The sequence below is a fragment of the Lonchura striata genome, chromosome 34 (assembly GCF_050655825.1).
Source record: "Lonchura striata isolate lonStrDom1 chromosome 34, ASM5065582v1, whole genome shotgun sequence".
NCBI lineage: Eukaryota > Metazoa > Chordata > Aves > Passeriformes > Estrildidae > Lonchura > Lonchura striata.
In genome coordinates, this window is record NC_140736.1 from 563,747 (window position 1) to 704,281 (window position 140,535).

At 49.1% G+C, this 140,535-nt stretch overlaps 6 protein-coding genes, 1 long non-coding RNA gene and 3 pseudogenes across 17 annotated transcripts; 8 read left to right on the forward strand and 2 right to left on the reverse strand.

The window, feature by feature from the left end:
• The first annotated feature begins 5,109 nt into the window (after positions 1–5,109).
• On the forward strand, positions 5,110–8,292 carry LOC146764386 (uncharacterized). Its single transcript, XM_085564855.1, has 3 exons — positions 5,110–5,188; positions 5,522–5,623; positions 6,753–8,292. Exons 1-3 carry the CDS (start codon positions 5,110–5,112, stop codon positions 8,174–8,176), a joined length of 1,605 nt encoding a protein of 534 aa, XP_085420981.1. The 3' UTR covers positions 8,177–8,292.
• Positions 8,293–9,533: 1,241 nt separating this feature from the next.
• Positions 9,534–11,835, forward strand: LOC146764387 (uncharacterized). Its single transcript, XM_085564893.1, has one exon. It carries the CDS (start codon positions 9,606–9,608, stop codon positions 11,727–11,729), a length of 2,124 nt encoding a protein of 707 aa, XP_085421019.1. The 5' UTR covers positions 9,534–9,605; the 3' UTR covers positions 11,730–11,835.
• Positions 11,747–13,906, forward strand: LOC146764388 (uncharacterized; annotated as a pseudogene).
• An 11,417-nt stretch (positions 13,907–25,323) lies between these two features.
• LOC110480641 (uncharacterized) lies at positions 25,324–34,296 on the forward strand (annotated as a pseudogene). Its single transcript, XR_014950854.1, has 3 exons — positions 25,324–25,332; positions 25,640–31,800; positions 32,304–34,296. The product of XR_014950854.1 is annotated as an uncharacterized LOC110480641 (transcript).
• Positions 30,001–34,296, forward strand: LOC110480642 (uncharacterized). The gene is made up of 2 exons (XM_021548748.4): positions 30,001–30,138; positions 31,542–34,296. Coding segments are annotated over exons 1-2 (1,116 nt in total). The 5' UTR covers positions 30,001–30,136; the 3' UTR covers positions 32,656–34,296.
• Positions 34,297–36,182: 1,886 nt separating this feature from the next.
• Positions 36,183–43,801, reverse strand: LOC146764389 (uncharacterized). Of its 2 annotated transcripts, none has more exons than XM_085564753.1 (2): positions 42,360–43,801; positions 36,183–41,109 (listed from the first exon to the last, which is right to left on the reverse strand). In XM_085564753.1, exons 1-2 carry the CDS (start codon positions 42,846–42,848, stop codon positions 40,351–40,353), a joined length of 1,248 nt encoding a protein of 415 aa, XP_085420879.1. In that variant the 5' UTR covers positions 42,849–43,801; the 3' UTR covers positions 36,183–40,350. The 2 variants fall into 2 exon arrangements, with proteins under 2 accessions (XP_085420879.1, XP_085420877.1); XM_085564751.1 differs by lacking the exon at positions 42,360–43,801 and adding an exon at positions 41,685–42,351.
• A 142-nt stretch (positions 43,802–43,943) lies between these two features.
• Positions 43,944–48,139, reverse strand: LOC144247711 (serine/threonine-protein kinase PAK 3-like). The gene is made up of 7 exons (XM_077789149.2): positions 47,459–48,139; positions 47,170–47,279; positions 46,299–46,416; positions 45,807–45,906; positions 45,194–45,390; positions 44,641–44,778; positions 43,944–44,203 (listed from the first exon to the last, which is right to left on the reverse strand). Exons 1-7 carry the CDS (start codon positions 47,582–47,584, stop codon positions 44,114–44,116), a joined length of 879 nt encoding a protein of 292 aa, XP_077645275.2. The 5' UTR covers positions 47,585–48,139; the 3' UTR covers positions 43,944–44,113.
• A 3,769-nt stretch (positions 48,140–51,908) lies between these two features.
• On the forward strand, positions 51,909–55,553 carry LOC144247712 (uncharacterized). 2 transcript variants are annotated; one of them, XR_013341278.2, is made up of 3 exons: positions 51,926–52,307; positions 53,044–53,387; positions 54,279–55,553. It is a non-coding gene; the product is annotated as an uncharacterized LOC144247712 (long non-coding RNA). The 2 variants fall into 2 exon arrangements; XR_014950861.1 differs by lacking the exon at positions 54,279–55,553 and having other exon boundaries at positions 51,909–52,307; positions 53,044–53,331.
• A 222-nt stretch (positions 55,554–55,775) lies between these two features.
• On the forward strand, positions 55,776–80,687 carry LOC110480645 (uncharacterized). 7 transcript variants are annotated; one of them, XR_014950859.1, is made up of 5 exons: positions 71,262–72,179; positions 72,871–73,056; positions 73,368–78,682; positions 79,158–79,192; positions 79,305–80,687. XR_014950859.1 is itself a non-coding variant. In XM_085564754.1 (4 exons), the coding sequence occupies exon 4, from the start codon at positions 73,395–73,397 to the stop codon at positions 74,385–74,387; it is 993 nt and encodes a 330-aa protein (XP_085420880.1). In that variant the 5' UTR covers positions 56,124–56,808; positions 71,986–72,179; positions 72,871–73,056; positions 73,368–73,394; the 3' UTR covers positions 74,388–80,687. The 7 variants fall into 7 exon arrangements, 5 of the variants coding, with proteins under 5 accessions (XP_085420882.1, XP_077645270.1, XP_085420880.1 ...); XM_085564754.1 differs by adding an exon at positions 56,124–56,808 and having other exon boundaries at positions 71,986–72,179; positions 73,368–80,687; XR_014950858.1 differs by having other exon boundaries at positions 73,368–79,192.
• Positions 55,795–113,493, forward strand: LOC110480643 (uncharacterized; annotated as a pseudogene). The gene is made up of 2 exons (XR_014950857.1): positions 55,795–55,891; positions 111,922–113,493. The product of XR_014950857.1 is annotated as an uncharacterized LOC110480643 (transcript).
• Positions 113,494–140,535: the final 27,042 nt, after the last annotated feature.

The following is a 140,535-nucleotide window of genomic DNA, read 5'->3' on the forward strand; positions in this document are numbered from 1 at the left end:
AATGGTCAGGCATTGTTTAAGTCCTACACAAATAAATGCAAAAAGAAAATGCAGTGAATGTGGCAGCAAACCTGACTTGTTTTTCACTCCTCCATAAAGCAGAACTGGATTCCTGAGAAAAAAACAAAACAAAAACAAATCTAAACATTTCAGATCAGACCTGGAAATACTACCTCATGGTTCTCCAAGGGCAACACAGTTTCTTCCATCTGACCACAATTCAGCTGGCTATGGGATTTTTAGGGGGTAAGCCTTTTAAATCTGCAAATACATCTCCAATTAGTTCTTCTGCTGATTATTTCTCTAACGGAACAATGTGACCACTGCTGAAGTAAGCTTTAAAGCCAATGTTAATAGTATAATTTCAGTACTGCTCAGGATCCAGAGGCAGTTACTGATGTGAGTGTTATCACCAACTGAGCAATTCTGTTAACCTTCACCCAGATTTCTGCATAAAGTAATACCAATGCAGTAGAGGGTACAGAAGAGAAGTTAAATTTGTAGAACACTGTTCTAGGCATAGTCAGAAAAAATTCTCAGGGCTTAAAAAATTTCAGCAAGAAAAGTGTATTTTAGCATCATAGGCACTTTGTTCTGCTTTCCTGTGTTTGTGGATATTGCTTTGGTGTCTGTCCCGCTTTCCCCAACAGCTGACTTTAAAAAAGGTCTCTACTTAACTAGAGATTTAAGCATATAGAGAAATATTAATGTTTTACATGTTTATTTTTTTCCCTGCAAAGATTAGTTTAACAAGATATTCAGTTTCATCAGTGATGAAGAAATCTCACATCTAAATCTAATACTCCAGTCTCACACTCAAGTCTGAAGGAAAGTGAATGACAAGAGCCTGATAGTTAATCTGCAAACCTTTAACCAAAAAGAAACTCCTGTCCACTTTGAAGTAGGTAGTGAGAAAACTGCAGGATACTTTCCAAACTTAAGCAAATTAAAATCCTAAATGTGCTGTAGAGAGGTTGAGAAAGTGTCAGTTCCTTACTTATTACTGTGTGAAAAATCCAACCATTTGATACCCTGCTGTCATGTTAATCCTGGAGAGAAAGCTGTATGTATATTACAAATTGCAACTGTAGTCTAACATATATTTATATAGATAGATTTTTCTTTATTTTCATGTTGTAGCACTGTTGTGAGCTAACCCCAACAGGTCGCTGAGCTCCACTCTGCACCTCACTCACTCTCCCCTAGGCTGGATCAGGAAGAGAATGGGAAGGATAACAGTGAGAAGCTTGTAAATTGAGATTAAAACAATTTTATTGCAAAAGCTGCATACAGAAGCAAAGCAACATAAGGAATTCTACTAATTCCTGATGGCTGGCAGGTATTTGGTGATCTCCATGAACACAGGGCTCCATGACAAGTAATGTTGCTTGGGAAGATACATGTTGTAATTCTATGGCTGTGCCCTACTACTCCTTTCCACCAGATTTTATTTCTGAGCATGATGTCACATGATGTGAAATATCCCTTTGCTCAGTTGAGATCAGCGTCCTGTTCGTGTCTTTTCACAGCGTCTTGTGCACCTCCTGCTACTTTTCATAGAATTTGCATTCCAATGTTAACAATACTGTTTTAGCCACAAATCCAAAACATGGCACAATTGCAGCTACTGTGAAGTAAATTGAAGTAAATTAACTCTGTTCCAGGAAGCCTAGTGCAAGCCCCTGGGCTGTTACAGGGAATTTAAAATTTCCACCAAATAGTTACAGAGTAATTAAAAAGACACTAAGCATTGACAGAGGAATCATGTAAAAGGTTAAAAGATAGATTCTGGCAGTTTAATTGGTTAGCAATTCAATTTGCTTTCACTGGAGCCATTAGCATCTAGGATACTTCAGGGTACTGTCAGTCTATCCTACTCCTACTTCTATGGTACAGCCTCTGGACTGCTGAGGGGTGGAGATCAACAGCAAACCAGCTCAGTTCTTTAGTCTAACTACTTACAAAGTCACACTGCTGCCTCCCTGGCTGCATGCAATTATTTGGTTCTTAATTCTCTGCTGGAATTCGTAGTCACCATAATAACGTGACTATGAAAGGAAGGGGGGGATGATTTGCTTGTTAGACCTGTAGGAAGAACAGATACTGTTAACAGTCCCCTTCTGGCGTCTGCAAATGCTGCCTTCAGGAAAGGAAGGAAACAAGGAAAGGGACTGTTTTTGTTATTGTACTATCTGGCAACCTTCAACTCATTCTTTCTTTAAACTATGTTTTTGCTGCTCAAAACAAAAGAACAAAAGAAATCTGGCTGCATAATGAAGTGGGCACTTAGGAGAAGAAGAACACACTTCTAGGATTATTTCACTTAGAGGAATATAATTATTGCTTTCTTACATTTGATGCAATGCTGTTGGAAGGCAGCAATTCATTTACAAAGTGAAATGCATATAATGTATATTCTTATCAGCAGTAGGAACAAGTTCTTTGTAGAATAAACTAATTTGTGAGAAATAAAAATGCAGCGTGAATGATGGGATGACAGCAGCAACTTTGAAAGACGGGCACAAAGAGCCAGGGCTGTAAACAACCCTCCTATGACAAATTAGCAGTGGCTAAGGGCATGAATCCTTGAGAGCTGGAGATTGTTTGGGATGTAAAAATTGAACGAAGTGATAACCAGGGAAGGAAAACAGTATTCATTCATTTGTTCATTCATTCATTCATTCATTCATTCATTCATTCATTCATACATGAGAATTGAATCAGCTCAACTAAAAAGGGGGGTCTTATTACCTGACCCAAGGTTTAAACCACTGTGATCCAAGATTTAAACCACTGGAGTGGTTTGCAGTGCCAGTGGGCCTCCCCCTTGCACGCCCAGGCAGCAGAGACACCAATGGCTGGGCAGGAATTGCTGCTCCTTCATGTTGCACTACTGCTGCTTATATCCATATCACAGCTTCCCCAAAGTAGGAAAAGTAATGACAGCCATTAGGAAAAAAAGCATAGGACTGAGTGGAATAACCTATCCTTCAATGAGTTGAACATTGCATTTTAACTTAGTCTGGGTCTGGAATGCAGCAAAGTGGCAATACTTTTCTCTTGTACTTCACAAGAGAGTGGGTGACCCTAAAGGTCACTCCTCTTGTACTTATTAGCTAGCAATCCCTCTAAAAAAGGTGTTTGGGGGACAGAACTTCTCCCTACAAGCCATTGAGACAAACATCAACATCCAGATAAAAAAATTCACACATTGATAAGATTTCAAAATATAAATAATACTGGGCAAAGAACTGCTTTTGGCTTAATTTGCTGCAAGAGGTAGTCTAGTATTATACAGATATTACTTCATCCTGTGATACTGAAATAAGAGATCTTCCAGAGATCACTTGAGCTAACAAAATGAATGTATCAAAAATGAATGTATCAAAAATGAATGTATCATGTTTGTAGAATCATGTGTTGAATTTTAAGAAACCTCTGCCATGGTGCAAAAGACATAGGAAAAAAAAAATTCTTTAAAGCTTCTTGCAAAAAGACAAATACCAAACCTGTCTTGGTTTGACAAGACAGGAGTCTGTGAAGGAGGGCAAAAAGCCTCCTGTGCAATGGAGAAGGTAAACCCCCTCCCTCCGAATTACTAGGATTTTTAAATTAAAAGGTTCTCAGGCAAAGATATGGGAATGGGAGTAACAATTCTTTACTAGGAGAAAACTAGATAAAAATTAAAAAAAAAAAAAAAGGCAAATGCAATGAGTACAAACAAAACTAGTGATAAAGTCCACAACCTGAGGATTCGGGGTGTTGGTAGCAGTCCGGTTGAAATGATAGCTGCTACTCTTGCAGTGGCTGATGAATTGCAGCTGAAGTGGTGATCTTTAGAAGGGTATAGTTTTCTCTGAAGATCTGGTGGCAGTTGGGCCGGTCTTCCTCTGTGCCGGGGCTGCCTCTGAGCTCCGCCGCCGCCGCCTCACCGCGCTCCTGTGGTGGTGTGACAGTTTCACAAGGATTTATAAGGTTTTTGGTAATTAAGTTAGAAATTAGTTGTTAGATAGGTCGTGTTGGTATGTTCCATGTGTCCCCTATTCCTCCCTAGAAAGGTTTTTCCCCATTTGCTGGCCACAAAGTTTTTTCCCGCCACAGGGTTGTCAATCTCCCTCTGTACCTAAAAATACCCCTGTCAGTCCAAGTTGTACTGCCCCTTCTCCCTGTCAATCCCTGAAACCACCCCCATTTTCTTCTAGAATGTTCGATGTCAATCATCCCTGTTCTTGTCAGTATTGGTCCCTGGAAGCCTTTCCCCTCCCTAAATTCTCCTCATTGGCCCCCTACACTGATGTAATCCCTTCCTATTGGCTGTTCTGTGTTCATCCCCCTCACGCCCACACCCTTTATAACCCCCTGTCAGACCCCAGGTTGACTGACATCTGTCACTGTCCCAGTTTGGGAGAATAAAAGCTCTGCAGACCTCATACAGGTGTCCGCTCCCTATTCCTTTGCTTTGGGTCATCATAGCTTTGCCGTGCCTTCGTCACCCACGCCGAGGCAATCACTGCCACCCAGCGCTCTGAAACAGGAGCTGGGGGCAGCCACACTCGTAGCTCCCTCCAGTCACCTGAAGGGGATAAGCTAGCCGGCGTAGACGATCCCCGTGACGGAGCAAGCGAAAGCTACAGGCTCCAGCCGCTTCTCTCGGGAGTCCCGCCGAAGGAGCTGCTTCTCCACGAAATCCCGCAAAGAGAGAGAGAGCTGCTTCTCTGGGAATCCCACAAAGAGAGAGCTGCTTCTCTGGGAATCCCGCAAAGAGAGAGCTGCTCTGTCCCCCAAAAGGTACCCCTTTTATCCAATAAAAGAGTGCTTGGCTTCCCCCTCTGGGTGGAACATCTCACAATGGGATGGTGTTACGTTACCAGCCCTGCATTGAATCAGTCAATGGCCCATTAACAAACCATTACCTCTTCGGAGCAAACCATTGTTCTTGGAAAAGATAACAAACCTGCCCAACCTTCAACAGATGGCAAATAGAATACAAGCTTATCTTACAACCCAGGACACCGGAGAAGACCAGGAATGCAAAGAACTCAGATAAGGAGGCCCCTCTGTCAAGGATGATGGACTTATCCAGATAAGATAGCAGAAGACCAAAAGCGCATGCGCAGGGGAGAAGAGTTCAAAAGTTCAATGCAGAGGAAGACTATGGTATCAGCCTCAAAAGACCACCAGCGACCCCGTAAAGACCACCACAAAAAACCACGCATGCCCAGAAGGGCGTGGATCTATTTAGCATGAGAGGCGAAGACAGGCGGGGCCAGGGGTTGAATATGCATAGAAAAGTTGTGTAATGTATTGCATATGGAACACCTTTGTGAATAAAATTGTGGGACAAACTCCAGCTCGGGGCACAAGATTTTGGAGAGCTATCTCGCTTGTGCCGGGCGCTGTCATACATACCCACTTCATAACTACATTGAGTTGTGGAGTCTATTTATTTATTCCACATATCGCTTCATTTGGCGACCACGAAGGGACCTCTCTGCTCATCTGTGGGTCCGGCTGAGGGCAGACACCCTCAGGCACCGCGGGGCACTTCCCCGGAGGAACTCTGTGCCTCGGCTGCACACTACGGAGGGCAGACCACGACCCGTCGATAAGCGGACCAAAAGCGGTATGTATTATTTTCTTTTGTTAAGGAAAGGCACTGATAAGTCGCATTAAGATGTTTTTGCATGCAGGTTTGCCAAAGGGGCTTGCAAGCAGATCGGCAGAGGAGAGGTTCCCCCCCGAGGCTGATTGCGCAGCTCGGGGAAGGAAAGAGGTTTGCACCCCCCCCAAAAACTGATTGCGCAGCTGGAGTGGGGGGGAAGGTTTCCCTGTGGTCGATAGAGCGGCTTGGGGAAAGGGAGAAATCCCAGTTTCAGTGTGGTGTGTTTGTTACGTCCGGATGTGCGTGCTTGCATACGTGTGGGTGTCTGTGTGAGTTTAAGAGGGTGAGACGTGGCAGTGCTAAGATACCTGGACGCGGCACAGCGTTGCAATATTGCTGGAAAGTGCGGTGTGAGGCGTGGCAGTTCTAAGATACCTGAATGCGGCGTGGCGTTGCAATATTGCTGGAAAGCGCGGGGGTGAGGCGTGGCAGTGCTAAGATAACTGAATGCGGCGCGGCGTTGCAATATTGCTGGAAAGCGCGGGGGTGAGGCAGCTCTCAGCCAGCACTATCTGATAGAACAGACGGGCACATCTGCTTGAGAAGCAGCGTGCATGCAGGGCAAGGGCTGACTCCGGTGAGTGAGAGCGCAGCTCAGAGCTAACAAAGGTGCTCTATGCCCAGTTTGGCCAATAGAGCAGTGGGTGCGCACAAGCCGCAGTTTATAAAATTGCTTTAAACACGGCTAGCTACTAGCGCAGCTAGTACAAGTTAGGACTTGCAAGCACCATTTACAAGCATCACTGGTTCCTAAGAGTTTGTTATGCGGTGATACTGCCATTCAGGATCGAGAGCATCTGCTGCTGAATTCTAACTAACCAAAAAAAAAAAAAAAAAAAAAATTTCTTTTTTTCCCAGTGGTCTGGATTAAATTCGTAAGAATTTGTAATTTGTGCGGGAAGGGGCAAACAACAAGTTACATACGTGATTAAAATAAGTTAAGGAGACATAATGGGAGCAAGACCAAGTACAGAAGTATCCAAGGCCAGTCCATTAGGATGCATCTTAGCTCACTGGAAAGAAATTGCAGGCAAAGGGGGTGTAGAAAATAAAAAGAGTTAAATCAAATATTGCTCCCATTGGTGGCCAGTCTATCGCCTAGAGGGGGCCAGATGGCCTTCTACAGGTACATTAGAATATAATACCTTGTTACAGCTGATGCTATTTTTACGAAGGGAAGGGAAATGGGAGGAAGTTTCTTATTGTGATATGTTTTTCTCCCTCCGAAATAACCCTGATTGGCAAAGGGACTGTGGCATCAAAGCCCCCTCTGATCCCCTCGTTCTAGCTCTTGAAAAAGAAAACAGAGGCAAAATGGGGAAACTTAAACGGTGCTGCTCAGCCTGTAGTATAGGACAGAGGTGCACCAGGGTAGATAAAGTTTATCGCACAGCACTAGAAGAACAAGAACAAGATCCAAGCAATCTATTTAGTCCTCACTTAGGAAGGCAAGAAGGAAGGGGTGAGAACTTAGGAGAGGCATCAGCACCACCTGCATCACCTGCATCACCTGCATCACCTGCACCACCTATACCACCTACACCACCTGTTCCACCTACCCCTTCTCTTCCTTCAGAAAGAACACACGCTCCAACCCCCATAAGCAGCCCAGTTGCATCTCGAACCAGAGGACAAATATTGCAAGCTCCTTTACGAGAAACAGTAACATCAGAGGGAGAAAAGGTAGTAGTTAAGGTACCATTCTCCACCCTTGATTTGGAAGCATGGGAAAGGGTTGCAGGAGATTACCGAAATGACCCAGTCAACACTGCTAAACGTTTACGATACATTATGAAGCAACATAACCCAGACTGGGGTGATATTCAATTGTTATTAGATGCATTCACTGAAACAGAAAAGCAGTTAGTTCTAAAAACAGCAAGAGATCTGGTAGCAGATCACTTTAGGCAACAACAAGTAGATCTAAGAGAACATTTTCCACTTCAAGACCCGGGCTGGAACCTAAACCAACCAGAAGAGAGACAAAAGCTAAAGAAATATCAAGACTGGGTGGTATTGGGAGTGGAAAGAGCAATGCCTAAAACCATAAATTGGTCAGCTCTATATGCTATTAAACAGGGACCCTCGGAATCCCCCACAGAGTTCCTAGACCGTTTGAGAAATGCAATGCGGCGCTATACACCACTAGACCCTGCATCTGAGGTGGGGATACAACAACTAGTTAATCTATTTTTGGGGCAGTCCACAGGGGATATTAGGCGTAAACTCCAAAAGATTCGAGAAGAAAACGCCCAGAATTTAGAAACTCTACTGGGAGAAGCTTGGAGGGTCTTTAGCAACAGGGAAGAAGGATATAAGCGAGGGATGAAAAATTTAGTAGCAATAGTACAGGAGGAGCAGAGAGGAAAACATGGAAGCAGGCAGGGGCCATCCAGGCAAGGCCCCCCCGGTTGGGCAGAAATCAATGTGCAAACTGTCGGAAACAGGGCCATTGGAAGAGGGACTGTCCAGAATGGAAACAAAATGGACAAGGGAATCAAAGGGGGGAAGTAGTGGCCCATGTGCAGGAAAAATAGGGGGGACCGGAGGAGACTACCCCAGCAGGCCCTCTGGTTATAAATCTGAAGCTGGGGGAAATGGAGAAGGAAGTAAAATTCCTAATTGACACTGGGGCAACATACTCAGTTCTAAATACAGCACTGATGCCCATAGGAGATAATTATGCTATAGTTACGGGTGCGACTGGCCAAACTGAAAAGGCATTTTTCTTCAAGCCACTCAAATACAAACTGGGAAAGCAGTGGGGAATCCACAAATTCCTATATATGCCAACTTCCCTGAGTCACTTTTGGGCAGAGATTTACTAGCACAATTACAAGCAACCATTACATTTAAAAATGGGGAGATGACCCTGGAGGTAAATGATCAAAAATATGTAGAAATATTAAGTTTAATATTAACCACTAAGGAAGTCATGAGAGAAACTGAAATTGATAAAGAGGTAATGGATCAGGTATTCCCTGAGGTGTGGGCCTCTGATGTACCAGGGAAAGCGAAAAACACTTCCCCTATACAGATCCGGCTAAAAGAAGGAAAGCAACCGGTCAGAGTTAAACAGTATCCCTTGAAGAGGGAGGATAGGGAAGGGATTAGCCCAGTAATTGAGAACTTTTTGTGTCTAGGATTATTAAAGGAATGTCAGTCTGATTTTAATACCCCTATCCTACCAGTTAGCAAACCTGATGGGTCATACCGGTTAGTACAAGATCTACGAGCTGTGAACAAGGTAAATGAAGATCTGTATCCTGTGGTGGCCAATCCCTACATGTTATTAACTTGCTTAACACCCGAATTAACTTGGTTTACCGTTTTAGATTTAAAAGATGCCTTCTTTTGCCTTCCTATCCATGAAGCCAGTCAGAAAATTTTTGCATTTGAATGGGAAAGCCCCAAAAGTGGGCGAAAGACCCAACTTACATGGACGAGACTCCCACAAGGATACAAAAACTCACCCACTCTGTTTGGAGAGCAACTTGCAAAGGAATTAGAGACCTGGAAAGCCCCTCCTGAAGAAGGGAAGCTGCTGCAGTACGTAGATGACATCCTGATAGCCACACGAACGAAGGAAGCATGCGTGGCCTGGACGGTAAGCCTCTTGAACTTTCTGGGGCTCCAAGGGTACCGGGTATCAAAGAAAAAGGCCCAAGTAGTCAAACAGAAAGTAATTTATCTGGGCTACGAAGTCAGTGCTGGACAACGTAGCCTGGGCCAAAGCCGGAAGGAAGCAATATATCAAACCCCAAAACCTCAAACTGTAAAGGAATTACGAACTTTCCTGGGGATGACGGGGTGGTGCAGATTATGGATCTATAATTATGGACTGTTTGTGAAGCCCTTATATGAATTAATTGCAACCGAAAGCAGGGACATCCAATAGACAAAGGAAGCTACGTAGGCTTTCAACCAACTGAAAAAAGCCCTCATGTCAGCTCCAGCTCTGGGATTGCCAGACATGAGTAAGCTCTTCCTTTTGTTCTCCCATGAGAAGCAAGGGATTGCCTTGGGAATATTAGCACAGGACCTCGGCCCATACCGGAGAGCAGTTGCTTATTTCTCTAAGCAATTAGACACAGCCGCTAAAGGGTGGCCTGGGTGCCTCAGGGCTGTGGCAGCGGTCATAATGAACATCCAAGAAGCACGTAAATTCACCCTGGGCCAGAAAATTACTGTGCTAGTGTCCCACATGGTGTCTGCAGTACTGGAGGTGAAAGGTGGGCACTGGCTTTCCCCACAACGATTCCTGAAATACCAAGCTATTATGGTAGAGCAAGATGATGTAGAGATAGTGGTGACTAACATTGTCAATCCAGCCTCCTTCCTCAGTGGAAACCAAGGAGAACTGGTGGAACACGACTGCCTAGAGACCATCGAGGCCACCTATTCCAGCTGCCCTGACCTGAAGGACACCCCTCTTGAGAATGCAGAAGTCTGGTTTACTGATGGAAGCAGTTATGTCATCAGTGGAAAACGGCACGCCGGGTACACAGTAACTACCTACAAAGAAGTAATAGAATCTAGACCCCTGCCAACGAATACCTCTGCACAAAAGGCCGAGATAGTCGCTCTAACTCGGGCCTTAGAATTGGCAAAAGGGAAACAGATAAATATATATACGGACTCAAAGTATGCATTTGGAGTAGTGCATGCTCATGGAGCCATCTGGAAAGAGAGAGGACTGTTGAACTCTCAAGGGAAAAACATTAAACATGCATCTGAAATACTGCAACTTCTGGAAGCAGTTCAGTTGCCAGAGAAAGTAGCGATTATACACATTAAAGCACATCAGAGGATAAACTCAGAATTAGAAGAAGGAAACGAGCTGGCGGATAGGAAAGTAAAAGAAGCAGCAAAAATTGAAATAATAAATGAGGCAGCCCTGATTCCAGATGGGCAAATTTCCCTTGAAGGTAAGCCAAAATACAATAAATTGGACACAAAATTGATTCAAGAACAAAAAGGGGATTACAACCCAGAGGGATGGGCCACCATAGAAGGAAAGTTAGTCATACCCTCCTATTTATTATGGTCCCTAGTAAGGGAAGAGCACCAGAAAACACATTGGGGAATTGATGCTCTGTATAAATATTTGAATGAAAGAATCATAGCCAGACATTTACGAGCCACTATCACTCAAGTGACTCGACAATGTGACCTTTGCCTCCAGACAAACCCCAAGAATATTCCCAAACCAAAACTTGGCCAGACTGGGAAAGGCCAGGGGCCGGGGCAACAGTGGCAGATTGATTTCACGGAATTGCCAAGAAAAAGGGGGTATAAGTTTCTATTGGTCTTAACAGATACCTTTTCAGGATGGCCAGTAGCATTCCCCACTAGGACTTCTAAAGCTCGGGAGGTAACTAAGGTATTGGTACAAGAAATCATACCACGATTCAGGGTCCCGGCCACAATCTCCTCAGATAGAGGATCACATTTTATTGCAAAATTAGTACAACAGGTGAGCCAATACTTGGGCATAGACTGGGAACTTCACACCCCATATAACCCACAATCCAGTGGTCAAGTAGAGAAAATGAATCATTTGATCAAACAACAAATTGCACGATTGGGACAGGAGGCTAATTTGCCGTGGCCTCAATCCCTCCCATTAGCACTACTGCAGATTCAAACCAAACCCAGGACCAAAGAAAAACTGAGTCCCTTTGAATTACTTTATGGGAGACCATATGGGGTGCAGAAGGGAACGTCTGCCCAGGACGTATCACTAACCTCCTATATGATCACTCTAAATAAACAACTTAGAGCAATTGAGAAATATGTGGCCGGAACTCGGGGTGCGGGGCTGGATGCACCGGTACATGATGGACAACCTGGGGACTATGTATATATTAAGTCTCTTACAGAGAAAGCCCTGGAACCACAGTGGGAGGGACCATACCAAGTACTCCTTACTACCTTCACTGCAATCAAGATTAAAGAACAAAACACGTGGATTCACCACAGCCGGGTTAAGAAAGCTCCGGAAGACACTTGGAAGATAATACCGGGTGATGGTGAACTGAAACTAAAATTTACTCGGACAAAATGAATGTATCATGGTGGGTGGGGACTCTTGCTGAAATGTTGTTTACAATCATAGCTGTATTTCAACAATTAGAAGGTAAACCTAGTCAAAACAACGCTAAATGGCTTTGGTTCCAAGCTTTTACTCAATACACGGGATCCATGGGGAAGTCTTCCGATTTAAAAGGTTTAAATCTAACAACTCTGGTCATGCACAGTAACCAAATATATACACAACAAGAGTGGCAAAAACAGAAGTTGTGGTCACTTCAAGGGACCATAAGAGAAATAATTGAAATCAGATGTCGGATGATTAATGGGACTACCCACAATAAAGTAACCCAGATCAGTGTGAATAAGTGCCAGAAGATCTGCAATCATCCAAGTAAATTAGACTGTTGGTACAAATTCAAATTAAGACAAACTGTTGATGTGGTTTGCCTCTGGGCCCGTGACACTATTGGACTGTCTTTCAAATTTACAATAAGTGCTATAGCCAAACCTACTACAACCCGCTCCAGCACACAAGCACAAACCCAAAATATACCATTCAATCTTGAACCCAGAGTTTATGTAATAGGGCCATATATTATAAGGAATATGGGCCAACAGAAACTGTTATTTAACCCAGAATGGTCCCTTAAACATGTTGAACTGTTAATGCAAGCTAATATCTCGACAGTTCAGCCAGCCTGCTCCCCTTTTCTAAGGTCATCCTTCGAAGGATGGACAAAGTGGCTACAAAAACAAGTACACCTCCAAGACAGAATGCGAAGGGATTTAACTGGGATATTAGGGACCGGGATGGGAGTTTTGAATGGGATTGACTCCTAAATATTAATGAATAAATTAGCTATAGCGACTAGCGATGTAACGAAATTAAAACAGCCTTTACAATCATCTCTATTAGCACTAAGAAATAGTCAGTGGCAAGTCTCAAAAGTGCTGCCAAAATGGAGAGACTTTGAAGATCAAGACCATAGCTTACTAGTAGATGCATTAGAAGGAGCACAAGAGAACATATCTTTAGCCCTTAGCTGTATACAAGCGCAATTATGGATACAGTCAATAGCTGCTTTAATCATAAGGGAAGGGAGTGAAGGGGTGTTTCCAGCTGAAATACGAAAAGTTGTCTGGGACAATGCTACCGACTTTGAGAGAGACCTCCAGTCTTGGTGGACCATGATAAACTTTACATATGATCCTACCACTAGCACTGCTACTGCCTTTGTGCTCACTATTCGTAATGCCACGGTTCACACTATTCACCCCATTGTTGCTCTAGGGTTGAGTCATGAAAAGTCAGCACTATACCCCTCAGAACACAGGGCATGGGCCTGGAAAAACCAAGGGAAATGGCAAACCATTAATCTAGAGCCTTGCATTGCTCGAGAACAACAGGGATTCATCTGTGAGAGTAATCTGATTAGTGTTCAAGACGTATGCCTTGACACTGATCAGAGCATTTGCCACTTTGAAATTCACCCAGACACCAACCAACAAACTATAATAGTATATATAGGCGATGGCTGTGTGTGTTTGAGAACTGTGTGTAACGTTATAGAAATTGATAAAAACAAAGTCCCCTTATCTAGTAAAAATCATTCAAATTTCTGTATTTGCAACTTCATCAAGATTACTGGGTGTGACTTTATATACTCAGCACCAGTCGTATCCCACCAGATAATAAAATCAAACTACACAACCTACAATGAATTACCACCCACTCCTATTGGAATGAATTTAACCCTGGTAAAACAATTAATGAAACATCAAGATCTAATCAAAATTTTAGAAGAAATTCACAAAAAATGGGCAGAAAACTCTAGTTACAGTCCATCGTGATGTAACTGAAATAAACAGAGTCCTGCAAAGAATAAAACAAGATGGAAGTCATAACTGGTGGGATGCACTATTTGGATGGTCACCGACTGCAACGGGGATCATGAACGCTCTGTGTCACCCCATTATTGTTTTATTAATATTAGCTACTATAAGTCTAATAATGTCTATGTTAACAATTTTGTGGAATTGGAATATGTCGCAACGTGTGGCCATTCTAACTTCACTCTCTAGAACTCATGGAATCCTGCTGAAAGAAAACTGTCATAACAGTAAAATCTAGTAAAAGAATTTACTATGTTTTAAGAAAAGGGGGGACTGAAATAAGAGATTTTCCAAAGATCAATTGAGCTAACAAAATTAATGTATCAAAAATGAATGTATCAAAATGAATGTATCATGTTTGTAGAATTGTAAGAGAAGGGTGACCTTTTTGTTCAATGCAGCTGCAGATGGTAATTTGTTTCAAGGATATAATGTAAGGAAGTTTGTTTTTACATTGGTAATAGGCAATAGGCTGTGAATTGCTGATAACACGCATTCCTAAGCTTTTACAGCAGTAGTAGGCAATAGGCTTTGCATTGCTTAACTGATAACACGCATTTCTAAGATAACACATATTCTTGAGACTGTGAGAATCCCCAGATCAAAGGACACCTGTGAGGAAGACAACCAGCCTTCATCCCACGACCACCAGGAGGCAGAAAACGACCACCTAGCAACAGAATGCGACTGCGCAGAAGAAACGAGTGAACTAAGGAAGAAGATAAAAAGAGCGAACTAGGGGATTACAGGCGCGGCAGTTTGGTGGAGCGGTGACTCCCCTCTGTCGCCGCAGCGCTGCTTTTTGCTTTGCTCTCATATACTCAAATAAATGAATTTAAATAAATTCTGTTAATTGGATCGGATGGCCTCTTGTGCTCACTCATAACAGAATCATGTGTTGAATTTTAAGAAACCTCTGCCATAGCGCAAAAGACATAAAGAAAAAAAAAAATTCTTTAAAGCTTCTTGTAAAAAGACAAATACCAAAGAAGACCAGGAATGCAAAGAATTCAGACAAGGAGGCTCCCCTGTCGAGGATGATAAACTTACCCAGATAACAGAGCAGAAAGCCAAAAGCGCATGTGCAGAGGAGAAGCGTTCAAAAGTTCAATGCAGAAGAAGGCTATGGTTTCAGCTTCAGAAGAACACCAGCGACCCCTGTAAAGACCACCACAAAAAAACACGCATGCCCAGAAGGGCGTGGATCTATTTAGCATGAGAGGCGAAGACAGGCGGGGCCAGGGGTTGAATATGCATAGAAAAGTTGTGTAATGTATTCCATATGGAACACCTTTGTGGGACAAACTCCAGCACGGGGCACAAGATTTTGGAGAGCTATCTCACTTGTACCGGGCGCTGGCATACATACCCACTTCATAACTACATTGAGTTGTGGAGTCAATTTATTTATTCCGCGTATCGCTTCAGTGGGCAGCTCAATCCCGGCTTGGGCCCGGGCCCGTGCCGGGGCTGTTCCTCATCTCCGGCTTTCCCCTCACGCAGCCCGGGGGCGCCGAGAGCGCGGGGCGAGGCGGGGCCGTGCGCAGAGCCCGCCCCGAGCTCGCTGCCATTGGCCGCCGGTGCCGTCAGTCGCGGTTGCGGCGCGCTGATTGGTGGGAGCGGGGCGCGGCGCGGCCCCGGCGGCGGGCTGAGGGCGGCCGTGGCCGCCCAGCGCCGCCATTGGCCGAGCGGCTGTGCGGGCCCGGCAGCGGCGGCAGCGGCCGGAGCGCGGTGAGGCGGCGGCGGCGGCGGAGCTCGGAGGCGGCCCCGGCGCAGGTGGGAGCCGCGCTGGGCTCTGCGGGGGCTCGGGGCTGGCTGCGGGCGGAGGGGGCGGCAGGGGGCTCCGGCGGCTCGCCGGTGCCGTGTCCGGCCCGTGCCGGCCCCGGGCCGAGGGCGCTGCGGGAGCGGCTGCCCGCGGTCTCCTTCCCGCCGGGGCCGGGCAGGAGCCGCTGCCGGAGCAGCGCTGGCTCGGCCCGGCTGCTGTGGGTAGGACAGAGGGGCTGCCCCGCGGCCGGGAGCGGGCGGGGAAATTCCCGTCGCCGGAGGTTCGTGTGCCCGGAGGAGAGCGAGGAGTCCTGTCAAAGTGACTTTATTGCCGAGCAGGGGCAGAGGCCGTGGGGCATTTGCCGTGCGCTCTCTGCCGTGCTTGTAGTCCGCAGCCTCCTTTTTATCCTCATTTTCCCGGCCGCATCTCCCTCTGCCTTTGCCCACCGGCTGAGTTCCTTGGAAGGTTCCGAGTTCCCGATGCGCCTGGAGCCTGTCCTCGTTAATGTGCACCCTCCTTTTGTAGAACAGCCGATATTCATGGCTCTGTTAAGTCTTTGTGCTTCTCCTCGAAGTTCGGGAATGCAGCGGGACTTTGAGCAGCTGTCTGGGTCAATTTGGAACATTTATTGGAACTGATGGTTTCTCCCACCAATAAAAAAGATTAAGAAACACTATTTCCAAGGGCCTGGAATGCCAGGACAGGGGGGAATGGCTTCCCACTGCAAGAGGGTAGGATTAGATGGGATAATGGGAAGAAATTGTCTCTTGTGAGGGTGGTGAATTTCTGGCACAGGTCTGCCAGAGAAGCTGTGACTGCCCCTGGATCCCTGGAAGTGTTCCAGGCCAGGCTGGACAGGGCTTGGAGCAACCGGGTAATGGGAAGGTGTCCCTGCCCACGGCATGGGGTGGAACGGGATCATCTTTGTGGTAGTCTTCAACCCAAATGATTCTGTGATCTGTTTGATTCTTTGATCGTATAATTCTGTGATCTGTTTGAAATGGGTACAAAAAAGGCACAGCAGCTGGCAGGGACTGCAGGAGCCACTGTGGCCCCCAGCGATGGCCCATGTGACTGTGGTTGAAGTCATGTTGCTGTTCTCCATCTCAGAGATCAGTTCCAGCCTTCTTTGGGGCTCAAGTGCAGTCCTCGTGCGTGAAATTAGAAGCCTAGTTTTACTTTAGTCCCGACTTTTCTGCAGCCTTTTTATTAGTCCTGCACCAGTGTGATTGTGAAATGTACTCCCTGAATCCTAAGCAAACACAGACTTGCTGGCTTTAACCTGCCCGTGGCAGGAAATTCTGCAAAAGAAAGCCTGAAAATATTGCTCTGCCTGTTTTTTATTATGCAAAAAGGAATATTGCTGCTCCTGGTTGTGCTGGCTGAGCCCTGCTCTCTCTGCAGGCCAGGTCAGTGCTGAAGTTGTTGTGCCTTCTGGTGTTCCTCAGCTGACTGACACACTTTGCCAAGTTACTTCCTTATCTACAAGTGCCCGGCCCGATCTCCAGGCAGATTCTCTCCTTGACTGTTTTGTCCTTCCCGGGTCCTCTTTGTTTTTGGGATTATTCTCAGTGTCCTCATTCCCTGTCCTTTTGTAGGCGTTTGTGGATCAGGAGGCCTGGCTGCCACCTGCATGCCCTGGCTCAGCTGCTGGATGAGCTGCACTGCCAAGGTGTGGAGCATGGTAAAAAAATGAGAGTTGCTGCAGCACAGAAGAGGAGAAGCAGCATTCGTTTAACCCTTGGTGTGCCGGGGAGCCACAAAAGCGTGTCTCATTCCATCCTTTCCATGCTTGGACCAATACATAAACTGCTCTCCTATTTCCTTTGTTATATTTTTCAGCACTTTTCCTTTGTCATCTCTTTGCCAACAGCAGTTTGAGTCACTTAGTTTTCCACAAACTCCTCCTTTTTCTACTAACAGATAACCTGATCCCATCCCCTGGTGAAATGTTGTGTTCCTCATTTCAGTGGCTTGGTCGGAAGAAGGTCAGGAGCTGGAGCTGTCTGGTTGGTTCTTATTCTGAGTACAGCTTGTAATCTAATGATGCCATTGAAATGATAAATGGGTTCTCTGCCTCCTGATAGGAATTTGTGAAAAACGCAATCACTTGGTTTTTAAAATTTTAAAAGTTTAATAATAGTAAAATGGTGAAAAAAGTTGTAATACATTTAGAGTAATAAAAATTTACAGTTAGGACATTTACAAGACAATAAAAAAAAAACAATTACAGAGGTCCGGATGCTCAGGCACTTAAACCAAGACGAGCATACCTTGGGATCTAGAGGAATCACCCTTAAAACAATACACAATTAGCTTCTTATAGTAAGAAAACCATAACTTCCTCTTCTCCGGAAAATTTAGGTGTTCCTTGAGTGAGTATCTCATTCCTTAAACCCCTCCTCCACATACATAGTTTCTCTTTTAACTACTAAAGCTTCATTTTATCTGCAAAGCTACATTTACTATACTATTGAAATGTTAATACAGCACAACTAATCAATATAATATAATGCATAGAGTAACTATCTGCGTAGAGCCATATAACATGCATTTTTAACAAATTTGTTTGGGTTCCCAGTGGCTGGTCCGTGGTGATGTAGAATTTGTTCTGTTGGCTGTTAAACTTTTCCCCATTTTTGGGCTCTGCCTCAAGCTGGGGCTGCATCAATTGACCCCATTTTTGTTATTCCATCATCAAATTCTTGAATTCCAACTGATTTCCCTGAACTTGTTATAGCAAAAACCCCACTGCTCTGATACACCCTGTATAGCACAGACAGTGACAGCATATGTTGGAGTGGGCAGAGGGATGATCCCCCCCTTATTTTCGTGAAGTTTTCACAACATTCTCCATTTTCTGTTTCCCTTTGCAGCTTCAGCCATTTCTGTTGCAGTGTCAGAGATCCTCACCATGGGCTCTGCCTTCAGCTGTGCAGATTCCATCTGTGCAAGCAGGCAGAGCTTGGGGTGAGGGGCAGAGGGGATCAGCCAATTCCTGCCCCAGGCAAGAAGAGCCAGGTACATTGTCCCCACTTTGCCCTGGCAGTGTTAATTTGCATTTCTAAAGCTCCTTCTGGGTGCCTGGAATGCAGCTTCTCTTCCACAGCAGCCTTCAGCAGCCTCAGCTGTGCCCCGCCCCCCACAACCTGCTGCTTTTTTTTTTTTTCTTTCAAATAATCCATTTAGTATTTGTGACTTAAAGGGTCACCTTTAAATCTCTTCTAGTTTTGCAAAGTGCAGCCTAAAGGTGAGTGTTGAAAAACCCAGACCAAAATTTTGGTATCTCTTACAGAAACATACACAAAAAAATTCCAAGGCAATTCAGTTTTTTCTACTTCTCCTTGGAGTAAAAATTCATTCTTACATCCCTAAGCGAAACCTAACCATAAATGCAGAAGTAGGATTATTACAAAAAATACTCTAATGCTCTAAACTTTGCACTGATACTGCAGGAAAAAGAAAAACTCCACCAATATGTTTAGTGTTAGAGTAAAGGCATTACTTGATTCTGACCAGGATGTGCAACAGAGATCATTCCATCCCCACATAGCTCGGGTGTGCAGAGAAAATCATTCCATGACACGTGCGTTTTACTTGAGTTTTCCCAAAATTGGTACAGTCTAAAGCAATCTCAATCCACTGGTTTAATGTTCTGTAGTTTCAAGTTGTGCAGTTTTTAGTATTCCTTTGCTTGTGCTGTTAATGAGGTGGGAAGTCCTGGATTTCCTTCTCAGCCTTTTGCAGACCAGGTGTCTGCAGCCCTGCCGGGGGCAGTGTCTGGGGTAGGTGTTGGTTGCTGTTTGCTGCTGGGGTTGATGTTTTGCTGCTGGTCGTTATCTTTGTGGGTATCTTTTGGGCCATTCCCAGTGTGTTGAGATGTTAAACTTATCTCCACTGAGTGGTGTAACATCCCTTAACAAAACCTTTAACATTTCTTTCCCCAAGGCCAAGGCAAAGCAAGCCTGAGTAGAGAAATCAAAGGTTAACAATGTTCAAGTCTATGAGCTGGTCTATTTTCCATGGATGCAGTGGCAGGCAGGGCAGTGTGTGAGTGTGAGTGAGAGCCAGAGTGGAATTGTCCCGGTGTCTCCCCAGCAGCTGTGGCAGTGCAGGCCCAGAGAGCACTGAAGCTGCAGCAGTGGCAGCAAGGGCTGGCCCCGGTGGCTGGAGCTGCCCAAGGAGGGTGGCCAGGCCGAGGATTTCAGCAGAGGAGGTGTGGGCAGGCCCAGGGCCTTGCCCCGCTGTGTAGCCCTGGCTGCTGCTGCGCTGCCTTCAGTGCAGGCTCAGGGGGGCCTCCCATCCTCCTGCTGCAGGCGGGAAGTGCAAATCTCCGGGGCTGCAGAGACCTGGAGCCCAGGCTGAGGGGTCCCCCCGTGTTCAGCTGTGCTGGCGGCTGTTTCTGGCCTCGGGGCCCCTTGGCATGGGCCACGCCACTTGGCCACCAGTGGTGCTGCTTTGCACTCCTTAGGCAGAGCCCATGTCCTGCTTGGATGTTGGCAACAGCAAAGTGCCAAGGCAGGCTCTGTGCCAGCCCAGCTTCCTGGGGGAGAGATTGCACCAGAGACAGGATTCTGGCCACAGACTGCTTTAAATGTGCATCCCTTATCTCCACCCTGCACTAGGTAGAGAATTCCCAGGGTAAGGAATTCCTGAGATCAATTGCAGGGGAGAGAACTGAATATGTGCCCTGGGTCTGGCTCTTCTTCTTGCCCAAGCCAATGGCAAAAGCCATACCCATGGCCTCTTGGTTTCTATCCCCAGCTTCCAAAAGTGTTTCTTTCTTTCCCCATTCATTCTTTGTACCCAGCCTGAGCTCTGGGGGATGCCAGGGGTTCTGGAGGTCCCATTGTATTCCTAAAGCTGCCATAACCCCCTGGAGGATTTTTCCTGTAAAATGAGTTCTGCTCTCTGAGTCTGTTGCTTCCACAATCCCTTTTATTGGAATTATGTCTTTTAGAAATGCCTTAGTAAGTGATCCAGTGGTTGTTGAGCAATCAGAATTGCTTTTGCCCCCCTGTTAGGTAAGATGGTGTCACCAGAAGATATTGAAGCCTTCCTGCTCAGGGCATTTCAGTGCCAGGCTCTTACAAGCACACACAGCTGTGCCGGTTGAGCTGACCATGGGGGTAACCTGCGCTTTGTCTGATTCCCTTTCCTCAATAACAGTGTGTCTTGGAACTCTTTTCCCTTCTGCTGCCCTTGAAGAGCCATCCACAAAGACATTTTCTGCCTCAGGCCAGGCAATGTCTCCTGAATCTCCCCCAGGCTGGATCTGGAGCTGTGTCACTTGAATACAGTGCTGGGTTTCTTCCCAGCCCCTCTGTGGGCTGTTCAAACAGGAGGCTGGGTTAAACCCTTCCCCTGTCCTCAGTTCTGAATCCTCCTGTGCCACTGAACAAGTTTCATACTGTAATAACCGAGCACTGCTCATCCATTGCGAGGCTCCTTTGGTGATCAAAGGTTGAACTTGATGGCAGACTGGAACAGTTGGAGATCCTGTTGTCATCAGGTTTTGGGCCTTGGTTCCCGTTGAAGTTGTGGCTGCACAATTCTGCAGACAATGAGGCCACTGTGGCCACTGGGTAAAACATTTTGGCCCAAGAATTCCTTTGGCATGGCCTTGTTTAACATTAACCTACAATTCCAGTTCCTTTTCTGAGTCTGGAAGAGTCACAGCTAAGGCATCAATATTTTTGGGTTTTCATTTTCTCAAGTTTTGTTCACTTTCTCCTGTCCATACCACAGCATGGAAGCTGTCTGGGGTTAGAAAGTCCTACAATGTTCTGGCTGGAACAGAGAATCCTCAATCCAGGTTGTGTTATTCCCTGTTAATCCTCAGAATTTTTGCAGCTCCCTTTTCGTCCTGGGAAGTGTTACTTCTGAGCTTGCCCAGACCCTCTTTGTGTCAAACCACAACAAACTTTTAGCAAAATATATCCCTAATATTTAACCTTTTTCTCCACCATTTGCACTTTTTTTTTTTTTCAGATACACAAAAGATGTTTATAGCCAGAAAATTCAGCCATTTCACAGGGTCTTTGTCTACCACTTGTTCTTGTCCTCCTCATTGGAGCCATCTGATTCCCTGACTGGCAGGATAGGAGTGCTGTAGGGAGACATCCCTGGCTCCAAGAGCCCTGCCTTTAGCAGGGACTCCATACCAGGCTGTGAGCCCTTCCTTCCCTCCCCTGGAACAGGATGTTGCTTTTAGACACCACTTGTCCTGGTTGCTTCCAAGTAATTTGGAGAGGCTCCACATCAAATTTTCCCTTTGGGTCTGCCCACACCTCTGGGTTCACTTTGATTTATTGAAAAAATATGGGTATTGATCTAGTACTGATATCGAACTGTGACGGATAAAAACCTCTCTAACAGGTTAAAGTTAGAAAGTGTGTGTTTATTCGACGCTGGGCATCGTGCGGGATCGCTCCCAAATACACACCACACCTTGCAGGTGATTACAGCGTCTTTTTATCCATACAAGTATTGAGTACACAAAATACAAATACATATTCATAATTTTGGTACATCCCATTACCCGCTTCGTATTCTAATCACTCCAAAAGCTATTAAGCATGCGTAGTTTGTCCCTTGAAATGGGTCTGTGGTCCCTTTCATGGGGAGAGGTCTTAAAAGGAGGAAGTAAATGAAGTCTTCCTCGTTCTGACCTTTCTACCTTCTCAATGCAAATATGACAAATGAACTCTTGGTAGAACTCCCATTCCTTGTCTTCAATTGGTTTCAGAACAGAGGAGGCCCACAATTGTCTTATGTTCCTAAAAGCTATTTATCAGTTTCTATATTCTTCATTATAAACCCAGCTAACTAAACATTGTGCTGACAAGCAATAAAATATTAGTTAACTACTAACTCCTGACTTCATCAAGTCTACTCATTTATTATTATTATTTTAATTAACTCTAGTAAAGCTTATTTCTAACTAAAATCTTAGCTCCTCTAAAATCTCTAAATTCCTTAAAGTTTACATTTCAACTTCAGCACAGGCCTTGCCAGACATTTGACACAAAGGTACAGCAGCAATAGCCTCTGTATCACCTTTTACAATATTCCAATGCCACCATCAAATTCCTTCCTAGTCAATTACAGAGTAGGAAGAAAAAGAAATTACTTTATTTCAAATCTATCCCCCACAGCTCCTAATAGTGATTGAACAAATGACACCAGCTCAGCTTTCCCATTTATTCCCTTAATAATGAAAACACTCCATTACAATTTTCCCCGCTTAGGTGTAAGATTCAGAGTGGATGGAGAGGCCCCTGTGTCCATCAGGAGAGGCCTCCTCTGGATGCAGACGCAGCCTGAATGTTCTCCAGGGCTCCAGTGTGGTGGGTCCCCGGTGGGATGGGAGCTCAGAGAGCCCTGACAATCCATGTCCATGCAGGGGTGGACTTGCTCCTGCTGAGGGTGCTGCTGTCTGTGCTTGCAGTGTCCTTGTGGGCTGCAGCTGGAGCCCTGACTCCTTCCCAGGGGCTGTTTGGGTGGGCTCTGCCCTGGCCAGGAGGGCAATGCCTCTGCCAGGTGCTTGTGGCCGACCCCGTCATGCCCTGGGTGCTGGGGCCCCCTTGGGCCCTGGGGTTGATCCCTCAGGGGCTGTAGGAACTCTGCCATGGCCTTTGCCTTCAGCTTGGCCTTTTGGTCATCCCTTCTTGCCTTCAGCTGCTGTGTCTTTGTGCCCAAGTGCTGCAGGGCCTTCTTGTGCCACTCCTGCAGCCCCGGTCACTGCCTGTGGGTGCTCATCCTCTGAGAGCTGCTGAGCTTTCTGCAAAACCTTTCCTTTCTGCAGGGACCCAAAGCAAATCCTTAACAGCAAATCCTGATGCTTCCATGTGCACTCTGCATTTCCCAGCTGTTCCTTTGTTTTCCCCCTTGTGCTCAGGGTCCCTGCCCAGCCCGTGTGGCAGAGCCGGTGCCTGTCCTGCCGCAGTGTCCAAAGGCGGCCCCCCCGGCGGGCAGGGCCGGCAGCTCCCTGGGGCCGGGCAGCGGCCGGGGCGTCCCGCAGCCTCCTGGGGGCCGGGGGCCACTGCCGGCCCTGCCCGGGGCTGGTGGGGTCAGGCAGCGCCCGGCGCTGAGCCCCGGCTGCCCCACAGCCCCGGCCCGGCCCCGCAGCTCCCCACAGGCCCCCAGCCCGTGCTCCCGGTGCCGCACCTCTGCGCCCGGTGCTGCCGCTGCCACCGCAGAGAAACCCCTGGCATCCTGACCTCCTTCTTTTCCTGTCTCGGGCAACTGGGAATTCAAAATATCAGCTGGCAAATTGTGAGGTTAAGACTCTGTGGAAAAACATCCCAATCCAGAGTATTTTTCTCTTCCTCCTCTTTTCCATCATCCGTTTTCTTACCACATAGATTCCTCCTGCTGCTTCTTGCCTGAACCATATTGCTGCACACTCCCCTTCACCTGATCCCTTCCCAGCACACCAACACCATCCATCACCTGTTGTCCAAATCCCTTCTCCACTTCCTCAGCATTCTCCCAAGGAACCCTTCAGAGACATTTTGGGGTCATTATCCCTTTGGCCAGGACCCCTCCCTGCCTTTCCCTTTTCTCCCCTCCATGGGTGCCTTGCCATTTTCACTCCCCGAGGATCCCAGGGCACTCACTGATGAGATTTTCAGTGCTCTCTCCCTGCTGACTCTTCCCAGACCCCCCTGATGTGTCACTCATCTGTCTCCTGGTCACTCCCGGGTCCCCAATCAATCCCCGGTGCCGCCAGCCAAGGGAGCCGATCACCCAAAGTGGGTGAGGCACTTTCAGCTGCACTCCCTGCCCGCTGCCCCGGAGAGTGGAAGGAATTCAGGATGAGCCCCAGGGTGTGTGGAAAAATTGACATCAGCAGAGAATTCTGTCCACAAAGCAAACAGAGGAGTTCTGTAAAAGTAATTTCATTTCTAAAAATGGGAGAGGCCATGGGACATTCCCCATGGGATCTCTCCAATTGTTGGAGGACTCTTTTTCATCCAAAATTTCCTGGCCACATCTCCCTCTGCTTTCCCCATTAGCTGAAGTACTTGAGAGCTACAGACTCCCCAGTCCAGCTACTACAGACCCCCTTAATATGCTCCCTGCTTTTATATCGCAAAGGATATTCATGGCTCTGTTATGTCTTTGCTGTTCTTCTGGAAGTTCATGAACTGAGCAGGACCTTGGCTGAGCAGCAGTCTGTGTCATCAATTGATAACATTTTCTGAAACAGATGGCTTTTCCTGTCACTTCCTTTATGTACAGGTTGCTGGCCCTATCACTGAGCAGATTCAGAGCATCTGTTTGTAAAGACACTATCCTCTTGTTCTTTTCATGGGCTCCCCCGTTTGTGGGACATCCCCCCTGGAGCAGGGTGTCCCCTCTGTGCTGTAGCCCCCGCGCTCAGGCAGAGCTCAGCCAATCAGAGCCCGCGGCGCTGATGACTCACCAGTTGCCAGGCAGACTCGCAGCTCCCCGCGTTCCCCACCTGGACCCCACCTGCGCCCCCCCGTCGTCCCCATGGCCCCCGCGAGGGGAATTTGGGGAGGTGGGAGTGGGGCAGCGCCAAGGCCGGGCCCCCCCGCACTGTCCTGGCGGGAGCGGCTGCAGTGGGGACCGAGTGCGGGCAGGAGCGGCCGAGAGCCCAGCGCTGCCCCAGCCCGACCTGCCCCAGCTCCATCCCTGCCCTGCGCTGGGATGCTGTGGGTGTGGGGGGAAGAGGGAGCCGGCAGTGGGTGCTGGGCCTGGGGGCAGGAGGAGAAGGGAAGGAGAAGCAGGCTTGAGGAACAGAATGGTCAAATGATGCAGGTGGCAGGAGAAGGTGGGATTGAGCAGGAGAAGGAGAAATAAAGGAGGAAGAGGAGTGTGAGGAAGACGAGATACACAAGAGGAGGAGGAGGAGGAGCAGAAAGAGGAAGCAGCAGAAGGTTCACCCCTCCCTGTGTCTGCAGCCTTCCCCCAGCCCCAGGAGCGCTGATCCCCCCACATGCAGCAGGTGACTGTGGAGATGGATCCACGATTTTCACGGGGTGAATCTTGGTGTTTCTGAGCTTTCTTTGGCTAAATGTTGGTGCTTTGGTTTTATGTGGCAACTGAATCTTTATGTTTTGGAGGAGGCTTTTGATGAGTTGTGATGTTTAGGGAGTTTTTGTTCTGTGTCTTGAAGTTTGTGGGATTTTTGGGCTGAATCTTGGTGTTTTGGAGATTCTTATACAAGATTCCCAATGACTTCCTGAGATGAACTTGGGCAAGGAGGAACATCCAGTCCAATGTGCCCTCCTCTTGTTTTTTCCCCAAACCAGGATTTGTCATTCCTGGGGCGTGGCTGGATGGAGGAGGAGGAAAAGGCCCGGAGATGCTGCAGGAGGAGGAGCTGCAAACCCAGCCCAGGGAGCTGCGGGGAGGAAAGAGCCCCCCTGAGCCAGTAAGGCGGGCGGAGATCCAGGTGGAGCTCGGAGCTGGTGGAGAAGCCTCATGGCAGGGAGAAGCCCCACAAGTGCTTGGAATGTGGGAAGGGCTTCAGCTGGAGCTGCACCCTGATCCGGCACCAGAGAATCCACACTGGAGAGAGGCCCTACAATTGTGGAGAGTGTGGGAAGAGTCTCAGAGACAGCTCGGACCTGGTCCGGCACTTGGTGATCCACACTGGGGAGAGGCCCTATGAATGCTTGGAATGTGGGAAGCGCTTCGGGTGGAGCTCAGACCTGAGAAAACACCAGCGGATCCACACAGGGGAGAGGCCCTATGAGTGTCCCCAGTGTGGGAAGAAGTTTCAGACCAGCTCCACTCTTCTCATACATGAGCGGAGTCACACAGAGGAGAGGCCCTACCGCTGCCCCGACTGCGGGAAGGGCTTCAAGCACAACTCCAGCCTCACCATGCACCAGCGCATCCACACTGGGGAGAGGCCCTACGAGTGTAGGAAGTGTGGGAAGAGCTTCTCACAGAGCTCAGCCTTGACCCAGCACCAACGGAGGTGCCACTAAGGGAAGCCCTGCGAGTACCCCGAGTGAGGGAAAAGCTTGGAGTGAGGGAAGAGCTTGTATTGTCTCTCTCTAGGCAGATCGAGAATGATTCAGACTCTGATTCAGAAAGGTGCTGAGAGTAAAACTCCGATTTATTCAAAATACACCGCTCTTTTATACAGAGCTTCACAAGGATCAAATCCTTTGGTTCTGAAGTGAAAACAACCTTCAGCATTGGTGCAGAGTGCTTGACGCATAGTGATAGAACTTAACTATAAAGAATGTGATAAACAAGAGAGATAAAGAATTATTTACATTCTTTCCCAGGCTTTTTGCCTGGCTAGAAACTCTCAGTTTCTTTCTTTGACTGAATCTGAGACCCACATTTCCCCCTTTTTGTTTAAAGAAGGAGGCGGGGTTTGTCAAAACACCTTGCAAAGAAGAGGACAAACACAACTCCGAGGTTCACTAGTTGATAATTCAAAACCCCCATTGGATGATGGCTCAGAACAGTCAAAGAGATTTTGACTTACACCATAACTCTTTACAAATTTAACTGTTAAATCTAAAACTCCATCACCAACACTAAAACATTGTTAGTCTGCTTGTAATGCTCGCAGTCTAACTCGTCACCAGTCCATGTCCAAAAGCAAAGTGAATCAAATGTTCATTTTCTCCTTGTGGAGGGGCCGGCTGACTGATGGTCGGTGTCTTGAACATCATCTGAAGATTGTGATGGATGGTCAGCACCATGGTCACCGTTCACAGGCTCTCTGTTGCCCACATTCTGTTTCTGCTGTCTCAAGTCAGGGCGAACACACTTCACAGGTATCCATCGTACCCCGATACCTGTGGAGACACATGCATACCTGCGGCCCAAGTAATGAGGTTGCATGGGCCCTCCCACCTATTGGTGACAAGGTCCCACACCCAGACCTTCGCTTGGGGCAGGTGCGTCTCACCTGCTGAATGCAGTGAGAGAAAATGATTCAAAATAACAGGAACCTCTGAATTCTTTGGCACAGTTAAATGGTTGATTGTGTACAAAGCTTTCTCCAACTGACTGTGTGGAGTCTCTCCTGGCATTCCCCCTTTTTGTTTCTCCAGAACACACTTTAAAGTGCCATGCGTGCGTCCAACAATGGCCTGAGGTGTTGGTGAATGTGCAGTGCCAAACTTGTGTGAGACTCCCCACAGGCGCAAAAGCTGACGTACCTTGTGTGAGGCATAGGCAGGGCCATTGTCAGTCTTTATGCATGAAAGTATCCCCAAAACTGCAAAAGCCATTCTCCATGAGCAATCACATCGCGACTCTTCTCCCCCATGTGAACAGTTGCCCACATGGCTGATGAGAAGGTGTCGACAGACACATGCGCATACTTGAGTCGACCGAACTCGGCAATGTGTGTAACATCTGTTTGCCAGAGCTGCAAGGCTTTCAGGCCTCTGGGGTTCACCCCTGCCAGTAAAGGTGCAGCAAACCCATGACAGTCAGCACAAGAGCTGACAATGTCACGAGCCTCGGTTGCTGTCAAATCAAACTTATTTTGCAAAGTATGTGTACTTTGGTGAAAAAATCATGTGACGCCTTGGCTTGTGCAGTTCTATCAGGCTGCGGTGCCATCCACGCAGGGTTAGCCAACGTATCATCCCTGGCATTACCTTCAGTTATAAAACCTGGTAAAGTGGTGTGACTCCAAATGTGCAGGATGTAGTATGGATGAACCCGGTCCTGAGTTGCACACCACAACGCTCTCAGCAATTGAAACAAGACGGCATTGTTGACCTCCTTCAGCAGTGAGCAATCCAACCACTTGGTTATGTCTGCAACATATGCAGAGTCAGTGACCAAATTCAAAGGCACCTGAGAGAACCTCTGAAATGCCATAGCAACGGCTTTCAGCTCAAGCAACTGGGCTGAGCTGGACACGTGGCCTTCTAGCACTTGCCATCCAGACTCCTTCCAGGTCACAATGGCCTTTCCCGTTTTCCCTGAACCGTCAGTGAAGAGAGTGGGTTCCCGCACTGGCACTTGACTATTTTTTGGTCGCAAGGATAGATTGATTGTCTTTGCCAGTTGCAACATTTGTGACTGGGCAGATGGTAAACAATTTGCCCTAAAAAATTTTGCAGTGCACATTGCAAAGGAACATTGTTGATGAGACCCCATTCAAAGGTGTCCCGTTCCATTGGAAGGACGATCCTTGCAGGATCAGCTGCCATCAATTGCAAACACCGATAATGGCATTTGATTATCAGCTGGGCAACCAAATCAATCAGCAAAGACACTGTCTTTTTGAGTTGATGGGGTAAAATACCCACTCTAAGATGTGCAAAGGATCAGGCCATTGTTCATCTCACTAGCCAATGATACCCGTGGGATGGCTGTCTGGATAGGTAATAAAAACAGTGATATCAACGGAAGGGTCTACTCGGTAAACCTGGCGAGTAGACAGAGCCTTTTGAACCTCCTCCAGCACTTGCTGCGCTTCAGGAGTCAACTTCCGAGGGGAACTCAGGTCTCGGTCTCCCCTTTAAAAGTTTGAACAGCGGGGACAGCTGTGCTGTGGTCAGCCCCAGATAGGGACGTAACCAATTGAGGACCCCAAGCAATCTCTGGGAATCATTCAGGGTTGCAATAGTTTCTGGAAATTGCACCTTCTGATGCTGAATGGTTCGCTCCAGAATCTTGACCCCCAAATACTTCCAAGGAGGTCAGCTCTGAACCTTTTCTGGAGCCGCTTGCAGTCCATAAGAATGCAAGGCGGAGAACAACTGAGGCCAAACCCTCTGCAGTTCCTCCTGAGTGGGAGCCACCACCAGAATGTCATCCATGCAATGATAACAATACATGTCAGGGAACTGCTCGCGGATTCCGGACAAGGCCTGGGTCACATACCATTGACAAATGGTCAGACTGTTCTTGCAGCCCTGTGGCAAAACTTTCCATTGATATCTTCGTACAGACTGATCATTGTTGACAAAAGGCACAGTAAAAGCAAATTTTGGTCTGTCATCAGGATGCAGAGGGATCGTAAAAAAACAATCCTTCAAATCAATGATCAAGATTTCCCAACCTGCAGCGAGCATGGTAGGCAAGGGCATACCAGGCTGCAATGCCCCCATGCTTTCCATGACTGCATTGACTTTTCAGAGGTCCTGTAACAACCTCCATTTCCCCAACTTTTTCTTGATCACAAAAACAGGAGTGTTCCAGGGACTGGTAGAAGACTCAATGTGTCCCTGGCGAAGCTGATCCTGAACTAACTCATGAAGGGTGACTAATTTTTCAAATGGCAGGGGCCACTGGTTCTCCCAGACGGGTCAGGTCACCAGCCACCGTAAAGGCAGTGTAGGGTAATCTGCACCCTTCAACACAGTGACCCCTGTCAAAAATCCATCCCAATGCGCACACCCCAGGCTGCCAGCACATCCTGCCCCCAAAGAGTGACCGGAGCTGCAGTAACATAGGGCTGAACCTTAGCTGTCTGCCCTTCTGCATTTTTGATCAACACAGCCTGCCAGCTCACAAATGTCTGTGCTGCACTCCCCAAGCCTTCAATGGCCACTCCCACAGAGTCTAAAGGCCACTTAGGAGGCCACACAGAGGCAGAGATGACTGTCACATCGGCCCCGGTGTTGATCAAACCTTGCAGCTGGATCCAAGGCAGGCTGGCACCTGGTAAAATCACAGAGCACATCACCTGCGGACGGTTGGCAGAAATGAGCGCAGACTAGAGGACTTGCTGCAATCCCGTGGATCTGGAGCCACCATCTCCATGCATCAGTTGATCTGCCCTGGGAACACACGACTGGAAAGGCACAAGTTGAGCAATGTGGGTTCCTGCCGGAATAACGACAGGAGGGGAGGGTGTGGAAACCATAGCACAAGTCTAGCCCGTAAAATCAGAATCAATGACACCCGGGTGCACAAAGACCCCCAAAAGGGTAGTGTTAGACGGCCCCATCAACAATGCACCCAGTCCATGACCTAAAGGCCCAAATGCATTCAGAGGGACCCTGTGCACCTCAGTAGAATCTAAGATGACTGCTGCTGTGGTGTGTACATCCACCCCAGCAGAGCCGTGGGTGCCTGTGTTGAGTTGACTGGGGCACCCTGCACTGGTGCTGCGCTCTGGGGGATCACTTGTGTCAGCGCGCAGTTCCCCTGTGCGCTCCTGCCCCCGTTTCCTGAGCCTGTCAGATGCTTACCATTAGCATGTTAAGCAGACTTGCATTCCTTTGCAAAATGACCTGGTTTACCACACCTGGAGCACAGAAAATTAGAGTCTGACCCCTTCTTGACTTCTGTCCCCTGCCCCTGCTTGCCCTTCTTCTTCCCCTTCTTGCGCCGACCAGTCCCTGAGGACAACAGGCCTACCCATAAAGATGCTGCCAGAACAGACATTTTGTGGTCCACTGTACCAACTTTGGAACAAGCCTTGACCATGTCTGTCAATGATGGATCGCCTGGCAATGCATCTATAATTTTCCTACAGTCCTCATTTGCGTTGTCCCTTGCCAAAGTTTTGCACAAAACCTGTCTCAAAGTCTCATCATCAGTCTGCTTCTCCAAAGCAGCTGCAAGCCTCTCAACAAATGGCAGGAACAACTCTTTGGCCCCCTGTGCTATCTTTACATATCGTTGCCTGGGAGCAGCTGTCTCCATGGTCTTGAGCAATGCCACAAAATCTGAGAAGGGAGGGAGAAGCAGGCTTGAGGAACAAAATGGTCAAACAATGGATGTGGCAGGAGAAGGTGGGATTGTGCAGGAAAAGGAAGAGTAGCAGGAGGAAGAGGAGTGTGAGGGAAGAATAGGGATACAGGAAGAGGAGGAGCAGAAATAGGGATCACCACAAGGTTCCATCCCTCCTTGTATCTATAGCCTCCCCTCAGCCCCAGGAGCATTGCCACCCCACATGCAGCAGGTGACTGTTGAGGGGTTCCACGATTTTCACAGGGGTGAATCATGACATTTCTCAGCTTTATTGGGTTAAATGTTGTTGCTTTATTTTTTTTAAGGTGCAGAATCTTTATACTTTGGAGAGAGTTTTTGCTGCATCTTGATGTTTGGGGGGAGGTTATGATCTGTGTCTTGAAGTTTGGAGGATTTTTATGCTGAACTTGGTGTTTTGGAGGTTCTTACAGACACATGATGCCCAATGACTTTGTGAGATGAAGTGGGGACAGGAGGAACTCCCAGTCCAAGGTGCTCTGTTCTTTTTTTTCCCCAAACCAGGATTTTTCATTCCCAGGGAGGAATGAAAATGGAGGAAATGGAGGAGGAGGAAAAGCCCTGGAGATCCCGCACAAGGAGTGGCATCAAACCCAGCCCAGGGAGCTGCAGGGAGGAAAGAGCCCCCCTGAGCCAGGAAGGCGGGCGGAGATCCAGGCGGAGCTCAGAGCTGGTGGAGAAGCCTCATGGCAGGGAGAAGCCCCACAAGTGCTTGGAATGTGGGAAGGGTTTCAGGCGGAGCTTGGATCTGATCCATCACCAGGTGATTCACACTGGGGAGAAGCCCTACGAGTGTGGGGAATGTGGCAAGCGTTTCAGCTGGAGCTCCAGCTTGAGACTTCACCAGAGGTTCCACACCGGGGAGAGGCCCTTTGAGTGTGGGGAGTGTGGGAGGAGCTTCAGCCAGAGGAGCTGCCTGATGCAGCACTCGGTAATCCACACTGGGGAAAAGCCCTTTGAGTGTGGGAAATGTGGGATGAGCTTCAGCCAGAAGGGCTACCTGATGCAACATCAGAGGATCCACACTGGGGAAAAGCCCTATGAGTGTGGGGAATGTGGGAAGAGCTTCAGGCAGAGCTCTGGCCTGAGGAGACATGAGAGGATCCACACTGGAGAAAAGCCCTATGAGTGTGGGGTGTGTGGGATGAGCTTCAGCCTGAACTCCCAGCTTATGGAACACAAAGAGATCCATACTGGGGAAAAGCCCTACAAGTGTGGGGAATGTGGGAAAAGTTTCAGAGAAAGCTCAGCCCTGATTTGGCACAGGGTGATCCACACTGGGGAACGGCCCTACACCTGCTTGGAATGTGGGAAGAGCTATGGGTGGCGCTCAGACCTGAGAAAACACCAGTGCATCCACAGCGGGGAGAAGCTCTACGAGTGTCCCCAGTGTGGGAAGAGGTTTCGGATCAGCTCCAGTCTCCTCGTACATCAGCGATTTCACACAGAGGCGAGGCCCTACCGCTGCCCCGACTGTGGGAAAGGTTTCAAGATAAACTCCCACCTCACCGAGCATCGGTGCATCCACACCAGGGAGAGGCCCTACGAGTGTGGGAAGTGTGGGAAGAGCTTCTCACAGAGCTCAGCCTTGTTCAAACACCAAAGGAGGCACCACTAAGGGGGGAAGCCCTGTGAGTTCCCCAAGGGTGGGAAGAGCTTCTTACACTCCTCCCAGCTCCATCCTCCATGGGAGGATCCATGTTGGATGATCCTCAGTGACCCTCACTGGGCAGATCCCTGGTGATCTATGGGCCTGGTCATCTGTGTTGGGAAGACACTTGGCTGGGAGGCTCCACATCTTCCTCGTTCCCTGTGGGCACCTAGATAAACCCAGTGGCAGGAACATCCATTGGGGCACAGACCAACAATGGGAATTCCTTGGGGAGAGCAGATTTATTGACTTTCAACTCCATAAAATCTTCTGCATTCAATCCTATCTTCTGGCGGCATCAAAGAATACTGAATGGTCTTGGAGGTATGTCCTAGGTTGACTATATGATGCTTGTATCTCCAATTGTCTGTTCTGTTTATGGTGAATTATAATTTTTGCACCTTTAAGACTTGTTCCAAGAGCAAAGGAGGGAGAGAAGGGCAGAGTATGTTTTCAGAAACTGGACTCACTCCTCCACATTCCTGCTCCTGGGCCAGGTTGTCTGCAGATGGGCAGACAGAGGTACAGAGCTCTCCTTTGCTGTTAATTAGTTTTAGCTAGCTGTGGCAGAGAAGTTCCCTGGACTGTGGCTGTTTTTCCCTTTTCTTTGGACCTGTTTAAACCTGCTCTGGCCTGAACACCCAAAAGAGCACCGGCAGCTCACACCTGTGGCCCAGCGGGCCAGGCCTGGACTGTGGCATTTCCAGCACCGGAGGGACTGATAAGAGACTGAGTGAGCTGAGCTACAACCCACGGAGGGACTTTCTGAGTTTGTCTCTATTTTAGAGCAGCAAGAGGTTTTATTGTTTAATATTGTTTAGGTTTTATTCTTTAAAAAACAGTTTTTTCCACTGTTCTCCAAGGAGGTATTTTTCCCAAACTGGCTGGGGGAGGAGCCAATTGAATCTGCTTTCCAGAGGAATCCCTTTGGAGGTTCTCTCTCAAATTTGCTCTGAACCAGGACAAGGTCTTTTCCAACTTCAGGGATTCCACAATTTTGATTTCCTATTGCCCAAGGGTGTCTTCTGCAGCCAGATGGTGGAAAAACTGGGGAAAAGACCAAGATTTTGGAGACAGTGGGGTAGAAACTCCACCAAAAAGGTTCTTCCCTCCACCCAAGCACGTGGATCCTCAGCCGGCATGGACATGGAAGTCTTTTTCTTTTGGCCTTGATTTTGTTTTCATTTCTCTTTATCCCTTTAAAATATTCAATATTGAAGTAAAAATAGACATTGAACTAAGTTAGTGGATGTGGTCATGGTAGGACACAGACATGGTGGGACACATGTAAGAATGTGCCCTCTGTTGACAGAGTAAACAAGTTAACCTTTTGTTCCCTTAAAAAGGACAAAAGGCCAGGTGTTTCTCTCCTCAATTTAAAAGACACCTCATAGGACCTCTGGAACTTCACCTCAAACTTAAGGGTAGCTAATTGGACAGGAGCCAAAAAGTCCCACCTAAGCAATTCCCTGGAAAAGAAGAGAACAAAAGAAGTTAATTGCTTTTGCGAAGTGTTTTAGCAAGAGCAAGAACCTCTTGCCCTGACTTGGCTTTTCTCTGTAAAAAGCTTTTTTATTTTTGCCTTTTATTAAAACTTTTTATTCCCAACACTGTCACATGAGCCATCCTGCTTGTTTTATGCCACCTGAGGTAGCTGAGCTATCAAGGGTATAATGCTTATCTCTGAGAGCTTATAAGACCAGGCTCAAAAAGAGAAAAAGCATTAGACATGGAGAGTGACATGGGCACAATGGACATGGACGGGAACAGGGCCATCCCTAGGGACATGGGGAGACACAGGCATGGATGGAGACGTGGGGGACAATGACAGGGATGGAAACATGGTGGGGAGACAGCCATGGGTGAGGACATGGTGGGACATGGGCAGTGACAAGTGGGGACACAGCCATGGCCGGTGCCATGGGAGGAACTTGCAGGGGATGAGGGGGATGCTGGGTTTGAGGGAGTTGAAGGTTCCTGGGCAGGACTTGGACCTTGCTGAGGCCTTTGGGGAGCCCAGGCCAAGCGGCTCCAGCTGCGCTGGGAGACTCTGGTGGAGGTTCTGGGGCAGCTGCTCAAGGACCCCTGACCTGGAGCCCCAGCTGGGCACTGGGCTCCTGGAAGGGGATGAACATCCTTGTCCCTAGGAGGGAAATCCCGACACCCCCAGGGTGTTGGGGACAGCTGAGGGGCCACAACAGGGAGGGGAAAGCCCAACAGAGCTGTTCTCCTCCTAAGCTACATCCTAAAAGTCCCAAAACTCAGGGATTCCTCCCAGGAAAAAGCTGCCAGGAGCTGCCTGAATTGAGGGAAAGGGGGGATGTGATCCCCAAACTGAACAGGAGGGGTCTGGATCCCCAAATCCAAGCCCAGGGGTGAAAGGTAGAGCTGGAGGGACAATGGGGAAGGGGTGGGAGAGCAGGGGAAAAGGACATTCTGAGCAGGAGAGGATTGGGACCCTCAGATTGAGTTGGGAGGGGTCTTTGGGTTGGGGGAACAATGGGAGTGGGGAGGCAAGGGTGGGGATGGGATCAAAAATGGGTGGTTCCATGGGGATCCCTTAGTGTCCCTATCACTTGATCCCTGGAGTGATTTCCGTGAGGCTCTGGGAGGGGGGAATGGATCTGCACTGGGTGGGTCCCCAAGCCCCCTGCCCATACCTGGGGGGCTCATGGGAGGTTCCCTCTACCCAAACGCTGGTGCCGCAGCCATGGGGGAGAGGTGGGTTGGAAAGGGGGATCTGGGGTGGTCAGGGAGGAAGAGCAATAGGAAGAGGAGAGAAAGATGAGGAGGAGGTTAGGGAAAAAAAGGAACAGGAACAGGAGGAGGAAGAGGAGGAACCGCAGCAGATACACACGATTTGCCTGCTCATCTGCTGAGTCTGCAGCTCCCCTGGTCATGGCAGCACTGACTGCCCCAGATCCTGCAGGTAAGTGGGGAGGGGGAGCTTGCCCCAAATCCATTGGGGGACTTCTGGGAGTTTTTTTTGCAGGGAAAGGGATATTTGGATCTTGCATTGCCCCAAAGCTGAGACGCAGATGCCCCTTTGGAGACTTGTGAAGGGTTCCTGTAGCGATCTCTGTACTGGCTGGGGCAGTGGTAACAGTTTGGGGGGGACATTGGTTTTGGGGTTCCAATTGGCATCGGAGTGGGGAGAGCAGCAATGGCCAATCCTGGAGCTGGGGGATCCCAGCAGCCTGGAGGAGTGGGGGACTCTGGAGATGAGCAGAGTCTGGGCCCATCCAACTGTGAACAGGGTGGTGACTTCTCAAGCTGGACTTGGGCAGCAGGACCAAGGTGCCCACCCTTTGTTTTTCCCCCAAGCCAGGATTTGTCCATCCCAACCTTTGTGCAGGTGGAGCTGGTGAAGGCTGTGAGGAAAAGGAAGATAGCATGGAACACTGAGGCAGGTGAGGAGGAACTCACTGCCCCTTTCCCCCTCTGCTCCACCTATCAGCCCAACATTGCCCCTGGCTGCAAGGACAGCGCTGCTGCCAACGCTGTCCTGCCAGGGATGAATTGGTGGGATCTCCTTCTCCTTCCCTCTGGCATGGAGGCAAATCCCGTCCTCTCCTTGTCCACCCTCCTTCCTCTTCTCATTCTATCCTTCTTCCTTCCACATTCCTTCCTCTTCTTTTCTTTCCTTACCCCAGGCACTGAGCTGCAGACAGAGACCTGGGAGGACAAATCTCTGCTGCAGAACCTCTGTTTTGAGCAGCTCCACAGCATGGGAACCCAATAGGGAGGAAAAGCCCTGGGGATCCCACACAAGGAGGGGCTGCAAACCCAGCCCTGGGAGTTGTGAGGAGGTAAGAGCCCCTCTGTGCCTAGAAGTCAGCCAAAGATCCATTTGGCACTCGGAGATGGTGGAGACGATTCATGGCGGGCAGAAGCCCCACAAGTGCTTGGAATGTGGGAAGGGCTTCAGCTGGAGCTCGGGAGATCAGACCTGATCTGGCACCAGGTGATCCAGATGGGGAATCAATCAGTCCTACATATGTGGGGAGTGTGGGAAGGGCTTTGGGTGGATCTCCAAGTTCATCAATCATCACAAGATTCACACCAGGGAGAGGCCCTATGAGTGTCCCAAGTGTAGGAAGTAGTTTCTGAGAAGCTCCAATCTCATCGTAATGAGCCGAGGGGTCAGATGGAAAAGTATTTAGGATAATTGAAAACTGTGGATGAGTCAAGGGGACAGCTGGGAATATAACTGAGATAGTAGAAGATTACATATTTTAGTTTAGATTTTAAAATTTGTTAAGAAGCCAAGTTAGCTAGCAAAAATCACATGCCTTAGTTAAAGAGTAGCAAATATATTAGAAAAGTAAAGTTAGGAGTGACAGGGATAGATGTAGGAATTGTGAAGGAGCAGAGAAAATAGAAATATCTTGCCTTAAGAATAATCAGCAGTTAGGAGAGGCTACCGTGACCAGCAGATCAAAAAGTCCTGCAAACTGGCCATGGGTGAAGAGTTTACCTTGAGGAAGACAGCTTTCTTCCTCCCTTACACCCACTCCCTTATTTCAAAATCCCAAAGACCCAGTTAAGGAAGCACAATTGCGCAACCGTAATGGATATTCAGCTGATTATAATACTAAGCGGGCAGGTAATGATTATGTATTATGTGTCCTTAGAAACAGCTTGGATATGTAAAACCTTTTCTGTATAAATAGAAAGCAGGAGTCTGCAACTCCTTGCACATGTACTTGGAAATGATTGCACGTGTCCAACACTGCAATAAAATACCCTTCTTTCCAGCTTTAATTAGTTGAGGAGTCGTCTGTCCATGCTTCAGTGCATCAGTGGATTCACACAGAGGAGAGGCCCTTCTGCTGCCCTGACTGCGGGAAGGGCTTCAAGCACAACTCCAGCCTCGTCACCCACAGGCACATCCACACTGGGGAGAGGCCCAGTGAGTGTCCTGTGTGTGGGGAGAGATTCTCCAGGAGCTCTCACTTGACCCAACACCAAAGGAGGCACCATTAAGGGAAGCCCTGCGAGTACCCCCAGTCCCAGTATCACCCCCTTTCCTGCCCACAGAGCTCTTGAGCCAGCGGCGGCCGCAGCCGCTCCCCGTGGCCTTGCACAGGAACCCCTGTGATCGGGCAGGGAGGATTCGGGAGGATTTGGGCCGTGACGGGGCGGGGTCCGGCAGGGACCGCGGGCTGCTGCGGGTCTGCCCAGCAACTGGTGAGTCATCAGCCCCGCTGTCTCTGATTGGCTGAGGAAAGGCCGGGAGTAGACAAAAGGAATTGGAGAGATCCTGCCCCGAGCACCAGCACTGGCAACACAGTCCCAGCCTGGGCACAGGGAGGGAATTTATTACCATCCAAATCACAGCAGGAGAGAGGAAAGAAATCTCTACAACACTTTCCCCCCACCCAACAGGGATCACCCAGACCAGGGGTTATCAATGATGGAGAGTCGGGGGCATCTGAGTTGGGATCAGAAGCCAATTTTATTGAGTGTACCAGGTGTTTATATAGAGTTTCACTTGTATGGTGCTTATATAGGGCTCCATTTTTGGTAACAATTTCCCATTGGTTACACTTCTTTATGACATCACATCACCTGGTAACATTATTTTATCACTATGTCTCACAATATGTTTCTTGGTCACTTCTTGCCCAGGGAGACTTTCTCTGTGTCTGTCTCTCCCATGGTTTCTGCTCAATCAGGCAGAAGAAGAAGATATCAGGCCTCTTTATCTGTTCCACTGTACTCTCTGTTTTATTCCCCATACCTCCCCCTATCTGTTCAAACAAAAATACATTCTTAAGTGATTTGTCTATTATTTTTTTCATACAATATAAAATACAAGGAATAAGCATAACAATACATAATATAATCCTAATACATATAAGCCTATTTTAACTAAATTTCTTATCCATCTACCAAGTCTCCAATCCCCCAGAAGCTGATCTAGCCCTGTAAGCCCTGATACCACTGGGTAATCATAACCATTTTCCCAAGGGCATAAGTCTGTTAGAGGTTAAACAGGTGCTGATGTGGTGGCGAGGTCCTGTTCACAAGGGTTCTCCTCCAATGTTGATGTTCAAGGTGAATCTTCAAGTGATGTAGTCAAAGATTCTCAAAACGCCTTCACATTGTTTGCTGGAGTCCACTTGGAACCATTCTCTGTGGAGATGCAAGCAAAACCTCTACCCCAGCCTGGTCAGAGAGAAAGCCAGGTAAACTTTCCTAGGAATTGTTCTTGGGAGTTTTGAGAAGGCTGAGAGAAAGAATTAAAGCAATCTTGCAGCTGGTGTTTTGAACAGTTGTTTTCTTATGTTTACTAAAGAGTGTTTCCTTAATTAGCCAATCATATGAGGTGTGTTGATTAAAGGACCAGTCAAGTCTACCAGTGTTGCAGCAGCGTATAAAAAGAAATGGGCTCCTAATAAAATTAGTATTAGTCTCCTGGAGAGAGTTAGACTTTATGTGTCGCCTGACTCTTGTTCCTGACTCAGTGGTGACACCAGGTGACATCAGGTGACCTATGGATAAAGCCCCAATATCTTACCAGATCCTGGATCCTTCACTAAGGCAAGGGATTTTTCCTTTTGTTGCAATTGTGAATTACAATTAAAATGTAAAACAATCAGGGGTTGGGGTCCATCAAAGATCATTTCAAGAAGTTGAACACATAAAAGGCTTTCTGCAGTCTCTTGGAAGGGCTGTCCTCTCTGGCCCCCTCTTTCTATTGTACCAAGAGACGCTTGAGGGAGCCATGAGCCCATTCAGTGACAGATTGGCCTTTTGAGGAATGAGGAATACCTGTTTTGTGCATAATTCCCCAAAGGCAAAAAAGGTAGCAACTCAGCAGGAAGTATAAGCTGGGCCATTGTCTTTACTTCAGATGGTATACCAAGAGTTACAAAAGCAGCAGTGAAGTTCTAGAGACATCTTTAGACGTTTTCCCTGAACGGGCTGATGCAATGTTTGGTTTGAAAACACAGGAGTCTGTGAAGGAAGGCAAGAGCCTCCTGTGAAATGGAAAAGGTAAACCCCCTCCCTCCAAATTACCACAATTTCAAAATTAAAAGATCTCAGGCAAAGATATGGGAATGGGAATAACAGTTCTTTACTAGGAAAAAAAATAAATTTAAAAAAAAATGGAATTAGTACAAACAAAACCAGTGATAGAGTCAGAAACCTGACACCCTGAGGAGTCAGGGTGTTGGTAATAGTCCAGTTAAATGGTGGCTGCTCCTCCTGGAGTGGCAGATGAAATGCTGCTGAAGTGGTGATCTCTAGAAGGGTGGAGTTTTCTCTCAAGGTCTGATGATAGACTAGATGGGCTGATCTTCCTCTGGGAATCTAGCAGGAAAGAATTGCTCCTCTGGGAATCCATCGGGGAAGAAGCTGCTCCTCTGAGAATTCAGCGAAGAGGCTGTCCTGCTGTCCCAAAAAGTGTAGATTTTATGCAGGTAAGGATGCTTGGCTCCTCCCTCTGGGTGGAGCATCCCACAATGGGATGATGTAGTACAGTCATTCAATGGTCCATGAACAGAAGATATCTCCCTGGAGGGAGACATTGTTCTTGGAAGAGATAAGAAAATTGCCCAACCTCCAACAGATGGCAATAGAATACATGCTGATCTTACAAGCCAGGACATTATCCACCCCTTATTCTATTTCCATCTGCATCACAATGAAATCTTACACCCAGTTCTCACTTAAGACCAGTTTTCCCTGTGGTACACAACGTGTTTCCTCATCTTTCTGCATTACCCACCAAGTGTAACCAGGTCCCTGAGCAAAAACAATCCCACAGATGGGTTTGTCCTTGCCTGAGGTGGGATTAATCCAAACAGTTTTTCCTAAAATACCTTTTATATGTACCACAGGGACCTTATCTCCATCTACTGTGTGTAAGGGTTCTGACTGGGCAGCACCAGCTCGATTGATGGATCCTCGGGTGTTGACCATCCAGGTTGCTTTTGCCAGGTTCATTTCCCAGTTTCTAAATGTTCCCCCACCAAGTGCCTTCAGGGCAGTCTTAAGGAGTCCGTTGCACCGTTCAACTTTGCCAGCAGCTGGAGCACAATAGGCAATATGATATATCCATTCAATACCATGTTCTCTGGCCCAGGTGTTGAAAAGGCCGTTCTTGAAATGGGTGCTGTTGTCATACTCAATTCTCTCAGGGGTGCCATGTCTCCACAGGATTTGCTTTTCCAGGCCTAAGATGGTGTTCCGGGCAGTGGCATGAGGTACAGGGAAAGTCTCCAGCCATCCAGTGGTGGCTTCCACCATGGTCAGCACGTAGCGCTTGCCTTGGCGTGTCTGGGGCAGGGTGATGTGGTCAATCTGCCAGGCCTCCCCATACTTGTACTTGGACCCCCGCCCACCATACCACAGGGGCTTCACCAGCTTGGCCTGTTTGATGGCAGCACAGGTCTCACAGTCATGGATCACCTGAAAAATATTGTCCATGGTTAGATCCACCCCTCGGTCTCGTGCCCATTTGTAGGTGGCATCTCTACCCTGATGACCAGAGGCATCATACTAGAGGTTCCTTCAAGGGGCTCTGACAGATCGTACCAAAAAGCTTGGTCATGGGAGGTTGAGGCTACCTTCACTTTGGTGGAACTCCCCTGGTTAGAGTTTCCCTCCTTGAGCTGACACACCCGTGCTGCCAGGACAGAAGTGGGTTTCCCATCCCATCCCATCCCATCTCCCCATGTCTTCTCCATGGTCCCTCTCTCTCTAGCTGGTGATTGTTGGGCGCTGATTCTGGGGCCTGTGACTCTCACAGGTGCTGCATTAACCTTCCTTATCTCCTCCCTCATCTCCTCTTTAAACTTCTTAATCACAGCTGAGATATGAGCCTGCATTGGGCCATTAATCATACTCTCATAATTCCTAAGTTTGTTGGCAACAGAGCCCACTGTCTCTCGGTTAGTGTCAGCATCAATTGTTGCAATGACAGTGGGGTACTGAGATGGCCCAAGATTTGCTAGACTCCACAGCATTTGCCCTGTGCACCTCACCTTGTCAGGGTCATTATCATGATGTCCATCCCTCGCAAAGAGCACCTCCAATACTGCCACTTCCCTCAGCTGTTGGATCCCTTCCTCAAGGGTCTTCCAGCGCATTCTATGATGGTGCTCCTGCATTCTCTCCCTGTGGACAAACCTCTCACTGACACTCATTAAGAGCTGCTCCCAGAGAGAAAGGGACCCTGGTTCCCTTACAAAAACCTGATTTATACCCGAGTCCTGTGTCAAGGGTCCCAAGTTCCTTGCCTCAGCAGCGTTCAGCTGCACGCCTGTACCCATAAGGTCCCAGACCCACAGTAACCAGGTAGTACAAGCCTCATGCCCTTGTTGCACAATGTCTTTGTGCAGATTATGGAGACTTTCATACGTCAGGGACTCGGTGATGATCGCGACCTCTGGCTCCCCTGCGGGTTGTGAGGTTCCTCCATTCCTATCCCTGTCTGGGTGCTCTGCTTTCATCTTAGACCTCCTTGTTTCTACCGGGGCAACTGCTGCTGGCTGTGACTGCCTTTGTGGTTCAGCTGGAACCTGGACAGTTGTAACATCTGTGGGTTCCACAGCTGTACTATTAGACTGTCCCTCCTCAAGGCAAAGGGCCGGTTTCTCACCAGCTGGGGAAATGCACTCCTTCAGCATCTCTCGTATCTCCTTAACCAGAACCCTCACCCAATCTGGGTCGTTCATTTCTGAGGTGGGCTGTAGGGCAGGGTCAGGCTTTGGAGCAGCAGCATCTCCAGTCTCTGGGGCAGGGTCAGGCTCTGCAGCAGCATCTCCAGTCTCTGGTGTAGGTGTCAGGGTCGTTATCCAGGTTAATCTTCCCTTATCTCTGAGTGCTAAATATAACAGGCATAAGAGGCATATCAGCAGCACCACCCATTGTATGATATCATTAGCACTTAGAGTGGATCTTAACCCTTTGAAAACTGGTGGACTGGACTCAAAGACATGGTTAAAAGGTTGTGAGAAAATTTCCCCCAGTGTAATTTCCTCACAGTAGGTACCATTATTAAAGTAACCCCAAAAACATACAGTTAGTGTGTGATAGCTCTGAATCCATGGACCTGCCTTCCAGAGGAAGTTAAAGATCCATGAATTCCTCACCTTATTAACCCATAAGCCAAACTGGATAACAGACACAGTAGTTATAGGACCCATTTTTAGATAAGGGCCTGCAAATGGGAGAAATACAGCTGCAAACACGTGCCACCCAAAACAGGGTAAACTAGATCACATGGTGATACTTAAAGATGTTTCTATATCAGCACACACAACAACAACAACAACAACAACAAGAAAATTAAATTACTTGAGAACTGTTAATCCTTTTTCTTTTTTCCCTCTCAATGCCCTCGAGCCCCAGGTTGGGCACCAAAATCTGTCTAGGTTTGAAAAGACAGGAGTCTGTGAAGGAAGGCAAGAGCCTCCTGTGAAATGGAAAAGGTAAACCCCCTCCCTCCGAATTACCACAATTTAACAAAAGGCTCTCAGGCAAAGATATGGGAATGGGAATAACAGTTCTTGACTAGGAAAAAAACAAAATAAAAATAATAATAACAAAACAAATGTAATTAATACAAACGAAACTAGTGATGGAGTCAGAAACCTGACACCCTGAGGAGTCAGGGTGTTGGTAATAGTCCAGTTAAAATGGTGGCTGCTCCTCCTGGAGTGGCAGATGAAATGCTGCTGAAGTGGTGATCTCTAGAAGGGTGGAGTTTTCTCTGAAGGTCTGGTAGTAGTTGGGCCTGATCTTCCTCTGGGAATTCAGCAGTGAAGAAGCTGCTCCTATGGGGATACAGCAAAGTGGCTGCCAGTGTCTCAAAAAGTGCTGATTTTATGCAGGTAGGAATGCTTGGCTCCTCCCTCTGGGTGGAGCATCTCACCATGGGATGATGTAACTTTACTGGTCATGCAGTGAGTCATTCAATGGTCCATGAACAGAATATATCTCCCCAGAGGGAGACATTGTTCTTGGAAGAGATAAGAAAACTGCCCAACCTCCAACAGATGGCAAATAGAATACATGCTTATCTTACAAGCCAGGACACACAGTTTGTAACCAAGAGTCGGGTGCAGCTGAGAAGGCTCCGAGCGCCTCCTCCCAGGCTGATTCTGCAGATCCGAGGCTGCTCTGGGCTCTGCCAGGGCTCTGCTGGGGCTCAGCTCTGGGCCATGCTGGGCCCACTCTCCCCTCACATTGCTCCGGGCAGCCGAGTCACAGAGAGAGGAGGAAGGGACACCTCAAGGGAGTTGAGGTTTAAGAGAGTTTTTATTCAAAAAACTGCCATACCAAACAGGCTGTCATAAGAACCGTAATAAACAGGCTGTCCTAACTACCATAACCAACTAGCACTGCTAACTACCATCACTAACTAGTTGTCCTAACTAACTACTGTAACTAACAGCTGTCCTCCAGTGCTTCATCTCCTCTGCTGCTGCCTCAGTTGCTTTGATGCGGTGATCAGAGGGGTCAGGCTGGAGAGAGGCTTGGCTGATGATAAAAATGGATGCTGCCCAAAGGATATAAAAGAAAGAAATGAACTGTTACTTTCCAGAGCAACTTTCTCACAGGCTCTGTTGCAACAGGACAAAGGGAAACTCAGGAGAGGGAAGCAGGCTCAGGTTAGATCTAAGGCAGAATCTTTTTGCCGGGAGAGAGGGGAAACACTGACCGAAGGTGCCCAGGGATGTGGGAGGTGCCTCCTCCCTGGGAACATCCAAGCTCAGGCCAGGCAGGGCTCTAAGCACCTGACCTGCCTGAAGATGGCCCTGCTCCTTGTGGGGCACCAGGGGCAGATGCCCTCGAAAGGACCCTGCCAAGCCAAACCCGGCGAGGATTCTGCTTGCTTTGCGTGTGGAACGCAGCGAGGCTGGAGACTATCGGAGGGGCCCCAGCAGAAAACCCTTCTCTGGCGCTGCTGCTTCCTCTCAGCCGCTCGGCATTCACCTGCAGCAGCTCCTGGGCAGACCAGCGCTGCTCCTCGTCCGGCTCCAGGCTGCACTCGAGGAAGTCCCGCAGCAGAGCCGACAGGCGCCGGGGCTCCTGCAGCTGTGGGGTCCCGTTGTGCCGGATCAGAGCGCGAGCCTGCAGGAAAAGCAAACTCAGCACTCTGCCAGCTTCCTTCCCACCCACAGGTGCTCACAGCGACCCCGGGTTCTCAGCCCCAGCTCCAGGGGCACTTTCCTCCCTGGCAGAGATGCTGCTCACAGCTCATTTTCCTGTGCCAACCAAAAAACCCAAACCCTGGTGCTGCCACAGCCATTGGAAAGAGCTGATGTACTTGCTTCACATTTTCAGGTCATCCTCAGAGCCAGAAGAGCTGCAACAGCATAAATCCCAAAGCAAATTGTTGCTGGAGAGCAGAATATTTGTTTGTGTTGAGGCTCGAGTCCTCTGGGAATTCCCTTCCCCAGGTGCAGAAACCTCCAGCTGCTGCTCCCAGTGCAGGGTCACCCTGTGCTCACAGGGCTCTGCAGCCCCTGGAGAATTTGCCTCTTACCATGGCCCTCATTTCCTTGAAGTAAGGAGGTTCTCCTTCCACCATCTCGATGGTCACAATGCCAAAGGACCAGATGTCCACCTTGGGGCCATAAGGAGAACTGGTCACAACTTCTGGGGCCATCCAGTGAGCAGTGCCCACCATGGAGCTGCGCCGGTCCTGCTCAGAGCTCAGCTGAGCACAGAGGCCAAAATCAGCTGAGGACAGAAACAAACACTGTCAAAAACAGCTGGAATGAGGAAACCAAGCACCAAGACTCCCCACTCTCAGTCTGAGAATGCAGTAGTGAAGTCAGCTGGAAAAGTGCTCAGGGCTGTAGCCAAGGGAAGGTGGAACTGGACCCTTAAAGAAACCCTCAGCTTTCATGCAGTGGCTTTTACTGATTCTCTTTAAGATTTAGATTCCAACTCCTGCCCTCTGGGAGGGCCATACCCAGAGCAAAGCCACCCCTGGCACCCTGCTGCTCTCCGGAGCTCTCTGCAGGGGCAGCCGCTCTCAGCTGGCAGCAGGGGCCGGGCAGTGCCCCCAGCAGCCCTTGTGGGGCTCTGGCCGGCACTGGGAAGCAGCCCCACAGCCGCACCCGGGAGCGCCGTGCCTGGCCAGGAACACCCACCCAGCTTGACAGAGCCGGCCATGCCCAGGAGGATGTTGGAGCTCTTCAGATCTCTGTGGATCACCCGGTTCGCATGGAGGAAATCCAGGCCCTGCAGGCACTGAGAGAGAACAAGAAACACCAGGACAAAAACCAATGGCCGGAATCTATCACACAAGAAAGGACAGTTCCGAATTCTGCCAGCAGCAGCTTTGCTGTGACAGGCCAGGAGTGCAGAGCAGACAGGCTCCAGGCAAACGGCTCAGGGCAAAGCTGAGAACAGCACATCAAATCCAGAACAGACAGAGAGTGCCACAACAGCAGGAACGAGAGCAAGAACAGAGCAGAAGTGCAGCGATGCTGGCAGGCCGTTCACTGCAGAGGCTCTTTCTTCTCCAGCTCATAAAAACAACAGAGAAACAGAGCCCTGAGCATGGAGCCACTCCTGTTCTCATGCCTGTGTGGAAGGACCATCATGCCCAAGCCGTGGCAGCCACAGGCAGGATCCCTCACCTCCCGACTGACAGCTGCCTTCTCTCCTTCAGCCATGCGTGTCTGTCTGACAACGTCCTGCAAAGTTCCCCCATCCATGTATTCCATCACCAGCCAGAGATCTCCGTCAACAAGGAAGCTGGAAGAGGAAAGCAGTGGCATGGAGACAAATGTGCAGTGCTCAATTCCCCCATGGAAGAGCCTGGAGTGGAGTTTTGTTTCCAGGTCACTTGTCCATGAGGACAGAATCAGATGGAGAGACATTCCTGCCAGGCTGCAGAGTCCTTGGAATCTGCACAGTCTAAAGGAGGAGACACCTGTGAGAAAGGAGAGGCCTTAGATGGCAAGCAGGTGAAAAAAGCAGTTTAGCAACAGCCCAGATCAGTGTGGAACCACAACACTGGCCCCCAGCTGGTTCAGCTTCTGAGCTCATCAGTTCCACCATTCCCTGCAGAACAAGGCAACACAACTCCCAGGGTTATCCAGGGGAGGAGGCCGTGCAGCACTTGGGACAAAAGCAATCAGAAAACCTTTCAGAAAGTCCCTTCAGAAACAGTCAAGGCCAGTGCAAAATAGGCAAATGAGGCATTTCTGGAAACAGGCCCTGGTCTTCCTGGCATCTGCAGCAATGGAAAAGGGCTGGGAAGAAGAAGCCAAGGGAAATAATTTCTGCTGTGGTTTATCAGCACTTGTAGTAAGACACAGAAAACGGGGTCAGCTTGAAGGAAAAACCAAACCAAAGCAACCAAAGCACATGGAGGAAGTGAACTTCCAGGCTGTTCTTTTGGGAAGACATGGCTGGGTCAGGCATTTTCAAAACAGGCTACAGACTATGGGTGCCAGGAAAGGTTAAGGCAGGGCCCGTGCACGGGATGAGGCCTGAAGCACTCACCTGTCCAAAGAGTTGACAATGTTGGGGTTCTTCTTGTCCTTCAGGAGCAGGAGCTCATTCACAGCTCGTTCCCTGTTCTGCCCTCTGAGACTCATTTTCTTTATGGCCACCTGAGGGGACATTGCAGACCTTTAACTGGAGGAGTCTGTGGCAGGAGGCCACAGCAAACACGGGGCGAGGCTTTTTGGAGCAACGGAGCCGGGCTGTGCCAAACTGCCCTGGGATGGGCACCAGAGCTCAGCAAGGGCCACTCCCACAGCCCATTGCTCTGCTCGCTGGGGCTGCTTACAGGACACACGGCCAGAGACATTTGGCCTTGCAAGCTCTGCAGAAATGGCCCCTCAGCTGTCAGCCTCCAAGCTCTAACCACATTCTCTGCACCTACAGTCTTCTCAAATGGCCTCAACACTCTCATTACTATTCAAACACATTTTGCAAGCAGGAGGTAATTCTGGTTCTGTGAAAACAGAGCAAAACAGCCAGGAACCCTTTAGCAATTCTATGGAATTTGGCCATGATTTCAGATGCAGCTGCTCTGTTTGGGATTGCACAACAAAGCAAACACACATATCCATTGCTCAGGTGATCCCTGTCACAGGCTTATCACTGACCCCAGACCCAAACACAACTGCAGGGTTTGCTCTGGACATCCATCTTCTCATTTCTCTCCCTCTCTCTGTGGACAGCTGAAGTGGAACTAAAGCTCCAAATTGAGCCCAAGCAGGATCTCCCCCTAATTAGGCTTGAGGTACCTGTTAAAGATGAAAGGCAGGATGGAAAAACTGCTAAATAGTGTTCCTGTCTGAGGCTGGGGTGAAGATAAATTGGGCCTCAGTCTCCAGCCCTGATCCATTCACACTTTTAGATATGAAGAGCAAGCCAGCGTGTCCTGCTCTGACAGACACCGCTGCCCTCCTTGCATCCCTTTGGGCACTCCAGAAGGACTGAGTGTGTCCCAGCTGTGCTCTGCAGGCTGACACTGCTCTGCCTTCAGAGGAGCAGCCTGTGCGGGAAAGCTCTGCTGGTCCCCAGAGCTGCAGCCACAGCTCCCAGCAGAGGGGAGAGCCCTGCAGAGCTGCCAGACGTGCTGGGCGTGTTGGCACTGACCTCTCCTCCGGTGGCCCTGTCGAGTCCTTTGAAAACGGTTCCGAAAGCCCTGGAGACAAAACAGTAGAGAAGAAAGAAGCAGTGCTTGAGGCCCTGGGAGTGAAAGCCAGCCCAGACAGGAGATCTCTGCTGCCTGCAGCGCTCACAAACACCTGGGTGCATCGACCCTTGCAACAACAGCGCAGCAGCCACCAGCCCTCTGCCATGCCAGGTGTGCAAGGGAATACTGAGACCCAACACGAAGGAATTGGGCTGGAGCAAATCCCAAATGTCCACACTGAATTGCTTTAGTTCAAAACCTGAAGTGAGCAATGGGTGTCTAAAGAACTGGAAAAGAATGCATTTCATCCTTTTCCATTTCCTGCCTAAGACCTGCAGGATCCACAAGGGCCCTGCCATCAGGCAGGTGATGCATTTTCCCCCAGAGTGCATCAGCTCTGTGTCTGTTGCTGAATGTATGGGGTCTACGACCTGTGCTAGAATAGAGCACCCATTAGTTCATCTCTGGTTCCTGTTTCTAAACCATTAGGTTGTTAATGCTGACTGGAGGATATTTTTTGAAGCAAAATATTTGAAAGAAATCTCCTTGAGAACTGTTTTCTGACAGTCACCAGATGGTGAGTGGCTCTTTTAGGCAATCCAGCTCCAGACACAGAAGATCTTCCAGGTCCTGCTCCTTGCTGCAGGCAGGACACTGCCAGCCTCAGGGGCCTGTGATGGCTCCTTTTGACCACAGTTCTCAATTCTGATCAGGACTGAGAGACAGCAGGATGACACCCCAGTGTCTGAAGGTGTTTGGAGCTCTCCTGACTTCTCCCTTGATCCTGCACCAGCACAACCCCTGGGCTGCTTGTGCAGAAGTAGCTGCCGTGCACTTACCCTTGGCCAATCTGCTCCACTTCCAGGTATTTCTCGGCAGGCTCCTCCATGCTCACGATGTTCCCTGAAAGAAACCACGTGGAAGAAGCTCCCTCCCAGAGCGAGACTCCGCCAGAGCAGAGCCAGAATGCAGCCCCACTCCCTGGGGCCGTGAGCCCCGTGGTCTCAGCTGGGGAAGGACAATAAATGCCCCTGTGACATTCAGCTGCAGAGCAACGCTGGCTGCAGCTGATGCTGAGACACACACACAGCCCCCTGCTCTGAACACAGGAACAGAGCAGACGTACTCAGCTGCACCAGGCACCACTCCCCTCTCCCCTCTGGCTGCAGGGCTGTGCTGCTGTCAGAACCTTCAGCCCAGGATCCCACAGTGGAGGGAGGTTCAGCGTCCTCTTCCCAAGCACAGGGAGGTTCTCCGTCCTCTTCCCAAGCACAGGGAGATTCTCCATCCTCTTCCCAAAATGCTGCAGGTTCGCCATCATCTTTCCAAGCCACAGGACGTTCACTGTCCTCTTCCCATGCTGGGAGAAGTTCATCCTCCTCTTCCCAAGGCACAGGATGTCCTCTGTCCTCATCCCACACCATGGGGGCTTGGCCATCCTCGTCCCGCACCAGGGGACATCCACCGCCCTCGTCCCACGCCGGGAGATGTCCACTGTCCTTGTCCCACGCCGCGGGAGCCTCGCCGCTGTATTCCCACAGCGCGGGATGTTCGCCCTCGTCTCCCAGAGCAGCGGGAAGTTCACTGTCATCTCCCGGCACCGAGGGAAGTTCACCAGCGTCCCCCAGAACAGCGGGGAGCTCACTGCTGTCTTCCTCCTCTTTGGCCTCCTCTTGGGAAGCAGAGGGAGCCAGAGGAGGGGCTGGTGCTGCTTTTGTGCCCTGTGGACAGACGGCAGCATGAGGGATGGGAAGTTCTATCTCAGTGATCACCTTATTTATCCTCAGCTGCACATCCAGCTGCACGAAGCAGAAATTGGGTTTGGAGCCCTTCAAACTAACAATGGGCTAAAGTCGACATTGCCACTTATTGTTGGGAATTCCATATTCCACCGTGGCTAAAGCCAGCAAGCAATCCTCTGCCTGCAAAACCAGACCTGCAGGTCTTCAAAAGCTCTGCAGCAGAAAAGGAGAAATCTGCTGGGATCCCTTTGCTGCTGCTGCTGCAAAGACTCTGACAGGAACTTTCCTTCAGCCTCCCAGGCTGGCACTCGGCTGCCACACGCCGAGCTCACAGCTTGCTGCACAATTCCAAGCACCAAAGGTTCCTTTCCCACTCACCGAAGGAGGAGCTGCTCGGAATCCACACATGAGGTGCCCTGCAACGGGAGAGGGAACATGCAGCAGATGCTGTCAGGAAAAAACTGCCTGCGGTGGGAAATGTCACGGAGCAAGGCAACCCCGAGAGAGCATTTTGCTTTCCCAGCGTCCCTCCAGGGGCCACAGTCCCTTCCCACAGCAAGAGAACAGCACAAAATGCTGGGCTGGGTCAGTTCTTGGCTGGGCAGGGAGTTCCCGGCTCTGCTGCCACAGACTCCCCGCTGGAGGGAACAGAACCCCCCAGGGCTCATTGCAAATGCTGTGCACGCCCCGCTGGCTGCAGACACCCCCTTTTTCAGCTGCAGCTGCTGGCAGGAGCTCTCCCAAAGCAATGGAGCCTTCATGGCCATTTGGTTACAAAGTCAGCTCGGGTCCAGAGGAAGAACAGAAAGCACACAGTGTGGAGTTGCGTTATTTGTATGTTTTATTATCCCTGTATTATGTATTGGTTTATTCCTTTGTACCCCCGTGTGCAACTTGGTTTATCCCCAGTTTTCCCGCCTTGTCCTCCCTTCCCGCCTTCCCAGTATCTATCCATCACCCTGAAAGAGGCATTTTACCCCCCCCGGGTGCCTTGTCTATCACTCGGTGCCCCTTCCCATCCATCCAGAAGTTTCTACTCAGGGCACCGGGTGATTGGGCGAGGACCTGGGACTCCCCCCATATCCTTCCCCCATTGGACCCCACCATATCCCCCCATCCCGGAGCCACCCCCTATCCCTATCCCCATTGGTCGTTGGATACCCCTCCCATACAGTTTATAAGCCAGTGCAAGCACCTTGTGCTTGTTCCTGTTGGCTGGCATCGTTCTAAGACATTTGGCCCCGTTGGGCTACAATAAACTCGGACTTAGCAGGATCCGCTCTTCATTTACCACCGCGAGGCTTGCTAGCGCTGCCCGGAACCCACAAAGGCACTCTCCAAACCCCAGCTGGGAGCGGCGGAGGGTGCCTCAATCACCCACTCTCGCCCCAGAGAAGAGCTAGCCGGGGCTGAGACAAAGGGAACCGGGGCGGGAGCGCGGCAACACAGCAAGCCCAAAGCCATAGCACCGAGGGAAAACCTCGACTTACGTGCCAAGTGGGTTAAAAAATACCCCAAATAAGCCACAGAGTACAGCGTGCAAACTGCAGCAGCCACGTGCTGGATCATTTTGGCTGCACTGCACACGTCTGTAGACTGCAGCCCTGCAAGCACACAAGGACACCCGTCAGGGCTGGGCTGGTGCTGAGAATGCCTCGGGCAGGAGGATCCTCCGGCAAGGAGCAGTGCCCAGAGCCACTCGGGACACTGAGGCCTCCGTGTCCCACAGCCACGGGAGCACCTCGGGGACGTGGCAGTGCTCCTGTGACATCACAGCAGCAGCTCACGCAGAAACCGCCCGGAAGGTTCTCCTGGGTCACAATGGAGCACAAAGAACCCTCCCAGGGCACAGCCTATTGCCCAATGGCTCCAGGAGGAGCTCTGAAAATGCAGCAAACAGGGACACCCCATAGCCCAGCCTGAACACTGAGGAGGAACAAGGACGGGAGCACAGCAGAGGAAACAGGACCTTTAGTCACTGCTACTTCTGACTAAAGCCAGCAAGCCGTGTTCCCGCTGGGATCTTTGTTCTCACTCTAAAAACAAGCAAGGTGCTCCGCTCTAAATATACAGAGGGCAGGAACTGGGCGGGAGGTGGGATGAGGAAGGAGGAGGAGGAGGGAGAGAGGAAAAGGAGGAGGAAGAGGAGGATCAGGAGCAGGAAAAGGAGGAGGAACAGGAGGTTCCAGTGCCCCCTGAGGCCGCAGCACCCTTGGCCCCGGGACCATCGCCCCCAGCTCATCCTGCAGGTGAGAGGGGAGGGGGAGCTCGCCCCAAATCTATCGGGGGGTCCCTGAGAGGGTTTTTTATTGGGGTGTGTTTGGAGCTTGCAGATTGTGGAATTGAGCCCCAGATGTTCGTCTGGGAGGCCCAAATAAACCCTGGGAGGTTTTTCTCTGTGTGTGTGTGTAGGTTTGGATCTTGCAGGACCCCAAAGCTGAGCCCCTTGGGGGATCTTTGGGAGTCCACGTGGCCATTGCCCAGTGTCACCAGGGGGAGGACATTGTCCTGGGGACCCCCGGGGGAGCAGAGGAGGGGAACCCCTGGGACCCCCGGAGTGGGGAGAGCAGAGAGGGGCGATCCTGGAGCTGGGGGACCTCCGGCTGGCTGGAAAGGGGGGAGCCTGGAGAGGAGGAACCCCTGGGACACCTGGGATCTCAAAGTAGAGCATCAGGGCAGAAGGGACCCCATGGAGCCCCAACAGCCCCTGGATCATCCCTAAGCAAGACACCTGAGAAGGGGGAACCCCTGGAACCATTGGACCCCCATCATCCCAAGGAAAGGAAACCTCTGGAACCCCAAAAGTGGAGAGATCAGAGATAGGGAACTCCTGGGAGAGTTGTTTTGAGCTGAACCTTGATATTGTGGAGATTTTCATGGAACAAGAGTCCTGCTGAGTTCTAGGGATGGACTTGGGCAGGAGGAGCCTCCAGTCCAAGGCGCTCCCACCTTGGTTTTCCCCAAACCAGGATTTTTCATTCCCAGGGCGTGGCTGGATGGCAGAGGAGGAAAAGCTGCAGGAGGAGGAGCTGCAAACCCAGCCCAGGGAGCCAAGTGATTGGCGTTTTTCACAATTATGGTAGCACAGGATGGTTTCTAACACCTCTCTGCCGGGGCCTGAGGAGAGTCAGGGTGAGGAAGACGGGTCCTGCCCTATTTAGGCAGCCTCGCTCTGTTCCCCTGGGGTGTGACCACAGACACAGGTTATGATCCATGGGCAGAAGGAGACAATAAAACAAAGAAAAGGGAAAGGATTCCCTAAAACCGCGGTAATTAGCCTCTGAGACTAAAGTGTACACGAAGAACCAAGACCCAAGGACAAAGGACAGGTGAGTATTTGTTGGGATGGGGCGGATAAGGGGGGAATGAATGTGTGTGACAGAGGCTACTGGGTACCCCAGACTTGCCAAGTGATTGCTGCAGTCTCTCACGCTGCTTTTCGTCTTTTTTATGAGAAAAGTGGCCAGTAAAGAGACCAAGGGAGTGATAATAAAGAGAGAATCCCCCCCGGGGAAACTGGGACCGGGTCTTAGGAAGAAGAGGAACCCCGTGGAGAGAAGAAGCCGAGGGTTTCCTGGCCACTGTTATAACCCATCCAATCAAGTACCTGCAGGAAAAAGGGGGAAAATTATTAGATTGCAAAGAAGTTAAGAAAAAGTAGTAATACATAAAACATAGAATATCCAAAAGGAGAGAGATGGATTTGTTTTACATTTAATCTTAAAAACATAGACCAAAATCCAAAAAACAATTAGTAAACAAAAAAAAAGTAAAACCAACACAACAGTCTAACTCTGTATTAACCCCCAATTATATACTAAATCATATTATAAAACTCCAAACAGTTATAAGGAACATAAGAAACAAAGCTACTCAAACATTAGAATTAATATTAAGTCAGGAAAACCAAACAAAAACTGCAGTGTATTAAAATATGTTAGCTTTAAACTATTTATTAGCTAAAAAAAAGATTATACAAATTATTAAAAATAGATAGCAATAGGGAAGTCATCCTAGAAAAGAAAAAAAAACGCAAAAACAAAAGATATATTAAAAAAATTATGACCCGGGTATCAGTCCAAAATTGAGAAAATAATGTTAAAAACTAAGAAGTGGGTTACTGTATTGAGAATTAAATAGTAGAAAAAATTAAAATTCTTCCTTTTATGTGTTACAAGTGTTTTAATGTTTATTCTTTGTTTAATCCCATATTTTATTAGATTACCAACGGAGTCCAAAGAATACAAGGAAATAAAAAATATTGTTCAAGCCAAATGATTTATAAAATATAAGAAGAAAGATTGTGAAAAATGCATATTTTATGACTGGCTTTTCGCAAATATTATAATGAATATTATATGTGTAATGTTAGAAAGTTATTCTGTATTCATTCTCTTAAGTAGTGTGTTAAATAAAGTAGTGGTGTAAGTTTTAGGTTCCAAAATAATATTAAAATAGAGACTGTGTATGTGGTGGGATTTTTTTTTTTTTTAGAATGAGATACTCACTTTGAAGAACACCTAAATCTTCAAAAAAAAAAAAAAAAGAATTTATAGTTTGGTTATCAAAAGAAGCTAATTTCTTCAAGTCTTACTCAGAGTCGAAGACGCCTTAAGAGTTAAAAGAAACAGTTTACATACAACAGAAAGTTATTGTTTTAAATAGAATGTATGAAAGATATATGAATATGCAACCAGCTTTGCTTTTAAAGCTATTCCTTTGTCCATAAAGTATGCTTTTCGTAATTTAGTGTCCAAAAGCATCCAGACGTCTGTAATTCTTTGCTTTTTATTGTCTTATAATTATCCTAACTCTAAACTTTATTATTCTAATGGTACTATTATTTTTATAAAAAATTTATTATGAAACTTTAAAAATTTAAAAAACCAAGTAATTAGCGTTTTTCACAACGGCGATGCCTGAGAGGAGGCTGTGAGCCCGCGGGCAGAGGGGCCCCGCTGGAGCAGCCTGTCCTGGCAGGACTGAGCCCGTGGCACAGTGACCCACGCTGCAGCACTCGGAGGGGGCTGTGCCCAGGGGATGGACTCCGCTCCGAGAAGTTCCTGGAGAAGTCTCGGCCGGGAGAGAGCGCAGGGTGCAGCAGGGAACGACTCCTGTCCCTGAGCAGAGGGAGAAGCCCCGGGGGATGAGCTGAGCATGGCCCCATTCCCTGTCTCCTGCCCTGCCGGGGGAGGAGGTGCAGCTGGGAGCAGGGAGGCGTGGGGAAAGCTGCATTTAAGGGTCTGCACTGACTTCTCCTTCTCCTGCTCCGAGTCTTTGGAGTTTTCTGACAGAAATCTCTCCCCTGCCCCACTCACCCACAGGGCTCGGGGCAGGTTTCCCTTTTTGGGGGAAATCAGAGCGAAGCACTGATGCACTAACGAGGGGCAGGAGAAGTGAGGCTCCTGGGCTTCCCGCAGAGGCGGGGGCACGGGAGGCGCAGGGCCGGGAAAGCCGTGGCGGGAGGCGCGGAGAAGTTTGTTTGTGCGGGCAGCTCAATCCCGGCTCGGCCCGGGCCCGTGCCGGGGCTGTTCCTCATCTCCGGCTTTCCCCTCACGCAGCCCGGGGGCGCCGAGAGCGCGGGGCGAGTCGGGGCCGTGCGCAGAGCCCGCCCGAGCTCGCTGCCATTGGCCGCCGGTGCCGTCAGTCGCGGTTGCGGCGCGCTGATTGGTGGGAGCGGGGCGCGGCGCGGCCCCGGCGGCGGGCTGAGGGCGGCCGTGGCCGCCCAGCGGCGCCATTGGCCGAGCGGCTGTGCGGGCCCGGCAGCGGCGGCAGCGGCCGGAGCGCGGTGAGGCGGCGGCGGCGGCGGAGCTCGGAGGCGGCCCCGGCGCAGGTGGGAGCCGCGCTGGGCTCTGCGGGGGCTCGGGGCTGGCTGCGGGCGGAGGGGGCGGCAGGGGGCTCCGGCGGCTCGCCGGTGCCGTGTCCGGCCCGTGCCGGCCCCGGGCCGAGGGCGCTGCGGGAGCGGCTGCCCGCGGTCTCCTTCCCGCCGGGGCCGGGCAGGAGCCGCTGCCGGAGCAGCGCTGGCTCGGCCCGGCTGCTGTGGGTAGGACAGAGGGGCTGCCCCGCGGCCGGGAGCGGGCGGGGAAATTCCCGTCGCCGGAGGTTCGTGTGCCCGGGGGAGAGCGAGGAGTCCTGTCAAAGTGACTTTATTGCCGAGCAGGGGCAGAGGCCGTGGGGCATTTGCCGTGCGCTCTCTGCCGTGCTTGTAGTCCGCAGCCTCCTTTTTATCCTCATTTTCCCGGCCGCATCTCCCTCTGCCTTTGCCCACCGGCTGAGTTCCTTGGAAGGTTCCGACTTCCCGATGCGCCTGGAGCCTGTCCTCGTTAATGTGCACCCTCCTTTTGTATAACAGCCGATATTCATGGCTCTGTTAAGTCTTTGTTCATCTCCTCGAAGTTCGGGAATGTAGCGGGACTTTGAGCAGCTGTCTAGGTCAATTTGGAACATTTAATTGAACTGATGGTTTCTCCCGTTACTTCCTTCTCTACAAGTGCCTGGCCCTACTTCCAGGCAGATTCACTCCTTGACTCTGTTTTGTCCTTCCCGGGTCCTCTTTGGTTTTGGGATTATTCTCGGTGCCCTCATTCCCTATCCTTTTGTAGGCGTTTGTGGATCACGAGGCCTGGCTGCCACCTGCATGCCCTGGCTCAGCTGCTGGATGAGCTGCACTGCCAAGGTGTCAGGTGCTTGCTAAAAAGATGAGAGTTGCTGCAGCACAGAAGAGGAGAAGCAACATTCGTTTAACCCATGGTATGCCAGTGCACCACAAAACCGCGTCCCATTCCCATCCTTTCCACGTTTGGGCCAGAACATGAGCTGCTTTCTTACTTCCTTTCTCATCTTTTTCTCCTCTTTTCCTTGGCCATCTCTTTGCCAACAGCAGTTTGAGTCATTTAGTTTTCCACAAACTCCTGCTTTTTCTGCTAACAGATAATCTGATCCCATATCCTGGTGAAATGTTGTGTTCCTCATTTCTGTGGCTTGGTCAGCAGGAAGGTCAGGAGCTGGAGCTGTCTGGTTGGTTCTTATTTGGAGGACAGCTTGTAATCTAATGATGCCATTGAAATGATAAATGGGTTCTGTGGCTCTTGATATGAGTTTCATAGGGTTCCCCGGGGCTGGTCTGTGGTGTTGTAGGATTTATTCTGGTAGCCGTTTGTGTTTTTTCCATTTTTGGCACTCCCTCAGGAGCCAGGGCTCCATCAATTGACCGATTTTCTCTAATGTAAACATCAAATACTTGTATTCCAACAGATTTTTCTGAACTTGTGGTAGCAAAAACCCCAATGCTCTAATCCACCCTATAAAACATAGACAGTGACAGCATATGTTGGAGTGGGCAGAGGGATGATCCCCCCCTTATTTTAGTGAAGTTTTCCCAACATTCTCCATTTGCTCTTTCCCTTTGCAGCTTCAGCCATTTCTGTTTCAGAGTCAGAGATCCTCACCACGGGCTCTGCCTTCAGCTGTGCAAATTCCATCTGTGGGAGATGGTGGAGTTTGGGGTGAGGGTGCAGAGGAAATCAGTCCAATTCCAGCCCCAGGCAAGAAACCCAGATACATTGTCCATGCTTTACCCCAGCACTGTTAATTTGCATTTCTTAAGCTCCTCTCCAGGCTGCTGGAGCAAAGCTTCTCTTCCAGAGCAGCCATTGGATGACTCATATGTGGCCACCCCAGAATCTGCTGCTTTTTTCTTTTTAAAGCATATTTTTAGACAAACTATTAAGTGTTAATGAATGCTCCAATTTATTAATTAAGGAAAATTTATTAAATGATCAAAGTATAAATTTAGAGAAAAAAAAACGAGAGCCACAATCCAGTCAAAAAGGGTCAGTGCAGAGCCTGGGTACCGGTGCTGGGTGGGACACAGGTCTGATCACTACAGCAGAGGGTCCCCTCTGTTTCACACCGACTGTCCTGCCAAGAGGTTTTTATACGATTTTTCCTGCCCGAGGCAGAGTCCCTTTTCTTCCTTTCAGGACTGCACATATTTCTGTGGAGTTCTTTCTCTGCAATGAGCTGAGGAGTGAGTCCGGGGAGTGATAAACATCCACCAGGTGTTCCCAGAATCCAGGAATCCAGTAATCCAGTATTGAGATGTATCTCACAGATGGCTCCAGCTATCTCAGTCTTAGATATTTATCATATATTCATCATCCTGGTGGATCACCTTGAGGAACACCCATCTCTGGGCTGACCACATTCATTCATTTGTAAATGAAGATCTCCTTCCTCTTGTCCAGGTGGTTTCAACACTGTGATGCAATCCCTGACACTGACTTGTGTGCTTAAAAATCTTTTTATAAGGGTATTTCTTACCAATACATACATAAAATATATATGACAATTTTTATCTGCATGAATTATCCCATATACACAAAACAATCCCTCCCCTTCTACATAAACATAGTAATTCCTGCTTTCTAAACTTTCTACATAATAACATGTAACTTTACTTCTACCCTTTACTACTATCCCATTTCCTAGTTCTTTATAAGAAGGAGAGAACCCTATTAGTTCCCTCAAGGCTTATTATCCCACTCTTGTCTTGGAATTCCCTGGTACAATTTGTAGACATCTTCTTCTCCCTGTATCTGCTCTTTGAATCTGCCCAAAGCATCTGCTGCCCTACTGTATAGATATTCCTCCCCCAATTTCATTATTTTTGATACCTGATTTGTTTTTCCCATAGCACATTCTGGGTCTGTGGGCATGGCAGCCACCTGCATACCCTGCACTACTGAGTGTATCGACCTGATAAAGCATGGTATCAGGCAGGGTAGGAATATGATCCCAGCTATTGAACACAATATAAAAAAATATTACCTTTTTCCACCATGCTCCATCAAACAGATGATCCCACCATGATGCTTGGAGTATGGAGTTCCATTTTTGTACTGGGACATGTGCTACCCTTTTAATTTCTGTCACAGGCCTCTGATGGTTTCTCCACAGTCATCAATCTCTATAGAGCATTATGATTCATTAAACTTTCCACAGACCCCTACTCCCTCTGCTAGTAAATAGTCCAGGGCTATTCTGTTTTGATACACGAAGGCCCTCATTTGGCAGTGTTGTTTAGACAACAGCTCAAGGGCATTTGAGGTGTGGTTAGAGACCATGTCTACCACTGCCCAAAATCTTATTAGTCGGTTTAACAGATAAATTGGGGTCCTATACCCCTAGCTTTCATCCTGGGCCCATGTTGCAGGACCATAATCCTCTATTATTCTTTCTGCTGGCCACTTCTCGCCCCAGGTCTGACCCCCACCAAAGATAGGGAATTTCTTTTTCAAATCCCTTCTTCTTCTGCTCAAAGTTTCGTATAAGGGGGCCCCTAGTGAGCTGTGTTCTGATTGAGGTAGGGTAAAGAAAACGTGTCTGATCAATTGAATAGTGCATGATCCTCTCCACCACTGAGGTAGTTTGTTGTATGCTTTCTTCCCACAAATCCAATATAAACCATTCAGGGGCTTTCCACCTGACTTTTGTGTTTTTGGGTTTACTCCAGAATCCTCTCAATTCATCTAAGGATTGGTAAGGGTTAGCTCCAGAGCCTTTGTTCCAGCAGTGTTTGATTTTTTTCTCTCCATTCACATTTAGTGCCTTTTTCCCAGCTCCAGTACCCTACTAGGTACCTGCTAGGTACTGGAGTACTCCAGTAGGGTTTTCTGGCTGCCAGATTCTGCTTTTGTTAAAGGAATTTCCTGTTGGAGTGGACAGACATGAAGTGTATCCCACCATTTCAGTGTGCTCCTTTCCCTCCCTGCTAATGCAAAATGTCCCAATTATAGCATTATCCCATTTCAGGAGTTGATCTAGAGCTAAGCGCTCACCTTTTCAAGGCCACTTCTCTGCAGACTTGAGCCCTCTGCAGATCCAGCAATTGGACAGCCCCAATTCTGTTGCAGTTTCTTGCATCAGATCCACAAATAGGTTTTGATCGGAGGCAGGGAAACTCCAACTGGTATATTGTTTTTTGAGCTGATCGTATTGCTCGCTTAGGGTTCTCAGCCTTTCTTGCTCCATCCTTCTTTTTCTCATCTCTGCCTCCTGTCTTTTTAGTTCCTGTGATACCTGTTTAATTTTGCTCTCCGGGTCCACTCCCTCTTTGTTCTTGAAAAGCAGAACATCCTGTCATATTGCAAACAAATGCGGTCATCCTAATCCTCTAAAAGGTCCAAGGCTCATTTTTGAGGGACGTCTTGGTCTCATATTTTAAGTTCTTCCCGACCCAGTATGTCTGTCCACCCATAACACACATTCCCAAGTGGTTATTGTCATAACACAATGGGTTAGCCTGAAAGTATGCTACAAACACTGACTCCATCCTTCCCCCAGTCCATACTGTGCAGTTACATTTATCACAGATTGGGACAGATATCTGTTCAACATTTCTTTTATGTACCTTGTGCTCTGACTGCCCATCCTTGGGGGTTGCTCTTTGTGAGTAACACCTTATTCTTTCTTTTAGCTTGAGTATCCCCTGCTGGGTGCCATTTATGGGACAGTGCCCACTTATCTTACCCTTGCCGCAGTTCCTTGGGGCTGGAGCTGTCGGAGCCTCCGATTCCCTGTGTGCTCTCCGGACAGTCTGTATGCAGAGCCCGCACCTGTCACCGGGGCCTCACACCTGTGTGCTGGGCCAGTTAGTGCAACGCGTGCTGGTCTTGAGGCACATTGCTGGACTCAGATTGATCAGGATCCCCACGATTATTATTCCTCTGCCTTTGCCTGTGCCCACTGGGTTGCCACCAGTGGTGAGGTAAACCATTTTCTCGGCAGCAAGAATAGTCTTCTGTGGTGTCATACCTGGACTGAGCTGCATACCTCCATTAAAAGATGCTCCACCTTGGTAGTTTAACTGTATCTGCACTGCAGGGTACTTTATTTAACCTCCGGCACTCAATAGTAATGATTTGAGATTTTGATCTCAATTTTCCCCTTAGCTCGTTTTGAAACAAATGAAAGCAGATCTCAGAGTCCGCTTTGATTATTCCTAGGCTTGTGGCAAGCTCTTGTTGCTGTTGAGGCAGGATGGGAATGAATAGACTTGACTCAGAAGGCTGCTGAGAGTAAAACTCCCATTTATTCAAAATACACAGCTCTTTTATACAGAGCTTCACAAGGATCAAATCTATTTGTTCTGAAGTGAAAACAACCCATAGCATTGGTGCAAAAGTGCTTGACGCACAGTGATAGAACTAACTATAAACAATGTGAAAAACAAGAGAAATAAAGCATTATTTACATTCTTTCCCAGCTTTTTGCCTGGCTAGAAACTCTCAGTTTCTTTCTTTGACTGAATCTGAGACCCACAGCTCTAAGATATGGTTAGTTCCCCTTCTAGGCATTTATCACGTAAACCCTTTGGCCAATATTCCCTTCTACAGTGTGTGACCCAAACCTTGTTACAATACTCACATTTGAAATATACAAATGGATAACATTCACAATGAGGTTCAGTGCACCTTATCAGATCCCTGTCAGTCATTTACTTGGCCACCACAAGGTTATCTTCAAATCCCCAGGAGGAGAGGTGACTTTTCATTCTGGCATCTCTTCCTGGTGCTCGACCTTCTTCACTCGGGATGCGTGTGTCCACCCCTTTTCTGCTGTTTGTATTGCTGTATCTGTGGTTAAGAGGACGAGAAAAGGGCTTTCCCAGTGAGGTGTCAGTGGGGCTTCTCACGTTTTTATGAGCACTTTGTCCCCAGGATGTACTTTATGTGTGGAAAAACCTAAAGGGGCACCTTGTGTTATTATTCCCTGCTTCTGCAATTCCTGCAGATTTTTACTTATGGCTATGAGATACGGCTGTGTCTGTCCATCTTCTATCCTCGGATGCCCCACTGGCATACCATGTTCATATGGCATCCCATACAGCATTTTGAAAGGTGACACTCCAGTCTCGGACTGAGGCATGGTCTGGATATTTAGCAAGGCTAAGGGGAGGCACTTTAACCAGGACATTTTTGTTTCCAAAATCAATTTTGCTAATTGAACCTTTAATGTTTGATTTATCCTTTCAACTTGTTCAGAGCTCTGAGGCTGCCATGGGGTGTGGTATTCCCACTGAATCCCCAGAGCGTTGGTTTGTTGTCTAATAATTTTTGAGGTGAAGTGTGTCTCCTGGTCCGCATCTATGTACTTTACTAACCCATATCAGGGTTTGATTTCTTCTAGTAGAAATTTTGATACTGTCTGAGCCATCACCTGAGAGCTCAGGTGGGCTTCTACCCAGTGGGTTAGTTTGTCCACTATTACCAATAAAAATTTATATCTCCCCACCTTAGACAGATCAGTAAAATCTACCTGAATCCTTTTGAAAGGTCTGTATGCCACTGGGTGACTTCCCAGTGTCACCTGCCGTGTTTTTGCCTGATTAATCTTTTGACAAATCATACACCCCTGCACCTCTTGTTTTACCAGTTCATAAATCCCCTTGCATCCGAAGAATCCAGGGAATTGCTCTGCCAGGGCCTGGAATCCCCAGTGTGTTTGTTGATGTAATCTCCTCAGGATGTTTCTGCTGCAGTGTTTAGACAACAGCTCCCTCCCATCTGGCAATTTCCACTTACCTCCTTCTAGCTGGCCTCCTATCTTCTTGTACCCCTCGATTTCCTTCAGGGAGGGGTGGGGAGGATATTCCTGTACCTCCCCTTCTTCGATTCCTGGGGTACTTACCTTCATTAGAGGCACACTTTTGGCCTCTTTGTCTGCTAAATTATTCCCTTGGGTCCTGAACTGCATTCCTGTCTGGTGCCCTTTCACGTGGACTATGGCAATTGCCTCTGGCCCCCTTATAACCTTTAAGATTTGCCTGATTATTTCTTCATGCACTAGCCTCTTTCCCTGAGTATTGAGTAACCCTTGTTCTTCCCAAATCTTTCCAAATATGTGTACCACCCCAAATGCATATTTTGAATCTGTAAAAATTGTTCCTTTTTTCCCTTCTAATTTCCACAGGGCCCTCAATACTGCGTGCAACTCACAAGCTTGTGCTGACCATCCGGGATTCAGGGGTCCTGATTCCACTACCTCCCCGGTTTTGCCATCAGGAAATATCCTGATTTCCTTTTCCCATCTATGACCCTTGCAGAACCATCCACAAACCATTTTTCACCTTCTTCTAATTCTTCTTCTTCTAAATCTGGCCTTATTTTGACTGCAGCTCCACCACTTCTGAGCAGTCATGGGAAGGCACTCCTGCGGCTTCCCCAGCCAGGAATCGCGCGTGATTTTGCACCGAGGTAGTTCACAATTCCAAATCCCAGGAGTGGATTAATACAGCCTCATATTGTAGGAGCCTGGCGTCAGTTGGCCACTTGTCAGCCTTTTGCTGCAGAATGCCCCGACGGTCACCTGCGACCAGGGACCTCAGATAATGGGAAGCTGGACAGGACAGAACACACATCCAACCAATATGATTAATGCAACGTTCTCCATTTATTCGAGAGAAGATGGCAGTTTTTATACACTTCTATATAATTTATAGTTTACAAAGCACTCTCATTGGCAAGCTAACATTGTTTACCTTTGTCTTAAAGTGGCCTAAACCTTACACTATAAACCTGTACTACTTCACACCCGGACAGCCCAGTGCTTCCCATCATACCTTAATACAATTTCTATCTGCGCCACAAGCTCTTAATTTCTAACTGTGTCAGAGGCTGGAAGGCCTCACAAGCCCCAAGTCTGTGGCCTAGACTGGGGGGTAGCTCAATTCTCACTCCAGACATAAATCATGCCCTCTCTCTCAGAAATTCTGTAACAGTCACCTTCTTAGCCTCCTCCACCAATACTGTCACTGCTACAATTGCTTGGTAAGATCTCTGCTTACAGGATCTAAAAGCTTTGATACATACCCCACCAGCTTCTTGGCCCCTGCCCAATCCTGCATTAAAACCCCATGGGCAGTGTGATTACTGATGTCCAGGAACAGCTGAAAAGGTTTCTTTACATCAGGGAGGCTCAACTGGAGCTGCTGCGAGGGTTTCTTTTAATTTCTTGAAACCCTCCTCATCCTGCTCTGTCTACTTTAGCTTGTCCGTGATAAGCTTTTCATAAAGAAATTTTTCCTTCTCACTATATCCCTCGATCCATTGCCTGCAGTATCCTGGAAGTCCCAGCAGCTGCCTGACCTCCTTTTTTGTTCATGGAGGGGGTAAAGTAATGATACCTGTTATCCTGTCCGGATCCAACTTCTTACCTTTTGTTAACCAATGCCCTAGGTACTTGACCTCAGGCTCTGTGAACTGTAATTTCAATTTGAGACCTTCAACCCTTTTTCCCCAAAGAAGTTTAATAGTGCTATGGTCCCACACATCCTCCTCCCTGAGTCCGGCTGCCAATAGGTCATCTACGTATTGTAGTATGTTTGTCCCTTTAACGGGCACAAACTCACTTAAGAGTTTTTCAAGGGCTTGTCCAAATAGGTTTGGTGAGTACAGAGAATAGATTTACCACCCTCAAATCTTGCACCAGCCTGTAACTACCATCTGCCTTCTGTACTGCCAAGATAGGAGTGTAATGTCTTGACATGCATGGTTCCAATGCGCCTTTCTTTATTAGATCTTCTATTACAGCCTTCAGTCCATTCCTGCCTTTCATGGGAATGCAGTACTGTTTAATCCTGATTGGATCCTCCGGTCTCTGGATCTCAGTGTGAATTGGCTCCATGTTTAACCTCCCCGCCTCTTTCTGAGTGGAGTGTTTAACCTCCCCGCCTCTTCCCAAATCACACTTTGGGATTTATCTCATTTTTGTCCTCAGCGGTTATTTTGTATAAACTTACTGTGAGCTGGGAGTCCTGTGCTATCAGGCTTATCCCCAGAGCTACCATTAGATCCACCACCCCCCAGCAAATTATAATCTGCTTCTTCTACCAGTACTATGTTCCCCAGACAAAACTTATTTTCTATTTCCACATTTGTTAAAACCGGAACCTGAAAGGGTTCCCCTTTAGCCCCAATGACCACCATTGAATCCTTGCTTTTAGTACATCCAGGTGGCAGTCGCTGAACTGTAGTTCTTTCTGCGCCTGAATTGACCAAAAACACCAATTCCTGTTTTTGAGGTCTAATTTTTAATTTTATCAAGGGCTCTCCAGGTGTTCTGGACCCCAAATTATAAAGCCCCTGACACCTCTAATCCTCCTGGAAGATCTGTTCATCCTTCTCTTCTTACATTCTCTCTTAAAGTGCCCTTTCTGTTTACAGTAAAAGCACTCAGGGCTGCTTACCTGTTTGTTTATGCTTTTCTTCTGAGAGGGGTTAGGTTTTCCCTGGGGCTGTTGTGTTTGTGCCAGCTTCCCGGGATTTTGTATCCACTCCTGTTTTTGCACTTCCCTTATTGCGCCACCAGTATCCTTGCCTGTGCTTTTTATTTTTCATCATTCCTTCTCATGTAAACCTTCTGTGTCTCCCTTAACAATTCTTGGAGGCTTTTCTCTTGACAAGTTTCTATTTTTCCTAGCTTTTTCCATATGTCCTCCCATGATTTAGCAACAAATTGTGTTTTAAACAGAATAGCCCCGACAGGTGAATTAGGGTCGGTATCCGAATACATTTGGAGGCTCTTTCTCAGCCTCTCCAGCCATTTGGTGGGTATTTCATCCCTCCCCTGGCATTCCCCCAATGCTTTACAAATGTTCTGTCCCTTTGGTACCATCCCCCAAATTCCCTGTATTACCATGTTCCTTAGCCCTATCATTTTAGACTGATCCTTCTCTGCCTGGGTGTTCTATGATGGCCTCTGTTCAGGCTTTCTCTCGTGCCACTCCCTCCCTTGGGATTCCTGTGTTCTCAATCATTTATTGCAGCCTGCCGTATCATGTCCCATTCCTCAGCGTTGAATAACGAGCTTAGAATGGCGCAGATGTCATCATATGAATAGATGGTGTTCCCCAAAAATTCATCCAGCCTCTCTGCCACCCCTAGAGGATTATCCATTAATTTCCGCATTTCCTTGCTGAAAGCTCTTACATCCCCCGTATTGATCGGCACATTTACGTACCCAATGACTCCGGGAGCGGTTGGTACTTCCCTTAGAGGGTAAAGACTGGGTCTGTCCCCTTCCTCCTCACTATCGTCATGGTTTTCTCTCCGTGTCTTGCACCGTGTTCTGCTAGCTGGAGGATAAGCAGTTTTCCCAGTGGGAGGTGTGTGCCCGGGATCGTCTGCCTGTTGTGGTGCAGGTGGGGCTGGGAGGGACCTGATGGGTCCAGCAGCACCGGAGCCGAGGGCTGTGTGTTACACGGCGGTGCCTGTGCCTGTGCAGGTTGAGGCGGGTGCCCCGCTGGTGCAGGCACAGGGGCCTGAGCCTGGGGAGGAGAATTCAGGTACAGGGGTGGAAGATTGTCCAAGGGCTCTGTCTTGGTTTGAAAAGGCAGAAGTCTGTGAAGGAAGGCAAAAGCCTCTTGTGAAATGGAAAAGGTAAACTCCCTCTCTCCGAATTACCACAATTTCAAAAAAAGCTCTTAGGTAAAGATATGGGAATGGGAATAACAGTTCCTTATTAGGAGAAAAACTAAATAAAAATGTAATTAGTACAAACAAAACTAGTGAGAGTCAGAAACCTGACACCTTGAGGAGTTAGGGTGTTGGTAGTAGTCTAGTTAAATGGTAGCTGTTTTTCCTGGAGTGGCAGATGAAATACTGCTGAAGTGGTGATCTCTAGAAGGGTGGAGTTTTCTTTGAAGGTCTGGTAGTAGTTGGGCTTGGTCTTCCTCTGTGAATCCAGCAGAGAAAAGAGCTGCTTTTCTGGGAATCCAGCTAATAGCTGCTCAGTATCCCAAAAAGTGCAGATTTTATGCAGGTAGGGGTGCTTGGCTCCTCCCCTCTGGGTGGAGCATCTCACAATGGGATGATGTAACTTTACCAGTCATGCAGTGAGTCATTCAATGGTCCAGTAACAGAAGATATCTCCCCAGAGGGAGACATTGTTCTTGGAAGAGATAAGAAAACTGCCCAACCTCCAACAGATGGCAATAGAATACATGCTTATCTTACAACCCAGGACAATTCTCATAGTGTAATCTTGTCTCTGAAACTGCAGGGAAGAAAAAAATTTCCAACAATATCTTTAGTGTTAGAGAATCAAGGCATTCCTTGGTTCTGGCAAAGATGTGCAACAGAAATAATTTCATTCACACATAGCCCAGCTGTGCAGAGAAAATTATCCCATAACATGTGAGTTTTACTAGATTTTGCCTAAATTTATACAGTCTGAACCAATCTAAATCCATTGGTTTAATGTTCATTGCTTCCAAGTTGTGTAGTTTTTAGTATTTGGTTTCCTACTGGACCCAGATTTCCTTGCCTCTGATGTTAATTGGGTTAGAACTCCTGGATTTTCTTCTCAGCCTTTTGCAGACCAGGTGCCTCTAACTCTGCCGGGGGCAGTGTCTGGGGTAGGTGTTGGTTGCTGTTTGCTGCTGGGGTTGATGTTTTGCTGCTGGTCGTTATCTTTGTGGGTATCTTTTGGGCCATTCCCAGTGTGTTGAGATGTTAAACTCATCTCCACTGAGTGGTGTAACATCCCTTAACAAAACCTTTAACATTTCTTTCCCCAAGGCCAAGGCAAAGCAAGCCTGAGTAGAGAAATCAAAGGTTAACAATGTTCAAGTCTATGAGCTGGTCTATTTTCCATGGATGCAGTGGCAGGCAGGGCAGTGTGTGAGTGTGAGTGAGAGCCAGAGTGGAATTGTCCCGGTGTCTCCCCAGCAGCTGTGGCAGTGCAGGCCCAGAGAGCACTGAAGCTGCAGCAGTGGCAGCAAGGGCTGGCCCCGGTGGCTGGAGCTGCCCAAGGAGGGTGGCCAGGCCGAGGATTTCAGCAGAGGAGGTGTGGGCAGGCCCAGGGCCTTGCCCCGCTGTGGAGCCCTGGCTGCTGCTGCGCTGCCTTCAGTGCAGGCTCAGGGGGGCCTCCCATCCTCCTGCTGCAGGCGGGAAGTGCAAATCTCCGGGGCTGCAGAGACCTGGAGCCCAGGCTGAGGGGTCCCCCCGTGTTCAGCTGTGCTGGCGGCTGTTTCTGGCCTCGGGGCCCCTTGGCATGGGCCACGCCACTTGGCCACCAGTGGTGCTGCTTTGCACTCCTTAGGCAGAGCCCATGTCCTGCTTGGATGTTGGCAACAGCAAAGTGCCAAGGCAGGCTCTGTGCCAGCCCAGCTTCCTGGGGGAGAGATTGCACCAGAGACAGGATTCTGGCCACAGACTGCTTTAAATGTGCATCCCTTATCTCCACCCTGCACTAGGTGGAGAATTCCCAGGGTAAGGAATTCCTGAAATCAATTCCATGGGAGATTGAATTGAATATCTGCCCTGGGTCTGGCTCTTCTTCTTGCCCAAGCAAATGGCAAAAGCCATACCCATGGCATCCTGGTTTTTATCCCCAGTTTCCAAAGGTGTTTCTTTCTTTCCCCATTCATTCTTTGTACCCAGCCTGAGCTGTGGGGGTGCCAGGGGTTCTGGAGGTCCCATTGTATTCCTAAAGCTGCCATAACCCCCTGGAGGATTTTTCCTGTAAAATGAGTTCTACTGTCTGATTCTATTGCTTCCACAATCCGTTCTCTTGGAATTATTTATTTTAGAAATACCTTAAGTGATCCAGTGGTTGCTGAAGAAGTAATAATTGATTTTGCCCCCCTGTTAGGTGAGATGGTGTCACCAGAAGATATTGAAGCCTTCCTGCTCAGGGCATTTCAGTGCCAGGCTCTTACAAGTACACACAGCTCTGTGGGTTTGTCCTGCGCTTTGTCTAATTCCCCTTCCTTCCTGTGAAAAACACCATTCACTTTTGTTAAAATTTTAAACATTTAATAGTAATGAAAATAGTCATAAAAATTGGGACAATAAGAGACAATGAAAGTAAACAATTATGGAGTCCGGGAGCCTGGCACTCCACCAAATAGCGTACCTTGCTTATAAAGGATTACCCCATAAAAGCAATGGCCTATTGCATATTCATATATCTCATATTGATTCAAACATTCCTTTAAAACCAGGGTGTTTCTGCTTAATTTTACATTTCCCCCCCATGTTGTAAATCAGCCTTCTTGGTTCCTGGAAGTCTGAGCTTTTCTGGAAAGGAGGCAATGATTCTTGTCTGGGGTTCCAATTGTCTGTTGCTGTGATCTCTATCTAGCGTCAATAATGTAAAGAATTTCTTGATTATCTTTTCCATTCTTTGAGCTATTTAAAAAAAGTATCTTATGTCACATAGTTTCTATTTTAATCTCATGCTATAGGCTAAAAACTGTATGTAGCACACTACTTAAAAGAGATTAATACAGCACTACTTAAAAGAGATTACTAGAGCATAACTTTCCAACATAACACATATAGTATTCATTTTAATATTTGCAATGAGCCAATCATATAATATGCATTTTTCATTCTTCCCTCCCTTGGAATAGGGTGTTGCTTCTAGACAACACTTGTCCTGGTTGCTTCAAAGTACTTTGAAGAGGCTCCATATCTAATTTTCCCCATTTCCCTGAGGCTACCCATACTTCTGGGTTCACTTCAGCATAGGCCTTGCCAGACATATGACACAAAGGTACAACAGAACTAGCCTCTGTGTTAGCTTTTATAATGTTAATTTGCATTCCCAGTTTAGCGATCAAATCCCTTCCCTGTAAACTATAGTCACAATTAGGAGCAAGTAAAAATTCTTGCATTTCAAACCCTTTCCCACATATGCTAGAAGTGGTTGAATAAAGCCACTCCTCTTTCCTACTGCTCCCCTGAATACTCAAAGACATTTTTAGCAGTTGTCCCGCTTATGTGTAAGATTCAGAGTGGAGGGAGAGGCCCCTGTGTCCATCAGGAGAGGCCTCTCGATGCAGACCCAGCCTGAATGTTCTCCAGGGCTCCAGTGTGGTGGGTCCCCGGTGGGATGGGAGCTCTGACACCCCTGACAATCCATGTCCACCCAGGGGTGCCATTTGTCATTATCTGTGGTATTGATGATTCTGAGATTGTAGAAAGTCTCTGTCTGTCAGCCCCGCTGCCAAAGAAGAAGCGATAATTCGTCTGTGCTGGTTTCAAGGTTGTTTATTCTGTTTATTTCTAACATGTTCTGCTGCCCTGATGCAGGTATGTCCTGCAGGGCAGTGTGTGGGGCTTTGACCTCAGTTGGATGTTACAAACATTATATACCAGAAACTCCCTGTGCTGTATTTACAATAATGTGCCAATATCTGTCACCTACGTTGAACAGTGTGTGCCCAGCCTGAACCAACAGAAAAATGCCAACACTACAGTGAAACGTGGAGGGCATGAAGAAGGAGAAAAAGGACAAGGCACACCCAATTTCCTCCACCTTGTCCCCTTTGGACCCCTAATCTAGAATCCTAAAATTTTACTTCTGCAACCGTGCCATACTTAATTACTACTTATATCAAACATTCAGAGCTCGTAATTCATCCTGTAAGATTGAAAACTGTTTTCCATGGACAGAGATCAGCGACAGTGTCTCTTGGGGCTCTGTACAGAGGGGTTCCTGACCCCCTGCCAGAGTCCCAGGATTTCAGGGCAGTGAGAGGGAAGCTCTAGATTACCACAGACTTGCTCCTGCTGAGGGTGCTGCTGTCTGTGCTTGCAGTGTCCTTGTGGGCTGCAGCTGGAGCCCTGACTCCTTCCCAGGGGCTGTTTGGGTGGGCTCTGCCCTGGCCAGGAGGGCAATGCCTCTGTAAGGTGCTTGTGGCGAACCCCATCATGCCCTGGATGCTGGGGCCCCCTTGGGCCCTGGGGTTGATCCCTCAGGGGCTGTGGGAACTCTGCCATGGCATTTGCCTTCAGCTTGGCCTTTTGCTCATCCCTTCTTGCCTTCAGCTGCTGTGCCTTTGTGCCCAAGTGCTGCAGGGCCTTCTTGTGCCACTCCTGCAGCCCCGGTCACTGCCTGTGGGTGCTCATCCTCTGAGAGCTGCTGAGCTTTCTGCAAAACCTTTCCTTTCTGCAGGGACCCAGACCAAATCCTGAACAGAAAATCCTGATGCTTCCATGTGCACTCTGCATTTCCCAGCTGTTCCTTTGTTTTCCCCCTTGTGCTCAGGGTCCCTGCCCAGCCCGTGTGGCAGAGCCGGTGCCTGTCCTGCCGCAGTGTCCAAAGGCGGCCCCCCCGGCGGGCAGGGCCGGCAGCTCCCTGGGGCCGGGCAGCGGCCGGGGCGTCCCGCAGCCTCCTGGGGGCCGGGGGCCACTGCCGGCCCTGCCCGGGGCTGGTGGGGTCAGGCAGCGCCCGGCGCTGAGCCCCGGCTGCCCCACAGCCCCGGCCCGGCCCCGCAGCTCCCCACAGGCCCCAGCCCGTGCTCCCGGTGCCGCACCTCTGTGCCCGGTGCTGCCGCTGCCACCGCAGAGAAACCCCTGGCATCCTGACCTCCTGCTTTTCCTCTCCTGGAAACTGGGGATGGAAAGGATCTGGATCAGCTGGCAAGTTCTGAGGAAAAGACCCTGTTGAAAAACATCTCAGTCCATTGTATTTTTCTCTTCCTCCTCTTTTCCATCATCCTTTTTCTTACCACATGGATTCTTCCTGCTGCTTCTTGCCTGAACCATATTGCTGCACACTCCCCTACACCCGATTCCTTCCCAGCACACCAACACCATCCATCCCCTGTTGTCCAAATGCCTTTTCCACTTCCCTTGTTGCCTCCCTGGGTGTCCATGTCCTTAATTACCTCTGGGGGAATGTGCAAACTACCTCAACATTCTCCCAAGGGACCCTTCAGAGACATTTTGGGATCATCATCCCTTTGGCCAGGACCCCTCCCTGGCTTTCCCTTTTCTCCCCTCCATGGGTGCCCTGCCATGTTCACTCCCTGAAGATCCCAGGGCACTCACTGATGAGATTTTCAGTGCTCTCTCCCTGCTGACTCTTCCCAGACCCCCCTGATGTGTCACTCATCTGTCTCCTGGTCACTCCCAGGTCCCCAATCAATCCCCGATGCTGCCGCCAGCCAAGGGAGCCGATCAGCCAAAGTGGGTGAGGCACCTTCAGCTGCACTCCCTGCCCACTGCCCCAGATGGTGGAAGGAATTCGGGATGAGCCCCAGGGTGTGTGGAAAAATTGACATCACCAGAGGATTCTGTCCACAAAGCAGACAGAGGAGTCCTGTAAAAGTAATTTCATTCCTGAAACTGGGAGAGGCCATGGGACATTCCCCTTGGGATCTCTCAAATTGTTGGAGGACACAGCCTCCTTTTCATCCTAATTCTCCTGGCCACATCTCCCTCTGCTTTCCCCATTGGCTGAAGCACTTGAGCACTACAGACTTCCCAATCCACCTACTACATACCCACCTTAATATGCTCCCCACTTTTGTATAGGAAACGATATTCATGGCTCTGTTAAGTCTTTGTTGTTCTTCTGGAAGGTCATGAATAGAGCAGGACCTTGGCTGAGCAGCAGTCTGTGTCATCAACTGTTAACATTTTCTGAAACCGATGGCTTCTACTGTCACTTCCTTATGTACAGGTCCCTGGCCCTCAGAGCATTCCTCACCTGTGGCCCCCCTCAGCCCCATAGCCCCCCGCGAGGGGAATTTGGGGAGGTGGGAGTGGGGCAGCGCCAAGGCCGGGCCCCCCCGCACTGTCCTGGCGGGAGCGGCTGCAGTGGGGACCGAGTGCGGGTGGGAGCGGCCGAGAGCCCAGCGCTGCCCCAGCCCGACCTGCCCCAGCTCCATCCCTGCCCTGCGCTGGGATGCTGTGGGTGTGGGGGGAAGAGGGAGCCGGCAGTGGGTGCTGGGCCTGGGGGAAGGAGGAGAAGGGAAGGAGAAGCAGGCTTGAGGAACTAAATGGTCAAATGATGCAGGTGGCAGGAGAAGGTGGGATTGTGCAGGAGAAGGAAGAATAGCAGGAAGAAGAGAATTGTGAGAAAGAGGAGAGACACAGGAGGAGGAGGAGGAGCAGAAAGAGGAAGCAACAGAAGGTTCCACCCCTCTCTGTGTCTGCAGCCTTCCCCCAGCCCCAGGAGCGCTGCTCCCCCCACATGCAGCAGGTGACTGTGGAGGGGGATTCACGATTTTCACGGGGTGAATCTTGGTGTTTCTGAGCTTTCTTGGGCTAAATGTTGGTGCTTTGGTTTTATGTGGCAGCTGAATATTTATGTTTTGGAGGAGGTTTTTGCTGAGCTGTGATGTTTGGGGAGTTTTTGATGTGTGTCTTGAAGTTTGTGGGATGTTTGGGCTGAATCTTGGTGTTATGGAGGTTCTTACAGACACGAGATTCCCAGTGACTTCCAGGGATGAACTTGGGCAAGGAGGAACACCCAATCCAAGGTGCTCTCCTCTTGTTTTTTCCCCAAACCAGGACTTGTCATTCCTGGGGCGTGGCTAGATGGAGGGGAAGGAAAAGCCCCAGAGATGCTGCAGGAGGAGGAGCTGCAAACCCAGCCCAGGGAGCTGCGGGGAGGAAAGAGCCCCCCTGAGCCAGGAAGGCGGGCGGAGATCCAGGTGGAGCTCGGAGCTGGTGGAGAAGCCTCATGGCAGGGAGAAGCCCCACAAGTGCTTGGAATGTTGGAAGGGTTTCAGCTGGAGTTCCCACCTGATCCGGCACCAGCGGATCCACACTGGGGAACGGCCCTACGAGTGTAGGAAGTGTGGGAAAAGCTTCAGAGACAGCTCAGCCATGATCCAGCACCAGGTGATCCACACCGGGGAGAGGCCCTATGAGTGCTTGGAATGTGGGAAGAGCTTTGGGCGGAGCTCAGACCTGAGAACACACCAGCGCATCCACACTGGGGAGAGGCCCTATGAGTGTGGGAGGTGTGGGAAGAGGTTTCAGACCAGCTCTGATCTCCTCATACACGAGCGGATTCACACAGAGGAGAGGCCCTACCGCTGCCCCGACTGCGGGAAGGGCTTCAAGCACAACTCCAGCCTCACCGTGCACCAGTGCATCCACACTGGGGAGAGGCCCTACGAGTGTCCCCAGTGTGGGAAGGGTTTCAAAGACAGGTCTGGCCTGATGGTGCACCAGGTGATCCACACTGGGGAACGGCCCTATGAGTGCTTGGAATGTGGGAAGAGCTTTGGATGGAGCTCAGACCTGGGAAAACACCAGCGGATCCACACTGGGAAGAGGCCCTACAAGTGTCCCCAGTGTGGGAAGAGGTTTCAGACCAGCTCCGATGTCCTCAAGCATGAACGGATTTACACAGAGGAGAGGCCCTACCGCTGCCCCGACTGCGGGAAGGGCTTCAAGCACAACTCCCACCTCACGGTGCACCGGCACATCCACACCGGGGAGAGGCCCTATGAGTGTGGGGAGTGTGGGAAGAGCTTCTCCAGGAGCTCTCACTTGACCCAGCACCAACGGAGGCACCAGTAGGGGAAGCCCTGTGAGTGCCCTGAGTGAGGGAAGAAGCTTGGAGTGAGGGAAGAGAATGAGGGAAGAGCTTGGTGTGAGGGAAGAGAGTGAGGGAGGAGCTTGTAGTGAGGGAAGAGAGTGAGGGAAGAGCTTGGTGCACTGCTCCAGCTCCATCCCCCATGGGAGGATCAGGGCTGGATGATCCCCAGTGACCCCCGTTGGGCAGAGCCCTGCTGATCATGGTCCTGGTGATCCCTGTTGGGTGTGGGGAAGGTTTTGGCTTCTTCTCCCTGTGCTGATGTGATTTCGGGGGATTTCCATGGACGAGGGATGGGAGGTGACCTGGGGGTCCTGGCTCACTGTGTTGGGGCTCATGGTTCGGGGGGGGGGTCCCAGTGCTTTTTGGGGCTCGGTGAAGGGGGGAACCAGTGAATGGGGGGGTCCAGGTAAATTGTGGGGGTACTCTGGTGATAATGAGGGTCTTGTCTGATAATGGGGGGGACAGGACTGAGCCCCAAGGGGCATCTGATGCCCTGTGCGGGGCATCCCCCTGTGATCCCCCAGTGCTTTGGGCCCCTCTGGTCCCTCCCAGTCCCCATGCTGTTCCTGGGGGTCCCGCGGCTCTGGAGGGTCAAAGGGGAGGGGATGGAACCTCTGTGATGGGTGGGGGGCACAAAAGGGGGTCCGGGCCCAGCGCTTGGGGGGGTCGGAGCACGAGGGGGGCCCGGTCCCTGTCCCGGTGCACGGGGGTTTTGCTGCCGGGGGGTCCCGGTGCCCGGGGGGTTCCCAGGGTTCAAGGGGGGTCCAGTCCCTATCCCGGTGCTTGGTGAGGGGGGGGCAGTACCCGGGGGGCTCCCACTGCTCGGTAATTGGGGGGTGTCGGAATCCAGGACATCCCTCTGGCTGCCAGGATGGCTCGAGACCCTGGCAGGCGGCTTGGAGACCTTGGCACGGTGTCAAGAACAACAGTGGCTTTGGTTTTAGCCCCTGGAGAAAATTGCCAACTTTTTATGAGGAATTACAAGGCACAAGGGTTTGAGTAGCATGGTAGGTGAATTAATACAAGGTGGAAAAGTAGCATTTTGGGGTTTTAAAATAAGGTGTTCAAGGGAACAGGATGGAGGGATTTGGGTGTGTCCTGACCTTCTTGCCCCCCATGTCTTGCTGAGATAGTGACACTTTTCTATTGGTTGAAGGTAGAGACACACTGTCCAACATAAATGATAGATATTGGCACGTTATTGTAAACACAGTACAGGTAGTTTTTAGTGTAAAAGGTAAACAGTGCCCTGAGGGCAGGTAGGCTGCCACAGACCGAGCTGCCAGACGGAGCTCAGCAGAGCAGACAAAGCGTGTTAGAGACAAGGGAAAATAAACGGCCCTGAGAAGCAAAGCTCCACATCTCGACTCCTTCTCTGCCTGCGTGGGCTGGGAGAAAAGGACTTTTCACAATCTCGGGGTCATCTCGACCACCAGAAAACCAAGAGAATTTTACAATAGGTTCATGCATATTCATTCTGCTGATTTCACATTACACTTACAGCTAGTTACACTTGAACTTGGTTTGTGTTGAAAAATACTGAATCAACTCTTGGGTCACTCTGTACTGTTTGTTTCAAGGTCTGAGGAGTCTTTCTTATCTCTTTAGCTTGGAAATTTGCATTCTTTCTCCTTAGTTGGGATAGTTTTGCTAGTGCTGCAGTTACTAGGCTAATCAGTATATTATACTTATGTTAGCAAGCTCAAAGTGGCACATTTCACCTAAATCCAAATGGATTTTTACCTTGTTAAATTTTCACTGTCTCAGTGTTGATGTCCCCAAGTGTCCCCAGCAGGTGACGCGTGGCCAGGCGGGCACTGGCCTCCCACAGCTGCTCAGCCTCGGCCACTGTGGCCACCAAGGCCGCACGGAAATCAGGGGACACCTCCGTTGTCCCCTCCAGGGCAGCCTCGATGTCCCCGAGCCGGCGCTGCAGCTCCCGGGGGAACGCGGTGGCTTCGTCACACGCGGCCACCAAGTCCCCCAGCAGCCCCAGGTGCAGCTCCAGCCGCTGTCCCCTCCTGGTGGCTGCATCCCTGCAGGCGTCGCGGAGCTTGGTGGCCCCCTTGGCCACCCGGGCCCAGCTGTCCATGAGCCTGTCCAGCACACGCCTGGCGCTGGCCAGGGCTCTCACACAGGCCCAGGTGGTCCCTGGGGTGTCCCCGAGGTGGGCCAGGGTCCAGACCAGGGAGGGGACAGGGTGGTGGCACAGGTAGGGGACACGGTAGTGGCGCAGGGCGTTCTGGAGGTGAAAGATCAAGGTCCCCACAGCCACCCGCAGGAACTCTGGGGACACGGCCAGCAGCACGTCCCTGTGCGGCCTGGCCACGGTGACCGTCAGTTCTCTCAGGGTGGCCACCATTGCCTCCAGCTGCTGAGGGGGTACAGGGGAGGTGTCAGGAGCCTGGTGGCACTTGTGGCCTCCTGCGGTGGCCCCTGTGCCCTCCTGGGGTCCCGTTTGTCCCCTCCCTGGAGGGCTCTGCTGTCCCCTCTGTCCCTTTGTCACCCCCTCATCCCCCACTGTCCCTCCCTTCCACCCTCAGTCCCTGTTCTGGAAGATGAAATGGGAAAGCCTTATAAATATGATTGCCTGGCAAAGGATTTGGAAAATACAGAGACTGAGAGCGAGAAGGAGCTTTGAGATGCCGGACCTTGGTTGCTGAGTAACGAGATAACAGTAGTGTGCCCAGTGGAAGGCAACCCCCCTTTTTCACCTACAGACAGATCCAAGGGTCAGTCAGAATATTCTGTCTCATCCCTCAAAAATGAATAGTTTATCCCACATCTGTAACCCTCCCCTGAAGTATCATGTGTCTGTAATCTCTTTGGTCCAAAGTCTTACTCCACACCCACTCTGGAGCCCCCTTGATAAGGCGTACCCGGGAGACCAGGGGCCCTTCTTCTGCCCTTCTGCCCTCCCCTTCTCTCTTGGAGCCTCTTTTGGAACTCTCTCTCGCTATCTCTCCCTGCCCCCACTCCTTGGGGCGTGCTCCGAGCTGTGGCTGGCAGCTCTCAGCAGGGCCCCACAATAAACCTAAGACCTGACTTCAGAGATCTCTCGTCCCCATCCGTCCCAGCTGTCCAGGAGTCCAACGCTCTCTACACCAGCCCAGCCAGGACCCCCTGAAACCTGCCCCGATCCCTTCCCGGCCTCCCCAGGACCCACCAAAGCCCCTCCTGTCCCTCTCAGAATCCCACAACCCCCTTCCAGTTGCCCCCCACTGCCCCAGGACCACCAAACCATCTCCCAGTCCCTTCCCAGCCCCACCAGGACTCACCCAGAGTCCTCCCAGTCTCTTCCCAGCACAACCAACCTCATCCCAACCTCTGCTTTTCCATCCCCAATCTCCTTCCAGCTCCTCCAGGCTCTCTCCGATTCCTCCCAGTCACACCCAGCACCCCCAAACTTCCTCCCAGTGCCCATCAGGACCCCTGGAACCCCATCCCACCCTCCCCAGTATCCTTCAAACCCCTTCTCAGCCCTTCCAGACCCCAAAGCCCCTCTTCCAGTTTAAACCAGGCTCTTTCCAACTCCCTCCCAGTTAGTCCCAGCACACCCCAATCCCCCTCCCAGTCCCCCCAGCGCCTCCCCCCTGTCCCTGGTGCTGTGGGGACCGGGCTGTGCCCCAGTGCTGGCTCAGGGATGCTCCAGGCTGACGTGCTCCACCTGGCAGCTGCAGGTGACCCCGCCCTGGGAGTGGGGGGGTTTCCAGCAGCACGAGGAGCTAGTGGGTCCAGTCCCCACTGGGGACCACGTCAGTGGCCACCACATGTCCCAAGAGTTCCTGCTGGCCCTGGAACCACCTCAGCTGGATGTGTGCAGGGTAGAAATCCATCATGGGGCAGAGCAGGTGGCCAGGGTTGTGCTGGGAGCTTGAGGGGCCCAGCAAGATTGACACAGTGGGATGGGCCCTGGGAGAGTTTGGGAACACACTGGGGTCAGCTGGGGGGAACTGGGAGAGATGGAAGTGGGCTGGTGTGGCATTGAGAGGGACCGGGAATGAAATTGGATAGGGTGGGGGGAGAGGGGAAGAGAGGGGAGGTCTGGGATTGGACTGAAAAGGATTTTGAATGGACTGGGAGGGTGTTGCTGTTGAGGCAGGATGGGAATGAGAAGACTGACTCAGAAGGCTGTGAGAGTAAAACTCCGATTTATTCAAAATACCCTGCTCTTTTATACAGAGCTCCGTGAGGACCAACTCCATTGGTCCTGAAAACAACCACACCATTGGTGCAGAGTGCTTGATGCACAGTGATAGAACTTAACTTTAACAATGTGAGTAACAAGAGAGATAAAAAATTATTTATATTCTTTTCCAACTCTTTCCCAGGCTTCTGCCTGGCTAGAAACTCTTAGTTTCTCTCTTTGAGTGAATCTGAGATCCACATGAGGGCACTGGGAGAGAGGGTGGAGGTCTGGGAGTGGAGTTAGAGGGACTGGAACAGACTCAGAATGGAATGGCTGTGGACTGAGAGGAATTGGGAGAGACTCTGGGGACCCTGCGATGGGCTATGAGGACTCTGGGAGAGACCGGGATGGACTGGGAGAGCCACCGGAGTCCCTTGGGGTGAGGGGGCAGCAGGCACAAGGAGGGCTGGGGGCTCTGGGGCGATTCCCAGGTCTCGGGGGTCTGGCAGTCAAGGTGACCCCAAGAATGGAAAAGTCCTTGCTTCCCAGGCGCACAGCCAAAGAAGAAGCTGGAATGCGTAGGGTCGGCTTCTCAAGGCTGTTTATTTTCTTTTCTCTGTAGCATGCTTTCTCAAGGAGCTGCGCTCTGTCTAGCAGGTCAGTCTGTGGCAGACTGCCACCCCCTTGGGCTGGTGTTACATTTTACACTAAAAACTGCCTGTACGATGTTTGCATTAACATGCCAATATCTGTCATTAATGTTGGACAGTGTGTCTCTACCTTCAACCAATAGAAAAGTGTCACCATCACAGCAAGACCCTCACCGGGCACCGGGATCCCGTGGGATCCACCGGGATCCCCTCGTGCACCGAACCCCCTGATCACCGGGCCCGGACCCCCCTTTGTGCCCCCCAACCATCACGGGGGTTCCGCCCCCTCCCCTTTGACCCCCCAGAGCCGCGGGACCCCCGGGAACAGCGCCGGGACCGGGGGGCCCAGGGATGTGAGAATTGGATTCGTAAAGGATTCCCAAATCCTGGCAGAAAGCTCACACTGCCTTGGACTTGTCCATGCAAACTCTGAGATTTTATTGTGCCAGCGAGCAGCTGCAAGGAATTATCAACAATCAATATCAGTATGAGCACCTGAGCAAAATGCGGGGGGGTCAATAGGAACCTGCAAAAGGCAATAGAGAAATGCAAAAGCCAGTAGAGAAATGCAAAAAGCCAACAGAGAAATGCAAAAAGCCAATAGAGAATTGCAAAAGCATTCACAGTTTTAGAAATGAGAAGCTTGGCTCAGCCAATATATCAAGCAGCAATTCAATTTATTAATTTTTTAATTAATATTGTACGGTATGAGCAAAGACAGCCTGGGTACAGTGGTGGGGGTTTCCCCCCACAACTGCACACTGATTACTGAGCTTGCTGGTATTTATTGATCATATTCATGCATATTCTCATAAGCTCTTCTCAGCAGTTTCTATTTCCAATTTTTGACGTCAATTCTTTACTTCAAGATTGTAAATCTATGATGGTTATGTTTAGTTCCTGTGAAAATGCATATTTTATGATTGGCTTTTCGTAAATATTACAATTAATATTTTATGTGTAATATTAGAAAGTTATGCTGTATTAATTCTCTTAAGTAGTGTGTTAAATATATTTTTAGGTTATAACACAATGTTAAAATCAAAACTATGCTATGTAAGATACTTTTTAACCAGCTTAAGAAAGAGATGAGATAATAAAGAAATTCTTCACGCAGAGAAAACAGTGACAGGGCACATAAAGAATTACAGCCCCCTTATCAGAAAAAACAAACATTCTTCCACCTTCTCTCCTTCATGGAACCACCAGGATTAAGGGGAAGAAGTTGACAAAAACCAGAAAAGTTCTTAATTTGCAAGGAATTTATGCATCATGTATGAGATCTATGAATATGCAACAGGCTATTGCTTTTAAGGGTTATTCCTTTGTTCAAGGCATGTTTATGGCAGCTTAGTGTCCAAAAACATCTAGATGTCTGCAATTCCATGCTTTTTTATTGTATTGTAATTGCCCTAACTCTAAATTTTTATTACTCTAATTATAATAATATTTTTAGAACCATTTTATTATTATTATTAAACTTCTAAAATTTTAAAAACCAAGTGATTGGCGTTTGTCACAGTTCCTTTCCAATTTCTATACTCTATTGGGATCTGTTCCAGGTTTCAATATCCCAGGATGTGTGTCCCAGATGGTGGGGTCCATCTTCCTGATGTGGGGTCCAGCTTCTATTTCCTAGGACCATTAATCTGACAGTGATGCCCAGCTTCCCTTTTCAAAATCATTAATCAGTGACATTGATGTCCATCTTCCTCTTCCAGATTTTCACCATTCTGTTAGGAGCTTGGGATAGGTTCACTTCCCTCTTTTGTTTGAATCCTTTATATAATCTAAAGCTACAGTTTAAAATCCTTAACACAAAGCAACATTCTAAAGTTATAAATCAAATACTCTTCTTACAAAACAGTTTAGGCTTATAATTGTTAATTGCAAACAAAAGATTGGTTCAAAAGCCTTCTTCCATGCTTTCCTCTGTTCTTTATTAGAATTCATTTTTATAACTGGCCCATGGCCGTGTTCCACACATTTCACAATTACAATTCCACAGGTTACCTTGATTTACCTGACATGAAACACAACTTTGTATTTCACATTCTGCCTTTTCCCTTCTCCCTGTCTCTTCCTCTCCTTGTCCTTCCCGCCCCAGGCACTGATCTGCAGACAGAGACCAGGGAGAACAAATCCCTGCCACAGAACCTCGTGGAAGAGACCATTTGGAACGTCTCCACGGCGCAGGAATCCAACGGGGAGGAAAAGACCCAGAGATCTCAAACGAGGAGGGGCTGCAAACCCAGCCCGGGGAGTTGTGAGGAGGGAAAACCCTCCCTGTGCGGAGAAGGGTGTGGGGAATGTGAGAAGAGCTTCAGGCAGAGCTCAGCCTATTCCTGGTGCCTCCAAAGATAGCAGTGTTGGATGCAGAGATCCATGGGGCCGCAGAGATCCCCCTGCGGATCCATGGGGATGCAGAGATCCCCTGCAGCTCCTGGAGGAGCCGGGCTGGAGCTCGGCGATGCCTGAGAAGAGGCTCTGAGCCCGCGGGCAGAGGGGCCCCGCTGGAGCAGCCTGTCCTGGCAGGACTGAGCCCGTGGCACAGTGACCCACGCTGCAGCACTCGGAGGGGGCTGTGCCCCAGGGGATGGACTCCGCTCCGAGAAGTTCCTGGAGAAGTCTCGGCCGGGAGAGAGTGCAGGGTGCAGCAGGGAACGACTCCTGTCCCTGAGCAGAGGGAGAAGCCCCGGGGGATGAGCTGAGCATGGCCCCATTCCCTGTCTCCTGCCCTGCCGGGGGAGGAGGTGCAGCTGGGAGCAGGGAGGCGTGGGGAAAGCTGCATTTAAGGGTCTGCACTGACTTCTCCTTCTCCTGCTCCGAGTCTTTGGAGTTGTCTGCCAGAAATCTCTCCCCTGCCCCACTCACCCACAGGGCTTCGGGCAGGTTTCCCTTTTCGGGGGAAATCAAAGCGAAGCTCTGATGCGCTAACGAGGGGCAGGAGAAGTGAGGCTCCTGGGCTTCCCGCAGAGGCGGAGGCACGGGAGGCGCAGGGCCGGGAAAGCCGTGGCGGGAGGCGCGGAGAAGTTTGTTTGTGTGGGCAGCTCAATCCCGGCTCGGGCCCGGGCCCGTGCCGGGGCTGTTCCTCATCTCCGGATTTCCCCTCACGCAGCCCGGGGGCGCCGAGAGCGCGGGGCGAGTCGGGGCCGTGCGCAGAGCCCGCCCCGAGCTCGCTGCTATTGGCCGCCGGTGCCGTCAGTCGCGGTTGCGGTGCGCTGATTGGTGGGAGCGGGGCGCGGCGCGGCCCCGGCGGCGGGCTGAGGGCGGCCGTGGCCGCCCAGCGGCGCCATTGGCCGAGCGGCTGTGCGGGCCCGGCAGCGGCGGCAGCGGCCGGAGCGCGGTGAGGCGGCGGCGGCGGAGCTCGGAGGCGGCCACGGCGCAGGTGGGAGCCGCGCTGGGCTCTGCGGGGCTCGGGGCTGGCTGCGGGCGGAGGGGGCGGCAGGGGGCTCCGGCGGCTCGCCGGTGCCGTGTCCGGCCCGTGCCGGCCCCGGGCCGAGGGCGCTGCGGGAGCGGCTGCCCGCGGTCTCCTTCCCGCCGGGGCTGGGCAGGAGCCGCTGCCGGAGCAGCGCTGGCTCGGCCCGGCTGCTGTGGGTAGGACAGAGGGGCTTCCCCGCGGCCGGGAGCGGGCGGGGAAATTCCCGTCGCCGGAGGTTCGTGTGCCCGGAGGAGAGCGAGGAGTCCTGTCAAAGTGACTTTATTGCCGAGCAGGGGCAGAGGCCGTGGGGCATTTGCCGTGCGCTCTCTGCCGTGCTTGTAGTCCGCAGCCTCCTTTTTATCCTCATTTTCCCGGCCGCATCTCCCTCTGCCTTTGCCCACCGGCTGAGTTCCTTGGAAGGTTCCGACTTCCCGATGCGCCTGCTGCCTGTCCTCGTTAATGTGCACCCTCCTTTTGTAGAACAGCCGATATTCATGGCTCTGTTAAGTCTTTGTGCTTCTCCTCGAAGTTCGGGAATGTTGCGGGACTTTGAGCAGCTGTCTGGGTCAATTTGGAACATTTATTGGAACTGATTGTTTCTCGCCTTGCTTCCTTATCTATGAGTGCCTGGCCCTATCTCCAGGCAGATTCACTCCTTGACTCTGTTTTGTCCTTCCCGGGTCCTCTTGGTTTTGGGATTATTCTCGGTGCCCTCATTCCCTATCCTTTTGTAGCCGTTTGTGGATCAGGAGGTCTGTCTGCCACCTGCATGCCCTGGCTCAGCTGCTGGATGAGCTGCACTGCCAAGGTGTGGAGCATGGTAAAAAGATGAGAGTTGCTGCAGCACAGAAGAGGAGAAGCAGCATTCCTTTAACCCCTGGTCTGCTGGCGAGCCAGGGAACCGTGTCCCATTTCCATCCTTTCCATGTTTGGACCAATACATAAACTGCTCTCCTATTTCCTTTATTATCTTTTTCTCCACTTTTCCTTGGTCAACTCTTTGCCAACATCAGTTGGAGTAATTTAGTTTTCCACAAACTGCTCTCTTTTCTGCTAACAGATAACCTGATCCCATCCCCTGATGAAATGTTGTGTTCCTCATTTCAGTGGCTTGGTCAGCAGGAAGGTCTGGAGCTGGAGGTGTCTGGTTGGTTCTTATTTGGAGGACAGCTTGTAATCTAATGATGCCATTGAAATGATAAATGGGTTCTCTGCTTCCTGATAGGAATTTGTGAACAACGCCAATCACTTGGTTTCTAAAATTTTAAAAGTTTAATAATAGTAGAATAGTGCAAAAAATAGTTACACAATTAGAGTAATAAAAATTTAGAGTTAGGACAATTACAAGAAAATAAAAAGCAAAGAATTACTGAGGTCCAGATGCTCGGGCACTTAAGCCAAGGTGAGCATACCTCGTGAGCTATGTAATCACCTTTAAAACAATACACAATTAGCTTCTTCTAATAAGAAAACCATAACTTCCTCTTCTCTGGAAAATTTAGGTGTTTCTTGAGCGAGTATCTCATTCCTTAATCTGTCCCCCCAATGCATAGTTTCTCTTTTAACTACTATAGCTTCATTTTATCTATAAAGCTACATTTACCATACTATTAAAATGTTAACACAACGCAACTAATCAATATAACATAAGACATATAGTAACTATCTGCATAAAGCCATAAAATATGCATTTTTAACAAATTTGTTGGGGTTGCCAGGTCCACGGTACTGTAGGATTTGTTCTGGTGGCCCTTCATCTTTTCCCCATATTTGGGCACTCCCTCAAGCTGGGGCTGCATCAATTGACCACTTTTTTCTAATTCCGTCATCAAATACTTGATTTCCAGCTGATTTCCCTGAACTTGTTTTAGGAAAAGCCCCAGTGCTCTGATACACCCTCTACAGCATTTGTCATTATCTGTGGTATTGATGATTCTGAGATTGTAGGAAGTCTCTGTCAGCCCGGTTGGCAAAGAAGAAGCCATAATTCGTCTGTGCTGGTTTCAAGGTTGTTTATTCTGTTTATTTCTAACATGTTCTGCTGCCCTGCCGCAGCTCTGTCCTGCAAGGCAGTGTGTGGGGCTCTGCCCTCAGTGGGATGTTACAAACATTAAATACCAGAAACTACCTGTGCTATATTTACAATAATGTGCCAATATCTGTCACCTACGTTGAACAGTGTGTGCCCAGCCCAAACCAATAGAAAAATGCCAACACTACAGTGAAATGTGGAGGGCATGAAGAAGGAGAAAAAGGACAAGGCACACCCAATTTCCTCCACCTTGTCCCCTTTGGACCCCTAATCTAGAATCCTAAAATTTTACTTCTGCACCCGTGCCACACTTAATTTATTACTTATATCAAACACTCAGAGCTTCTAATTCATCCTGTAAGATTGAAAACTCTTTTCCATGGACAGAGATCAGCAACAGTGTCTCTTGGGGCTCTGTACAAAGGAGTTTCTGAACCCCTGCCTGATTTATTGAAAAAATATGGATATTGATCTAGTACTGATATCAAACTGTGACGGACAAAAACTTCTCTAACAGTTTAAAGTTGGAACGTGTGTTTATTCAACGCCGGGCATCGTGCAGGATCGCTCCATAATACACACCGCACCTTGCAGGTGATTACAGCGTCTTTTTATTCATACAAGTATTGAGTACACAAAATACAAATACATACTCATAATTTTGGTACATCCCATTCCCCGCTTCATATGCTAATCACTCCAAAAGCTATTAAGCATGCGTAGTTTGTTCCTTGAAATGGGTCTGTGGTCCCTTTCATGGGGAGGGGGTCCCAAAATGAGGAAGTAAATTAAGTCTTCCTCCTTCTGACCTTTCTACCTTTTCAATGCAAATATGACAAATGAACTCTTGGTAGAGCTCCCATTCCTTGTCTTCAATTGGTTTCAGAACAGAGGAAGCTCACAATTGTCTTATGTTCCTAAAAGCTATTTGTCAGTTTCCATATTCTTCATTATAAACCCAGCTAATTAAACATTGTGCTGACAAGCAATCAATTATTATTTAACTACTAACTCCTTACTTCATCTAGGCTTACTAATTTATTATTATTTTTTTAATTAACTCTAGTAAGGGTTATTTCTAACTAAAATCTTAGCACCACTAAAATCTCTAAATTTCTTAAAATTTACGTTTCATTCCCCACTTCTTCTTTGGAATGAGTAAATTCTTTTACTCAATATATAGACTTTTCTTCATCTGCCTAAGACATGTGTCTAGTTTCTTTCAAAACTAAACCATATGCTTTTGATGTGAAGTTAGGGTTGTCATTCGTCTTATCATTTTCCAATTCTAAACAAGTATTACAACAGACAAAATTAAGCTTATACTGACTAAAATAAGCAACACAATAATAGGATAAATTAAAGTATTAAGTATGCTGGTCGCTGTTGGTGACCATCCAAAAAGCACATCCCACCAATGATGAGACAAGTGTTCCTCAAATTGCTTAAAAACTCCTTTGATGGTGTCTGTGTCATGGTGTATAGTAATTAAAGTCTTTTTCCCTGCGTCTCTAATCTCTTTTAAAATTTCTCTCAGTTCCTGATGTTTTAACAATTGAGCAAATAAAGTCAAATTCATTCCTATGGGCACAGGCACTATTTCTTGTACAGTAATTAAACTGCCTTTTATATACTGGTGTGATACTACAGGTGCCTGATAGGAAAAGTCACATCCCTCAATTTTGACAAAGTTACAGACACATAGATTGAACTGAGTCTCATTCATGCTTAGATTGTCTATCATTATTGGGGCATGCTGTTCTGAGACAGACACAACCTTGTCCTATATATACAAGCAGAGTTGTTTGGTTGCCTGGATGCGTTTCAAAGTGTCAAATGCTTTGGTCTGTATCCAAATGTGTCTTTATTACTTTCTAATGTCCCCTCACATATGCACCCCAGTTGCCTTCTCATAGAACAGGGCTCTAGGTTGATGGTTTGCCACTCTGCTCTAATTTCTCGTGCCCATGTTCTATGTTCAGAAGGATATAACACAGTCCCCCCATGGGATTCATGGGATCATAGGGGCACTATAGGATGAATTAAACTCACTGATGCATTATGTATTGTTAAGACAAAGGCTGTTACTTTACTTGTCATAGGGTTATAAGTGAACTTGACCAAAGTCCACCAAGCTTGCAGTTCCCTTTCTATATCAGATGCACTATCCCAAACAATTTTACAGAGTTCAGCAGGGAATATTCTCTCCCCGCCTTCCCTGATCACTGCAGCAGCTACTGACTGCATCCATAGTTGTGCTTGAGTACACCCAAGAGCGAGTGAAACATTTTCGCTAGCTATGCCTAATGCATTAATTATTAATTCATGGTCTTGCTCTTTGCTGTTCTCTCATTCTGGTAATACTTCAGGTAACTTCCAATGGTTGTCACCCAGTGCTAGTAGGGAAGATTGTAAAGGTTGCTGTAATTTAACCAAGTTGTTCCCTACTGTTGTTAATTTATTAATTAATATTTCTGAAACTATATATTTAGCACTCCTAGTCCAGTCCCTAGCAGCCCAGTGAGATCCCTTTTACTCTTAAAGTTGGAGGGCATTCGTTTTTGAAGCCAAGTGGCCCAGTCCGCAAAAGAATTTCTGAGAAATGGGGCACACTCTGGCTGGACATCTGAAGCATTTACCTGTATTCCCATTTCTACTCGCTTCAGAGACCATTCTGGATTGACCAGCAGTCTTTGGATTCCTGTTTTCTTAATAGTGTCCAGCCCAATCTTAGTAATTGTAGGAACTATAGGCTGCTCTTCTACTTCTGGGATAAGTGGCTGTGGGGTAGTAACAGCTTTCTTTTGTGTTAGAGGGGTAGTTCTAGTCCTGTTCCTATGATATTCAACACACACTTGAGCGATATTAAAATCAAGATCATACCCTCTTATTGCACATCCCTCTAGTTTTAGTCTAAATTCAGGACATTTACTCAAACATTTGTCACAGCATTCAGGGCTAATCCGAATGAGTTTCATGGATGGTTGGTAAGCCTCATGGAACCCATCCTGTATAAATGCATAGTTACATCCCCAAACATTTCTCCCTTCCCACAAATGTGCATTTGTAACCTTTATAATCTCATTAAGGGCCCTACGAGAGTGGGGATCATAGGCCCTTCCTTGACACTGGTATATTCCAGTTATGTTGTACTTGTGTGGTATTGTATTGGCTCCTGTTATAACCATGGCAATAGTTATAATATTTACGACCTTCTCCATCATGTCCATAATTTCTATAGGTCCATTTATTCGTTGTTGCGGGTGAGCTTCAACCTCAGCTCGTTGTCACCTGGTGTCACTTTCCAGACTCCCTCAGGGACTTTCTTCACTCGGGAGTGATGGATCCAGGCCTTCTGTTCTTTGATCTTGATTGCAGTAAAGGTAGTGAGGAGCACCTGGTAGGGTCCTTCCCACTGTGGTTCCAGGCTTTCTTCTGCAAAAGACTTAACATATACATAATCCCCAGGTTGTACATCATGTACTGGTCCATCTAATTCTCTGGTTTGAGCTCCAGCCACATATTTTTCAATTTCCCTTAATTGTTTGTTCAAGGCTACCATATATCTATGTAGGGTTTCCTACTTGTGTTGGTGTGATTCCTTCTTGAACTGCATATGGTCTCCCATATAATATTTCAAAGGGACTCAACTTTTCTTTTGTTCTTGGTTTTGTCCGAATTCACAATAAGGCTAATGGGAGAGCTTGGGGCCAAGGTAGGTTTGCCTCTTGTCCCAACCTTACAATCTGTTGTTTAATCAAATGATTCATCTTTTCCACTTGGCCACTCGATTGAGGATGATATGGGGTATGCAGCTCCCAATCTATCCCCAGGTGATGGCTAATTTGTTGCACAATTTTGGAGATAAAATGCGGCCCTCTATCTGAGGATATGGTGGCTGGAACTCCAAACCTCGGTATTATTTCTTGCAACAGTGCTTTGGTTACCTCTCGTGCTTTAGCAGTCCTAGTAGAAAAGGCTTCTGGCCAACCTGAAAAGGTATCAGTCAATACCAGGAGATAACGATATCCCCCCTTCCTGGGTAATTATTTGAAATCGATTTGCCACTGCTGCCCAGGTCCAAAACCTTTCCCAATTTGTCCAACTTTAGGCCTTGGGATGTTTTTAGGATTAGTTCGGAGACAAAGACTACACTGATGAGTTACTTGTATTATTGTGCCCTGTAATTTCCTAGCTATAATTTTTCCTTTCAGATGGTTATACAGAGCATCTATTCTTCAGTGTGTTTTTTCATGCTCTTTTTGCACTAATGACCACAACAAATAGGAGGGCACTACAAGTCTCCCTTCCTCTGTTACAGCCTATCCTTCTTGATTATAATTTGCTTTTTTTGCCTTAATAAGTTTCTCATCCTTTTTATTGTACACTGGCTTACCTTCAATAGAAATCTTTCCATCTAGGATCAATGTTGCCTCTACTATCTCCTCGAATACCTCACCTTTGGCTTCGTCTTTTGCCTCTCTGTCCGCCAGCATGTTCCCTTCTTCCAATTCAGAGCTCACTCTTTGGTGTGCCTTAATGTGCATGATGGCTACCTTCTCAGGCAGTTGCACTGCATCTAATAGTGTCAGGATCTCTTGTGCATGCTTAATATTCTTCCCTTGCAAATTCAACAGTCCTCTCTCTTTCCAAATGGCTCCATGTGCATGAACCACCCCGAATGCATACCTTGAGTCCGTGTAAATGTTAATCTCTCTTCCTTTTACTAACTCTAAGGCTCAAGTTAAGGTGATTATTTCAGCCTTCTGTGCAGAGGTGTTTGCTGATAAAGGTCCAGACTCTATGACCTCTCTGCTTGTGGTAACCGCATACCCAGCATGCCTTTTCCACTGATGACATAGCTGCTTCCATCAGTAAACCAGGTCTCAGCACCTTTGAGTGGGATGTCCTTCAGATCCGGGTGGCTGGAGTAGGTGGCCTCAATGGTCTCCAGACAGTCATGGATCACTGGTTCTCCCATACCCCCGCTGAGAAAGGAAGCTAGATTCACAATGTTAGTTACCACAATTGCAACATCATCCTGTTCTACTAGTACAGCTTGGTACTTCAGAAACCTCTGTGGAGAGAGCCAATGCCCCCCTTTTGCCTCAAGGACTGCAGACATTGTGTGGGATACTAGCACAGTCATCTTCTGACCTAGGGTGAATTTGCGTGCTTCTTGGATGTTCACTGCCACTGCTGCAACAGCTCTGAGACACCCTGGCCATCCCTTAGCTGCCGTATCCAGCTGTTTGGAGAGGTAAGCCACTGCTCTCTGGTACGGGCCTAAGTTCTGTGCTAGTATTCCCAAGGTGATCCCTTGTTTTTCGTGGGAAAACAGGAAAAATGGTTCACTCACGTCTGGAAGTCCTAAGGCTGAAGCTGACATGAGGGCCTTCTTTAGTTGGTCAAAGGCTTGGGTTGCTTCTTTTGTCCACTGGAGATCTCTGCTCTCTTCTGTGATCAGGGCATACAGAGGTTTAACAAGTAACCCACAGTTATAAATCCATAGTCTGCACCACCCCGTCCTGCCTAAAAAGGTTCTCAGTTCTTTCACTGTCTGAGGTCTCGGGGTCTGACATATTGCTTCTTTGCAATCCTGGCCCAAGGTCCTTTGTCCAGCACTCACTTCATAACCCAGGTAAATGACTGTTTGCCTCACCATCTGGGCTTTCTTCTGGGACACTCGATACCCCTGCAGGCCCAAAAAGTTTAGGAGGCTTACCGTCCACTCCACGCATGTTTCCTGGGTCTGGGTGGCTATCAGGGGATCATCCACGTACTGAAGCAACTGTCCTTCTCCTGCTGGAGGTTTCCAAGATTCTAAGTCTTTGGCAAGCTGTTCTCCAAATATAGTAGGAGAGTTCTTGTATCCCTGTGGTAATACACACCATGTGAGCTGGTTCCTCCGAACAGTTTTGGGGTTCTCCCATTCAAATGCGAAAATTTTCTGGCTGGCTTCATGGAGCGGGAGGCAAAAGAAAGCATCCTTTAAATCTAAAATTGTAAACCATGTTAGTTCAGGTGTTAAACAAGTTAACAAGGTATAAGGGTTAGCGACTACTGGATACAAATCTTCAGTTACTCTGTTAACAGCCCTTAAATCTTGTACTAACCTGTATGACCCATCAGGTTTCTTTATTGGCAAAATGGGGGCATTAAAATCAGATGGACACTCTTTTAGCAGTCCTATTTGCAAAAAATTCTCTATAATGGGCTGATCTCTTCCCTATTTTCTTTCTTTAGGGGGTATTGTTTAACCCTCACTGCTCGTTCTCCTTCCTTAAGCTTGATTTGTATAGGTAATGCATTCTTTGCTCTCCCTGGTATATTAGAAGCCCATACCCCAGGGAATACTTGATCCATTATTTTCTTGAATTTTTTCTCTTCTTCACTTATAGTCTCACGTTCTTTGGTTATTAACATTAGGCTCAACAACTCTACGTATTGTTGGTCCTTTACCTCCAAGCTAATTTCTCCATTTTTAAATATTATTTTTGCATCCAGCTGCTCTAGCAGATCCCTGCCCAAAAGTGCACATGGAGCATTAGGCATATATAAAAACCGGTGAATTCCCCATTGCTTTCCCAATTTATATTTTAATGGTTTGCAAAAATATGCTCTTTCAGATTGGCCAGTAGCCCCCTTTACCATAACATAATCATTTGTTAAAGGTATTAGGGCCTTATTTAACACTGAAAATGTTGCCCCTGTGTCTACTAAAAATTCCACTTCCTTTTCTTTATTCCCTAGTTTGACTATAACCAGAGGGTTCCCTAGGGCAAGGCCCTCCGGTCCTCCTCAGTCCTCCTTCACATGAGCCACCACCCTTCCTCCCCCTCGATCGCTTTTTCTCTGTTCATCACCCCTTCTTCGTTCTGGGCACTGGTTCTTCCAGTGTCCAAATCTCCTGCAAAATGCACATTGATCTTTTCCCAGTCGGGGTGGTCCTTGTCTTGGCGGGTCTTGCTCACATTTCTCCTTTCCTTCCTCCCTTACTACTGCTACTAATTTCTTCATCCCTTGTTTATATCCTTCCTCCTGGTTACTAAGGACTCTCCATGCTTCATCCAATAGAGTCTCCAAGTCTCGGCTATTTGGGCCCCGGATCTTCTGAAGTTTCCACCTGATATCTCCTGTGGATTGTCCTAAAAACAAATTTATTAGTTGTTGTATTCCTTCCTCCGATCCAGGGTCCAGGGTGGTATATCGCCACATTGCGTCCCATAGGTGATCTAAAAAATCAGAGGGTGTTTGAGAGGGACCTTGTTTAACAGCATATAAAGCTGACCAATTTATGGTCTTAGGAATTGCTCATTCAAGCCCTTTCACTATAAAGTCTTGATATCCCTTAAGCTGTGCTAATTCATCAGGTTCGTTAGGATCCCACATCGAGTCCTGAAGAGGAAATACATCTTTAATATCCTCTTGTGCTGATACACAAGCATCTTCAGCTAAGTCCTTGGCTACCTTTAAAACCAACTGCTTCTCTGTTTCTGTTAAAGCATCAAGTAGTAACTGCATGTCTGCCCAATCAGGTAAATGCTGCTTAACCATAAACTTTAACCTTTTGGCAACACCTATCGGGTCATTTCGATAACCCTTAGCAGTCTTTTCCCAATCCTCTAAATCCATTGAGAAAAGGGGACCTTAATTATCCTTGGCTCCCCACCAGAGGCTATAGCTTGCCTTAAGGGTGCTTGTATGACTCCTCTAGTTTGCTTTCTAGTTGTTTGTGGGGGTGAGTTCATTCTGGTTTGCCTTCTGGTCCTTGACACTATTGGACTTTGTGGGGAAGGCTTGGGACTTGGTTCAGATTCATCCCATTCACTATCACTACTGGGCAATGGTGGATAAAACCTCGAGGGTTCCCCTGATCTAGGAGTTGGTGGGGAAACTCCTGCTTTAATTACTGTTTTTTCCAGGACAGATGAACCAGAGGATAGGCTAGGGGAGGCTGAAGTTGGTGAGGGTTCTGATTTTACTTGTTCCCCCACCCTCTCCTCTACCCTCCTCCCTTCCTGGTTTCTAGGCGGTGGTAAAAGTGCCTCTACTGTCTCTTGTTCTAAGATCTCTGTTGGATACACTTTACTTGGGTGTGAGCATCTTTGATTTATTGAACATGTGCTGCAACACCGTTTGAGCTTTTCCTTGTTAGCTTTATTATCCTTTCCAAGAGCCAGTGCCAGTGGATCAGACGGTGGCCTAATCCCACAATCCCTTTGCCACTCGGGGTGATTTCGAAGACTGAGAAACATATCAGCATAAGTTACTTCTTGCCACCTTTGTTCACGCCTAAAGAAAAGCATTAACTGTAATAAAGACTCATAGTCTAAAGTACCATTTGCTGGCCATTTCAACCCCCCATCAAGTCTATAGAGTGGCCACCACTGCGTAGAAAATGTAACAAGTTCCCTTTTAGTTTCACTACCCCCATAGCCCACCAGTGCTTTCCAGTGTGTTAAGATACATCCTAAAGGGGTTCCTCTGGGAATCTCTTTGCTCTCATTTGCCCCTCTGTTCAGGGTTTTTCTTTCCAAAACGTCTTTTGATCTTATCCCAGTTTCTAAGCTTTACCTGGTATTCTGGTACAAAAATATGCTGGCCACACTCAACTCTTAAGTATTTCCACTGGTTTCTTCAAAGTTCCTGAAACTCCGTTTTCCAGCAATTCAAATATTTTACTGCTACCAGGAACCTCTTGACCAGTCACCAACAAAACTCATATAACTTTCTGGGTAGCCTCTTGTTCTTTTGTACAGCAAAAAGCACAAATTCCAGTCTTAGGCATTAGCCACCTGTACCCTTTTCGGACCCATGAATCCTGACAGACTGCACACTGAAACACAATCCACGGATTACAGCAGCAATCTTTATTTGGGCAGGGGAATACTCCTGAACCAGACTCTCTGTTCCTGCTTCTCCCGGTCCTGGTCATATAGCTATGCTAGCAAACAAAAGGGATAAAACAATTTGTTAGTTAATTTTCACCTTTTCTCAGAAAAAGATTAGTGTTCCTTCGAAAACAAGGTTCAGAGCAGCAACTGTTAAGGAAAAGCTTGTTATACAAAAGAAAAAGGAAAAAAAAATCAAACTTAAATTGCAGGTTATTAATCTTTAAATCAAATCCTCTGTTATGTTTTGCTCCGGGTATATTACTGTTAAAATTCATTTAAAACTGTAAGCAGCTGTTATAAATTTATGCCACAACGGATCATAATCCGATTAGAATTTTATTAATTATAGCAAGTAGGATATGAGCAAACAGCGCTGGACAGCCGAGGAGTCTCTGCTCCGTTCAAACAGCCCTTCTTTTTATTCCGTTTCTTTAATGAATTCTCGAGGGGTCTCCTTTGTTTAAGCTTGCAGTTTCCTTTTGTTTATGTAAGCAGTCTGTGAGTAATCGTGGTTATCTTTATCTTGTATCGTCAGTCCCCAGGTGTAAGTGTTTGGTTTCCTTATCTTGCAAATGTTGTGTCCGCAGGCTATTTGCGTATCCTCGTTTCTTAAACAATACCTTAGTCTGTAAGCAGTCTGTATTTTTTCACCCTCCGTTTCCTATCCTCTGTCTGTGATTTCTCACAAATCCGTTTCCCAACTTTTATATATATATCTTAATAAACAATACCTCAGTCTGTGGTTTTCCACAAATTCCTCCATTTTCTTTTTTTTTTATCCCATTATTGTTTATTAGACGCTGCTTTCACTCTTGGCATTGTAAATAAACCTTTTTCCACAATCCCAACATTTATCATAGCACTCACAAGGTAATATTTCACAATTACAATAGGCGTAGCCCCCACGTGGTACAACACATTCACAACAATCTTCATCCTCATTAATACATGCACTTTTATATTTTTCCCTCGACCTCGTAGTTAAAATAAGTAGTTTAGCTATGTCAAATCGTTGTTTAACATCGTGTAAAATACAGCGTAATATATAAGGCCCAAATATAAGTCTTAGAATCAATATAATTAGTGGTCCTGCTAAGGCAGATAACAAAGTGGTTAGCTAAGGTGAAACATTAAACCAATTTTCATACCATGACCTGCCCGTCTCACGATCTTTTTTACGTTGATTTAATAATAATGTCTGGGATAATTACAGTAAGACGGTCCAGAGGCCGGGCATATGTAAAATGGAGGTCCTTTTTCACAATGTATTGGTATTAAATCACAAAGTTTTACTATGAATTCAGGTGGACCTGTGTTGCTAAAAGTGGCTATTGTATTCGTTCCTTCCCAAGATATTAATTCCCATTTAAATGGTTCATGAGGATTTCCCCCTTTTGCCTGGGTTATTATTAAGACTAACGGTATACTAGGAAAAAGGGTGTCTGTCAATTTTGCCAATTTAAGTATATTTTTACTAATCCTGGGGAAGTTTGGCCGTTGTTGCCTCTGCGTCCCATTGTTCTGGTTCTTTTCTCCACAGTTTGTTCCTCTTCTGCCTTGCCCGTCGACTCGGTTGCGTCGAGTCACGGGGGGTATCATCTTCTCGGCAGCAAGGGAATTCTTCAGGAGAACAGCTGTTTTGGGATTTCTGCCTCTTTATATAGGCTTCCCACTTCGCAGCTTGAACTAATGGGGCAAAGCAAGACACAGTACTTCCCCTCTACACTTTATAGCCAAAATTTCAACCACAAAAGGGGACTGGTTCGTTGGAATGGTAACAATGATATTGAAGGTATCTACCTTCACAGTGTGTTTACCGTTTATCTTGGCATACCTTATACTTAAAACAAGCAAATGGATAACAATTACAGTTTATATCATTATCACAAATTTGTATATTTAGAGTACGTATATATTATTTACATCAGCATACCTTCTATATTCACTGTGGTGTGGCTACATATGTCTAGCAATTTCCTTTAACACACTTTGTATGCTTCTATATATAATAGATAAAAAAATAAATAATTATAGCATATATAAACAGCAATATACACTTTACACCAAAAGGTAATGCAGCAAAAAATCAAATAACATCTTTATCATTATGTTATCTTTTCAGGGTTATCTTGGTGTCACCTGGGGTACTGATTACTTTCCAGTGAGGTCTCGTTACTGGGCCTTTAAAGGCGGCTGGCATGAGTCTATCTACGCTCAGCAGTCCGGACAGCTGTTTCTGTTGTCAACAAAACAAGATAAGGTCCCTCCCAACTGGGCTTTAGGGTTTCTTCTTTTCACACTTTAATCAATATCTAATCCCCAGGTTTAACGTTGTGTATTTTTAAGTCCAATGGGGGTCGTTGTATAATCAGTCCACGTTCCCAAAGCTGGTTACGATGTTTTGCTAATTGTGAAACATATTCATTAATTACACGGTTTCTAATTAAAACATTTGTTTGTGGGCTTTCAATTCTGTAGGACATTCCATATACTGTTTCAAATGCTGATATTTCTACATCTGCTCGGGGTCTTGGTCTGAGAATTAATAGTGCCATGGGTAGGCATTTAATCCATGATAATTTGGTTTCTATAATTAATTTAGTTAAAATAGTTTTAATTTCTCCATTCTTTTTTTTTTTTAACTTTTCCTGAACTTTGTGGATGCCATGGTGTATGGTATTCCTACTTTATACTTAAGTTTTCTGTCAAAATTTAGCGGGGTTTACTGCTCCAGTAGATTTTAAAGATAATTTAGGGGATTCTATAAGTATTTTCTCATACTTTAATAATTGGCTATCTGTAAGCCATTTTTCTGCTTTTTGTTGTAACACTCCCCTGATGTTATGAGGCACATATAAGACAACTTCTCCATTAAAAGTAATGCGATTTGTTTCCTCAAGCAATAGGGCAGCAGCAACAATGATCTGTAAACAACTTATCCAACCCGTGCTCACAGGATCTAACAGCTTCGATAAGTATGCCACCGGTTTCTTTTGTCCGGCCCATTCCTGAGTTAATACCCCGAATGCTCTTCCTTCATGTATGTTAACAAATAAATGGAATGGCCGTTTTAAATCTGGGAGACTTAAAACTGGTGCTTGATTTAGCTCCCTTTTGAAATTAGCAAAACTGCTCTTGATTTTGAAGAGTCTACTTGGGTATTTTGTCTTTAAGCAGTTGTTCATATAGGAATTTAACTTTAAAGCTGTAGTTTTCTATTCATTGCCTATAATACCCAAATAGCCCTAATGCCTGCCGAATTTGCCTCTTAGTGACAGGCATAGGTAATTCCAGAATTCTTTTAATACGCTCTGGATTTAGTATCTTCTGGCTGTTAAACAGATAATGTCCCAGATATTTTACTTTTTCTTCTGCAAATTGTAACTTTTCTTGTGATACTCGTAGTCCTTTTTGTGCAAGAAAGTTTAGGAGTCAAATGGTTTCTTTTCTTACATTCTCTCTATTATTCCTCGCTATGAGCAGATCATCTACATATTGTAACAGCACATTCCCCGTTTGTACTTGATATTCTGTTAAGAGCTCTTCTTGGGCCTGTCCAAATAGATTACGGGATTCCGTGAAACCTTGGGGGAGCACGGTCTATCTTAATTGCTGTCTCTGGCCCGTCTCTATGTCTTCCCATTTAAAGGCAAAATAATTACGGCATTCTTTTGCCAGTGGACAGACCCAAAAGGCATCCTTTAAATCAATTACACTATACCAGGAGTTATGGGGTCCTAGTTTGATTAGCAATGTGTATGGGTTTGCTACCACAGGGAACCGAGTAATAGTTCTTTTGTTTATTTCCCTTAGATTATGTACGAGCCGATATTTCCCATTAGGTTTCTTTACAGGCAAAATGGGGGTGTTAAAAGGTGACATACAGGGCTCTAAGATTTCTTGTGCCAATAATCGATCAATTTCTGGCTTCAATGCTCTTCTTCCTTCTAAGGATATGGGATATTGCCTTACCTTCACAGGTATGTGAGGTTCGGAAATTTGGATTTTAATGGGTGGCATTTCCAGTCTACTAATTGTGTCCGGAGAGTACCAGACATTGGGGTTAATTTGTTTTTGATCATCTACGGTCAAAGGATAAGCAGACACTGCCAATTTTTGATTTTTTACTTTTAATTTCTAATTGCAATTTAATAATTAAGTCTCGTCCTAACAGGTTAAATTCTGCTTCAGGGACGAGCAAGAATTCACCCATTCTAAATTTATTTTCAGTTTTAAATATCACATTTTTGATTTTACTTACTTTAAAGGGTTCCCCTTTTGCCCTAATTACTTGTACTTTTTCAGGGGAAACTTTACATCCCTCAGGTATCTGTTTAATAGTTGATTTCTCAGCCTCAGTGTCTACTAAAAGGTGAACTCTTGTTTATGGGGACCTATTTTTAATTTTATCAAGGGCTTATGATGACTTTGGTTCCTTAAGATATAGAGCCCCTGACTCCCCTATTCTATTTTCAATGTTCCCTCATCCTTGATTCTTTCTCTGCAATTCTTCTTTATATGTCCCTTCTTTTCACAGTAAAAACAACACCTTTGTTCTCTCCTCCAGGTTAAGGAGTTTTTTTATTATTTACCCAGAGGTTTAACTGCTGTCTCACCCAATCTTTTTCTGACCCATAGATTGGCCAAAATATATATTTTTTTTTTAAATCTTCTTCCCTCCCCATATCTTAGTATAGTATTCTATCATTTTCTTGCTTATCTTTTCCTAGGGTTCCAGGGAAATATTTCTAATTATCTAAGATATATGCCAGAGGGGTATTCTTAGGTACAGTGGGTACCCTTCCCATGGGAGTTGAAGGCTTGCTGCCCTTCGCCCCCATCTTCTGGAATATCCCCACACACACATGCACTCGCTCCTTTTGTTCCTGGCCCAGTCCCTCGCGGAAGATGGAAAACGCAGTACTTAAGAGTCCACACTTGCTTGGTTCAGTATATCGAACCTCTCATTCGTTATCTTCCAGGAAACCCAATCCCGCCCGAACGGAAAACCCGTGAACAATTTTGCCGCGAACAATTTCGCGCTGCGAATAATTTCACTACTTACGCATCCTGCGTCTTCGTCCGGACTTCCGTGCACAGAATTTTTATGGGATTTTACCAGTCTCTCCTTTGCTCATTATCCTAGACTTTAGGTTCGTCGGTAAGGTTAGGGTAAGCTGTTGGTCACGTGGCCTCAAAATGTCGCGAGGCGCCTCCCCGGAGGACCAAAGGCCACCGTTCCTTATCCGAGTCACGGCACCAGAAATTGTTATAAATTTACGCCACAACGGATCATAATCCAATTAGAATTTTATTAATTACAGCAAGTAGGATATGAGCAAACAGCGCTGGACAGCCGAGGAGTCTCTGCTCCCTCTCTGCCGTGCCGTTTCGTTCAAACAGCCCTTCTTTTTATTCCGTTTCTTTAATGAATTCTCGAGGGGTCTCCTTTGTTTAAGCTTGCAGTTTCCTTTTGTTTATGTAAGCAGTCTGTGAGTAATCGTGGTTATCTTTATCTTGTATCGTCAGTCCCCAGGTGTAAGTGTTTGGTTTCCTTATCTTGCAAATGTTGTGTCCGCAGGCTATTTGCGTATCCTCGTTTCTTAAACAATACCTTAGTCTGTAAGCAGTCTGTATTTTTTCACCCTCCGTTTCCTATCCTCTGTCTGTGATTTCTCACAAATCCGTTTCCTAACTTTTATATATATCTTAATAAACAATACCTCAGTCTGTGGTTTTCCACACAGCCTTTCATACACTGTAGCAACTTTGCAGCTAAAAGCCAAGCGTATCTCCTGTTGCACTGTAAACAAAGGACAAATGGAAATTTTACAAATTATCAGTCTAGTTTCGACCGAAATTTCACGACTCCACGCTGCACTGAAAGCTGTGTGAACCACTACTCTAGCCTGTTCTAAAATTTTCGGATTGCTGACCAAATTTCTCTCACCCTTTGATCGAAAATGTTACAAAATGCAACGTTTTCCAGGCAGTTCAAAAATGTATCCTGAGGTCACAAAGCCTGAATTCTGCTCTGGTTACCCGGGAGACAAATGACCTCCTAATCACCGGGACTATCTCAAAAGTAGTTTAGGCTTTTCACTTCACCCTCTAGCTATAAGACAAACAAATTCAACTCACAAAGCTTTTTCATCCAACAACATGCCAAATAAAACTTTCACAGCCAAAAGCACATGCTGCCCAAATTCTCACAAATACACACAATCTAAGCACAATGCAAATATTTTAAATCAGTCTGCTCTCCCAAAAGTCAGTATTCCTCTGCAAAGCAAATAATTTCACACACCTCTTACAACTTCAAGTTCATAAAGCTCCTAAACACACTTACAAAAATTAATAACACATGCCAAATCACACAAATTATAATGCTCACAACACTAACTCTTACAAACCACACAAAATACAATGCTCAAATAGTTTTCCACAGCCTAAACACGCAAAATCACAAACTCACCAAACAAACAGGGATCCAGTTACAATACACACATACAGCACTCGGGGCCACAACCCAAATTGTCACAACAGGACCCTTCGAGTCCCAAAAATTCAAACTAGCCACCCAAATTATGGATTTCTAAGGTGCACCTTTTAAATTACAAACTGAGACCAGAGCCACCCCTGCTCCAATCCAAATCCACAACACTACAGCCGCTGTCTCCTCTACGAGACACAGACTACAAAACCTCTGCTACTGCTGCCTCCTCTATGAGACACAGACTGCTAAACCTCTGGTACTGGTGTCTCCTCTACGAGACACAGACTACACAACCTGGGATACGAGATGTCTCTCGTGTCTTTTGAACTGCTTATATAACAAGGTACCTTCCCCCAAATATAAACATACCTCTTGTCCATAGCTCCAACAGGTTCTGGTCTTTCCCCAGGTAGTCAGTGAGATTGTAGGATCCTCTTCCCAGAAATTTCTGGGTGGGCGCCCAGAAGGGTCCCGGGCCCCCATTGGCCCCACAGCCAGAGAGAGCAGAGTCCTGCCGCAGTCGCCAAATGATTTATTGAAAAAATATGAATATTGAATTAGTACCGATATCGAACTGTGATGGACAAAAACCTCTCTAACAGTTTAAAGTTAGAAAGTGTGTGTTTATTCGACGCCGGGCAGTGTGCGGGATAGCTCCCAAATACACACCGCACCTTGCAGGTGATTAGAGAGTTTTTTTATCCATACAAGTATAGAATACTCAAAATACAAATACATATTCATAATTTTGGTACATCCCATTCCCCGCTTCGTATGCTAATTACTCCAAAAGCTATTAAGCATGCGTAGTTTGTCCCTTGAAATGGGTCTGTGGTCCCTTTCATGGGGAGGGGTCTTAAAAGGAGGAAGTAAATGAAGTCTTCCTCTTTCTGACCTTTCTACCTTTTCAATGCAAATATGACAAATGAACTCCTGGTAGAACTCCCATTCCCACTCCTTGTGTTCAATTGGTTTCAGAACAGAGGAGGCCCACAATTCTCTTATGTTCCTAAAAGCTATTTGTCAGTGTCTATATTCTTCATTATAAACCCAGCTAATTAAACATTGTGCTGAAAAGCAATCAATTATTAGTTAACTACTAACTCCTAACTTCATCAAGGCTTACTCATTTATTTTAATTAACTCTAGTAAGGGTTATTTCTAACTAAAATCTTAGCACCACTAAAATCTCTAAATTCCTTAAAATTTACGTGTTACCTTCTCCACTTCCCTCATTGCCCCCCTGGGTGTCCATGTCCTTAATTACCTCTGGGGGAATGTGCAAACTACCTCAGCATTCTCCCAAGGGACTGTCTTGGTTCGACAAGACAGGAGTCTGTGAAAGAGGGCAAAGCCTCCTGTGCAACGGAGAACGGCAAACCCCCCTCCCTCTGAATTACCAGGATCTTTAAATTAAAAGGCTCTCAGGCAAAGATATGGGAATGGGAGTAACAATTCTTTACTAGGAGAAAACTAGACAACAATTTAAAAAGGCAAATGCAATCGGTACAAACAAAACCAGTGAAAAAGTCCAGAACCTGAGGATTCGGGGTGCCAGTAGCAGTCCTGCTGGGATGATTGCTCCCCTTGCAGTGGTTGATGAATTGCAGCTGCAGTGGTGATCTTTAGAAGGGTATAGTTTTCCTCTGAAGATCTGGTGGCAGTGGGGCCGGTCTTCCTCTGCGCCGGGGTTGCCTCCGAGCTCTGCCGCTGTCGCCTCAGTGCGCTCCGGCTGCTTCGCTGCGAGTGCCGCCGAAGAGAGCTGCTTCTCTGGGAATCCCGCGAAGAGAGAGAGCGAGCTGCCTCTCTCCCCAAAAGCTACCCCTTTATACAATAATAGAGTGCTTGGCTTCCCCCTCTGGGTGGGACCCCTCACAATAGGATGGTGTTACATTTACCAGCCCGGCAGTGAGTCAGTCAATAGTGTATAAACAAACCATTGCCTCTACGGGGCAAAACATTGTCTTTGGGAGAGATAGCAAAACCTGTTCAACAGGTTTGCCTTCAACAGATGGCAAATAGAATACAAGCTTATCTTACAACCCAGGACAGGGACCCTTCAGAGACATTTTGGGATCATCATCCCTTTGGCCAGGACCCCTCCCTGGCTTTCCCTTTTCTCCCCTCCATGGGTGCCCTGCCATGTTCACTCCCTGAAGATCCCAGGGCACTCACTGATGAGATTTTCAGTGCTCTCTCCCTGCTGACTCTTCCCAGACCCCCCTGATGTGTCACTCATCTGTCTCCTGGTCACTCCCGGGTCCCCAATCAATCCCCGGTGCTGCCGCCAGCCAAGGGAGCCGATCAGCCAAAGTGGGTGAGGCACCTTCAGCTGCACTCCCTGCCCACTGCCCCAGATGGTGGAAGGAATTCGGGATGAGCCCCAGGGTGTGTGGAAAAATTGACATCAGCAGAGAATTCTGTCCACAAAGAAGACAGAGGAGTCCTGTAAAAGTAATTTCATTTCTAAAAATGGGAGAGGCCATGGGACATTCCCCATGGGATCTCTCCAATTGTTGGAGGACACAGCCTCCTTTTCATCCTAATTCTTCTGGCCGTATCTCCCTCTGCTTTCCCCATTGGCTGAAGTACCTGAGAGCTACAGACTTCCCAATCAGGTACTACATACCCCCTTCATATGCACCCCCTTTTATATAACAAACGATATTCACAGCTTTGTTAATTCTTTTTCGTTCTTCTGAAAGTTCATTATTTGAGCAGGACCTTGGCTGAGCAGCAGTCTGTGTCATCAACTGATAACATTTTCTGAAACTGATGGCTTCCCCTGTCACTTCCTTATATAATGGTCACTGGCCCTATCTCTGAGCAGATTCAGAGCATCTGTTTGTAAAGACACTATCCTCTTGTTCCTTTCATGGGCTCCTCCGTTTGTGGGACATCCCCCCTGGAGCAGGGTGTCCCCTCTGTGCTGCAGCCCCCGCGCTCAGGCAGAGCTCAGCCAATCAGAGCCCACGGTGCTGATGACTCACCAGTTGCCAGGCAGACTCGCAGCTCCCCGTGTTCCCCACCTGGACCCCACCTGCGCCCCCTCCTCAGCCCCATGGCCCCCGCGAGGGGAATTTGGGGAGGTGGGAGTGGGGCAGCGCCAAGGCCGGGCCCCCCCGCGCTGTCCTGGCGGGAGCGGCTGCAGTGGGGACCGAGTGCGGGCGGGAGCGGCCGAGAGCCCAGCGCTGCCCCAGCCCGACCTGCCCCAGCTCCATCCCTGCCCCTGCGCTGGGATGCTGTGGGTGTGGGGGGAAGAGGGAGCTGGCAGTGGGTGCTGGGCCTGGGGGCAGGAGGAGAAGGGAAGGAGAAGCAGGCTTGAGGAACAGAATGGTCGAACGATTCAGGTGGCAGGAGAAGGTGGGATTGTGTGGGAGAAGGAGGAATAGCAGGAGGAAGAGGAGTGTGAGAAAGAGTAGAGACACAGGACGAGGAGGAGCAGCAGAAAGAGGAAGCAACAGAAGGTTTCACCCCTCCCTGTCTGCAGCCTCCCCCCAGCCCCAGGTTTGCTCACCCCACATGTAGCAGGTGACTGTGGAGGGGGATCCACGATTTTCAGGGGGTGAATCTTGGTGTTTCTTAGCTTTCTGAGCTACATATTGTTTTTTTGGTTTTATGTGACAGCTGAATCCAATATGTTTTGGAGGAGGTTTTTGCAGAGTTGTGATGTTTGTGGAGTTTTTGATCTGTGTCTTGAAGTTTGCAGGATTTTTGGGCTGAGTTTTGGTGTTTTGGAGGTTCTTACAGACACGAGATTCCCAGTGACTTCCTGAGATGTTGCCTTCAGGGGAAGGCAAGGCGACCTGGTTGCAAGGAACGGCACGGCAGCCTGGCCTCGCACAGGCCACTTGGGCCACTAACACACGCTGACACTAATGTTGTGGACGGTCAAATGGCCTTTATTATCTTATCTCATGGGTTTAAATAGTCTCGGGGGACTTTGCTACATCGGGGGGGTTGGTAGGGTCTCTAGGGTTAGTGAGGAATGGAAAACTACTGGGTTAGTTGTAGTTACATGTTCTGGGGGTAATAGATAACATGTTGCAGGGTGAGGGGGGAAGGGTCTTGCTTTCCGTCACATCCCGAAATCTTCCATTCACCTGTCCCTATCTACTACATCTCCCCACTCTTCTTCATAAATAAAATGAAGTAGTCGTAGATATAGGCACTGGAGTGAGGTACAAACTTGTAACTTGGTAAGGGAAAGGGCTTTGGTAAACCTGAGTAACTCTCGCAAGGTGAGTTTCGAAGGCTCCTGCGACTGGCAGTGCTCGCAGTTTCTGGTTTATAGCATTTATTGCTGGCCTACGAATAGAATGTTCACCCGTTCTAGATGGGCCTGAACAAACGAGACCAGCTTGTTCAGCAGGCATGGTCCTAGGGTAGCAGCTAGCAGCAGTATTGCTAGTGGACCTACCAGGGCGGAAATTAAAGTGGTAAGCCAAGGTGATTGATTGAACCAGAATTCAAACCAGCTCTGTTGGGTTTCCTTGTCTCTCTTTCTCTGAGCCAGTCTATCTCGGAGTTCTGCCATGGAGTCTTTAATGACTCCCGTATGATCTGCATAAAAGCAGCATTCCTCTTTCAAGGCTGCACACAGTCCTCCTTGTTGCATGAACAAGAGGTCCAGTCCTCGCCTATTCTGTAAAACTACTTCTGAAAGCGAAGAGACTGATTTCTCTAGATAGGAGATGGATTTCTCGATCCTCTGCAGGTCTTCGTCGATGGTCATTTGCAGCTGAGAGAGTCCGTGCTGTTGGGTCGCGATGGCTGAGACACCCATGGCTGTGCCAGCTGCTCCCAGGCCCAGCAGCATTGTGATAGTTATACCTGTGATTATTTCTCTTTTATGGAGTCTGTTGGGTTCCTCAAAAAAGTGGTATACTTCTTCGTCCGAGTGGTACAGGACCCTAGGAATAATCAGAACTTGGACACAGAAGTCGATAGAGTCATTAAATTTGGCAAGGGACACACAAGGGCTTACTCCGGGTCGCTGGCAAACCCACATCCCAGACGCGGATGGGACCACACACTTATTGATCTTTCTGTTGGGCTTGACAACTTTAGTGCAGAAATTGCCTTTCTGCTTTGCTAAAGTTGCATTGCCAAAACATCTGCCCTGTCCTGTGATTTGACTCAGGGTGATTCCTCTGCAGGGAGTGTCCCATCTGCACTGGTGGGGGGCACTGGCTGTGGAGTAACTGAAGGGGGTATTTAAAGCAATGCCTTCATAGAAAGAGGGTTTAACATCATAGCAAAGCCAACAGGAGTTAGTTAGGTTTGGTTTGGTTTGGTTTCGTTCAGGGTTAGAAAGGTAGCTTCTAGCATGCGAAAGATTGGGTTTGGGTCTGACTCAGCTGTGCGGCCTATCTGGAGAGCATCCGCATGGCCAGTTGGGGTATCAGTGACCTTTGGGGGCAAGGTTTTGGGGTGGGTTGTGTTTTTCCCTTTTAGCACGTTCTTGATAACTTTATTGGGTCCTACTGGTCGAGGTGCTGGTGGTTGGAGCCTGATAATTCGTACATTCACCCACCTTCTCGGTCCTCTGAGGACCACTGTCCACGTTCTACCCGCGGCCCAACTAGGGTGATCTGGCTGTAGAACGGTCATGTTATAACTTACACATCCCCGATATCTAGGTTGTGCATTGTGGTCTCCACAGCCAATGGGTGCTCAGGTGAACTGTAAAAATTTGTTGGGCTCCTGCGGTTGCCACCCATCTCCCCATGGTCTGGCATCTGTAACAATGGTTTCGCAGCCCCAATATCTGCAATGTCCCCACCCTGGGTAGTCGCAGTACATTTTCCCTGGGTTGGACGCTGGGCACCAGTAAGATATGTACATGAGTATGATATGTGGGTTAATGGGCCGTAGTTTTGGTTGTCCTGGAAATAGGTCGGCTATGTGGAACATGGAGGATGGGGTGTTCGCTGTGGTGACCTCTTTGAACACCTTGTCACTTGAAAGATGTTGCATGACCCACCTGAATGGCTGATGAGGGTAATGGCCTAGGTCAGCTCGCCCCCCCAGCCACAAAGCCCAACAGCAAAATCACACAAAGACACTGTGCATGTCTGGGTCTCACCAGTGTGGGACTCTTGGGTTTTGTCTGGCTGCTTGGTGGTCCATCATCTCCCTCTGGGACAGGGGTGTACGTGTCACGGGGATGGTCTACGAGCATGTCCTGCAAACAGAAACTCACAGTTTTTCATTAGTTTCATTCTGAAGGTCAGGTTTGATTGACCTGAGTGGACACCACCTGATTCTGTCCTCTTTTTTGACTGCCGCGTACCCTCGTCCCGTAAGCGCCAGTCTCCAGCCCCGTTCCCATTCGCCTAGTTCGTTTTTGATAATGACCTGAGGGCCCTCTTCTAGTGTCCAGGTGGCCCAGTGCTTTCGAATGGGACTATTTGTCTCATCTCCCCTGGGGAATTGGTTCAGTGCTAGCAACGCAGTTGCCAGCATGCGCGTTTGGTCTCTTGAGGGAATGTAATTGGCAAAGCCCTCTGCCTTTGCCAATACTTCTAACTTGGCTTTTAGGGTCTGATTTGCTTGCTCAACAACGGCCTGTCCGGTGCTGTTATATGGGATCCCCTGTACTAAGGTGATGCCCCACACCGAGGCGAATTTTTGCACTGATTTGGAGATAAAATTGGAAGCATTGTCAGTTTTAATTTGCTTGGGGATACCAAGCCATGCCATAACTGTCAGCCAGTGCTGGATTGTGGCATTAGAGTTGGATTTGAGGTGCTGTGTTGCCACGATCACTCCACTGTAAGTGTCTACTGTCACTGCAAGCCATGCTCGGGGCTTCAGCAGTTCGCAAAAGGTGAAGTCCAACTGCCAGATTTCTGAGGCCTTGAGACCTCTTGGGTTGACCTCACCGGTCCATAGGGGTGACTTCTGGCAGTGAGGGCAAGTGGCCACTACGTGTCTTGCGTCTGCTGTCGAGATCCTGCATCTTTTCACCAGTGCTTTGGCTCCGATGTGGAGTGACCCATGCAGTTAACGAGCTTCCTGCAATGTCCACACTCCCTTCGCTGCAGCATCTGCTTTGTCATTGCCAGTCTGGAAGAAGCCCTTGACTGGGTTGTGGCTGTTGATGTGAATGACAGACACGGTGCCCTGTCGTGAGGAGAGCGCCTCTTCAAGCATTGAGGCCACTGCAGATGTTGACACACCTGGTCTTGATATGGCTAGGCAAAGCTTTGCCATGAATATAGAGTCTGTCACGATGTTGAGGTGTTCATCTTGGAAGAGTCCGCACGCCAAGACCACTACTGCTGCTTCTAGCTGTTGCACTGACAGCGTGGGGTCACAAGTTTTGACGCAATGCCATGTTTCTCCTACCTGCTACACTGTTGCTGCAGTAGAAGTCGTGGAGGAGGTGTCTGTGAAGACCATCAGTCCTGGCTGTGGTCGGTCCACGACCTTTGGTGGCATGTCTATGTCGACAATGGTCAGTAGCTGGGTCCAAGGTGGTCTGGTGGCTTAGGAGATTTTTCCTCCGAAGCCAATGAGAGCAAGGGCCAGGTGCTCCGATATCGCGGTTGACTCCATGGTTGGTCGCTTGAGGAAAGGGAGGTGGATTCTTGCTGGCTCAGTCCCCAGGTGTCTCAGAGTGAGTTTCCTGCCTTTCATGATGAGGTTAGCAACGCATTCAATTCCTGAGGAAAATGCACGAGTTGGTCTTCCAAGGACCACCCATTGGATCGGCTGGGATTTTTCGGAAGGTCCTTGGGCCAGTGCTCCCACGCCTCCCTTCTGCGTGAAGTGGACATATAAATCTAGCAGTACGCTTGGGTTCCACCTGGCAAGTGTGCCAGTGGACATCTGACGTTCAATGAAGTCGAGAGAATCTGTTGCTTGTGGTGTCAGCTCCTTGGGGTCCCAGGGGTGTTTTCCTTTCAGGAGGTCATACAAGGGGTCCATGACCTCTGGAGGAACTAGGATGACATTGCGGAGCCACTGCAGAGATCCCACAAGGCGCTGCATGTCATGGACTGTCTTGATGTCTTGGCGGACCTTCACCCTGGGGGGGGTCATGTAGGAATTTGTGATCCCCACTCTCAGGAAGGTCATGCACGGTCCTCTCTTGATCTTCGTGTTCGCGATCTCAAAGCTGTTGGCCTGGAGAGTTTCTATGATTGTGGACACTAGGTGATCCACTTGGCTTGCTGATGGTGCGGCAACGAGCATGTTGTCCATGTACTGAATGATGGTTGCAGCAGGGTGGGAATGTCGGACTGGCATCAGTGCCCTGTCCAGGGTGATCTGGCATATGGTCAGGCTGTCCACAAGACCTTGCGGTAGCACCTTCCATTGGAAGCAGAGGTTAGGTCGCTCGCCGTTTAGGAACACGACAGAAAAGGCGAATCGTTCTTTGTCCTCAGCATGCAGGGGTATCGAAAAGAAACAGTCCTTGATGTCCAGCACCGCACATGGCTGCCCTTCGGGGATGGCTGAGTTCGCAGGCAGCAGTGTCTGAACTGGACCCATGGGCTGGATTATCTTGTTCACCTCCCTCAGGTCGTGGATGAGACGATAACCTTCTCCAGATCTCTTGGGGATTACAAATACGGGGGTGTTCCACAGGCTGGTGGAGGGTTCTATGTGACCCTTTTGCAGCTTGCGGTTAACCAGTTCCAGCAAGGCTGCCATTCGAGGCTTTGACAGGGGCCACTGCTTGACCCATATGGGGTCTGGTGATTTCCAAGTCAGTTTGATTGGCAGCAGTGGGTGTACGGCAGTGGCCCTCATTATAAATTTGTAATCCTGACTCCTAACATAGCGGGGATGTCCCTTCCTATCAGGGGTGGAGAGTTTTGCAAAATGTAGGGGTGAATTGCTACTGTTTGTTCTGGTCCCTTTTTTGTATGATGTGTTATAGCTACCAATTGGGTGCTTTTCCAAGCTCGGGACGGCCCTCCCACTCCGTTCACTGGGGGGACTTCTTTGCATTGCCAGTGTCGGGGCCACAGTGCCTGGGGAAAAATCGAGCAGTGTGCTCCTGTGTCTGCCCAAAACTGAAGCCCTATTACGTGGGGGTCCTGGCTGCCATAAAGGCGACATGTCCCCCACACCTTCAGGGGCTCCTTCCCTATTTTCATGGCCAGGGCCACCCAGGGGTCCCGCTCTGGGGCGTCTCCTGCTGGCCCTGCGGCACAGGCGCTGCTTGCGGTGGTAGTGGGTGTGAATGTACTGCAGGCTGTGTTGCGAAATTCTGCAATTGTGTCGCTGGCGGGGGTACGAAGCTGGCTGCCTCCTGTGGGGTATGGGGTATAAGGGCGCCCCGCCCCACTGGGGGTTGGCATAGATGGGCCGCCTTGCATTCGCGGTGGGAGGAGGCTGAGTGCGGCCTGCGCGCCCCCTCCCTTTCCCGTTTCCCTGGGGCTGGGACCTGCATTCCTTAGCAAGGTGCCCCTTCCTCCCGCAGCTCCAACAGGCTCCTCTTGGGTACGCTTGGGGTGGAGGCGCCGCGGGCTGCTGTGCTGGCTGGGGACAGCTCACCGCGATGTGACTTGCCTCCCCACACTTGAAACATGCCATGGCACTGGTCAAGCTGCCTGAATGGGTGTAAGATGCTCTTCCCTCACTACATGTCTGATCATGTCGGCCAGGCTGGCTCCAGCTGGCAGGGAGCATAAGATATCCTTGGTGACAGAGTTGCACTGCTGGCGCAAGCAGTCAGCTACCACGGGGCCCTTTGCCTCTGCCGGCAGGGTAGAGGAGTCTATCGCTGCCTGCAGGCGATCCACAAACTGTGTGAAGCTTTTGCTCTCTGCCTGCCTCACGGTGGACCATGGCAACGGCTTGGCCACAACCCAAGAAGCTGCGCAGATAGCCTCCCTAGCAGCCCGAGTGGTCGCTCTGACCTCCTCAGCCTGCATCTGCATGGCTTGTTGCAGAGGTGTGATCATATTGTGCTTTCCTATAAGCCTGGATAAACTCGATCCGTGTAGTGGTTGCCTCGCACCAGATGCTTGGGCTAGTAGCTTTGTACAATTATCCTCCCATTCATGTCTAAACACGATCATTCCTGCACCATCAAGTATCGTGCGACCTATTAGTTTGATATCAAAGGGAAGCAAGTTGTCATTACCAAAGAGACCATGGCCAAATTGATTCCTTTTTCTGCAATGGCTTTGACAATTGACTGTACATCTTTTGGGTTTACCGGGGTATATACCCTCTGCTGGTTCCCTCCCGGACCGGTGATCCTCACCAGGAAGGCTTGGATGGCAGCTGCTGGGGACCATTCAGCACAGGCTATTCTTATTTTTCCCCAGTCGGTAAACTGTGCTGGTTTGTATTGTGGTTGCTTTTCGGTGCGGCTTAAAGCTTTACTCAGTTTTGTTTTAAATTGCGTTGGCTCTGTTTCCTCCGTCTCAGAGTCCCAGCCGGCTTCCGTCAGCTCTTCCGAGCTGCCGGAGCTGCTGTTGGACTCCGAGTCGGAAGTCGAATGCCAGCGCATTTCCAGGGCTCGGTGCCTTTTTGTCCGGCTCCGACCTCGCCCCTCCGCCCGGGGGTGGCACTGCTCCCGCCCCCTGGGCTTGCCCTGCCTCCTGCAGGGGGAAGTTTCTCCCTTAACTGGTAGCAGTGTCAGGCGCGGCTGCCGATTGGCTCCGTGCCCTCTGCCGCTCTCCTCCTCTTTCTCCCACATACGCGCATTCGTAAAACCCTGCGCCTCTGGGCTTTTCCCGCCGAGACCGCCTGCGCCCCGCCCCTCTCCTTGGCCGCTGGCGCCAATTTGAACGGGGTACGGGGGTGGCGCGGGTCAGATCTCTTCCCAAGCTGCAGTTTCTGCATCTCTGGCTTCCTTTGCCAGCCTCTGCCAAAAGGATTCCGCGTGCTGCTGCACCTCCGGCAACGGGTCGCTGACCAGCGGCGGCGGGATGGATGGGGAACCCGCGGATTTTTGGGAAGGTTCCGCGGGGAGCTTTGGGCTCTGGCCCAGGGAGGGGGGTGGCGCGCCGGGCCCCCCCGGATCCCCGCTCCCGGGCGGATCGCCTTCAGGGGCGGTTTGCGTTGTCGCTCCTACCCCTATCTTGGGTGTAACCAACAAACACGTGTGCGCCGCGCTCCATGCCTCTTGATCTTCTAATGCTGCGCACAGGGCTTTTTCTACTTTGCCCCATGCCTTAAGGCTTCTGCCACTGCCTGAGGATTTCTTGTCCTCGGCCAGCGTGGCTGTGCATTTCTCCCATATCTCCGGATGTAATACATCCACGGGGCGTTCAATTGCCCCAAGCTCAAGCACCCTTGCTAAAGCAAGATAAAAATCTTTGAGCTTGCACTCAATACCCCACTGCTTATGAATCACACTCACGACCCTTGCGATGGCGTCCATGACGATCGCGGGTCCAGGGACCTCTCCCTCGCCGAGGATATGGTCTCACCGCCCTGGCCGCTGTCTTCTGTCCAGGTGACTCCCGCTACCCGAGTGAATCTTCCCGGGTTTCGGCACTAGATATGTTGCCTTCAGGGGAGGCAAGGCGACCTGGTTGCAAGGAACAGCATGGCAGCCTGGTCTCACACAGGCCACTTGGGCCACTAACACGCGCTAACACCAATGTGGTGGATGGTCAAATGGCCTTTATTATCTTATCTCATGGGGTTATATAGCCTAGGGGGACTTTGCTACGTCAGCGGGGGTTGGTAGGGTCTCTAGGGTTAGTGAGGAATGGAAAACTACTGGGTTAGGTGTAGTTACATGTTCTGGGGGTAATAGATAACGTGTTGCAGGGTGGGGGGGGAAGGGTCTTGCTTTCCGTCACATCCCAAAATCTTCTGTTCGCCTGTCCCTATCTACTACACTGAGATGAACTTGGGCAAGGAGGGATGCCCAATCCAAGATGCTCTCCTCTTGTTTTTTCCCCCAAACCAGGATTTTTCATTTCCAGGGCGTGGATGGATGGAGGAAGAGGAAAAGCCCCGGAGATCCCTCATGTGGAGCTGCAAACCCAGCCCAGGGAGCTGCAGGGAGGAAAGAGCTCCCCTGAGCCTGGAAGGCAGGCAGAGATCCAGCCAGAGCTGGTGGAGAAGCCTCATGGCAGGGAGAAGCCCCACAAGTGCTTGGAATGTGGGCAAGGTTTCAGCCAGAGTTCCCACCTGATCCAGCACCGGAGGATTCACACTGGGGAACGGCCCTATGAGTGCTTGGAATGTGGGAAAAGTTTCAGCCAGAGCTCAAATCTGATCCGTCACCAGAGGATCCACACTGGGGAACGGCCCTTTGAGTGCTTGGAATGTGGGAAGGGTTTCAGCCAGAGCTCCGGCCTGATCCAGCACCAGGTAATCCACACTGGGGAACGGCCCTATGAGTGCTTGGAATGTGGGCAGGGTTTCAGCCGTTTCTCCAACTTGATCCGGCACCATGGGATCCACTCTGGGGAACGGCCCTACAAGTGTGGGGAGTGTGGGAAGAGCTTCAGAGACATCTCTAGCCTATTCCAGCACCAGGTGATCCACACTGGGGAACGGCCCTATGAGTGCTTGGAATGTGGGCAGGGTTTCATCCGGAGCTCCCACCTGATTCGGCACCAAAGGATCCACACTGGGGAGAGGCCCTACGAATGCGGGAAGTGTGGGAAGGGCTTTAGAAACAGCTCTGAGCTGATCCGGCACCAGGTGATCCACACTGGGGAACGGCCCTACACCTGCTTGGAATGTGGGAAGAGCTTTGGGTGGAGCTCAGACCTGAGAACACACCAGCGCATCCACACCGGGGAGAGGCCCTACGCATGTCCCCAGTGTGGAAAGAGGTTTCATACCAGCTCCAGTGTCCTCCTACATGAGCGGATTCACACAGAGGAGAGGCCCTACCGCTGCCCCGACTGTGGGAAGGGCTTCAAGCGAAACTCCAACCTCACCATCCACCGTCACATCCACACCGGGGTGAGTGTGGGGAGTGCGGAGAGAGCTTCTCCAGGAACTCAGCCTTGACCAGACTACAACAGATGCACCACTAAGGGAAGCCCTGTGAGAGCCCCGAGTGAGGGAAGAGCTTGGAGTGAGGGAAGAGAATGAGGGAAGAGCTTGTAGTGAAGGAAGAGAGTGAGGGAAGATCTTGGTGCGCTGCTGCAGCTCCATCCCCCATGGGCGGATCCGGGCTGGATGATCCCCAGTGACCCCCGTTGGGCAGAGCCCTGGTGCCTCTGTATGGGGAATGAAACAGAGAGGAAAGCAATGGAGCTGATAAAGGGGCCCTATATCTGAGGCCTGACTGAGCAGAAACTGTGGGAGACACAGACACAGTTTAAGTCTCCCTGGGCAAGAAGTGGCCAGGCAAAATGGTGTGAGACTTTGTGATAAGTTTCCCAGGTGACCTGATGTCACGAAGAATGTGCAACCAATGGGAAATTGTTATCAAAAACAGAGCCCTATATAAGCAATATACCAGTAAATCGCTGTATAAACACCTGCTCCACACAATAAAATTGGCTTTGGTCTAAACTCAGATGTCCCCGTCTCTCCATAGTGGATAACCCTGTTGTGGGTGATCCCCGTTGGGTGGGGGGAAGGTGCTGGAGGGATTTCTTTCCCTTCTCCTTGTGCTGCTGTGGTTTGGTTGGTAATAAATTCCCTCCCTGTGCCCAGGCTGGGTCTGTTGCCCCAGTGGGATCTGTCCCGTTCCTTCTCTGCACTCCCGGGCCTCTCTTCAGGCAATCAGAGAAGGCACTGTAATAATTGAGCCAATCAGAGCGCACAGCGCTGATGACGCCTCAGTTGCCGGCAGACCCGCAGCGCCTAGAGCTCCTCACCTGGACTCCACCTGTGCCCCGCCCTCGCCCCCGGGGCCCCCCACCAGGGGAATTTGGGGAGGGGGAGGTGTCAGACCCTGCCCAGCCCTTGCCATGGGGTGTGTGGCGGCAGCTGGGGCCCTGCTGGCGGCACTGGAGTGTCGCGGCGCGGCATGCGCCCCCCCTCGCCGCGATACCCCGAGCGGTGGCGTGCTGGGCGGTGAGAGGGAAGAGAACGGGCGGCCGCTCCCCCCGGGGTGCTCTGCTGTCCCAGTCGGTGGCGCGGGAACAGAGGGAGGCGACACGGGACTTGGGGGTGAACAAGATGGATTTATTCGGTGAGCCCCAAGACCTTGTGGAGAGGGTGAACAAAGGTTTTATACAGAACTCAAGAGGAGGGGAGTAGGAACAGCAACCAATGAGGGTAGGGCTGGGGAGGAGTTTAAGGCAGGACTAACATAGCACAAACCAATCAGGGGAAACGGGGGAGTGGAGTAACACAAAGTAACCAATAGGGTGTTGAGCCTCACTAAATAGACAGGGAATGGTCTGGAAGCAGGGGAGGAGGCTGAGAGGAATGACAGGGAATGTTCTGGGGAAAGGGGCAGGGAAAGGGAGGATTGACAACTTGGAGAGGAGTGGGTTAGGGAAGAGCTTGGGGAGATTGACAGCTGGGGAGAGGAGGAGATTGGGGGGTTGGGGGGTGAACAGACACTGAACAAATATCAAATAAAATAAAAACACACCACCGCACTGGAGCCCCTCTGGCTGGGGGCACAGGGCTCCCAGGTGAGCAGGAGGGGAAGTGCTGGGACAGTGTGTAGAGAAAGGGAAATGGGGAGATGGGACCACCAAACAGATGTTGGGGGGAGGTGGTGTTTGGGGAGGTCTGGGAAAGTGGGAGGAAAATATGGAGAAGGGTGGAAGAGAGGAACTGGGACCATGTGAAGAAAGGTCCGTTGGTGGTCATGTGGCACTTGGGCTGCAGAGTCAGGGTTGCCTCAGGACTCTTGGCTCCTCTGGGCTGCTGCGGGGGGCACCCCCGGAGCTGTGTCCTGCACACGCAGGGCTGTTCCAGGAGATGGTTAAGTCCGGGTGTCACTTCATTAACGGCACTAAGCAGGTGAGGTTGGTGCAGAGGAACATCTACAAGTGGGAGCAACTCCTGCACCTGGGTGGTGACGTGGGGCTGTATGTGGGGGATACCTCCTCTGGGGAGAACTTTGGCAGGTACTGGAACAGCAACCTGGAATGGATGGAGCACAGACTGGCTGCAGTGGACAGGCACTGCTAGCACGAGTACAAAGTGTCCACTGAGGTGAGCATGTGGCAGAGCATGTCCCCTCGGGCCCTGCCCTGGGAATGACCCTGGAGCCCCTCAAAAGCTCTCTGGGAGTTGACCCACTGCATACAGCCCACCTTATGTGGCCTGCTGCCCCCTCACCCCAAATGACTTTGGTGGTTCTCCCAGTCCATCCCAGTCTCTCCCAGAGTCATCACAGTCCCTCCCCAGAGTCACTCCCAATTCCTCTCAGTCCAAAGCCATTCCATTCCAAGTATATCCCATTCCTTGTAACTCCACTCCCAGACCTCCACTCTCTCCCAGTGCCCTCCCAGTCCCTCCCAGTCCATTGAAAATCCTTTTCAGTCCAATCCCAGACCTCCCCTCTCTTCCTGTCTCCCCCCACCCTATCCAATTTCATTCCCGGTCCCTCTCAATGCCACACCAGCCCTCTCCCATCTCCCCCAGTTCCCCGCAGCTGATCCCAGTGTGTTCCCAAACTCTCCCAGGGCCCATCCCACTGTGTCAATCTTGCTGGGCCCCTCAAGCTCCCAGCACAACCCTGGCCACCTGCTCTGCCCCATGATGGATTTCTACCCTGCACACATCCAGCTGAGGTGGTTCCAGGGCCAATAGGAGCTCTCTGTGGTGGCCACCAACGTGGTCCCCAACAGGGACTGGATCCACTAGCTCCTCGTGCTGCTGGAAACCCCCCCACTCCCAGGGCGGGGTCACCTGCAGCTGCCAGGTGGAGCACGTCATCCTGGAGCACCCCTGAGCCAGCACTGGGGCACAGCCCGGTCCCCACAGCACCAGGGACAGAGGGAGAGGCACTGGGGGGACTGGGAGGGGGATTGGGGTGTGCTGGGACTTACTGGGAGGGAGTTGGAAAGAGCCTGGTTTAAACTGGAAGAGGGGCTTTGGGGTCTGGAAGGGCTGAGAAGGGGTTTGAAGGATACTGGGGAGGGTAGGATGGGGTTCCAGGGGTCCTGATGGGCACTGGGAGGAAGTTTGGGGGTGCTGGGTGTGACTGGGAGGGATCAGAGAGAGCCTGGAGGAGCTGGAAGGAGATTGGGGATGGAAAAGCAGAGGTTGGGATGAGGTTGGTTGTGCTGGGAAGAGACTGGGAGGGCTCTGGGTGAGTCCTGGTGGGGCTGGGAAGGGACTGGGAGAGGGTTTGGGAGTCCTGGGTGGGCTGGGAGCAAGTGGGAGGGTGCTTGGATGGATGGAACTGGGAGCACTGGTGCGGTGACAGTGAGACAGAAATGGTGGCACTGGGAGAGGGACAGTCTGTCTTCGTTTGTAAAGGCAGGTGTCTGAGCCTCCCCTGAAACAGAAAAAAATGTAAACTCCCTCCCTGCAAATCATTATAAATTTGAAAGTAAGGGGGGCTCTCAGGCAAAAATATGGGAGCTGGTGTTGCGGTGTCTGTGTCGCAGCGTGCTGGGTGTTGGTGGAGCGCTTAGTGTCAACAGCAACAGGGATGCGACATACCCCCTGTGAGCTCTGCAAATCCCAGTTATCCTTGGACGGCACAGGAACAGAAAAGAGTGGCACGGGTCTTGGGTAGAACTGGGTTGATTCATTAGATGGATGACACGAGGATCCAAGACCAAACCCAAGACAAGACTTAGGAGGTATACAGAGGTTTTTACACAACAACTTAGGGGGCGTGATACAGGACAACCAACCAATCTAAGGCAGGACTAATATTCTATATATCTATCAGGGAAAACAGGGGAGGGGAGCAGTACAAAGAAAAAAATGGTGTATCGAGTTCTGAGGGATTGACAAGGAATATTCTGGAGAAAGGGGTAGGCCTAGGGAGGATTGACAACTTGGGAGGGGAGATTAGGGAGGAGAATAGTGGGCAAACGAGAACTTACAGCAAAACACAGCGGTCCAAATTGAAGCACCAAGATGTTTCCTGTTACCATCTGAATAGCAGTTGCCTCTGGGCAGTTTTCCTTATCTCCTGTTAACAGGCCCATCAATGTCTTGACACATGACTCAGAGATAACACTCTCCAGGAGCCACTTCTGTTTAACAGGTGATTAAGGACACACCTCATGACTCAGAATAACATCAGCCCATTGTGAGATGCTCTGCCTAGGGGGAGGAGCTAGGCATTCCCACCTGGATAAATCCGGGGATTTCTAGACAGAGAGGCAGCCTTTCCACAGGTTTGCAAGAAGACACAGCAACCACATCTGCCATTCCAAGAGGACTGCAGCCACTCCAATTTGGACTGCTACCAGCACGCTGGCCAAGAGGGGTGTCAGGTTGTATTCTGACTTTTTCAGTGGTCTTCCTTTTGTATCATTGCATGCATTTTTGTCTTTTTCCCTTTTCCCAATAAATTGTATTTCTGACTTGGAGTCTCTCACTGGTTTTGCTTTCAAACCAGAACAGCACAACATCTCCCCCTTTCCTTTTAAAAAAAAGACGGGTGAGTTCTGGGGTTTAAACAAATTAAGAAAGGGTATAAATATAACCATACAAATTCATATAACAAATACAATGCTTTCATAACATACAACAAGTTACTAAAATGACAGAGGAAATTCAGAAACTATTAGAGAAAGGATTAACTAATCATTGATATAACATATAAGGGAAGACTCTTCTTCACTTAATAAACTCATTATAAAACGCATGAAATCATTAAAGTCATTATGACATGCAGAGGGACTTACTTCTAAATGTCAATTAGCTTGTAAGGCACAGTCACTGAATGTTGAAATGGTTTTACCAGTTTGACTTTCCGCCTGATGTTTTCTCCTTTTTTGTGCCTTTACCCATTTTGCTAATTACCAACTGAACAATACCTCAACTTAAAATTATTAATTTACAAAGATAAGCTTTAAGGAAGTGACATGAAATAAATCTTAAATGAGGAAACTCTAGAAGAGGCAAGCTTAAAGGAACTCAATATTTGCAGTAACCAGGAACCATATCTAAACAATTGAATCTGAGAATAAACTGGCTCTTGGTTACTGTGGTGTTTAACCATTAAAATTTCATTTTATTAAAACAATTGTAAAATAACAAAAGGCCAGTCACTCCACTTGGCTGTAGACTTTCTTCTCTGGTGACTTGATAGGTGGCTAATGGCTGAGTCTACTTTTTATTATCAAACCTTGAGTATCATCCTTCTGCAGGGCCCTTTGCAAGAAAATTATAACCAAGGTCTAAAGAGTAGTTCAATAAACTTATTCTTTAAAACTCATTAAAACTTCGAAAAATATTAATTAAAATCTCCGCTTATAATTCTAAATTATAATAAATTAATATACAGTTTTGTGGGGACTACTCAACCCCTCGGAAGTATATGTGAATGTCAATCGCTTTTAACTTAAGCAAGGAAGAAGGCAGCAGGAAGGTTCAAGGGTACTAAAAAGATTGGAGGGAGCCAGGGAGACGGTAGCAACCCTGTGCTTTCAAGTTTCTGCAGGCTGCTCCCTCCAGTCTGTTCAGCAGAATAACTAAAATTAAGGTAAGTTACCTTAAATTTACCAGGTTTTAACAAACAAGAGTTGACATTCATGATCCTTCTGCAAACTCATAGCAAGATAGAAATCAAAAGGAACACCAGGTGGGGTACAGTTAGGAAAATGGATAGGGACCTTAAGCAGTCACTTCTGTATAGTAAAGAAGTCATTTTATCTTGACTGTTTCATTTTATTTTGTTTTGGTTTTTTTATTATTTTCATTTGACTGTTTCTTTTAATTTTCATTCAACTGTTTATTTTTATTTTCATTGTGATGATAATGAGTTTTTGACCATGGGAAATTTCCTCTTATGTATCCCTTCCTTTTGTAAGCATAACAAACTTTTAATTTTAGGGATGGACAAACATTTGTCCAGTGTTGCTTTTCTCCACATTTAAAACATGTTCTTAATTGTTCTTTTTGCTTCTTTCTTCTGAATGGTTCCTTTTGCTTCTTTTTTTTCCAAATTTTTCTTTTTGCTTCTTATTTACCTGATCAATTATCACAAATGCTGAAGCCTGCAAATCTATGTATTGGTAGCTACTAATGTAGAAGATGGGACATGCCCTGGCTTGTCTGGCCCCTGCTGCTGAACCAAATAGCGGCAGCTGTGGAGTTTCACCCCAGAGACACGTTTGGCTAGCTGGATGTTGCAGTGGGCGCATGGAGAGAAGTCCAGGCGTGCCGGAGCTCAGGTGGCGGCGGGATGGAATTTCCTCTCACAGAGGGTCTGCTCCTCAGGTTTCCTGCTGCCGGAGGGGCCTTTAAGGCAGTGGTGAAGGAAAGGAGTAGGTTCTGATGGAGGGTTTAATCCAGAGCTTTATTCTAGCCCACAGGACTCTGAATGTAGCAGCAGCTCCAAACAGAACTCCCACAGGCCTCTGAATCCAGTCACTGCTCCATCAGAACTTCCCGGACTGCGTGTCTGCTTGCCCTTTTTCCTTGGGGAGGGGAGGACGGGAGGGGATAGGGTGCCACCAACCAGGTATGGGAGAGGAGGTCTCAGGGGACAAAGGACATCTGGATGGCCCAATGCCCCCTGGGGGTGGAGGGCATCTTTTGGATCTGCCCAATCACTCGACGCGCTTCTGGAATGCCAGGAGTGACAGACAGTGCTCAGCAGGTGTTATAAATGAAAATTGATCCAGCCAAATTAAAAAAGAAAAATAAAATATTTATTTTACAATCAAATTCTATCTAGCCAGCCACAAGGAATGAACAGAGCCGAGCCCGGGATCGGTGCTGGGTGTGTAACAAAGAAGTCAGCCTCAGCAGAGGGTCCCTCTATGACTACACCCCATCCTCCTGGTACGAGCAGTTTTTGTAGGGAAAATTCCTCCTGAGGCCAGGGTTTTGGCAATCAGTCCTTTCTTCCCATTAAGAGTCCTGTACATCAATGAAATTTCTTTTCTTGGCATTGGGTGGAACAATCCAATGTCCGTGTTCATGAATCCCATGATGTAGTTACAGGAATCTGGCATTCCCATGTATCGGCCTGGAGGATTTCCATGACACCAATCTCGGATTGTTGACATGATGATCAGTGCCTGGGCTCCCCATATCGCTTGGAGGTACAGCCCATCTCCAGCCCATCTCAGGCCAAGCCACATCCGTTTACATGTAAAATCAGGTTTCAACATACACCAAGTTTTGCCTGTGAGGGTGGGGGGTACTCCTAATACAAGCGTGTGCACTCCCACAAATATTCAATATTACATATATCATACTAGAAATGGTGTGAATTATATCTACTAGACATAACACAGGAGTCAGGGTGGGGAAAGGAGGAGTGATTGACATACCTGGGAGGACACCTTCAGGGGAGGAACCAGGGTTGGGGGTAAACTATGAAGGCACACTGCAACACTCATACAAAGTTGACAGTCTTTTCCACAGGCTAAAATTGAAGCCACAGGTATTTTTGACTTTGTTCCAAGGTCTCCAAGCCCCCTGCTAGGGTCTTGAGACAGCCAGGGCAGCCAGAGGGATGTCCTGTGTTCCCTCATCTTCCCCTCCTCTTTGCACCAAAAACACCTCTTTGGCAGCCCTGTTCATGGCCCACAATGTGCATTGAAAAAGGGATGGCAAAATGAGCAGAAGAATTACAAGCCCTACTAAAATGTAAAAAGCTGTTTTTAAAAGTTTCCTCCACAAGGTGAGAGGTCAAAAAAGTCAGACATACCATTCAATCAAGACCCAGTAACTTCTCTGACTTTTCCTATACCTTCTTGCAATTGCTTTATGTTTTCATGAATTGATTTTGAATGATCAGACAAGTTCATGCAGCACATCCCCTCATATTCTTCGCACCTGTGCCCATGTGTCAGCAATAAATGATCAATTGCTGCTCTGTTTTGAAGGTCACTCGTCTTACACTGTTGACATCTGTTAACATGTCACTCAGTGCAAGAGAGACGGCAGGAGCGTGCTTGCTCAGCCAGCATCCCATTCATCCAATTGAGCCAAGGCTACTCCTGATGCTGTTAGTGGTGAGAATATTGCAGCCACAATTCTCTGAGCCTTTTTCCATGTGTGAACATTATCATCACAATTTGGATCATACTGTTCAACTTCTCTTTTCCCCCTACATTTTTGTTCTTTCAAAATTGTCAAGTCGGGTGTTAGCAATGAAAGTTTTCCAATGCTGCATGGACCGCCTGTGACATTTGCAGGGATAGCAGGCCAAATTCTGTCCCCATAAATGAAAAAAATTCCTCGCATCAATTGTGCTGGAACTCGGTGGAATGGTCTGTTTGACACCTTGCTGTAATTGCACCAAGAAGATGCATTTTTATAAATTAAATGGTTTGGGGTGACATCTATAATTTTGTTCTCTGCTTGTGTCACTCTTGAAATGCCGAATTCTGTACAAAAATTAATTTCCACCGAACCAAGAATTTCCAATTTCTGAGGCTCAAAAGGAGCCAGTGGGAGAAATTGTGTCCAAACATGCCATCCGTCCACAGGATTCAAAATGACCTGTGAAACCTTTGGAGGTATGTCCTTTGGTATTGGCCATTTGTTCACTGGCAAGCCTAACAAACATGTTGAAAATGGGTTTTTTCGGCCTTGAGTGTGTCAAGCAGATGGTGCCCAAACCTGCTGCATTGGCCAAAGTTCCCCAAACATTTTCTTTTGGTTGGATCATGGGCAAGAGTTCCAAATTGCCTAAGACAATTAAAAATAGCATGAAAAAACACAAAAGCAACATCTGGACTTTGCAATGCAATGACACCCAAGTCCCAAAACTCTTGATTGAAGAGATGTTCACGGTCTTGACACCTGCTCACATCTGCATTTTCGCCTCTGTGTTTTCAGATCCAGTGTCTGCTTGTGTCTGGGTTTGAGAGGGCTTCACATGTCTTGCCAAAACCCACTTTGGTCCTCATCCTGTGGAGACAAGAGCAAAACCCTTGCCCCAAGTTATTAATTTGAAAAGGCCTTCAATCTGTCCAGATTCTGGGTTTCTGATCAAAACTAAAGGATTCTCCCTTAGTTTTGCCTGTGTGCTGTTTGAAAAATACCTGATGATTGGTGGACTGGGCTCTGAAAAAGAGCCACTTAGAAAATTCAGCACATACAAAGCCTTGTTCAACCACACGTGAGGTGTTGCTTCTGCCCTCCCCCTTTTCTGTTTGTCCAAAAGGGATTTCAGGGTGTGATGTGTTCTTTCAATGATTGCTTGACCTGTGGGAAAGTAGGGAATACCAAAGGCATGTCTTTTTCCAGAATTTGTCAAGCAATTTTCCTATATAAGTTGGACCAGTATCTGGTTTTATTTCTTGTGGTACTCCTAGTGACGCAAATGCTTGTAAAAAATGTTGACAGGCATGTTGTGTGCTTTCCCCTATGTGTAATGATGCAAAACCGTTCCAGAAAAAGTGTCAACTGAAACGTGAATGTTTTTGAGTTTTCCAAAAGATGGATATTTCATGACATCAGTTTGCCACAATTGGAGACACTTCAATCCTCTTGGATTGACTGCTCCTGTGGATGCAGGTGGGTGCAGAAGCTGGACAAACAGTAATGATTTCCCTCGCTTGACTTTTGGAAATGTGATAGGATTCCATCTGTGACCATGCATTCTGATGAAAAAATGCATGGCTCAATCTTGCCTGTTAAAAAATGTCTGGCAAGGTCTGTGAAATGGACATGGTTAATTAGTCTACGTGGGCATTCCCTTCTGCTAAGAATTCTGGAAGAGAGGAATGCGCTCTGATGTTGTCCTGGCTTGTAAGATCAGCATGTATTCTATTGCCATCTGTTGGAGGTTGGGCAGTTTTCTTATCTCTTCAAAGAACAATGTCTCCCTCTGGGGAGATATCTTCTGTTACTGGACCATTGAATGACTCACTGCATGACTGGTAAAGTTACATCATCCCATGGTGAGATGCTCCACCCAGAGGGAGGAGCCAACATCCCTACCTGCATAAAATCAGCACTTTTTGGGACAGCAGGGCAGCCCCTTTGCTGGATTCCCAGAGGAGCAGCTTCTTCCCCGATGGATCCCCAGAGGAAGACCAGGCCCATCTACTACATCACCAGACCTTCAGAGAAAACTCCACCCTTCTGCAGCATCACCTTTTCAGCAGCATTTCATCTGTCACTCCAGGAGGAGCAGCCACCCTTAACTGGACTATTCCTAACACCCTGACTCCTCAGGGTGTCAGGTTTCTGACTCTATCACTAGTTTTTCTTGTACTAATTACATTTTCTTTTAAATTTAGGGGTTTTTTCTATAGTAAAGAACTGTTATTCCCATTCCCATAGCTTTGCCTGAGAGCCTTTTAATTTTGAAATTGTGGCAATTCGGAGGGAGGGGGGTTGCCTTTTCAATTTTACAGGAGGCTCTTGCCTTCCTTCACAGACTCCTGTCTTTTCAAACCAAGACAGATTCTGGCACCCAATGTGGGTCTCGAGAGCATTGAGAGGAAAACAGGATCAATAGTTCCTAAGTAATTTAATTTTTATTTGTGTGTGCTGATACAGAAACATCTTTAAGTATCACCATGTGGTCTAGTTTACCCTGGTTTTGGTGGCACGTGGTCGTGGCTGTATTTCTCCCATTTGCCTTCCCTTATCTAAACATGGATCCTATAACTAAGGCTACTGTGTCTGTTATCCAGTTTGGCTTCTGGGTTAGAAAGGTGAGGAATTCATGGATCTTTAACTTCCTCTGCAAGGCAGGTACATGGATTCAGAGCTATCACACACTATACTTTTTGGGTTACTTTAATAATGGTACCTACTGTGAGGAAATTATACCGGGGGAAGTTTTCTCACAACCTTTTAACCATCTTTTTGGGTCTGCTCCACCAGTTTTCAAAGGGTTAAGATCCTCTCTAAGTGCTAATGATATCATACAATAGGTGGTGTTGCTGATAGTCCTGTTATATTTAGCATTCAGAGATAAGGGAAGATTAACCTGGATAACTACCCTCACACCTACACCAGAGACTCGAGATGCTGCTGCTCCAGAGCCTGACCCTGCCCCACAGCCCACCTCAGAAATGAACCGCCCAGATTGGTGAGGGTTCTGGTTAAGGAGATACAAGAGATGCTGAAGGAGTGCATTTCCCCAGGTGGTGAGAAACCGGCCCTTTGCCTTGAGGAGGGACAGTCTAATAGTACAGCTGTGGAACCCACAAATGTTACAACTGTCCAGGTTCCAGCTGAACCAGAAAGGCAGTCACGGTCAGCAGCAGTTGCCCCGGTAGAAACAAGGAGGTCTAAGATGAAAGCAGAGCACCCTGAAGATAGGGACAGGAATGGAGGAACCTCACAACCCACAGGGGAGCCAGAGATTGCGATCATCATCGAGTCCCTGACGTACGAAAGTCTTCGTAATCTGCACAAAGACATTGTGCGACGAAGGCGTGAGGCTTATACTACTTGGTTACTCCAGGTTTGGGATCTTACGGGTACAGGCGTGCAGCTGGACGGTGGTGAGGCAAGGAACTTGGGACCCTTGACCCAGGACTCGGGTATAAATCAGGTTTTTGTAAGGGAACCAGGGTCCCTTTCTCTCTGGGAGCGGCTCTTAATGAGTGTCAGTGAGAGGTTTGTCCACAGGGAGAGAATGCAGGAGCACCATCATAGAATGCGCTGGAAGACCCTCGAGGAAGGGATCCAACAGCTGAGGGAAGTGGCAGTATTGGAGGTACTCTTTGGGAGGGATGGACATCATGATAATGACCCCGATAAGGTCAGGTGCACAGGGCAAATGCTGTGGAGTCTAGCAAATCTTGGGCCATCTCAATAACACCACCTTCATTGCAACAATTGATGCTGACGCTCACCGAGAGACAGTGGGCTCTGCTGCCAACAAACTTAGGAATTATGAGAGTATGATTAATGGCCCAATGTAGGCTCATATCTCAGCTGTGATTAAGGAGTTTAAAGAGGAGATGAGGGAGGAGATAAGGAAGGTTAATACAGCACCCGTGAGAGTCACAGGCCCCAGAGTCAGCGCCCAACAATCCCCAGCTAGAGAGAGAGGGTACACCCCAAGGGCTAATCTGTGGTTCTTCCTGCGTGACCATGGGGAAGACATGGGGAGGTGGGATGGGAAACCCACTTCTGTCCTGGCAGCACAGGTCCGTCAGCTCAAGGAGGGAAACTCTAACCGGGGGAGTTCCACCAAAGTGAAGGTAGCCTCAACCTCCCGTGACCAAGCTTGTGGGTATGATCTGTCAGACCCCCTTGAAGGGACCTCTAGTATGTATGCCCAGGAAAGGAATGATAACCAGTGTTAGAGGGGCCCTGTCTCTAGCCAGGGAGAGGCACGGGAAAAGCGGATCTTCTGTACAGTGTGGATCCGATGGCCTGGCACATCAGAGCCACAAAGATATGATGCTTTAGTTGATACTGGTGCACAGTGTACTCTGATACCATCGGGACATGTGGGGGCAGAGCCTGTTTCCATTGCTGGTGTGACAAGGGGATCACAACAATTGACTCTGGCGGAAGCCGAGGTGAGCCTGACTGGGAAGGAGTGGAAGAAACATCCTATAGTGACTGGCCCAAAGGCCCCATACATTTTGGGCATAGATTACCTTCAAAGGGGGTATTTTAAAGACACAAAGGGACTCAGGTGGGCATTTGGGGTAGCAGCTGCACTGACAGAGGGCATCCAGCAATTGAACAACTTGCCTGGACTGTCAGAAAACCCCTCTGCAGTAGGACTCCTAAGGGTGGAAGAGCAACGTGTGCCAATTGCGACCTCGACAGTGCACCGCCGGCAGTATCAGACGGATCGAGATGCCGTGATCTCCATCCACAAAATGATTCGGGAGCTGGAGAGCCAAGGGGTGGTCAGCAAAACCCACTCACCCTTCAACAGCCCCATCTGGCCTGTGCGCAAATCTGACAAAGAATGGAGATTGACTGTGGACTATCGTGGCTTAAATGAAGTGACTCCACCGCTGAGCGCTGCTGTGCCGGATATGCTGGAACTCCAGCACGAGCTGGAGTCCAAGGCAGCAAAGTCGTATGCCACTATTGATATTGGTAATGCATTTTTCTCCATCCCTCTGGCAGCAGAATGCAGGCCTCAGTTCGCTTTCACCTGGAGGGGCGTGCAGTACACCTGGAACCAACTGCCCCAGGGGTGGAAGCACAGCCCCACCATCTGCCATGGATTGATCCAGGCTGCACTAGAAAAGGGTGAGGCTCCAGAACACCTGCAATACATTGATGACATCATTGTTTGGGGGAACACAGCAGCAGAAGTGTTTGAGAGACATGAGAGGATCATGCAGATACTGCTAGAAGCTGGCTTCACCATTAAGGGTAGCAAAGTCAAGGGACCTGCCCGAGAGATCCAGTTCCTGGGAGTGAAATGGCAAGACGGATGGTGCCAGATTCCCACTGAGGTCATCAACAAGATCACAGCTATGACCCCACCCACCAGCAAAAAGGAAACACAAACTTTCCTAGGTGCCATAGGTTTCTGGAGAATGCACATTCCCGAGTATAGCCAGATCATGAGCCCTCTTTACCTGGTTACCCGAAAGAAGAATGATTTCCACTGGGGCCCTGAGCAGCAACAAGCCTTCACCCAGATCAAGCAGGAGATCGCTCATGCTGTAGCCCTTGGCCCAGTCAGAACGGGACCAGAGGTCAAGAATGTGCTCTACTCTGCAGCTGGGAACCATGGGTTGTCCTGGAGCCTTTGGCAGAAGGTGCCTGGTGAGACTCGAGGCCGACCACTGGGATTCTGGAGCCGAAGTTACAGAGGGTCTGAAGCCAACTACACTTCCACAGAGAAGGAAATCTTGGCTGCCTTTGAAGGAGTTCAAGCTGCTTCGGAGGTAATTGGCACAGAAGCACAACTCCTCCTGGCACCCCGACTGCCAGGGCTGGGGTGGATGTTTAAAGGAAAGGTTCCTACTACCCACCATGCCACTGACACCACATGGAGCAAATGGATTGCCCTTATCACTCAGCGCGCCCATATTGGAAACCTGAATCGCCCTGAGATTTTGGAGATAATTACGAACTGGCCAGAAGGTGAAAACTTTTGATCTCATTGACGGTGAGGAGCAGGTACAAGCGACAAGGGCTGAAGAAGCTCCACCATACAACCAACTGCCAGCAGAGGAGACCTGCTACGCTCTTTTCACTGACGGCTTCTGTCGCATTGAAGGGATGAACCGAAAGTGGAAAGCAGCTGTATGGAGCCCCACACGCCAAGTTGCACAAGCTACCGAAGGAGAAGGTGGATCGAGCCAACTCGCCGAACTCAAGGCTGTTCAGCTGGCTCTGGACATTGCTGAAAGGGAGAAGTGGCCAAAGCTCTACCTTTATACTGATTCGTGGATGGTAGCCAATGCTCTGTGGGGCTGGCTGGGAAGGTGGAGAAAGGCCAACTGGCAACGTAGAGGAAAGCCAATCTGGGCTGCTGATATATGGAAAGACATTGCCTCTCGGGTGGAAAAGTTGACGGTGAAAGTCCGTCATGTAGATGCCCATGTCCCCAAAAGTCGGGCTAATGAGGAGCACCGAAACAATGAGCAGGTAGATCAGGCAGCAAAAATAGAGGTGTCAAAGATAGACTTAGATTGGCACCATAAGGGGGAGTTGTTCCTGGCTCGATGGGCTCATGATGCCTCTGGTCATCAGGGCAGAGATGCCACCTACAAGTGGGCACGAGACCGAGGGGTGGATCTAACCATGGAGAGTGTTTCTCAGGTTATCTATGACTGTGAGACGTGTGCTGCCATCAAACAGGTCAAGCGGGTGAAGCCCCTGTGGTATGGTGGGGGGTGGTCCAAGTACAAGTATGGGGAGGCCTGGCTGATTGACTACATCACACTGCCCCAGACACGCCAAGGCAAGCGCTATGTGCTGACCATGGTGGAAGCCACCACTGGATGGCTGGAGACTTTCCCTGTACCTCATGCCACTGCCCGGAACACCATCTTAGGCTTGGAAAAGCAAGTCCTGTGGAGACACGGCACACCTGAGAGAATTGAGTCTGACAACAGCACCCATTTCAAGAACGGCCTTATCAACACCTGGGCCAGAGAACATGGTATCGAATGGATATATCATATTCCCTATCATGCTCCAGCTGCCGGCAAAGTTGAACGGTGCAACGGACTCCTTAAGACTACTCTAAAGGCACCTGGTGGAGGAACATTTAGAAACTGGGAAATTAACCTGGCAAAAGCAACCTGGATGGTCAACACCCGAGGGTCTGTCAATCGAGCTGGCCCTGCCCAGTCAGAACCCTTACACGCAGTAGATGGAGATAAGATCCCTGTAGTACATATGAAAGGTATTTTAGGGAAAACTGTTTGGATTAATCCCACCTCAGGCAAAGACCAACCCATTCGTGGGATTGTCTTTGCTCAAGGACCTGGTTACACTTGGTGGGTAATGCAGAAAGATGGGGAGACCCGCTGTGTACCACAGGGAAACCTTGTCTTAAGTGAGAACTGGGTGTAAGATTTCATTGTGATACAGATGGAAATAGAATAAGGGGTGGATAATGTCCTGGCTTGTAAGATAAGAATGTTTTTTATTTGCTATCTGTTGGAGGTTGGGCAGTTTTCTTATCTCTTCCAAGAACAATGTCTCCCTCTGGGGAGATATCTTCTGTTACTGGACCATTGAATGACTCACTGCATGACTGGTAAAGTTACATCATCCCATTGTGAGATGCTCCACCCAGAGGGAGGAGCCAAGCATTCCTACCTGCATAAAATCAGCATTTTTGGGACACCAGTGCAGCCCTTCGCTGGATTCCCAGAGGAGCAGCTTCTTCTCTGCTGAATTCCCAGAGGAAGACCAGGCGCAACTACTACCAGACCTTCAAAGAAAACTCCACCCTTCTAGAGATCACCACTTCAGCAGCATTTCATCTGCCACTCTAGGAGGAGCAGCCACCATTTAACTGGACTATTCCTAACACCCTGACTCCTCAGGGTGTCAGGTTTCTGACTCTATCACTAGTTTTTCTTGTACTAATTACATTTGTTTAATTTAGGTTTTTTTTCCCCTACTAAAGAACTGTTATTCCCATTCCCATATCTTTGCCTGAGAGCCTTTTAATTTTGAAATTGTGGTAATTTGGAGGGAGGGGGTTTACCTTTTCCATTTTACAGGAGGCTCTTGCCTTCCTTCACAGACTCCTGTCTTTCCAAACCAAGACAGATGTGAGCAACAAAATATTTATATTTTCCGTCCTCTAATAATGTTCTTATGCACAGTATGAATATAAAATGTCATTATTTGTCTCTTTTAAGAGTGAACCTTGCAGTCTTTTGACCACATTCACAACATGTGCTGAATCTGTGATCAAATTGAAGGGTTGCTGAAACAATTCAAAGGCTCTTGCCACTGCTGCCAATTCTGCAATTTGTGGTGAACCCTGAGCAATTTTTATGTCTGATTCCCATTCCCCTGTAATTGAATTCTGCCATGTGATTACTGATTTGTGAGTTTTCTCTGAACCATCAGTAAACACAGTTACCCCATCCAATGGTTCCTCACTTATTTTTGGCTTTTCCCTAAAGCTTATTTTTGCATTCAGTAATCCATGTTTTGGAAGATGAATTGAGCGAACACCCGGGTATTCTAACAATGCAATTTGCAAATCTTTTGATTTGTGTGATGCCTATCCAAAATACTGCTTTTTCAAAGGTAGATAGATTACTGAAAATCTTTGCCTGCCATTGTCAGCAACTGTGTCCTTGTCTTTATAATAATTTGAGCTGTCATCTCCAGATCTGTGAGGATTGGTTTTGGAGATCTGTAAGATAGAAAAACCCACTCTATAACCAAAATAGGATCTCTTTGAGATGAATCCCCGTGAAAAATCAAACCATACAACTGTATTTTTTTCTCCCAACGCTGCTATATAAAAAGGCAGCGAAGTCACAAAACAATGTGCTTATTTTAATTGAATTATTTCTGCAGTTTTCTCAAGGGTTTTCTGTGCTTCTGGTGTGAGAGTTCTGGGAGATTTGATGTTGTTCTCTCCTCTCAGGAGGTTGAACAGTAATTTGAGATCATCATCCATGATCCCTAAAATTGGCCTCATCCAGTTGATCTCTCCTAGAAGTTGTTGCAAATCCTGTAGGTTGTTGATCTCTGAACTGATTTCTATTTTTTGAGGTCTGATGGTCTGCTCTGTGATCTTCCATCCCAAATATTCCCATGGTGCAATCTCCTGAATTTTTGAAGTGCTAATTTCCAGTCCTGCCTTTTGCATTTCTGTGACCACACAGTGACGAACCTTTTGCAGTTCCTGTTGTGTTGGTGCTGCAAAGAGCAAATAATCCATATAGTGAATTATTTTTGTCCCTGGGTATTTTTCTCATGCTGGAGACAAAGCTCGAGCCATGTACCATTGGCAGATGCTTGGCAAGTTCTTGAGGCTTGTGGAAGAATGGTCCAAAGATACTTTTGCAGAGGCTCCTGCCTGCTGACGCTTGGGATGGAGAATGCGAGTCGAGGAGCATCATCTGGATGAAGTGGGATGCTGAAGAAGCAATCCTTGAGGTCGATGACCACAAGTGGCCAATCTCTTGGAACCATTGAGAGAGAAGGAAGTCCCAGCTGAAGTGGTCCCATGTTGTGGATATTCTCAGTTCAGTCAGAGAGAAAAGGAGAGATTTCTACCAGGCTGGGCCTGCGAAAGAGTTTGAAAGGAATGTAAATAATTCATTATTTCACTTGTTGTTCACATTGTTTATAGATATGTTCTACCACCGTGCGCCATTCACAGCACACCAATGGGGTGAGATGTTTTTACTTTAAGACCAATGGAATTGGTGTCACGATCCGCTTATAGCGGGGTGTCGTGACGGTTCGTTAGCCGATCCCAAAGTGAAGAAGACAAACAGCAGGGGACTATCAGTTTAATCACAACAAATGCACCTTTATTAGGGGCCAAGACAATGAATGCAATAGTGGGGTAAGAAAAGAAATAAAAAGGATAGAGAGAGAGAGAGAGAGAGAGAGAAGGGGGGATGGGAATAGCTACCAACACAGGTTAGGTCCTCACTGGTCCAGATGATGGGGATCCATCTTGTTGTGTTGGGGAGAGTCTCCAAAGTCCTACCTAACCCAAGGGTCCAGTTATAGTCCACAGAGGGAAAAGGGGAGAACAGGCAGAACAATGAGATTCTGTTTAAATTGCTGTGGGGGGAAACAGGTGTATCTACAGAAAATCATCCAGGCTGAACAAACACAATGAAGAATAAGTCCATTGAAGTTACTGAAGAAGAACAGGTCATGTCATTCTCCCTGCCACTCCACTCCCTGTGGTAGGGGTCCCAGTCTCAATCCTTGGGGAGAGGGTTCTTGATCTCCGTCTGTCACGGTGGTAATGAGGCAGGTGAGGGGTCTTCAGTGAGAGACCACCAGAGTCACCCCAACAGTTCATTTGGCTTAAAGGTAGAGAGTGAAGCAGGAATTGCAGCAGGGCGCTCCGTGCTGGGTCCACGCTGGGTCTTTGCCAAGTCCTGGCCAAGTCCTTGCTGGGCCTCGTTGGGAGCAGCTGCTGTGACGGTGCAGTGGCTGCACCTGCACTGTTGCCTTCTCCAAGCCGGAACTGCAGAGGGGGAAGGGAGTTCCTCCTCGTGGCAATTGGCAGGCAAATGAGTGAGGGTCTTCAGAGGGCCTCTTACAATTGGTCTGCATGATGGTCTCTATAAAAGAGCGGTGCATTCGAAATAAATCAGTTTGCGTCTTGTCTTCAGACTTGCAGGCTTCATTATTCCCGTCCTGCCTCAACGGCGACATCTGGTGGACTCCGACGGTTAATGCAACCTCGGCTGCAGAGCCGAGCCCAGACGCCTGTGGGGGGCGCTCTGCGGCCGCGGCCGCACACCAGCAGCCTGGAGGCTCTGTCCGGACACCTTTGCCCTCTTGAGAGAGGTAACGCTGAAACCCCACGCCTCCTGAAGAAGGCTTGGTCCGACCGCGGTCAGCTCTTAGGAGCCGAGAACTGGGAGGGACGGTTTTTCCTGGAATAGTGGACTGTCTGTCTCTTGAAGTGGATGTCTGCTAAGAAAGGGTTTCCTGAAAATCGGGAACCAGCTCTCTACAGCTGAACGGCTGGTCCTGACCTCTTGGCAGGGCACTGCCCCTCAGTTGGGGGCCCCGGTCTCCGATGATGACCTTGTCGGACTCCTGGGTTGGGCTCAGGACCGTGGATTTTCTGTGGATCTTGAACACTCCTCTGATTGCAGAGTCTGGCGTGATTTGGGTTGGTGCGTCATGAAGCAGGCGGACAAGGGGGACGCTACAGCATCTGCACTGTTCACAGTCTGGGGGTGTATCTACACGACCCCGAGGGGCAGTGACTCCTACTGGGAGCTCTCACGAAATGAGGACACCGTCTTGGTATGCAGCGGTGTCTCGGGATTCAGGGTGCAACAGACGGGCAGGGCGGTGCCCAGCCCCGCCCGGCACAGTGCGGGGCTGTGAGCGACACTGGGACACCTGGCAGACTTTACATGTCGATGGGCGCTCGTGTTAAGCCCAAGTATTCCTATCCCCATGACTACGTTCAGCCAAAATATCCTTTGCTGACTGATCGGCTGCTGGACGCGCAGCCACCCGTGCCGCAAACGGCTGGGCAGGCAAACCCTGCCCTGAGCACGGTGCCAGTGACATCATCCGCCTTTCAGGTGGTGGCGGGGGTGCCTTTGTCGCAAACTTTTGGCACACCCAACACTGCAGGGCCTGCTGGAGGCTTTCCCATCTTCTCCACGGCAGCCCAAAGCCCACCCATTTGTTGAGCAGACGCTCTGTTGATGCAGCTGCTGCTTGCCCCCTTTCCAGACTGCACTTGGGGGGGGGGGGGGGGGGGGACTGGCGCAGCCTGCAGCACGCGACGCAGTGGGGGCTGCAGCCCCCCCAGCTCTTGGCTATCAACTATGGAGCCTGTGCAGATGTACGGGTCCTGACTCCCTGTATTGCCAGGATTGGCAATGGAGCCTTTGATCCATCCCCTGGCATGTCCCCTGCCGCCCGCGGGGGCCCCGGCTCTGCCGACGGGGCAGACGCAGGTGCTTCCCGGTCCGCCCCGCTGCGCGCCATGTGCACCGGCTGATTTGATGTCTTTTGCGGTCCGGCGTCTGTCATGCAGCAGCACATCTTGGGCGGGACCTCCACCTCGTTCTCTGTGGGACTGGCTCCCGCACCAGGAGGGGCGGCTGCCTTCCCCGCCCCGCCTGCCTTGGTGCTGCCCCTGCCGACAGTGGCGTTCGGCGTCCTGCCCGCCGCTCTGCTCACCGCTCCGGCGGCAGCAGCGGCGGCTCTGCCTCTCGCTTCGCCCGCTGCAGCTTCGCTGCCCGTGCTGCCTGCTGCGTTCCAGCAGCCAGTGCCATTTCTGTCGCTGCTGACTGCAGCTCCGGCACACGCCCCATCCGCTATGTCGCAGGCTGTGGCTGATCCCTTTGTGCGGCCGCCTGCGATGGGAGGATCCGCCGAGCCACCGGTCGTGGCTCTGGTCCCCGTCCTGTCACCGGCGGCTGCCCCCTCCTTCCCAGGGGCTGTGGGCTCAGAGGCTGTGCCTGGCTCTTCTGGTTTGCAGTCAACAGCCGCTTCTCCAGCCTCGGTGCCTCCCACCAGCCCTCCTTCCCCCGCGGATCACAGACTGTCCTGCTCACCCCCATCCCAGGGGGCAGGCAGTGACAGCCGTGATCTGCCCTGCTCGACTCTGTCACGGGAGTGACCAAATGTCAGAACGCCGACACCAACGGGAGCAACTGGCGTCTCAGAGAGACCTGTGGATGCTGCCTCCCTGTTAGGTGTCTGTACGGCTGATAAATCCCTGCTGCTTTTGGGAAGAGGCCAGAGAACGGGCTTTCTACGCTTGCGGTAGTGATAGAGCAGACGGGCAAGTCTGGTGGTGCAGTCTTGAACCCACCGATCCAGGAAAAGGAGAACATAATTAGCAGTCAGCTGGTCCCTCTGGACTCTCTGGAAGTGGCACAGGGGGATTGGGGTGACGATGCTTCACCACAACATAAGCTTCAGGACTTTCCCGTTCACAAGGCTGTCCCAAATTCGGGGCAATAGGACAGGCACAATGTTATGGTCTGGTGGGTTGTGCAGGATTTGCAAGATAAAGTGGTGAAATATGGGCTGGGCTCTGCCCCGCTGATGCAGGTCCTCAGAGGGATAAGCACTGACCTGCTTGCTCCTATGATAACTGGCCTCTGTGTTGTTCCAACCCATGCAGCTTGACATTTTAATAAACAATTGGAGGAGGCTGGCTGAAAGGGTCATGGCTGAAGGTGTAAATTACTCTCAGATGGACCCTAGAGCCTATGTGGGGGTGGATGCATTCATGGGACAGAATGCCTTTGCCAATCCTGATCTTCAGGCTACTTGGCACCCCATCATACTTGAGCAGCCCAGAAGGTGGGCTTTGTGGCATTGCTGAAAACCATGGAGACAGCCAATCCCTGGCCACGATATGTGAAGATAACTCAGAGAGCCAAAGAATCGTTCTTGACACTTGTTGAAAGGCTTGCAGCCGCTTTAGAAAAGCAGATCGAGGATGAAAATTTGAGGCAGGTTTTATGCAAGACTTTGGCAAAGGACAACGCAAATGATGACTGCAGAAAAACCATAAATGTGTTGCCAGGTGACCCATCATTGGCAGACATGGTCAAAGCTTGTTCCAGGGTTGGGATGGTGGACCATAAAATGTCTGTTCTGGCAGCAACCTTGCAGGCAGGCCTGCCACCCTCAGGGACTGGTCGAGGCAAGAAGAAAGGCAAGCAGGCACAGGGGACCAAAGTAAGGAAAGGGCCAGACTCTAATTTCTTGTACTCCAGGTGTGGGAAGCCAGGTTAATTTGCAAGCAAATGCAAGTCTACCTACCATGACCACAGCAAATGTTTGACAGGTTTGGGAAATGCAGGAAAGAGCACACAGGGGAACTGTGTGCCGACACAAGTGATCCCCCAGGGCACAGCACCACCACAGGGTGCCTAAGCCTCAGGGTAAGCCTCAGGCTCAGTGTAAGCACCCACGGCTCTGCAGGGGTAGATGTACACACTGCAGCAGCAGTCATCTTAGATTCTAGTAATGTGCATAAGGTTCCTCTGAATGCATTCGGGCCTTTAGGCCATGGGTTGAGTGCATTGCTGGTAGGACAATCTAGTACTACCCTTTTGGGAATCTTTGTGCACCCGGGTGACATTGACTCTGATTTTATGGGCCAGATTTGTGCTACAGTTTCCACACCCTCCCCCCATCATTATTCCAGCAGGGACCCACATTGCTCAGCTTGTGGTTTTCCAGTCGTGTGTTCCCAGGGCAGATCAAGGGACGTGTGGAGATGGTGATTTTGGATCCACAGGACCGCTGCGAGTCCTCTGGTCCATGGTCATTTCTGCCAACTGTCTGCAAACAGGTCCCAGCCCCATTCTGATCATGCCCAGATCTACTCTAGGTGTCCCAACCCCATTTCTGGGGGTGCCCAGCTGAGTTTTGGGAGTCTGCAGGTCCATTCTGGGAGTCCCAACCCTATTCTGATGGTGCCTAGCCCCATTCTGGGTGTCTCAGATCCATTCTGGTGTTCCCAGGCCCAATCTGAGGGTTCCAGCCCCATTTCTGGGGGTGCCAAGCCCATTTCTGGGGCTTTTAGGTCCATGGGGCCACCTTCATCATGAGGGAGCCCTGAAGCTTCCCAAAATATTCCCACCCAGGGCAGGTGTTCCCCAAGGGAGTTTTGGTGGCCCCTGGGATAGCAGAGGATTAGGGAGGGGGGGTTTTCCAGGCTGGGAGCTGTTTCCAAGGAGAGATTTTCTGGAGTTCTGTCTCTTTTTGTCATGCATGGGCCCCTCCCCATGGACCTAAAAACCCCAGAAATGGGGCTGGGACCCTCAGACACCCCTCCCCATGAAACTAAACCTGCAGAAATGGGACTGGAACCCCCAGGGACCCCTCCACATGGACCTAAAACCTTCTGAAATGGGGCTGGGAGCCCCAGAAACCCCTCCCTATGGACCTGGTGTCACAATCCACCCGCAGGGTCAAAGGAATCCTGACAGTTCTTTTCAGCGATCCCAAAAGTGCAAAAGACAAACAGCAGGGGACTGTCAGCTAATCACAACAAATGCACCTTTATTAGGGGCCAAGACAATGAATGCAATAGTGGGGTAAGAAAAGAAATAAAAAGGATAGAGAGAGAGAGAGAAGGGGGGATGGGAATAGCTACCAACACAGGTTAGGTCCTCACTGGTCCAGATGATGGGGATCCATCTTGTTGTGTTGGGGAGAGTCTCCAAAGTCCTACCTAACCCAAGGGTCCAGTTATAGTCCACAGAGGGAAAAGGGGTGAACAGGCAGAACACTGAGAGTCTATTGAAATTGCTGTGGGGGAACAGGTGAATCCACTGAAACCACCAAGGCAGGACGAACACAATGAAGAATAAGTCCATTGGAGTTACTGGAGAAGAACAGGTCATGTAAACAATGGTCACACCACCATTCCCCCCACCACTCCCTGTGGTAGGTGTCTCAGTCCTTGGGGAGAGGGTTCTTGATCTCCGTCTGTCACGGTGGTAATGAGGCAGGTGAGGGGTCTTCAGTGAGAGACCACCAGGGTCACCCCAACAGTTCATTTGGTTTAAGGGTGGAGAGTGAAGCAGGAGTTCCAGTAGGCCGCTCCGTGCTGGGTCCGTGCTGGGTCTTTGCCAAGTTCTTGCCAAGTCCTTGCCAAGTCCTTGCCAGGCCTCGTTGGGAGCAGCTGCCATGAAGGTGCAGCGGCTGCACCTGCACTGTTGCCTTCTCCAAGCCGGAACTGCAGCAGGGGGGGTTTTCCTCCTCGTGGCAATTGGCAGGCAAATGAGTGAGGGTCTTCAGAGGGCCTCTTACAGGGTTCAAGGGAACAATGTGGGGGGATTTGGGTGTGTCCTGACCTTCTCCTTCTTGCCCTCCATGTCTTGCTGAGATGATGACACTTTTCTATTGGTTGAAGGTAGAGACACACTGTCCAACAAAAATGATAGATATTGGCACGTTATTGTAAACACAGTACAGGTAGTTTTTAGTGTAAAAGGTAAACAGTGCCCTGAGGGCAGGGAGGCTGCCACAGACCGAGCTGCCAGACAGAGCTCAGCAGAGCAGACAAAGCGTGTTAGAGACAAGGGAAAATAAACGGCCCTGAGAAGCAAAGCTCCACATCTCGACTCCTTCTCTGCCTGCGTGGGCTGAGAGAAAAGGACTTTTCACAATCTCAGGGTCATCTCGACCACCAGAAAACTGAGGGGGGGGTTTCCACTCATCCCAGTGCCCAGTGAGGGGGGGGGGGGTCAGTGCTTGAGGGCGGGTCGGGGGCACTGAAGGGGGTGCGGGTGCGGTTTTTGGGGGGTCCTGGCACCCCCCTGGGCAGGGTCAGTGCTCAGCAGCAGGGGCTGCCTGGGGACTCCCCGGCCCCAAATCCCAGCCGGGTCTCCTGCAAGGCACTGAGGGGAGGCTCGTTCACCCCCCTGCCCCCACCAGCATCGCCACACGCCTTCCCAAAGTGTCCCCAAGTGCTCCCAGAGTGCCCTCAGGATGTCCCCGAGTCTCTGCAGAGGTGACACCGGCCTGATGACAGCCCAGTGGTGATGTTGCTCTGTGCACAGCAGCCTCGGGATGTCCTCCATGGCTCTTTGGCACTGCTTGGCCACCGTGCGGCCACCGTGGCCAGGAGAGGGACAGAAGAAGAGGGTGTTGATGTCCCCAAGTGTCCCCAGCAGGTGACGCGTGGCCAGGCGGGCATTGGCCTCCCACAACTGCTCAGCCTCAGTCACTGTGGCCACCAAGGCCGCACGGAAATCAGGGGACACCTCTATTGTCCCCTCCAGGGCAGCCTCGATGTCCCCGAGCCGGCGCTGCAGCTCCCGAGGGAACGCGGTGGCTTCGTCACACGCGGCCACCAAGTCCCCCAGCAGCCCCAGGTGCAGCTCCAGCCGCTGTCCCCTCCTGGTGGCCTCATCCCTGCAGGCGTCGCGGAGCTTGGTGGCCCCCTTGGCCACCCAGGCCCAGCTGTCCATGAGCCTGTCCAGGACACGCCTGGCGCTGGCCAGGGCTCTCACACAGGCCCAGGTGGTCCCTGGGGTGTCCCCGAGGTGGGCCAGGGTCCAGCCCAGGGACGGGACAGGGCAGTGGCCCAGGGAGGGGACAGGGCGGTGGCACAGGTAGGGGACACGGTAGTGGCGCAGGGCGTCCTGGAGGTGAAAGATCAAGGTCCCCACAGCCACCTGCAGGAACTCTGGGGACACGGCCAGCAGCACGTCCCTGTGCGGCCTGGCCACGGTGGCCGTCAGTTCTCTCAGGGTGGCCACCAGCTTGCCCAGTGTGGCCACCATGGCCACCATCGCCTCCAGCAGCTGGTGGGTGGACAGCTGGGGAGGGAACAGGGGCAGTGTCAGGGACCTGGTGGCACTTGTGGCCTCCTACAGTGGCCCCTATGCCCTCCCAGGGTTCCATTGTCCCCTCCCTGGAGGGCTCTGCTGTCCCCTCTGTCCCTTTGCACCCCCTCATCCCCTACTGTCCCTCCCTGTTCCCTCCTGTCACCTTCAGTCCCCTCCACCCCTCTGCCCCCCACTGTGTCCCTCCTGTCCCCTCCTGCCACGCCTCTGTCGCTCTGCCACCCCCGTATCCCCCCAGTCCCCTCCCGCCCCCACGCTGGGATTGTCGCACCTCGTGGGGCTCTATGGCTGCTGGGGACACTCCGGGGAGGGGACATGGCCAGGGACAGTTGGGGACACGTGGGAACGCGGCCGGAGAAGGGAAACAGGAAGAGGTGACATCATCGCCCCGGCCCCACCCCACCTTTGGCCGCTTTTGGGGGGTCCTGAGGAGATTTTGGGGAGGTCCTAGGTGAGGGTTTGGGGGGTCCCAGGTGAGGGTTTGGGGGGTCCCAGGTGAGCTTTGGGGGGTCCCAGATGAGAATTCCCAATGATTTGTGGTTTCCCAGCTGTCTAGGTGAGGTCTGGGGATCCCAGGTGAGGTTTGGAGATCTCAGGTGAGGTTTGGGTGTCCCAGGTGAGGTTTGGGGGTCCCAGGTGAGGTTTGCGGGGTCCTGAGGAGATTTTGGAGGGGTGCAGGTGAGCTTTAGGGTGTCCCAGGTGAGAATTCCCAAAGATTTGGGGGTTCCCAGGTGAAAACAGCTCCGGGGGCCAAGGGGGGAGGGGCTGGGGAGGTTTCGGGGTGTGTCCCATGGGTGGGGGAGGGGCGGTGAGGGAGGGTCTGGGGGAATTTCGGGGGCTGGGAGCGGGCAGGACGAACCCCCAGACACTGACCACGCCCCCTTGGACCCCGCCCCGTGTTTTAGCCCCGCCCCTCGCTGCTGGACACGCCCACCGAGCGCCCCGCCCCCTCAGGCCCCGCCCCTCCCCATTCCCAGCTCCGCGTTCTGGCCCCGCCCCTCCTGAGGCCCCGCCCCGAATCAGCCTTGGCCCCACCCCTGAGTAGATATTTTTATCAATGGAAACCAAGAATCGCCACAAATCGACCCAAAAATTCAAACCCACGGGAGTGGAGGAGCAGGACCACACCTGTGATGTCACGGGGGAGGGGCCAGGTGGGATTTTGGGGGTTTCCAGGTGGGCTTTGGGGTGGGTACAAATGAGTTTGGGGGGTCCCAGGTGTTCCTGGGTGGGTCCAAGTGGGTTTTGGGGAGAGTCCCGGTAGGTTTTGGGGGTCCCAGGTGGTTTTTAGCGGGGTCCAAGTGAGTTTGGGGAGTCCAGATAGCCTTAGGAGGAGATCCAGGTGAGTTTTAGCAGGGTCCCAGTAAGTTCTGGGGGGTCCAGTGAGTTTGGGGGGCGAGTCCAGCTGTCTCTGGGTGAGTCCAGGTGATCCTGCGTGGGTCCAAGTGGATTTTTGTGGGTCCCAGGTGAGTTTTGTGTGGGTCCAGGTGGATTTTGAATGAGTCCAGGTGATTTTTGGGTGGGCCCAGGTGGTTTTGGGGGGAATCCAGGTGTCCTTGAGGGAGGTTCAGGTGTCCCAGGGGTGATCCAGGTGTTCCTGTGGGCTCCTGCTGTGTTCAGGAGGCATCCAGGTGTTCCTGGGAGGGGTCTCAGGTGTCTCAGGGGCAGTTCCAGGTGTTCCTCCATGAGTCCATGTGTTTTTTTGGGGGATCCCGGTGTCCTAGGGGGATCCAGGTGTCCTTGGGAAGGTTCCAGGTGAGTTCTGAGGCGGTCCAGGTGTCCTGGGGAGATCCAGGTGTGTCTGGCAGGGTGCCGGTGCCCACGTGTGCAGGAACCCCAACATCTGGCAGGCTGGGACTCAGGAATGAGAGATCCAGGTGTGAAAGATCCAGGTGTAGGGGTGTCCCAGTTTAGGACAAATTTGGGAGAAAACCTCTGGAAGGAGCCCCCAGAAAACAAATCCCTGTGGCCCCTCCCCACCTACCTGGTTCAGGAAGAATTTTCTCTGAGGGAAGTGGAAAAGAACCTGTTTATTTAACAAACAAAACCCTTCCCAGCACTAAGAAAATGAACAACACCAGATGCCAACAAAA

Coding starts and splice junctions, on each gene's coding strand:
- LOC146764386 (XM_085564855.1), top strand. CDS start 5,110: ATGCGCAGGGGAGAAGAGTTCAAAAGTTCAATGCAGAGGAAGACTATG. Junction 5,189..5,521: donor AAAAGACCACCAGCGACCCC/GTAAAGACCACC, acceptor GGCTGAGGGCAG/ACACCCTCAGGCACCGCGGG. Junction 5,624..6,752: donor CGATAAGCGGACCAAAAGCG/GTATGTATTATT, acceptor ATTGGTGGCCAG/TCTATCGCCTAGAGGGGGCC.
- LOC146764387 (XM_085564893.1), top strand. CDS start 9,606: ATGTCAGCTCCAGCTCTGGGATTGCCAGACATGAGTAAGCTCTTCCTT.
- LOC146764389 (XM_085564751.1), bottom strand. CDS start 42,329: ATGCTGAAGGAGTGCATTTCCCCAGCTGGTGAGAAACCGGCCCTTTGC. Junction 41,110..41,684: donor ATGATAATGACCCTGACAAG/GTGAGGTGCACA, acceptor AATATTTTTCAG/GTGATCCATGACTGTGAGAC.
- LOC144247711 (XM_077789149.2), bottom strand. CDS start 47,584: ATGAGAGTGTTGAGGCCATTTGAGAAGACTGTAGGTGCAGAGAATGTG. Junction 45,907..46,298: donor AGGCAGCTGTCAGTCGGGAG/GTGAGGGATCCT, acceptor GTTCTCTCTCAG/TGCCTGCAGGGCCTGGATTT. Junction 45,391..45,806: donor GGCCGGCTCTGTCAAGCTGG/GTGGGTGTTCCT, acceptor TTCTGTCCTCAG/CTGATTTTGGCCTCTGTGCT.
- LOC110480645 (XM_085564756.1), top strand. CDS start 73,395: ATGGAGGGGAAGGAAAAGCCCCAGAGATGCTGCAGGAGGAGGAGCTGC.